The following is a 121,297-nucleotide window of genomic DNA, read 5'->3' as shown; positions in this document are numbered from 1 at the left end:
GGTCTCAGATTTCAGAAGAGAGCTTGGCTTGCCCTATGCCTATGGACTTGAGTCTATGGGCACCTCTTGCTAAAGGCAAACTGACCCTGCAAGGCTGTCTCCCCTGCTCTTTCTTAAGTGTGCTGTCCTCAACTTCTAAACACTTAAGGACACTATGATATTCTCATGTGCCTGAGCAAAGAACAAGATTATATAATTTATTCTAGCAAAAATAACTGTAGGGACAAGTGGCAGTTGAGAAATGAGTGTTATCTTCTGTATAGTATTCAAAGATACAGTAATAGATCAAGAAAATGTAAAATGACGTCTGAGGAAAAGTCTTCGGATATGGAATGTTGCCTAGAGACACAAAGGATTCAACTGAGAGCCAAGAACATTTAGCTTCTTAGATTTCCAAAGAGAAGCTATGAGTCTGCAAAACTAATTAGGCCCCTTTTGAATAGCAAATTAGAAGGGAACCTATTTTATTACTAAAAAGGTGTATTGTATCCCCTACACAAGGGAGGCATTCTTGACACTTAAAACGTTTCCTTTAAGGAGATGCAAAACTTGAGAACCAAGGTAAAGTCTGAGGAAGTTTTTTTTTTTTTTTGAAGGGACTGTGATTTTTTTATTGCCAAGTTCAAACCCAGTTAGTCAGCAGACTTGTCACAGAGCTGGACTCTTGGAGACAACAAACCACTGACCTGACCTTGCCTGGTAGAATGAGTCCCCAATGCTACATCACTGAAAGAAGAACCAAAGGAGAACAGGAGTGTGAGCACACCATTGAGGAATGCACCATCCAGAGAGCACAGCCATGCCAGCCAGCCCACCCTGAGCGGCTGAGTGCCCCTGCAGGTGGTTGACCCCTGGAGTTCCCTGGGTGCTACTTGGGTTTTTTTGCACAACAATAGTGAGGCTCCCTCTTTTAATTGTGAATCAGCTTCGCAGTCCTAAGTGCCATTTCCTGACCTCCTAAGACAATGGTAGTTCTGCATTTCTTTTTAGATTTGTGTTTGTGTAGACAATTGAACCAGTTAATCCTGCTTCCTTTGGATGTTAATGTTAGTCTGTTTATTATATACAGTGCCTAGCACCTAGTATATTATTGAGGTCCTTAGTACTGTACAATGTGACTATATCTGTAGAGGGTCTTTAAAGAGATTATTAAGCTAAGATGAACCTAGAGGAACCCTAATTCAATATGAGTGGTTTCCTTATAAGAAGAGATGAGAAATGACACACACACAGGAAGACCACATGAAATACTGGGAGAAGTTGGTCTCAGAAAAACATCAGCCTTACTAACAACTTAATCTGGATCATCTGGCTTTCAGAACCATGAGAAAATAAATTTCTGTTTTTTAAGCCAGTCAGTCTGTGTATTTTATTATGAAAACCCTAGCAAACCAATACAATTCTTAACAAATAATTTTATCTTTTTCTCAGAGACTGATTGGGAGTGGCTTTCTTAGTTGTTACGGGGTACAGATCATTCTCTTCTCTGTAGGGTTTGTGAAATGCAGAAGAGGAAAGCAGAATGTTTATGGCTTTTTCTCAGCTACTGAAATTGTTCTGGCTTCTTTTTGAAAGGATTTTGCTTGTGGGAAATTGACATTTTATTTGAGACCACATCCTAGAATGAGTTCATTCTGCCCGTCCTCCCCGCCAGCTCATCCCATGTTGGAGCCACATCAGTGGTGTTGGAGATTGTCATTATAGCAGTTTGGCCTTAGTTGAGGTTTCTGTTGCGAAACAGGCTGAAGGGGTCCCAAATGTGGAAAGCAGATGTTTCTCTTGTGGCATGTCTTGCAGAATTGTCTGGCAAGAGCAATGTCTTCTGTGAGGAGGATGCTTGAGAAATGCCATGTATTTCGCAATGACTAAGGAAGAAAGGTAAACTTTTAGCTCTTTGTTCTTAGAAGAGTCTAGTTTGCTATTTATTGAGAAGTCAAACAGTATACAAAGACCTCTTCTCTATTCTTTTAAGAAACTTGTTTATTTTCTAGTATCTTGATCCTTCATGAAGCAACTGCATTTTTTTTCTTTGGGGACAGCTGCAAAAAAAAATTACTTAGTGGCTTCTATAGAGTCATCATACTGATGTCCAAAAAATAAATTTAAAAAGAAATTGTCAAAATTCATGTCTTAGTTTGGGCTGTAAGATATCATAAACTGGATGGCTTAAACAATAAAATGTTTATATCCACAGCTTGGGTGGCTGGATGTCCAAGAATGGGGTGCCACATGATCGGGCTCCTGGTGAGGGCCTAATTTGCAGACAGCTGCTTCTTGTTCTGTCCTCACATGGAAGGTAGAGAGATCATCTCTGTCATGTCTCTAGTTGTAAGGACACCTTATGAGAGTCTCACTCTTTGGACCCAATTATCTTCCAAGGGCCCCACCTCCAAATACCATCACTTTAGAGGTTAGGATTTCAACATATGAATTTGGGGGAAACACAGACATCAGACCATAGTTAGGGAAGTTCCAGAATAGTTAATACTTTGTATGTTTGGAGTGGCATACGGAGTCTTTGCAATATATATCTTTAGATCCCATAGTTATTACATTTAAAAATACCATTCAAATGCAAATGGAAATTTCAGTTATTAGATTGTCTTGATCTGGTATTATTATGTCCTAAAGTAGATTTAAGGAATTACTCATTAAAAGGGCAGTTTTCAAAAAGAATTGCCAATGGATTAAGTTACACTAGGTATTGGAGTTCAATTTAAGAAAAAATAAACCTCTTGGAAAAAAGGCCTTGTTTAAGTAGAGCAATTTATATTGCATGTTTATAATGTTGTTTTATAATTATAATGTTTTATATGATTATGTTTTAATTTATGTTTTTATAATTAAAGGAATTTGATAAAATCCATATCCCTGCATATGTTTGAATAACAACAACAAAAAAGAGCTGGAGAAATGGAAAAGATGGAGAAAAATATAGGGGAGGTAACATTATTTTAAAAAGAAGCTTATTATACTCCTAAGATAGTTACTGGCTTGCTAGAACTCAGGGATGGTGGGGTGTGGAGATGCAGAAGATGAGAGAGAAAAAACAGAAAAACCCTGGGGGAAGGAAAGTAGAATAAGAACGTTGCAGACTGGCTTTATTTAATTTGTTTTTTGTGAAGTGAACGTCTTGGCATTATCTAGACCACAAGACGTTCTACAACCAAATGGAAGTAATTAGATCTTTCTTCTCCATCAAGGAAAATTACCCATACATCTGTGTCAGGTAAGTGAGAGTTTACAGAGAAAAACCAAAATTGTTTACTTGAATTAGTCCTTGTCCAGGTGGGTCCCAGATGTACTCAAGCAATGAGAAGTAAATTTATATTCTTGACTCTGAAAAGGATTTTTAAAAAATTCTTCTCTGTACTTTTTCCAGGAGAAAAATCATTTACAGATTGTTTATAACACAAGCCCCAGGCTCTGTTAGGTTGCCTCCTAGTCTAAAGCTTATTTATATAAGGAAAACAGCACAAACTAGAGGACATTTGTTCTATTCCTGACTTCAGGGGAAGGCCACGAGCACATTCTATCACATTGGGGAAATTTTTACCCATCAACTGATTTAGCAGGTTTCTTTCAGCAATAAAATTCTGTATTTGTGAAATTCTCTCCAGGGAAACAGATTATTTTAAAAAACAACTTATTAGGGTTGGGGTTGTAGTTCAATGATAGAGCAGTTGGCTAGCATGCATGAGGCCTGGATTTGATCCTTAGCACCACAAGAAAAATAAAATAATAAAATAAAAAAATTATTGAAGTGAAACTCACACAACATAAAATTGATCGTGGTTTTTTTTTTTTTTTTTAGTTGTAATTGGACACAATACCTTTATTTATTCATTTTTATGTGGTGCTGAGGATCAAACCCAGGGCCCCGTACTTGCTAGGTGAGCGCTCTACTACCAAGCCACAACCCAGCCCTACTTTTTTTTTTTTTTATTTTGAAGCAGGGTCTCACTGTTTTAGGGACTCAATAAATTACTGGGGCTGGCTTTGAACTCCAGATCCTCCTGCCTCAGCTTTCCAATTTGCTGGGTGTGCGCGACTGCCCTCCACTCAGTGATAAGTTCTCCACCAAAACACTCTTAGTGCAATTGGGAACAAAAGCCACTTTCCCTGTGGCAGAAAGCTGTGAGGTCCAAGCTGTCGACAGCCATGTTTCCTGCCGTGTGGAGGAGGCCAGTCTATGGTGAGGAAGAAGGAAGTTGACACAGAGTAGGAGAAAAGAGGGCCACAGGGTCCTGAGGGCTTTCAGGTACCTTGTTGCAGATGTCCCTAAGGAAAATTGACCGTTTTAAAGTGCACGATTCAGTAGTATTTGCTACATCACAGTGTTGCATAACCAGCACCTCTATCGAGTTCCAAAACACTTCTATCACTCCAGAGTAAAAACTCTTACCCATTAAAGCAGTTTCTCCCAATTTCTTACCATCCCCAGTGCCTGTCACTTTTCATTCCATCTTGATAGATTTATCTATTCTGGATATTTCATATAAAGGGAATCATATAATATGTGAACTATTCTGTCTGGCTTCTTTTGCTTAACATTTTGAAGGTTCATCTGTGTTGTAACATGTCCCGATTTATTCTTTTTTTTTTTTTTTTTTTACTAACATTGCATTGTGTTTGTAGACCACATGTTTGTCCATCTACTCATCCATTGGTGCCCCTTTGGGCTTTTTCCACCTTTTGGCAATTGTGATTAGCAGAGCTGCAAACATTCACTTGCATGTTTTCAATGCTTTTTGCTTACATATATAGGAATAGAATTGCAGAATCATACGTTCAGCTTTTTGAGAGGCCTCCAGACTGTTCTCCACAGCAGCCGAACCATTGTGCATTCCCACTAGCAATGTACAAGTGTTCTAGTTTCTCCATACCCTCACCAATACCTCTTTTCTGTTAGGTTTGTTTTAAAAAATTTTATGATAGCCATCCTGGTAGCTATGAAGTGGTATCTTATTGTGCTTTGGACACAGCAAAACATGATTAATTTAATTCTTTCAAAGTCAGCTTTTAAAAACAAAGTTGATGAAGTCTAAAGTGTCCAGAATTCAGTGAACACTCACCGTACTTGTTGTAGGTCACCCGTATCAGGCCTTGACCAAGTCCACTAGCACTGTGTTTAGAAAGAGACAAATTTTTATTTTTATCAAGAATGGTCAGCTCTTTTGGTTGGTAGGATTAGAAATACAGAAGAGAGAGATCCAACAAGAGCCACCTGCAGTAGCACTTTAAAAGACTGCATTTGCTTTCTATTGTACCCAATGGTTCCTGACTTTTTAAGGGGGCATTCAACTGAAATCGCAAAATTTTTATTTTTTTTTTAAGAACCAGGGCTAGTTCTAAATTTTAAGAACAGAATTTACTGTTTAACACATGTTTTGCCAAATAAGTGTTGTTATTTTGTAAAATAAGTCAAATACTGAGGCCATTTCTTTGGAGGTTTAAAGCATATGCAAGGAAATGTAAGAAAATCTCTGATCCAGTAAAACGAGGAGGAGTAAGGTTCAAAATTAAATGTCAAGGGAAAGAAGTAAAAGGCATGATTTAAGAAGAATATGGAAAGACCATATTTTGATTTAGTGTGTCTACAGAAACACATATTGTTCTCTTAGAAAATCTGCTTAGGGCTGGGGATGTGGCTCAAGCGGTAGCACACTCGCCTGGCATGCGTGCGGCCCAGGTTCGATCCTCAGCACCACATACAAACAAAGATGTTGTGTCTGCCGATAACCAAAAAATAAATATTAAAATTCTCTCTCTCTCTCTCTCTCTCTCTCTCTCTCTCTCCCCACCCACCCCCTCTCTCCCTCTCTCTTATAAAAAAAAGAAAAAAAAAAAAAGAAAATCTGCTTAAAGACACCTGAGACTTAGGTCTCTGAAAATCTACATAAACCGACACCAACCGTGGGATTCTGTTCATCAGTTTTCCTTGGTAACAGAGTATGTTAAAAACCCAATCAGGCAAACAACAGTCATTTATAGTCCCTTCAGCCCTTAAGGAGCATAAAGTTGCTAAGGAGAACATTCTGGAATAGTTGTAGCTTCCATGAATAAATTATAGAGTGAGAGGTGGCAGTGTTTGGATGCTCATTTCCCAGATACGAGATGGAGAATTTAATTAACTTGCAAGACTAAATGCTCGGGAATGGGAATTGAATCAGATTAAATTTCATTTAAAATTGCCTTAGCTGCTTGTAATTGGTGTCTGATTTCAAGGCATTTCAATGGAGTAAGTGGTATGAATTCTACTTTGGAAAATTATAGTCAAGCCAGTGGTACTTCTAAAGTCCATGTGTGAACCAATTCATTGGCCTTTTCAGTTCTGTGTCTGCAGCACATGCCTCATCTCTGGGAGTCTGCCTGAACATCTCATGTATGTCCTACTTCCCTTTACCCAGCCTCAACCCCTGGAGGGCCCCCAATTTATCTGTTTATTGCCTATTTACTCTTTCCTCTTAAAAACTAATTAAGCACTAATGTTTCTCCAGGAAGACTGTTCCGAGCCCCTGGCTCAGGTAAGAGCTCTTGGCCATAAGAGCAGGTACTCAGATATTTCTTTTTCATCACCCTTGTTTGCCCTGTTTGTTTAATGTCCATATTCCTTGCTAGACTCTAAGTTGCGTTCAGGCAGAGCCTTGCCTGGCTCTATTTTCTTGGTGCCTTTCTCTGTCCTAACTCAGGAAAATGTTCATGATAGTCATCATTTGAATTGATATTACTTAGACATCTGTTTCTCCTGCCTTGATTCAGAAAAACCACAGCTCTAGCTGGCCCATTTCATTGTTTTCTGTTGAACAAGCTTCACTGGAGGATTGGTTTCTGGTTGGATTGTGTGTGTGTGTATCCAGAGCCTCCGGCCTCTTACCATCAGAAATTCTTCTCCAGGCTTTTCTGTGTTGGAAGTTCTTCTAAAGAGAATTTCCAAGATGCACAACTAATGCCATACCAACATCAGAGAACTATTACTTTTAAAAATGGTGCTTCTTCACACACATCTGCTCACACATCTGAATTAAATGTTATTAGAAAACTATAGCACTCCTGAAGCTACAAAAACCTGTTGTGGAAAACTGGAAGAAGTGTGCTTACATACTTTGAAGGGTCTGGTTGGCTACTGTTAGAAGAGAGAAGGTCGTTGTGTTGCTGCTTTTATCTTTCTGAAGACTTTGATGAAGCATATCCAGGGGACTTAGCCCTTCAAGTCACTGGACATCCTGTGGAGCCAGGGCAGGATTTAATGTTCTGTGACTGACAGGAGGGTGCTGAGTACTACAGCTGGTTGAGTCACAAGAAAGAAACATTTCACCAATACTCCTTCAGTGAATTCATCTGGTTTTCCTCAGTTTTGCCAGTAGGCATGCCTGCTCCCAGTACTTGAGAGACCTTCCAAGCACTTATTTCTTTATCAGAGAGTGGGCGCCCCCTAGTGGCAAATGCGAAGAACGACGGTACAAGAGGCCTGTTTTAAGTCAATAGACCTTGTAATGATGACAGCAATGGTTGGTGACTTTTGCCTAACTTTTGAAAATTTATATGTAAATTATGATATGGTAGTAAGTAGCTGTACATTAATCCTAGATTTTAAGTCTTTTGTGTATAGAATGTGCCCCCAAAGCGCTCATTTACAGGTGGAAATTGTCTCTTAATCATATTACAGTCATTCTAAAATTTTGATGTACTTAAGTATCAGCTGAGAAATCTAATTAAAACCTCTGTTTCTAGCCTCAGTTTGAGAATTTCCAGTTCAGCAGATATTTAAAGTGGCCATAAACCCATGTGTTTAAAATAAGCCCTGATGAGTTTGACCTGTGTGGCCTGTTCACTGAGAAATGCTAGCTAAGAGTGTGGGTTTACAAACTCAAGTAGCAGCAAGCTTGTGCCATGTCTGCCAGGACTGTGATGGTAGGGTCTATTCCTTAATCACTCATAGCCTCAGTCACTCATCTGTAAAAAAGTAGTAACAACACCAAATACAAATGGCTATCACAGGACCTGAGATTCTAATACAAGGAGCTTGGTGTATATATATATATGAGATCTGGTCATAGGAGACAGCAAGGCATGTCAGCACTTACTGTCTGCAGTATTCATCCTAATGAACTACAGGGCCAGAGAAAGTCCAGAGGGAGCCTGGACTTTCTGGATCAAAGAGGCACTACTACATCCTGGGCCCTGGGGTCTCCACAGTGAGGTGCTGCCATAAATAGAGCATCCCTTACTCAGGACAAGTATCTGTTGACCCCATGTGGACAGTCATAAAGGACAAGCAGTGAGGATTCTGAACAGCCTGTACAGAAAGGTGTTTTGAGATTAAGAGAGGGAAGCTTTATTTTTTGAAAAAACACCATTGTATTTCCCAGGCCAGATGGACAAAGGAACAATTGAAGCTCGTAGCTCTCTTATATAATTGCATTTCTGGAACAACCTCTGTTTCCTCATCTATAAAATGGGCTGATATCAATACTTTTCCTACATAGTTCTGAAGAACAAATGAAAGAAGATGTGTGCAAAACCTTTCATGTGATGATTGACAGTACTGATCTTGGAAAGTACTTTTCTCTTTCCCATCCTTTCTGTTGTGAATATAACTGTAGCATCCTTTTTAGTGAGAGATAGTAATCAGAAGAAGGGAAACAGATGATCCAGGTGTGTACTGAGATTTTAAAACTTTATCAGTGTTTTTTTTTTTTTTAAATTCATGTTTAAGACTGGCACAGTGGCACATGCCTGTAATTTCAGCAACTAGGGAGGCTGAGGTAGGAGGATTGCAAGTTCAAAGCCAGCCTCAGCAACGTAGTGAAGCCCTGAGAAACTTAGTATGACTCTGTCTCAAAGTCAAAAATAAAATAGACTGGGGATGTGGCTTAGAGGTTAAGCACCACTGGGTTCAATCCCTGGTACCAAATATGTGTATGTGTGTGTGTATGTATACATATAAGTACATAAACATACATACATACATAAACTTAAGTTATATTATTTTAAATGCATTAACATATAAAGTTTAATACACATATTAAAATCACACATTATATATTAAAAATTACACATGCAACACATATTCATGTATGTGTTTTCATATAAAATATGTGATTTTAATAATTATACTGTTGTTTACACAGTTTTATGTACTAAAAAATTGACATTTTTGTTCACGAATCAGGCAATCAATGCAGAGGTTATAAGAGTGTAAAGTAATCACTCAGAAAATTGTGAAGTCAGTGTGGATTTTCCCAGTGACACTCTTTAATCTGTGTTTGTTTTTTAAATCTCCCATGTATTCTCCAATCCTTCCTGTTTGCTTCATTTAGGTGGACTTTCCCAAGTTAATGTGATTCTACCCCTTGCCTGGGAAAGAGCCATCCTAATCATGCTATATCTAGGATGGGCCACTAGAGGGAGCCAACGCTCAGTGAGTGAGGTCAACCTAAGGGAAAGAAGTGATCAGTGGGTGTTGATCAGAGGCCAACGCTCAGAAGTTATGGGTAGCATATTTCAGATTTATTAAAAAAACAAATAGGTAACAAGTCAGAGATTTGGATAGGAATGATTTAGAAAGGAACTGAAGGCATTATTCCACAAAACATTCACAGTTGTGTGCTGGAAACAGAGAGCAGGGAAGTGTTTTAGAAGCATTTGCGGTGAACGATGGAGGGCCCAGCCTCATCATACTCCTGTTTGCTGATCCACATCTGCTGGAAGGTGGACAGAGAAGCCAGGATGGAGCCCCCGATCCAGACAGAGTACTTGCGCTCCGGAGGGGCAATGATCTGTGGGTTAGGATGAAAAGGAAAGGGCATTAATGCCATCAGGCAGCACAGGGGATTTCTACCATGGCCCACATTTTGTGGATTTGGCTGCTGTTTTCTGTGCAGTCTTGGGTGGTGAGGAGGCCGTGTACTTAGAGATACCTCACTGAACCCATTTATTGTTCTGGCTTCCTTCATGGAATCGGTTCCAAACCACCCATAGCTTTTCTCTATCACATTGTTTAACCAACTGAAAGTTGACCCCCAATCCTGGGATGACTACCAGTCCTGAGTGACCACCATATAAGCCCTGACAAACAAGTCCTCCAGTTTCCATGAGCTGTGCTTCAAAGCTCATCATGACACGTACTTTCTGTAGAACCAAACACCAGCATCTTCTAAGAAGTTTTAACTGTGCCAGAACTTTTATTCAAATCTTTTCCCACCGAAGTCCACCGCTGCTCTCAGAAATTCTCTGCCATAAGGGGACTCAGCGTCCATAGTCCCAGTTGGGAAGAACAATCCCATGGAATGGGTCCCCATTAAGCTATACTGGTTGAGTTTTCCCAGAGCTCAGGCCAGATGTGTGAGAGCATGGATACGATTATTAAGTAAATGAATGGTTTAGGAGGAGAAAACTGAATTGGACCCCAGGTCTTGTCCTGTAGCAACTCAAATAGCTAGAACTGAGCAACTCCAAATTCCACTCCAGACTGGGATTCTTCAATAGAAATGAACGCTTCAACCAACAGGTGTTTCTGAAACTGCAGTTAAAGGGATAACTTTCTTTTTTCCTTTAAGCTCTGATTGAACATTTATTTTAAAATACAAATAGCTGACATTTACTAAGCCCTCTCTAAAGACCAAGCACCATGCTAGACATTTTCCTTGAGTTATCTCACTTAATTCTCATTACTACCTTGAAGAATAAATATTAAATTGTTCCCACATTGTATATGAGAAAACAGAAGCTGAGAGAGGTGTAAGTAACCGGTCACAACCAATGCAGAGCAACTGGTCAGGGTCAGGCCCAATATTCAAACCAGGGTTCTCCTAGTTGTGGATTTTTTTTTTTTTCCAGGCAGTGGTTTTAGATTTCCAGTAAAGTTGCAAAGACAGTACAGAGAGTTCCCACAGTTCCCTCACCTGGTTTCATTCTTCCCTAATGGGTCATCTTACTGTCTACAGTTTTTAAAGGATCTCTGTACTCTGTTGCCATGCAGGGGGCCAAAGTTTCACTTTCAGTTCTATTCAAGAAATCAGTTTGGAGAACTAGGAATTGCCCAACTCTCCCTACAGCCTCTCTCTGTTCAGCCACCTCCCCACCTCACTAGTTTGGTGCTGAAGTGTACCCCCCAGCAGCCCCTCCCTCCTGTATGGTAGTAAGAGGTTGTGGGCTGATCCCGCAGACATCCAAGGAACACATGCCTTTCAGGAAAGCCTCTCTTCTCCCCACCTGAAGTTTTTTAGCACAGGACTTCCCAGAGGCTAGCGAGACAGAGAGAAAGAACGTGTGTTGAAGTCTAGCCCATTCTCTTATGTTGCAAATCCTTTGCTAAAGAGAGAAGGGAGTGCAAACAACAGAGAGCTTGTCGTGACTGCCTTGCATGTGTGTGAACTGCACTAGAATTGCCACTTTCGCTTCCTATGACATGGGTCAGAAGGTCTCAGTGTAGCATTCTGATTTCAGAGAGCGATAAGAGCCTCTGAGGAGTCACCAGCCAGGGGACACTTCCTTCTAAAGGAACCATCACCATTTAATCTCTGAGTTCCCTTGCTTGGAACTCAAAGCCAAAACCATTTAGGGACCTGGGTGGCTCAGGGACTGAGTCTGGTCATGCCAGAGTCATCCTGTGCTTTTGAGGCACTTGAGTCAAAAGATGTTTCAGACAGAGAGATCAAGAAAAGACTCTAATTCCTGGCCACTGGTGGTCACATTTAGCCATGAAAGAATACAAGCGACTAAATCTACAGGGTTTAAACTGCTTCAGAAATGTCTGACTCATCTGTAGTTTTAGAAAATGCTCTACATGTGAGACACCCTGTTTTTGTGATGAGGTAAAACAACAAAATATATGTTCTGAAGAGATATAGGCATGTGGGGAGCTGCATGGACCTCGATGGCAGCTGCAGAAAGAGGCTGATAAACAAGCATAAGTGTAGAACAAAATTTGTATAAAATAATGTAGTTTCTCTTATGAACTGGATTGACTTCAATAAAGTATGGGACGTGTGTAATTTTACCCACTGGCTGGCCCTGGAACCCATGAGTGCATATGACCAGGATGTGGCCTCAAAAGAGTCCTTTCCATCTGGTTATGGGGCTGACACCCCTGGTGGCATAGCCTGGGGACTGTCACTGAACAGTACCTTGATCTTCATGGTGCTGGGCGCAAGGGCCGTGATCTCCTTTTGCATCCGGTCTGCAATGCCTGGGTACATGGTGGTGCCCCCTGAGAGGACGTTGTTAGCATAGAGGTCCTTCCTGATGTCAATGTCACACTTCATGATGCTGTTGTAGGTGGTTTCATGTATGCCAGCAGACTCCATCCCTGAAAAGAAACATAGGCCATAGTCCTTGGGTGGGGGCAACACTCAGGTTAGACAGAAAGACCTGACTTGAGCACTTGGATGATCTTACACAGGATGAGCCTAGGTAGGTGTAATAATCTAGAAGTCACTCATCTGAGAGACCAAAAGAGTCTTGTTATGCTCCATGTCCTTCTGCCTCTGTCTAATGGGGAAGTCCTGTTGTACCTCCACAATGGGACTACAACATGCTAATACCAATTTTTAAATAGATGCTCTACTGTACATGATTTAAATCAGAGACAAAGCTTTCAGATTCCCTGTAGAAGGTCCCACACCTAGCCAATGTCACAGTCATCACTCAGAACTCTCTCATCTCTCTATAGCTGCTGCCTCCTACACCCACTCAAATCTAAATAGGACTGAATCATTAGAAAAGTGTTTCTTCCTATTTGGACAAAGACTCATTTTTTTCTTCAGTCTTGATACTTTTTTGTCAAAAATTTTTTTTTTTTTTTTAAATTTCTGAGGTGGGCCTTTTGGAAAAACCTTCAGGTGGCTCTTCTTCACCTTTTGCAGTGCTGTGATCTAATACTAACAATGGTACTAGCACCTAATTACTAATTACTAATGATATCTAAACAGTCTTCATTAATACATGAAGACACTGAGGCGTGGGGAGGTTAAGTGACTTTCCCAAGCTCATGAAATAAGAACAAAGTCTTAAACCCACGGTCTCCACTCCCAGAGGCTAGCTCTGTAAAAACCTATGCCACCCCAACTCTCGAGATTGTGAGGAGTGTGATGTAAAATAAAGTCTCCACAAGTCAATGCTTGTCCATTTCTCTCTGCCACCCACTGTTCCCAAAGACTAAGCACTGAGCACATCTTCCCCAACCATCCCACTGGCTTCTAAGCACAGATTTAAGGCTTTTGGCTTGATCTCCACATAGTGTCTTCCTAGGAAGAAAACTCCTTTCCTGGGCTTCTTCCACCTTCTCATCTTGGTTTTTTCCCTGGTTTAGAAATGTCTTTGGTCTCGGGTCCCTGACACATCTCACATGCAGGTGGGCTTTGGTAGCCACAGGCTGCTGGATGCAGGAAAAGAGGGTGTCTCCCCTTCCTGGGGAAGGGTTTTTTGTTGCCTACCAATGAAGGACGGCTGGAAGAGGGTCTCTGGGCAGCGGAAGCGTTCATTGCCAATGGTGATCACCTGCCCGTCAGGCAGCTCGTAGCTCTTCTCAAGTGAGGAGGAGGACGCAGCAGTGGCCATCTCATTTTCAAAGTCCAGGGCTACATAGCACAGCTTCTCCTTGATGTCTCGGACGATCTCACGTTCAGCTGTCAAACACATGCAAATGTTACAGCACACATTAGGATTTACACAGATGCTAAAGATCTACCTGCTCCACTTCAGTCTTATGCAGAATCAGCTCCTCAGAGGACTCACAGTTTTCCAGAAGCCTTCAAGATCTTTGCTGCCTGTTCCAGATAGATCGTAGCTCAAACCCTAGGCACATTTGCCACTTTCTGGAAAGAGGTAGGTGCTGGCTCAGGACCAGTCCAGTCCTGGAGGCTCCAGTGGTGCATATGGAAGGAGATATGGGAGAAGTGGGCAGACTCCTGTGCTCTGAAGCTCTGAGCTACTAATTACATAGGAATCCCTAGGAACTTTTGGGAGGTATTTTGGGATCCCTTATGGGGAGTGGGAATGAAATTAACTCAACTTCATACTGCAAAAGGAGACTTTAATATCACCAGGGCTCAAACTTGGAGCCTGAAATACACCTCAGGCGCGTCCAGAAATCAGTACATTTGGATAATGCCAAATTGGTGAGGGCTGTATAAGCAGCTAGAGTGCAGGAACTGTCTCCATGTTTCTAGCAATGTCTGACACTGCCCTCTTGTGGAGAGAGAGTGTGTGACAGCAGCTTTGACAGACCTGCCTGGCCAGTGTTAATAATAGCTAACAATGGCTGAATGCTTATGCTCTGCTAGGTTTTCCACATGGATTATTTTATGTCACATTCCTTACAATCATGAGAGTAGGAATTTAGGCTCTTCTCCATTTTTCAGATAAAGAAACTATGGCTTATCAAGGTTAGCAAGGTTAGTAAACGTGTCCAAAGACATAGCTAGTGAGTAGAATTTGGACTTAAGTCCTGTTTAGAGTTGCCAAAGATTGCCAATCACCACACCATTTTATCTTCATCTTCTATATAGTCTTTTGTATTTGCTAATGGAGATTTTAAAATATTCAAGTATTACAACTCCGGCTCACAATACGAGGAATTATAACTGTTCTCAAAGAAATTCCCCGAAGTAGTGTATAATAATTTAGCAATTCAACATAGCCAATGAAACTATGCTTTGCTTTGTGCATAGAATCAGGCCTTGCCATCGTCAAGTCTCCACCACATCATCTCCCTGCATAGTCACAGTGGTCCTGTAAGTTCCCCTGAAGAACACGCTGCCCTACACCCCCTGGCTTTTATTTCCCACAGGCCTCACCAGTAGTCACAAAGGAATAGCCACGCTCCGTCAGGATCTTCATGAGGTAGTCGGTGAGATCTCGGCCAGCCAGGTCCAGACGCATGATGGCATGGGGCAGGGCATACCCCTCATAGATGGGCACGTTGTGGGTAACACCATCTCCAGAATCCAGCACAATGCCTGGGGGACAACGGGCATGATACAAGTCACTGCAGCAGGTGGTAGGCAGTCACTTACTGGTGTAGTAGAAGGTTTTTGGGGAAGGGGACTTTATAAGCCTTTTATTTGAAAGGAAGAAAGAAGGTGTTTGATGGAAGAGAGAAGGTGGTTCAGGGATTGGGAAAAAACAAGAAGATGGAAACCATAGAGAAATTCCTGCTAGAAATAAGATGTCTGGGGATTATCTTGAAAAGGCGAGAAGATCTTTTGAGGGCTGAGATCAATCCTACCAATTCTAACTCACCCCTTATCTGTCATGAACCACGTTTATAACCATCGAATACCATAACTCATGGTATATGCATCTGATCAAGGCTCCCATTCCAGCCACCTACCAGTTGTACGTCCAGAGGCATAGAGGGACAGCACTGCCTGAATAGCCACATACATGGCTGGAACATTGAAGGTCTCAAACATAATCTGCAAAATAATTCAAAGAGCTAAATTAGTGATGTGCCAGTCTTACAAAGAATGTTCAAAGAATGTTCCTCCATGATGAATGCAGACGGGACCATCTGGCTCTGGGCTGCAGAGACCAAGGTAATGAAGAGCCAAGGAGAAATTAAGGTACTAATGGAGAGACCATCATATCGGTGACCTGATAGAGAAGACGGGGAGTAGTAGGCATGCAAGACTTGGCCAGGAGAAATGAGGGTCTAGCTTGTGGCTCTGATCCTGGCCCTGCCTTGAGTGTGACCTGTGAGAAGTCACCAAATTGATAGTCTACTGATGTGGGCTTCATTCCAGGTTTCTCAACTATAAACAGAGGAGGGGTTTATTTATTTATTTTTAAAGTTTATTTATTTATTCTAATTTGTTATACATGACAGCAGAATGCTTTTTAATTCATAGTACACAGAGCACAATTTTTCATTTCTCTGGTTGTGCACAAAGTAGAGTCACACCATTCGTGTCTTCATACATGTACCTCGGGTAATGATGTCCATCTCATTCCACCATCTTTCAGAGGAGGGGTTTAGACTAGATGAGCTTTTAGTTTCATCCAGAATAGAAAGTCTAAGACTTATTAACTATATAAAAGCTAAAAGAAAAAGAAAAGACAATATCCAGTTTTGATTTCTCTGGCTTAAAAAAGAGACCTTTTATGCCGGGCACGGTGGCATACACCTGTAATCTCAGTGGCTAGGGAGGCTAAGGCAGGAAGATCATAACCTCAAAGCCAGCCTCAGCAACTTAGTGATGCCCTAAGCAACTCAGCAAGACCTGTCTCTAAATAAAATAATAATAATAGCTGGAGATGTGGCTTGGTGATTAAGTGCCCCTGGGTCCACTCCTCAGTACAAAAACAAAATAAAAAAAAAAAAAAGAGAGACCTTTTAATACTGAGGCTTTTCAAAGCCTGATGCTCAGGCTGGTTGGGAGTACCCCTGATTGTGTGAATCTGTCTGTGCTTCCATTTCATCCATTCTCCTTTTTTTATATAGTTTTGGGGACCAACTCTCACCTTGGAATGAGGCCACTCTGGCTGCAGTGGGAAGGTTCTGCTTCATGGCATAATGAATGCCAGTGCCCCAGCTTATGCAGTTTGCCCAAGAACCAGAGCCCCTCCAGGCCACTCATGCTCCAGAAGATGTCAATGGGCCTTGATTTCCCCATCCATACTACCCTCCCTGGTCTGTGACTCAGAATGCCTGGAATTTGCTAAAGAGCCACGATTCTCAACCATTTTGCTGCCTACATGCCATTTAGAGGAACAGAAACTGTCATCAGAACAACAGCTTGTGAGTCATTCCCAGACCACTTGGGCTCTGCTGTGGAGAAGAACCTTAGGGGCACTGGTGTGAGCACCAAGAGCTCTTCTGGAAAGGGACCTGCAGGATTTATACATGTCATTCTCCAAGGGCAAAGACCATGGGTCAATTCCAGGCTCTGCCTTTCCCAGCTCTGTGATCTTGGGGAAATCATTTCATGTATCTGAGTCTTGCTTTCTTCAATCAATTAGTCAGCATAGTAATTGCTGATTCATGTGGTAGGATTTAAAGAGACAGTGCATGCAAATTGCCTGGTCCTGTGCTTGACCACAGCAAGAGCCAAATTGACATTAGATGTTGTGATTAATAGCTCTTCCAAACCAGAAACTTTCTATGGCTAGTGGGCTAGATGGGCTCCTGCTGTAAGGTCTTGAGCATCAGACAGGTAACAATAATGACAACTTTAATTATTTGTTTCATGTTCAGTTACCATGATACACGTTTATCATTTGGTCATTAGCCTTCACAGCAATCATTTGAAAATTAATAGTACTACTATGATTCCCAACTAATAGACAAGGAAACTGAGGCTCTGAGAAATTAAGCGGGCTCTTTATATAACTGATAAATGACACATCCATTTTCAAGCCTAGATCTGTCCTACTATATGTCATACTGCATTTTGAAATCACTCCTCCATAGAAATAGTAACATAATCATGTCCCTTTTTGATTAGATCTTCTAAATTTTCTTTTGCTCTTAGAGATAAAAGATCTATTTTGCACTAAATATGTGAATACCATCAAGATGTTCCTGGGCCTTTGGGATTTATTAGCTTCTGGAAAATGATCAGTCTGTTGTGGATTGCTGACTGGGGTCCTCTCTCTGTTGTCCTGTGTAGCTATATTCTAATAGGACTTTTCCCAACCCCCAAAGTCCTAGGTGCCTAAGCCATTATTTACCTGGGTCATTTTCTCCCGGTTGGCCTTGGGGTTCAGGGGTGCCTCAGTGAGCAGGGTTGGATGCTCTTCAGGGGCAACACGAAGCTCATTGTAGAAGGAGTGGTGCCAGATCTAGGGAGCAGGGGAGACAGAGGAGAAACACATGAGGTGATGTTGCAGGGCAGTGCAGACACCGACAAGGGACCAGAAGGAGCTAGATTAAACCAGGGCCAAGGGAAATGCCACAAGTCCTCCTCACATGCTCATATTTGTGCAGATGCAGAGACTTACCACAAAGAGTGTTAGTAATCTGTGCAAAGGTTCACATCTGGTAAATGACTGAGCAAAACCCCAGGCCCAGGTCTGTGAGGCTGGGTGGTGGAGTATCAAGGGCAGACTCTACAGCAAACTCTGGCTTCAAATCTCAGTTCAGCCACTTTGTAGTTAGGGAGCTTGGCAAGTTTTTAACTGTTCTCAGCTCTAGTCTCACCACTGGGTATAGGGAGATGAGAATAATTAGAATGTACCCCATCAAGTCTTTATGTGAATGAATTAAGTAAGATAACCCTGGAGTTACTAGTCAATACCTAGACCAGAGCAAATTTTATTATTATTCAACTGTATCTTCTTCACCTTCTCCTTCCATTTTAGTTACTAAAATTTTAATTTATTAAATAAAATGAGAATGAATGCATACATGAATAAACAAATGAGGCTGACCTCAAAACCTAATTGCCACTTTTAATGCTTTTAGAGAAACTGTTCTTTGCTGCGTGTGGGTGCAGAAGAGAACAAGTCTGCCTCCTGCTTCCCTCTCTGCCCCCTAGGGCTGTCAGAAGCTGGCCTCTGTCCACAGAATCTGGGTCTTCCATTCAGGGACAGGCGTTTGGCCTTCAGGTGCTTCTAAAAAAATCTCATGCCATTTTATATACAGCGTGTTTATGTGAATGTGCTTTGGGTAAAAATACATTTACTTTATGGTTGAGAGTCCTTTTTAATGCCCAGATGCCCCAAAGAGCACATTATTATAAACAGGGCAACATGAGTTAATTTTTAAAAGCATGAAAATTCTCTACCAGCACCAGGAAGACAAGATTCACCTAGAATCCAAACAAAACAAAATAAAGACTGCTAGTGAAAGCTTATAAATTAACAAAAGTTTCCGTTTCCTTGGTTTGAAATTGTGGGTCTCTAGAAAGGAAAAGAGACACTTGACAGTTCTGCTTCTTTGATAAGAAGGGGGCAGGGCACACAAAGGTGGTTTAGGAACCTTGAAATTGAAATCCACTCTAAGGATCCGTGGAAAGCTGCTCCTGAACTCTCCACACTCATCCCACCAACTAGATGTTCGATTTGATAAACATGTTTGTCTTTTAAAATGGCCAGGGCGAGGGTGGGGGAGCAGAGCACTTAAGAACCCTCCCCCCCCCCCCCCAGTCAGATTGTGTACCGTGGTTACCTTTAAAAAACTGCCAATCTGGGCTGGGGTTGTGGCTCAGTGGTAGAGCACTCGCCTAGCATGTGCAAGGCCTTGGGTTCGATCCTTAGCACCACATAAAAAATAAAAAAATTAAAGATATTGTGTCCAACTACAACTAAAAACTAAATATTAAAAAACCCCAAAAAACAAAAAACTGCCAGTCCATCTCTTCTTCCATCCTTCCAGAATTTTCTTTGGATTTAAATGTTAGAAATTAAAAAAAAAAATTATTCTACTAATCTCTCTCTGGGAGCATCCATTCTAAATGCTGTCAGCTCCACAGAGAAACTTCTAAAAAGCCGTTTCCCACTGATGTTAGCGTCTTCTCCTCAGTGCAAACTGCCATCTTTTCAAACCCATAATCTTAAATGAGGTGAACCAATTTATAGGCAATTTTTGTAGAGAAATATAGATGTAGGTATTAAATTACTAATGAATTCTAGAAACACTATGTGTTTTTATTTAAAATTGGTAAATGTGTATGAGAGTATGTGTGTCAAAGTGAGTTTAGTGAGCCAATAGATAAATAAAATGCCAGATGTACTTTTTAATTACATTTTTTTTGATGTTAGGGGTGGAACTCAGGGTCTCACACATGTTAAGTGTGAATGCTCTGTCATAGAGCTATATTCCCAGTCCCCTGCACTTAATATTTTTGTCACTTTCTTATCATTCCTTATGCTTATTCATTGATCACTGGTATTTCTTTAAAATACCTAATATCAAATATCAAAATCCTATAATTTAGCCTTTTCTCTTTATTAGCTCTTTTAAAAGTGTTTTGGAGATAGGGCTTCACTTAATGCAATGCAGAAAGGTCATCCTTTAAATATTAATTTAAAACTTTTGTCAGCTATGATTGTGCTTCAGTATGTGGAGGATTGTTCAAGAATGTTACCAAAACCACAACATCACAGTTCCCTTTTTCAACAGTAAAAATTATAATACTTTTTATTTAAACTCTTGGGGTAAATTAATGAAAAGCTTTCAAGAACGGGTTTCAACTCCTCTTTAGCTAAGTTGCACTGAAGGAATGCCCACACAGCCTCTGAGGAGAGTGTCAAGGAGGGTCATTCCCTAGGCCAATGCTTATGCAATGCTTGTCCTATGAGGGTGGTCCAGATGACATGAGGAATGGACTGGGCCGTTAATTCCCACCACTAGCAAAGGGCTGCTTCTCTAATCAATAAAACTCCTCCCCTCTAAGTTGTTTACACAATCTGGTAGGCAAGGGATTTTTTTGTTTTGTTTTGTTTTAGAAGAAGTATTTCAGTGTTATTTTTCCCTATTGAGTAATAGTCTAGAATAAACATTAACAAATAAAAGTGCAATTGAGAAAAATGAGCCAGTTATGTTCCCCAGAAGTAGCATGTTGTTTTGAATCAGGGACCGTGGGAATTATGCAAGCTGGGGTCTCAACCTGGAGCAAACTTCCTGGTACCTTTTCCATGTCGTCCCAGTTGGTGATGATGCCATGTTCTATCGGGTACTTTAAGGTCAGGATTCCTCTTTTGCTCTGTGCTTCATCACCTACGTAGCTGTCTTTTTGTCCCATTCCCACCATCACTCCCTGAAAAGGTTCAACACAGCACAAGTCAGTTTCTCCCAACACTTGCAAATTGGTTGCAACCAGCTCACAGAGGGTTAAAACATTGAGACAGAGGCTCCTTTTTAGTAGCAATAATATGAGTCATTGTCACTTTGCAAAGTTCCTTAGTTGACAGGAAACAGACAAGAACCAGCCTTTAAGCAGCAGAGGATGCTGTGGGAGTGGCAACTTTACACTGTGTTTTTTTTTTTAACTTATATGGTCTTTTTTTTGAGTGTGTGTGCTGGGGATTGAACCCATGGCCTTGTGTATGCAAGGCAAGCACTCACCAACTGAGCTATATCCCCAGCCCATAAACTTCTATGTTTCTTGATGAGATCTGTTAGGGCAGAGATTATGTCTGTCTTGCTCACCATCGTAGCAGACTGCTATTAACTATCATAGCAATCAACTATTATAATTGCCTAAACTAGTTAGCTGCTTTTTTCTAAATCATTAAGGTGATGTTTTAAAAAAAAATCCTCAGTGGATTTTAAATTGCTCTGGAGTGACTGTTTTAGAATTGCAAAATAACTATGGCCACTATAAATCATATAATATTTGTCTTGTATAAAATATGTCCATTGTGCAGAGTTCAAGAAAAAGACAGATTTCATCCATCAGAAGAGGCTTCTGTGACTTATTCTCATGAATATACACCAAATGGAGAGCCATAACCATCAAGCAGATGGGCTTAATACACAAAATACATTTTGGATGTGAGGTAGAATTTCTGAGATGAAACCACCTAGTTTTTACCAAATGGCTGCCACCAATATTTTGTTTATACATAATATGTAAAATTACTTAGTGACTATGAAGATGTATTTTAATGGCAACTAACATCACATAAAAAGACATTGATATCAATGTTGTTTTCATCTAATACCAAGCTCTCTGAAGTTGAGTGACCTGGATCTTTATTTTAGGTTCTTTTCAAAGAGTAGATATGGTTTACATAGGATAACTCAAAAGTGTTTATGATGATGATGACAATGATGATATTTAGACAAAAAGAACATATGAAAAAGGGTCCGACTATATCTGATAGACACCCACCCACCAAACAATCTGTATTTTATATGAAACTGGCATTTACTCCTAGACATGGATCATTCTATCTATCTACCTATCTATCACTCTATCTATCCATCTCTCTATATATTTTTGTGGCACTGGAGATAGATCCCAGGGTTATCACACATGTTAGGAAATCACTCTACTGCTGAGCCATATCCTCAATCCATCACCGATATATTTTTAACAGGTTGCTGAGCAGAGAGCAACAGACAATTTGTGGGTACACATGGGCAGAGAGGGATCTAACCTATAGCCCTATTCTCTTGCTGTTCTCAGAATTTCACTCACCTGATGTCTGGGACGTCCCACAATAGATGGGAAAACAGCCCTGGGAGCATCGTCCCCAGCAAAGCCAGCTTTACAGAGCCCAGAACCATTGTCACACACCAGGGCAGTGCTGTCCTCTTCTTCACACATGACTGGAATGGATTCACAGGTTTCTACATAAAACAGGGAAGAAGCAGTAGGTGTAAAAGAGCCGTTATTAAGCACTTACCGGATGGCTTCCATCTCCAGAGTGGGTTTGGGCCCCTCCTCTGTTTCAGGCTTTCCCCTGACTTATCTATCACACAACCTTTTTACCTTAAAGTACTGTAAGGTTTTGATATCCAAAACTCTGACTTACATGTTTGTATCACTGGCCCTCAACACAATGACTGGCACATCACATATTCTTACCAGCACTTTAAAGATAGGCTGAGCTTCCAGCCTCTGAGACTCAATCTTCACAGGGACACATTACATACTATTTAGGAAGCACCTAGAACTTTCTGTATTAACCCAAACATATTTTTCCAGATATGTTATACTTTTCAATTTTTTTTTCCTAAAAAACACTCCCCAAAATTCTGGGAGATGAACAGCATGTGAAACTTTGGAAATGTTAAACTGCTTAGATGTTTAGTTAACATAAATGTTCAATATAATGGTCTCTTTTTGGATCCTGAGGACTTTTACTTGACCTTCAGAGCAATGTTAAAATGAGTCAAGATTTCCTAAGATGGTACTTAAAATTTTAGGCATTACACTTATTCTTCATTAATAAAAGTCACCTTTAATCTAAAAATTCAACAAGCAAGGGTGAGTCTATTGAAATTACATTTCACGTAGTAGAATATTTGCTGCCATTAAGAAAGATAAATAAAAAGAAGATGACAGAATATTCTTATGTAGTAATAAAAGGTTAGAGAAAGTAGTATTTTTGTCCATAAAGATTACATATACTTATCAAGATATTGACTGCGGATATTTGGAAATGGTTGCTTTTGTAGCAGTTTGTAACTATCTTCCCTGAGTTCTGCTATATTCTCTAATTTTATAAATTCCTTTGGTTATAAAACAATATTTTAAACAGCCCACTTTTAAGCTTGGATTCTTTGATGAAGTCTGGAAGCAGAAGTACCAATACAACTGTGTGAAACTGAAGGCGTAATAGTAGATGTTTTCATCCAGTGCTCTCAGTTTTACAAGTGTAAAGTGATTTGTTCAAGGACACACAGGACATTGAGGCAGAGCCCAGCCAGATACCAGGTGCCTGTTGGCCACCTTGTGCTTCCAATCCAAGAGTCTTTACATTTTCCTAACAGAATTCGAGAAATAGTCTGTGAAGAGAAGTACTATCAGAGTTCTCTGCCTGGCATTGATGCCGTTGAGATCTCAAGATATCAAGTTGAGCAAGATGATTCTTCTGTTTTTATTTTATTTTATTTTGCAGTGCTGGGGATCAAATTCAGGGCCTTGCCTTGTGCATGCAAGGCAAATGTTTAACCACTGAGCCACATCCCCCGTTCAGATTCTTCTTTTAAATGGGTGAACTTATTGTTACTCCAGACCTACGTATAAATGGCGATTCTGTTAAGGCAATTTCTAGGAAGTAGGAAAAAAAAGTTTTCTTTTTTTTCTATTAATGATCTGGAGTTTTGCCAGATCATTCTCACAAAATCAATGCTATATCATCTCAAATGGTCAGAAATTCCAGAGCAGAGCTCCATGTAGTATAGTCCTTTGAAAAGAATATAAACCTCAGTTGAGATGACATATTTTAAGATCAAGGCTTACAAAATTGTCTCCAACTGACAAGGAACTCCAGGCTCAGGGCATTGAAGTGGCTTGTCCAAGATCCACAGACTGACACACTGAGGACTCTGGAGATTACATAGTGACCGTGACTGCTAGGATTTGCCTCCAGTCTCTACGACTTAAAAGTTATGTGATTTAGCAAGTTATCCAACATCTCAAAATTAGAGTCTTCTGAACTATAAAACAGCCAAAATATTGGTAGATAGCTCAAAGAGTTCATATGAAGACTACATTTTTAAAGAAATATTTAAAATAATAAATTGTTCATATACATTATAAATTCTCCATAAATGTCTGTTTCATCATAATCGCCATTATTATATGACTATCATCATTATTATGATATTTTTGTTTCTAATCTTTGGTTTCTTTTCACACAACTCAAGATCAGAATGAAAATCTTCAATGTGTGTATTCCACTTGCAAAATGGAAAATGGAATTTATAAATGGCTTGTTCTCCCTCCACCCAGCTTCCCTTCCCTTTTCAGACACTGATTATTTGGCTTCCTTCCTAACAGATCCAGAGACATTCCAACACAGGTAGGAACTATAAGGGAGATGCAACAGAAGAAGCACTGAGTGCTGAGCATATGTCAAAGGCAGCCGGCCGCAGGGGATCAGCAGGCAGGCTGTGGATGTGCTAAGCCTAGTCTCCAAATGGACAGTAACAGCTGATCACAGGATAAAATATTTAAAATTAGGATGCTCTCTGAAAATAGGAAGAGATATTCCTAATAAGCCTTTTGTTGGGCAGTGATGTTTTGGGGGAAGTGTTTGAATATACTCAGTTTGTAGGCTGATCCCATAGCATTAGCAAGAATGCAGAAAGGAAAAAAAAAAAAAAAAACCTCAAAATTCAGTAAATATATTTATATTTGGTGAAAAATGTCCAGGAAGAATTTTAGAATCTCCAAAAGGAGCACTGTCATCTGTAAGAAGTCTGTGTCCCCAGAGAGAGCTGATTTGATGGTTTACAAACAACTCTTATCAAACCTGAAATGAGCAGCTTGGTTCGCAGCAAAGCATTTCCTAATTAGGTAAAACATGTTCTCTCCAATGTCTGCTTTTGGAACTGCACCCGGGTCAGGGGGTTTGCTCCAACCAAGTACAGTCCATCTTGTGCCAAAAATGAGTAGTTAGATGGGGCGGGGAGAAGGGAGGAATGGTACTTTTCCCAGCTCCTTGGTCTTGAAACACAAACCATATTTAGTCATGAGTCACAAACGGAAGGAAAATCTCAGCGTGAAAACTGTGGTCCAGTTCTGGTTGACGCTGCCAAACCCTGATTTACAGCAAAGTTCTGGGGTGGCAGGGCCGGCTCCACAGTCACACTTGCCTCACCAGGCTGGGGGGGAACTTGAGGCTGAGAGAAATGCAAACCAGACCTCCCTCTGCTGGGACACACAGCTGTCAGATGCAAGCTCGGCTCCCTCCCTCTTTCTCTGCAGAGAAAAATTTAAGTTGGTTGCTTGCTGAGTTCTGCCGAAAATGACCAATGATGCAGATCCTAACAAATAAGTTCACAGATACACTCAAGAGACACACATTTCCAATATAAGATACTACTAATTAGATCCGGGGGAATCCACAAGCAATACATAAATTCAGTCAAAATCAAATTACCCTCTGTTCACTTCTAAAATCCACTTCCAAAAGCATCAGCTGCACCTAAAATACAGTCCAATGAAAATTCCACACTAAATTTGAACTATAAAATAAATTCCGGAGTTTCCACTGCCTAAATATAAATAAATGTGTAATTTACTATAAAGAGCTAGTCTTTATCCCTAGAATGTGCTACAAAATCTGAGCTGTTGGTTTAGTACAAACAGCTTTCACAGGTGATATGCATGAATAAAATTCATTCCATCTTCCTCTCTGCTTCCTCCACCATCCAACCTGCATCTAAACCTTGTCTCAGATGTTAAATCACGAGAGCCAAAAGCTATAATCATATTAATGGTACGATCTTCATTCAAAAATATCAGATTGCATGAGCCTATCCAAAACCTTGCAGACAATGTCTGATTATATTGGATAATACAAGAGCCAGTGGAATCTCTTAAGTCACATCCCTGGGCGGGTACCACTTACCCTGATGGTGCTTGGCTCGGCTTCTCCACTCTGGGTGGGTGGTGTCCAGGGAAGCTGAACACTGAAGTGTTATATAGCCCCTTGTTCTGCTCCCCTCCCACTTGCTTCCCAAACAAGGAGCAAAGACGGACTGGAGCCCATCGTTCAGTCTAACACAACCATATAGGGACCTCAGCACAAAACTCTCTCATCTGGGTGGCTGGAGGCTGGAGTCTCTTCCACTGCATTCCACTGCTCTGCTTGTGAAATGGGAGGCAGCTCAGCTGCCTGTGGGAGATAAACAGTTCAAGTCTTCAGAACAACTGCTGGAGTGCCCAGAGACACTGGGCTAGTATTATAGGGCAGATGCAGGCACAGTTTGCACATTCCTCAGGAGATGTCAGCCTGCTGTCTGGCTGGCCTTTCAGGCTACTTCCTAGGGAACTTAGAGCAGAACGGGGCTGCCTCTGACTAGCAGGGACCTTTAAAAACTCTCCTGCAAAGGAGGCTTGCCACAAAGAAAGCTATGAGTTCAGTTGCCCACAGATAGGTAGAGGGAGTCTTTATGGCAGTCACCCCATGTTAACAAATCGAGTTCTTGAGTGGTGCTTAATGGAAACAAGAGTTGAGGTATAGATACAGAACTAATGGGCCCTGTTTCAAAGATAGAATGTAAGCTTTACCATAACCACTTTAATCCTTTGGTACATTAGATCTGTCTATTATATTTTCACTGAGCAATCTAGCAGCATGATAAGGAGGCATCCTTTGGCCAGAAAGACTACCAGGCACTCTGTCACAAAATTAGTTGGAGAGAAAAGAGAAGGTGGGGAGGAAGCCTCCTCCTCTCTCCCATGAACTCTTTTGACAGGAATACAGATCAGGGGACCCCATCATTTCTCAAAAACATTAGCTGTCATTCTCAAGCATCAGTGAATAACTTCAATGGCTTTATGCTTCTCTACTACTTTCCTCCAAGCCAAGATTATAAATCAATTCATAATAGAAATATTTTTGATGGATACCATGAGTATTTCTGGACTGTTGACATGTGAGAAAAGTTCCAGAATGAAAGGCCTTAATTTACAGCTGTGATCAGCTGTTCACTCATTTGATTTGTGGTAGACACATACATATGTGTATATTTATCTTTGAGGAATTTCGTTGTTGGTAATTAGAATTTTTTTGTGGGAGGAGGGACTGGGGATTAAACCCAGGGATATTTTACCACTGAGCTACATCCCCAGTCCTTTTCATTTTATTTTGAGACAGAGGCTCACCAAGTTGCTAAGGGCCTTGTTAAATTGCCCAGGCTGGTCTGAAACTTGCACTCCTCCTGCCTCAGCCTCCCAAATCACTGGGATTACAATCATGCACCACCACACCCAGCCATCATTATAAAAACCTAAATAGCTTAATACTAAATCATAACAGAATATCTCTGTATTACTCAGGATTTTGTGAACTGTACCTCATTTCTACCAACCATAAAATACAAGTGCTTGAATGCTAAAATATGAAGACTACATAGTACAACATAGAGTTGGGCATTTGGTATTAATCCAACAGTTTTCATCACAAGGGGTCATGTGAAGCAAAAATTCCATATTTTCCTGATTGAGTAAAGGTAGGATCCCCTCCACTATCATTTCTGTCTCAAGCAGTGTCTATGTCATCCCTGACATCTTGACGAAATGACTGTTCCTTTAAAAATCAAACAGAAGAATCTTGATAATCATCTTTATGAGGGCTGGGGTTGTGGCTCAGTGGTACAGCAATTGACTAGCATATATGAGGCCCTGGGTTCTATCCTCAGCACCACATAAAGATCAATAAATAAAGGTATTGTGTCCATCTACAACTAAATTTTTTTTAAATCACCCTATGATTCTTGCATCATTTATTCTTTGATAATAGTAGTATACATCCATAGCCCTAATAGGAATCAGACTATGATGACATAAAAAGACATAATAAAGAGGACTTAAGATTTAGTTTTTCTTACAAGTGTTTTAAAAGAATCTTTGACACTAGCCAGGGAAGACTGTGACTGAAATAAATTTCTGAGTATGATTCATAGTCTCATTGTTTGAGTTCAAGATTTATACTTTTATATCCATTCCAAGTCTCTTCAGTGAGAGAAAGCAGCACTGGATGAGTATGTATGTGTATGCACAAAGAAAACTCCACTCGAGTGGCCAGATAGCTCTTGGGGCTGACAGCCATATATCTAAGGAATTATTGAGCAATTAGAAAAACAGTGTCTGGCCACTTGGTTGCAGTTCAGGGAAACTATAAAACAAATTCCAAGCTATAAGCACACATTTAAGAATGAACTCCAGGCATGTTATTCAAATACCACACACCATCTTGTTATGTATTTAGTGATGATTCACTATAAATCCTTTGAGAACTGGGACAAATTTTCATTCCCTTTGGAACCCAGTCCAGAGCTGAGTAAACAGAGGGTGCTCATCAGCAGTGATGGAAATGTTCACTATCAGCATCCTCTAACACAGCAGAACTAACCACATGTGACTACTGATGGTTGAAATGTGTGCAGGATTGGAATTTTTGAATTTTATTCTATCTTAATTAAATTTCAGTTTGAACAATTACACGTAGCTAGTGACTACCATATTAGTGAGTTTTGTACTTGGCTGCAATTGAAATTGCCTAAAGGGCATTTAAAAATCCCTACGCCCAGGCTACATTCTAGACCAGTTAAAGCAGAGCTAGTGTCTAATGTGTAGCCAAAGGTCAGAAACTTCAGAACAGAATGTAGAATAGAGGGTTCTCCAAGCAAGGCCTATGAATTCTCTGTATCAGAATTAACAAGAGAGTGTGTTAATAATACATAAGGATGATTCCCCCTCAACTTCCTAAGTCACAATCCCTGGGATCAATTTTCTTAAATAAACTAATCATTTTACATTAGATTTAAGTTTACAGAAAAATTGAGATGATAGACCGGAGAGTTTTTATAGACCCTACACTTAGTTTCTCCCATACAGCAGTATCACACATTTGTCATAATTAATGAACGAATATTTATACATTATTACTAATTAAAGTCAGTGCTTTATTGGAATTTCTTCTGTTTTAACTTATTTTTCCTTTTATTTTGTAGAAGCTCACGCAGAACGCCACATTGCTCTTAGCCAAAACAGTTTCTCAGACTTTCCTTATTTTTAATGACCTTGACAGTTTTGAGGAATACTGGTCAGGTATTTTATAAAATATCCCTCAGTCTGGGTTTGTCTGATGTTTCCCCTATGATTAGACTCAGGTTATGTTTTCAGGGCAAGACCCTAGTTAAGACCCTTCCCACCACTTTGCATCAAGGGTACAGGTTATCAAGATGGTTTACCACTACTAATACTCATCTATTCATCTGTAAATTTTCTCTTTCCTCAAGCCTGTCCATACTCTCCTCTTGTATGGAAGTCATTATGTATAGCTACACTTAAAGAATGGGAAGTTATGCTTCACCTCCTTGAGGGCACAGTATCTATGTAAATTATCTGGCTTTGGATAGAGTCCTCAATGCTTCTTATCCATTACAAAATTTGAGAAGCTCTCAAAGAATTGAAGGGGGCAGAACCATATAATGGCCGGGGCTTTCCAGGTTTATTCTGATTCACTGAGTATACACACCATGGTGAAGGGGTCAATATACTGAACTTCTGTGGAGACTGACTGTCACTTATTTAATCCGGAAGGCAAATCATGGATCCTCTGGACACAAAACAGTGAATAAATATAGAACTGCTGATGTTACCACCATGGAGTGTTTGGGAATTGGAACCTAGCATATTGGAAGAGAAAAAAGCCATACAAGAAGGATATATATATATATATATATATATATATATATATATATATGGTGCTTTGAAACAAGTCATAGACACACAAGTCATAGACACTGTGGGAGAAAGGTGCAGAAAATATCAACTGCACCAACTAGAGAAATGGGTATGTTGGGAAGGAAAGGATTCTGGGACCTATATGGCCATGTGTAGAGGACTATTATGGCCCATGAGCACAACTGGACACTTCAGAGATACAATGCCATAATTAACAATAAAAACCAAACATTTATTAAGCAATTAGCATGTACCATGCACTCACTTAGCATTTTGCATCAACTGTACTATTAATAGATCCATTTTTAAAATTAGGTACTTGAGGCTGAGAAGAATTTAAGCAACTTACCCAAAGTCATAACATTACTGAGTGACAGGTATAAAATTCAGGGTCAGTTCAGCATGACTTTGGACCCGAAGTTAAAGTGAAGAAGACCAGTTGCATGCTTGGAGGAACAGTTGCGTGCTTGGAGGAACAGTGCATCCTCAAACATAGGATGTTTTGCACAGGAAACAGGAAAGAGGCAACCATGCTCCCACTTGGGAAGGTGGAAAAAGGAACCACACTTATTAAAGCCACTCACTTTGGAGAAACAATAGAGGAAAGACAAGCTGAGGTTTAAACCATCAGCAAGAGTTTCAGCAGATGAACTATTCAGAGTTTATGGTGTAAAAGGTAGTTCAGAAACTCAACAATCACTAGGGAATACCCTGAAGTAGTGACAAAGCTGTTTTCCCAAGAGGAAAGTATTTTATTATTTCTGTGTTTGTAAGACACAGAAAGTCTCTGTTCCCTACATCCCTGCTTGGCTTTGGCAAGGCTGCAGCTAAGAGACCTGTTGGTTTCTCTGGGCATGATCAACACAGTGTTAAGTTTTAATAATTCCGGAAATACCCAGTAATGTGGCAAGGATTGTGAGGGACCTAGAAACCTGACCGCAAACAGCAGCATCTCTAAGTAGCTGAAAAGGTTTAGTCAGAAATGAATACTTGCTTCAGCAGCCTGTGTATTAAATATGAAAGTATAACTAGTATAGATTACATCTACAAGGAAACAGATCTCATTTACCTTCACCTAGAAATATAGGTTAAGTTTCTAACAAACAACCTAATAACATGAAGGAAAGATTGCTTTGGGGGCAGTGTGTGCTATGTCCATAGAATTGGTTCAGAGGCAGCAAGATGGTTTCAGGGCTATTACAGAAAGTATTTTTGTTTTACATGAGATTTCAAGAGACCTTTAAGTACCCTTTAAATCTGACTCTCGAACCTTTTGACACAGTGAAGTGGCACCTTGCTGAGAGTCTAAATGTCAGTGCTCATCTCTGTCCCTTCATCAGCATTAACTGTTACAAATACGAAATAGTCTGCAGTAAGAGTGTGAAGCTTTTAACAATTAAGATTTACCTAGTTTACACACATCAGAGGAAAACTTGGCACCTGCAAGAGGAGACCAACTACAGAGAAGGACCAAGGGCCCAGGTGTGAAGACCCATCATTTTGATGGTTCCACAAAGAAGCCCTTGTGACCTGGGACAAGATCTTTACACCTCTGGATCTCAATTACTCATATTATAATGAAGGCTTCAGGCTAATTTGCCTGTGAGTTTTCTTTAGTTCTAACATTCTACACAATCTTCCCTTTGTCCTCAGCATTTGCTCAGTAGCTGTGAGAAAGTGCTAGGTATTACTAGTTGATGGAAACTACAAGCCTTGAAATCAGGGTTTGCTAATGGTGGTCCAGAAAATTATAAATGGCAGGATTATTACTGCTGCATTGAATTTCTACTTCTTAATTTCTTTAGGTAAATAGAATAAAACATATACTTTTTAATTTCTTTAGTTTAATTTCATATAAACTATATATGATATTTTTCACCATGCATCAGTCATCTATGTCCCAAAATCTAGGACACGATTTGCAAATTCAAATGCCTACAAGATAAGAATGACAAATGGTATACCCACAGTGCTATGGTTTGAATGTGAGGTGTCCCCCAAAGCTCCTGTGTTGATGCAGGAATGTTTGGAGGGGAAATGATTGGACTGTGAGAGGTGTGACCTAATCAGTTCATCCTAGTTCAAATGAACCAACTGGGTGGTAACTGTAGGCAGGTGAGACTGGAAGAGGTAGGTCACTGGAGGCGTGGCCTGGAAGGGTTCATCTTCCTTGGGACACCTCTCCCACCTCTGCTTCATGGTGGCGTTGAATGGAGCGTGCTTCTGTACTATGCCCTTCTGCCCTGGTGTTCTGCCTCACCAAGGGCGTTCCCCAGCAATGGAGTCCGTAAACAAGGGAAGAATGAAAAGAACAAGTGGTATTTCTGATGAACAGGTCTCCTATAAAGACATCAGCCATCACTCAGCTCCTGCCTATTATTAATGTGTTAGTTTGGAGTTCCTAGCTCTTCTACTTTTAAAAAGAAAGTAGAAATCGCAAAAGGGGAACAGGCTAAATAAATTCTTTCTGAATATGTTAGTTAATGTTTTATTGTTGTGACCACAATGACCAATAGGAACAACTTCAAGGGGGAAGAGTTTATTTTGGCTCACCCTTTCAGAGGTTTAGTCATGATTTCAAAGGTTTAGTCTGACTCCACTGCTGGGGGGTTCCCATGATGAGGCAGTACACCAGGGTGGAAGGGCATAGCACAGAAGCAGGCTGCATTCAGGGTCACCAGGATGCAGAGGTGTGTGTGTGTGTGGGGGGGGGGGGGTCCCAGGGAAGATAAACCCTTCCAGGCCACGCCCCCCAGTGACCTACCTCTTCCAGTCTCACCTGCCTACCGTTACCACCCAGTTGGTTCATTTGAACTAGGATGAACTGATTAGGTCACACCTCTCCCAGTCCAATCATTTTCCCTCCAAACATTCCTGCATCAACACAGGAGCTTTGGGGGACACCTCACATTCAAACCATAGCACTGTGGGTATACAATTTATTAACTCTGATGTACAAATAAGGCAATCAGTCCAATCACAACTCCAGTGATTTCTGACATGCCATCCTACAGCATTCAATGGATAAAAATTTTAAAATGGCAGAAGTATGAAATAATCTCAAGGGTTGGTGTAAAAGGGAAAGAGGGAAGAGGGCAGTCTCAGCTAGGGGGAGGTCAGGTGTGCCTCCTTCTTCTGTTGTGTTATCAGCTTCTTGAATGTGGCTCTGTGATTTTCACTTAGAAAGGAGTAACAAAAGCTCTTGGTTTATTGTCTTTGATGAAGTCTTTGTCCCAGATACCAAGTGTCTGAATATAAGAGTGTCATGCACTATTTCAGAGTCTGAAGTAAGGAGATTACTAGGATGTACAGCAGATTCCACAAAGAAATCTTCACCAATTTTCTGGGCAGTTTTAAAGAGCACAGAATTGGAGGAAGTGCCTGATAATGTCCAAGGTAGTCCAGATTTATTTCCAAAGCGGAACAGAACTAACACTTATTTAGTGGTTCTCATGACCCCAAGGTTAATACTGGTTACATAGATAATAAGAAAAGTGACATCGTTTCTTACCCTTTGTGAGTAAGGAGTTAAACAGACTTCCTAGGAGGGTTATAGTTAGAATTGTAATGAGAATTTTAATTTTTTTTAAACATAACTGGTTTTGTAGAGAGTCAGGTAATTTTTGTCCCTCTCCTAGAAGTCATTTTGGGAAGTTAAACTATTTCAGCAGTGCCTGCCATTGCTCAAATAGCCTGGTCCCATGGACCTAGGCCAACAGCAAATTCTTTTGGATCACAGTAGAGTTGGCAAGTTTCTGTCCTTTGAGAATTAAGTTTGTGTTTTCATCTGCCACAAAATGTCATTCTCATGGAAGGCTAGTAAAGAAGGTGAATGGGCAAACTTGGATTTTAACATTTTTGGTAAAAAGGAGGCAGATTCTGGAGTAATCAGTCTGGTATCCTTGTGTGGCTTACAATGAATGAAAATGTACAATATACAAATAGCTATACATTCTTGCAGTTTTCTGAAAAATTCCTCTTTTCTGTAATTTATTACAATGATGTAACATCCTCCTTAACATCTCTTTAATTTCTAATCTCAGGGGAAACAAGATTACCTTTCTTCCCCATCCTAGGCAGAGTTAGCTGTCCCAGATCACACACCCACCACAAGGACTAAGTATGCAAACTTTGGGGATGGCACTAGAAGATCACAGAAATGACTATCTCCCAAATTAACAAGTGAATTACAATTCTGACAGAGAACACGTGGAATATAGCCTTTGAATCACCCCGTTTCCCCTGATGGGAAGAATCACAGCCTTTTGAATAGCAGTCCCCTCTGTTTCTTTCTCCTTTGCTAGCAAAGCAATACTTCTTTTTTCTGAATAAAACTTTTTCCTTTTTCTCCTTATTATTGGATGGGCATCAGGGACAATGACCAAGCTTTTAGTAACAATACTACAGTTTCTAATTGCCTTCTAGGTTAGACTAAAAGGGTTTTTCTTATTTCAGCATCTTATTTCTAATTCTTATTTTTCCTATCAAAGGCCCTATCAAAATTTGGACTATGCATCGACGTATTTTTGCATTGTACAACAAGAAAAAAAAAATAATTTCCCCTCTACCCTTCTGAGTTCTTATCCCACAACAAAAGACATTAATCTTCCAAAAAGCAATGGAAACCTATTGACATATTTAACTCAGATACACATGGGAGACATCCAGGGAATGAGCAATACTCAAAAAAGGTGGTTTAGAACTCTGACTTAAGTAGCATCTTCCAGAAAGAATAATAAATTTTGAGGGTAGTAGCAAGACAAAGGAAAAGGACCTTGAGTACCTAAGAGTGTCAATTATGGAAAAGCCAAAATATATGGGAAACTAATGGTAGATAAAAGCTAGTAGTTTGTTGTGTAGATTCCTCTGTGCCTGTCTCTCGGCAATATAGGGGTCTAAGGTCATAACTGGCAATCCAACTTTGTTCTTCCAGGTAGTGAGGGGAGGAGACACCTTTGTAAATTTATGAATTTCTTTTTTAAAAAATCTAGGTGGAGGACAGAAAGCTTTCTCTCTCTCTCTCTCTCTCTCTCTCTCTCTCTCTCTCTCTCTCTCATTGGTTTCAGCTCAAAGTAATCCTTATGCCAAAGGAGCATCCTTCTGGGTGGTATATTCTAGCATCCCAGCAGATAGTATCTACTTATCTTGTACCAGCTGGCTTGTTTCCCTTTATGTAGCTACAAAAAATTAAACTATTAGGAGAGCATGAACATTGAAAGGCTTCCTGCCACCACATTTACTTGTTATCTTCCTGCAATGTTCACTCCAAGCTTCACAAATGTTCGGTTCAGAATGTCCAAGTTTTCTCTTTCTTCACATCACACAAATTCATATGGTCCAGTCTCTTAAGTTCTCACATATTTCCATAGCCCAGGATGCTTTCCCTTTTCTTATTTTGCTAAATCATGTCCTGGCCTTACTTTAAAAGCCTGGTCAAAATTCATCTACAGCAAACTTTGTTAGAGGAAATTTTCCAGGCAGAGGACATTCCAACCTCTCTAGTGATTCCCTCAGTACAATTACCTTTCCTAAGCTCTTAATTTTCTCACATTTGCCACATTGTCACCATTAGGTTGCAAATATCTGGGGCATTTTGTCCCTCTATGTGTAGTGGGAGCTCAGGAATGTAGTTAAGCAACTTCCTCTTTTCCCCAAAACCTTAAAAAGAGCTGCAATGACCATCTCAGACTTTGTTATTTTCAGAAAGCTTTTCTAATTTATTTTAAGAAAAGAACAGATAAGATGCATGAGATAAGGGAAGTTCTCTGGCTCTAGTCTTGCTTTAGCACATTTCAGGAATATTACAACATGACAATTTTGCCTCATTTTCCTTAAGCAGATTGTGTCTGCCTGGTGTCCTTGTTTCAGGAGGTCAAGAAAGTTACATACATTAATGGACATCAATAACTACAGGTCAACACACAGAACAGAAGTCTTTGGTCAAGCAGGCTGGCCCATGGTGTGGAAGGTCAGGCCATTAAACAAAGCATCCAAGGTTAGACATCATGTTTCCTCAGCACTTCTGCAAAACATGGGTTTCCCCAGGATCACTAAATGGAGAATCCCTTTTCTAAAGAAATACATAATCATTGGAAGACTCTAGGTTCTGTGATAATATTGCTGATTTGGGCTGATTGGCTGTTAGCCAGTTATTATAGCTGGTCTTTGGGATAGATTTACAAAGGGTAAATTGTTCCTTAAATGTAATTAGCCAATGTTTTTCCCATCCAAGTCTTGAAATAGTGAGTTCAAGCTTAGTTTCCTATAGTATGGGATAAACACATAATCATTATCACCAGGATCAATCACTAGTTTAATATGTACATTCATGGGGCTCATCTGAGCCAGAGTATCTGGGCTGAGGCCTGGAGATCTACATTTAAACGGGAGCCAAACAGAAGCTCTGGGACAGAGGACAGGAGTAAAATGGAGCATGGAACTCCCAGAAGTAAAGAAAACTTTGTTAGAGGAAACAAAGTTAGAGGAAACAAAAAAAAAAATGGTGGTTCTTCATCATTATTACATATTTATCTCTCATTAGATTATGGAATCTTAAGCACATATCCCCAAAGAGTTGAGTGAATAGCATATATGTAGGCAGGGGAAAGGGAAAGGACAGGAGTGTGGCCCATGTTCTCTTTTAGGTTTTGCTGCTAATTGTGTGTCTTCGAACAGCTGGTTAAGCTCTTGGACCAAGCCCTGGGCCCCTATATATAACATCCTGCCTACTTCTAACAGTATTTCACTGGAATATGGAATTTGAAATTCTGAAAAGAAAGTGTAAACTCTCCTGTTTGTAGGTGGCATCTGTGAGGTAATCAGCCAATGAGGTTGATAGTTTCCCAAAGGGAAAGTGTGACTTAGACACAGTGCATTCCTGGGTGGGCACTTCATCACTTCCTAGCGGTGTATGTGACTTGGACAAATAACCTGCATCTCAGTTTCCTCATCTGCAAAATGATAATGACACCTGCTAGCAACCACTTTGTAGGGTTCTTGAGCAGAAAAAAAAAGACATAATCTTCTTAAATGCCTTTATTATTATTATTATTATTATTATTATTATTATTATTATTATTATTATTTCAGTGTGTTTTTGCTGTTGATTGAACCTAGGGCCTTGCACATGCTAGGTATGTGCTTTACCACTGAACTGCAGTCCAGCTTAAGTGTCTTAAAGCTATAAACTGCCAATCAGTTGTCAACCTGAATTTGAATTAATTCAGGCTAGCGTCAGGTGTCAGGCAGTATTTAAATGCTTGTTGTCCAGAGTCATGTGTGAAGCACTGGACACTGAGGATTCCACTAGAAGAGTATGAGGTTTTTAGTGAGATGATCCCACAATAGCTAAGTGACCTAAACTGGGAGAGGGCAGGCTGCCTGCCAAGATGACCCCCAGAGATTACACAACTCATTTTAGCATTAGGCATACTCCCCCCCACCGCCCCCACCCCTAGAAAAGTGAACAGAAAGGACCCTGTGAGGCAGCTTTGGATGCTTAAGAATTTTAGAAGCTGCAACTTGGAATTTGAGGCATTCACTTCCTTTTACTGCAAATTTGAGACCCTATAGGGTAATTTTATACTGCAGAGCTCCCACTGCTTAAAAACCTGATTGGAATTTGAGATAGTTGAAAGAGGACAAAATTCTTATTATCTGTGCTGAAAGACATTATAAAATAAGGGTAAGAGTGTGGACTTTGGAATTAGATTGGATTCAAACACCAATTTTTTAGCAACTTACTTTGAGTCCCTGGGTAAATTTTCCAGAATCCTGCCTCCTTGGCTTTCCAATCTTTAAAGTGGGATGGTGTAGCACTGAGTTCATCAAGAGATTGTGAGAACTGATGAGAGGACAGTGCAGAATCCCAGTGACTTTCACTATTATGCTCTTTGGCATCAATTGCATGCATTTTGTGATAATCTACCCTGCTTAAACCCAAATTGCTAACTGCAGTGCAACCTGGTAACCTTCAAACACTGACAAAGCTAGGTGGAAGAGCCCTTGTTTTTTAAATTTTCCAAGATGAAAGATGAACATATAAAGTACATGTAAGTTCATGATTTTCTTCCTGGAAATCATGTCTTGTAAAGGCCAATAAAAGGAAAAGAGGCCAAATAACTGTGAATGTTCTCAGCCTAACGAAGCCCCACACACCTAAGCCCATTTTGGTCCTCACTCAGCGCAACACAGGAAGATGACTGACAAGGTTACCCTTTTTGTCCCCCTCTGGGGACACTGCCTGGAACAAATACAAATTTGAGTTTTTACAGGAATAAAATCTCAAGACTTTGTCAGTATGATCACAGTACTGCAAGGTTATATCTTATCCAGAATTCAAACTGCATAGTAATAATCCTGTCCACATAAAAACTGTTTTGTTGCTGTAACACATAACAACAATTGGGATTTTGTTGTGATGTTAAGTATTTCATGGTCTTAACATTCTTTTAGAAGTAAATATTCAGCCTATATATATACTTAATGGTTTGGGAGGCTGAGGTAGGAAATTCACAAGTTCAAAGTTAGCCTCAGCAATTTAGTGGAATTCTATCTCAAAATAATAATAATAAATAGTAATAAAAAAGGTTGGGCTGGAGATATGGAATGTGGTTCAGTGGTTAAGTGCCCCTGGGTTCAATCCCTGGTACCTACTCCCCCCCCAAAAAAAAGAAGAAGAAAAGAAACTATTCAAATTAATAGTTTGAATGTTTATAGTTACTTGTATTTAACTTGTATTTTGTGTATTTAATTGGCATTTAAGTCCTGAAAAACTGGTTTGGTATAGCCATCTTAATTTATCTAGAATGGTTGACTAGTCAGACTATGTAATTATGTTTTGGGGTGTTCCTATCTATGCATTCAATTAATGTTCTTATTTTCCAGTAAGGTTATACGAAAATGGTTTGTTTCGGGGACAGACCCCAATGAATGTGCACATAAAGTTTTTGGTCACCTTGGACTGAAATTTCATAATGGAACAATTGAAAACCTGTTTGTTTTCCTGAATCCATGGCAACAAGAAACTTGTCCAAATCCCAGCAATGAATGCTGGTAACGGGGCACTCCACAGCCTGAAAGAATGCAGGCACGGTCTGCATTTTGAACACATATTTGTCAGTGGAGTACTTTTTTGGTAGAGAGGAACAGAAATTACTGGCTTCCTCACAGAACTGGGTGCAGGCAACCCCTCCTCCAAAGTAGTCAAAATACCACTCTGGAGAACCTTGACTTTATAAGGGAAGGCAGCTTCTGAATCACAGGCTTTTCCTGCTTCCTTCTCACTGGCTGCCTGGAATGAGGCTCTGCTAAAAATGGACCGGCAACTGTTGATTTAGGCATTTCTGATGTCTTTTCTAGTAACATAGTGTGGACATGTTGCAGGTTTCTTATACCTCACTCAACCCCTTTTACAGCCTTCTCGGAAAGCAGACGTGGAGGAGGATTTCTCAGAATTAGAAAAGTTTCTGTCCATCAGCATTCTGTGTGGGTTTAGTATTTTAGGTAACACATTATATTATTTAATTTTTTTTTTCCCCAAGACTACATACAGATGGAAAGTGTGGCTGGGTAGAAGAGTCTTCTGAAAAAGGAGTATTTCAGAACTCATAGATGTTAAAGGTTTGGAAGGTTATTATCTACGTAGTATTAGAATTTTTTCTCCCATATTTAATAGAACTTTCATAAGTAGGAGTTAAAAAATAAAATCCTGAGTGGTGGGGATGAGGGACATTGGAACACATTGCTGTTTCCCTAGTTTTAACAGAGAGTTTTCTAATGCCCTCTTCACCTAGCTGCTTCTCTCATTAAAACAAACAAACAAACAAACAACAACAAAAAAGACTTCAATATCAATATTCCAAAGAAAAACATTATTTGTAAGAAATGGATGAGTATGAATATTTCTACCTACTACTATGTCTTGGGGCTTCACTGGTCCTGAACTCCTGCTTGTAGGGCTGAGCAATCACTCTGCCTTTGGGGTCTATTTGAACAGCCTGTAAATCAGACGAAAAACATGACACATCCTGTATTGTGTAAAGGAGACTTTCTGAGCTTTAGTGTTCATTTTTGATTATCATTTAAAAGTATATTTTATTTTCTTAAAGCAGCTTTATGTTCCCAGTATCATGATGAGGTTTTGGCTGGTTTACTCCTGGTTTACTCCTTAAAATTTTCAGATCTCTGGGATGATGAGTTTATCAAGGCAAGAAGCCTTCCTTGACCACCTTACCACTCTCTCAACTAGATCTATTTGCTTTATTTTTGCCTCAATTTTTTTGGTTGTTGTTGGTTTGTAAAAGTGTTTTTTTTTTTTTCTTGAGACAGGGTCTTGCCATGTTGCCCAGGCTGACCTTGAACTCCTAGGCTCAAAAGATTCTCCTGTTTCAGTCTTTGCTTTAGCCTTCTGAGTAACTGGGATCTCAGGCACACAACACCATGCCTGGCTTAGATAGTTTTATATAGTTGAATAGTACTCTATTTTTTCCTCATAGTACTTATCATAGCTTATAACAATATATTTATGTGTGATTATTTCTATTACATCTACCTTCCTCACTGGGCTAGGGCAGGGACTCTGATTATTCACCATTGTATGCCAGTGTCTATCACAGTGCCTCAGATAGAGTGCTGAAACCATCTAGACAGGTCTAATTCTAGCGTTTGGCTTAGTAAAGATTGTTTGCATGGATGTTGTAAATTATAAATTTTACGTTGGCTTTATGATGAATGAATAAACAAATGCCTCTAACTCTTCAAGGAAGGCACTTTTTTTGAAAAATATGCTGATGGTAGATCTCAGATATAACCGTAGTGATAACTGGAAAAAGAATGTGAATTTAGATGAGTTTTGAGAGACAGAACAATGTTCCCAAATGTTCAAGCATTCTACATATCCTTCTGTTCAATGTTAAAATTCAGGATATGGTGCTCTGGAAGAAGTTTTAGTTTATGTTCCTACTTCAAGGCACTTATCAATTGTTTCTTGGTTAAAAGGCAAAGTCATTGCCCAGTTCAAGGAGATTCATTTCTCTAATGTCTGCTTCCTATTCTACTCTCAGGATTGGAGATTAGGATTACTGGGATTTACAGTGTGTAAAAGATATACGCACATTCCTGGGGCTCATTGGAGCCAAACTCTCTGGCATGAGGCTGGTTGTCGTCCTCTTTGTTGGGTTCCCTTTGAATGCAGCAAATGTTAAGCCTCCTCCTGACCGCCATCTCTGCTTTCATCCAGTCTTGTTGGAACTCACATTCCTGCTCTTCAGGGAGGATACCCCATTAACTGTACCGGGACCATCCAAATAGGCCTAGTTCTAGCTGCGCACAACTCAGCTTAGTTTTAAGGAATGAGAAGAAGAACATTATATCAGAATATTAAAATTACATTGAGATAGTACAGGAATTAGAGGGTTTGCATAGCTGTAGAATTTCCCATTTGATATTTATATATCCCAAATCTGATAAAAAAATGTTTGCATTCTGACATTGGGATTCCACCACTCAAAGACAAACTTTGTCTTCTTTGGCCCAGATCCATGAAAGGCATGTACTCTTAAGAGCTATCTTCCCGAAAAATGGAATTTGATTTCTAAGTACTGTTCAGTCACTTGTGGGTTTGGGGAGGAAAGGGTTTTCCAGAGCACCTGAGCTGGAGAAGGCAGGCGTTTTGCTTTGTCTCACTTTTCCTAAAGTTGCAAATTCCAACTACTTAAATGGGTATCACACCTCCAAATGTGTACAGTAATAGATAGTACATTTATTTTCCATCCTCAAAGAGTTAATTTGATGAAATAAGTACAGCTAAACACACACATACACAAAAATAAATCCTATGCAGGATGTTTTGTAAAGAGTGTCAATGGCAAGGAGTCATCTGATGCCAGCTCAATCTTTGTCCATGTGGCTCTTTTAAATTGAAGTTAGGATTTGAGGGTTGAGAAGAGAAAACACTTTGTTATTAGAAATTGTCTCTTCTCCTTTGTAAAGAAAAATACATTACTCCATCTTAATAATCAGATTACCATGGATGAGAGGCAGTGAGCCCTAACACTAGGCCCTGTTTGCATGCAATGTAATGCCTGTTCCCTACTCCCCATATCCTTAAAGCCTTGTTAACGTGGGTCATTCTTTCTTCAGGATTGATGAACTTAGACTGAACTAACTTCAAGTGGTTCTCACTAATTTATAGACATTTGAATAACATCTATATTCATTTTTGCTACTAAACCAAATCCTTTTTCCAGAAAGTCACCTGGCAATCTACCTTTTGCCAGACCAAATATAAACAGGTACATATGCACACACATAATAAATATTTACCTATCTGTTTTTTATATTTACATAAATATATTCTTCTGGAGCTTTAAATTCTTAAAATTATAAAACTGGGATAAAATCAGACATTGAGATGACCTAGAGCCAAACTACAGTGTTATTTCAGCTGGCTTGACTCTTTGTTAAAGAAATTAAGCTCTCAATTTAGGAAACCGATGTCAAATAGAAAAATGTTCTTGATATTTTTCTCAAAATAGATGTCCAAAGAGTTTGTACTTTAAACTGGATGTTATATGCATTAAAAGTGAGATTGAAGCTAAAACTCCACTCAATTAGTTTGAAAATTTATATAATGCAATTGCCATAGCATGTGATTTATAAAATTCTGGTGGTCCTCCGAAATAATGGATTCCTCTCTGGTAGTCAGAGAACTCAGTTAATATTTATCAAGTAATAAAAATATTTCTGTGAATTCCACCTGACTATTGACCTTGGCATAGCTCATTTAAGACGTTGGTAAAATAAATCTCTTTCCTCCTAATTAGGAAGCATTTTTGGGAACCTGACTAATGTTCTAACATGGGGTCAGAAAATATGTGGGCTGTGGCTCCTCTTTTAAATAATATTCTCTGCAATTGACAGGAGCAGGGAGAGGGGCAGCTTTCTGGGACAGACAGTTGAGGTTTTAGTAGTCAGTGGCCTAGATCTCCATGTCTGGAGTTAGCTGTATTGAATTTGAATCCCAGATCAGCCACTTGATAACTCTGTGACTTGGAGCAATTCGCTTCACTTTCCAAAATCACATCTTTAAAGTAGAAAAATAATATAGTTATCTTGAGAGTTTAATGAAATTGATACAGATTGTTTAGTGCAATGTCTAGCGTGCTCCATGCATTTAACTATGACTATAGGTTGCGCTTGTATCACATTAAACTACGAAGTCAAAGTAAAATTAGTGTGTTGTCACAGATTTAAAAAAAAAAATTAAGCAAGAGCAAACAATGATACAGCCTCAATATTTTCTATCTCTTTGAATATTTGGGCATTTTAAGGTTTGTGAAGAAAAGATTGCTTAATTTAGATAAAGGCAGAAGATAAATCAGAGGTGGAGAGGACCCTTGTGACTCAGTCTCTGAATTTCAGTTGAAGTATTATTAGCCTCATGGAGAGAAGGAAAACAGCACTACTATTTTTAATTTTTTTTTATATTTCTCCTTTTTAATTTTTCTTTTCTTTCTTTTTTTTGCTTGTTTTAAATTAGATATGACAAAAATTTTCTCTTCCAGTGTTCTGAAAGATCAAGTATTTCAAGTAAAAAGAGAGAGAATACATAGTACGCGAAGAGCATAGAGAAAAAGAAAAACAGTCAGAAAACACATCTATGAAATTTGGACTCTACAAGATTGAGACCCTAACTCCTTTTTCTCTTAATTGTAAATCCCATGAGGGTAGGAATTTTTTTTTTCAATTTTCTTCATTGTTGCAGCTCTAGGACATAAAACAGTACCTGCCCCATAATGTGCTATCCATAGATATTCCTTTGTTTTGGTCCTGGGGATTGAACACAGGGGCCCTTAACCATCCCCAACCCTTTTTATTTTTTCTTTTGAGAAAGGTTCTCACTAAGTTTCTTAGGACTTCTATAAGTTGCTGAGGCTGGCCTCAAACTTGTGATCTTCCTGACTCAGCTCCTGAGTCATTGGGATTACAGGTATGCACCTGCCATGCCTGGCTCAATAAACATTCTTGAATAAAAGCCAGTTGGAGGGCACTATACTATTAGGATAGGAAGAGCCTGGGTACTAGGGTAAGGCTTTGGCAGTTTGCAGCTTTGGAGGTGCATCCTTTAGATCTGCCTCCTCCCCTGAGGAGTGCTCCCTGTAGCATGGTATACCATTCTAATTCTATCGTGCTGTATTACAATACTATAATTTAATGATCTATAAGTCAATAAGCTTAATCTAGAATCAGTATTTGTGAATAAGTCTCATCTGGCTATTCTTCAGTTTGTTACCAAAATCTGAGTTCCTCCTCAGACTTGAGAACAGGGCCCGTGGCCCAGCCACTGAATCTTGTGTCCCTTCTAGATGAGGACTCTACCACAGATTATTACCCTTAATTTATATATAGAAATTATATAATGTATGTAATTGTATATAAATAAATAATAGTATTATTATCACAAATTACGGAGTAAAAGTGCGAGGCAATATTTAATCTCAACAAGGGTGGATGGAGTCAAGATTGAAACAGTGGCTCATGTATAACAAGGGTCATGCAAAATGGAGGGAGAAAGTACATTGATCACATTTAATATACCTTAGAATGTACTGATCTAATTCAAGGTTTTTCAACCCTGAAATTCTATAATTCGATAATTAAAATTCACTCCCTCTTTAGTGATTTGAAAATGACTAACATCTATAATGGATCCTGAACATAATAAGTAGCAATCTGTGCTATTACATTTTAAAAAGCATATCCTAAGTTTGAGACAGAATGCAATTTTAAATTAATTCTATTCCTCAATTAAACATTTCTATTCCTCATTAAAAAGCTATGGTAGAAGTGAAATGTTGAATAGAATTTCTCTTGAAAATGTTTGTATTAAAGAAAAAATGTAAATGTCCAATGTTTGGGTTGAGACGAGGAATTGAATAATTCTTTCATTCATTAAAGATTATTTGAACTTCTTAGAGGCTAAAACCAAAACCAGTTTGTATGGGAGTTGCTTTGTATTTGAGATGCTTAATTCTAGTTAGGGGAATTTTTGCCTATGTCCGCCTACTTTGGACAATCAGAAAAGTAATACTCCTAAGGATCCCACTGGAGAAACTCGTTCTCTGCTCCTTTGCCATCTAATGAATTCATGCTTTTGTGGACTGAATTGTTAAAAAAAAAAAAAAAAAAAAAAAAAAAGCTAATCTCTTCACTCTTCATTTCAGATGAAGAGTGAGAAACATAACTGCAAATACATTTGTTAGAACTTGAAAATTGGCTCATGCTTCTATCAAACTTGCCCTTACCTATAAGAAATTGCTAAAGAGAGAAAAGATTATGTTCCATTGAAACACAACCTCAAGAAGGAAGAAGTGTCACTCAGGCAGACCCATGCTGAGACTGGGGGTAGACACTAGCAGGCTCAGTCATTTTGCACCAGAGCTCCTGCTCAACCTGCTATCAGGGGCCAGACGCAGGCTAGTGTGTCCAACTAGTGTGTTTGAGAGGGGACATTATTAAAACTGAGTCCCCTGTCCTACTAACTCATGCTAAATTATTCCAAATCTAGTGGTATTGTCTCCAAAATCTCTTTGCTACCTGAAGCTAGACACAACCTCTCCTTCTTTTTGCTTAGATTTTTACCTCTTCTGTGTTATCACTAGGAATTAGTTTTTAATCAAGAACTTGTATATTTGGCACTATGTAGCATGTTTTCTATGAAGTACCTCCTTTAACTCTCATAATAAGCATATAAAGTTTATTCTGTCATCATTCATTTTAGAGATCAGGAAACTAAAAACTCAGAAAAGCAAAGTACAGATGATTCCTGACTTATATTGGTTTAACTTCAGGTTTTTCGACTTGACAGTGGTGTGAAAGCATACCCATGCAGCCAGTCTGTTTTTCCTTTTCAGCACCTAACTCAATGACTTACATGAGATATCAACACCTTATCATAAAATTGGCTTTGTTATAGATGACTTTGCTTAGCTGTAGGCTAATGTAAGTGCTCTGAGCCTGTTGAAGGTAGGCTAGACTAAGCAAGGATGTTTGGTAGGTTAGGTGTATTAAACAAACTTTTGATTTATGATATTTTCAACTTATGATAGGTTTACCAGGATATGACCCCATCATGAGTTGAGGGACATTTGATCCAAACCCTTATAACTGCCAGGCCTAGTGGTACATTCTTGTAACCCCAACAGTGTGGGAGGCTGAGGCAAGAGGATCATAAGTTCAAAGCCAGCCTCAGCACACACTAGGCACTAAGCAACTCAGTGAGACCCTTTCTCTAAATAAAATACATAATAGGGCTGGGGATGTGGCTCAGTGGCTAAGTGTCCCTGAGTTCAATACTCAGTATCTTCCCCCCCAACCCCACAAAAATCAAACAACAACAACAAAAAAAAACCCTCATAACTAACATGGATCGAGCTAGATTTTATTTCAGAGCCCATGTTGTTAGCCTGTAGATTATACTCAACTGCCTTGTGTTCTAATGGATAGGACCCAAATCCTGTTCATTTCTGTATCCTAATATTCCTTTCCTCTTCTCACTGCAAAAATAACACTATCCTCAAAATGCAATAAACATTTTTGGAATTGGAGCCCAGAAATGGATTGGTTTTGAGTTTCACTTCTAGGCCAAGGCAGACTGGCAATAATTATGAAGTTGTTCCAGCCTTTTATTTCTTCTCTCCCACCCTCCTTTTATACCCTCCCTCCCTCCCTCCCTCCCTCCTTTCCTTCCTTCCTTCCTTCCTTCCTTCCTTCCTTCCTTTCTTTCTCCAGTGTTGGGGATAAAAACCAGGGCCTCATGCTTGCTAGGTAAATGCTCTACAATGGGCTACATCCCTAGTCCCAATTTTTATTTTTATTTTTTAAGGTCTTTTCATATTGCCCAGGCTGACCTTGAATTTGTAATCCTTTTCAGACTACTATGTAGCTATCATTACAGAAATGCACCACCATGCCCAGCTCATTACTTTTTTTTTTTAAATTATTTGTCTTTTTTTGGGCTGGGGTTGTGGCTCCGTGGCAGAGCACTTGCCTCGTACATGTGAGGCACTGGGTTCGATCCTCAGCACCACATAAAAATAAATAAATAAAATGAAGTTATCGAGCCTATCTACAACTAAAAGAATATTTTAAAAAGTTATTGGTCTTTTTAGATATACATGACAGCAGAGTGTATACTCCTTATACACACAAGGAGTACAACTTATTCTAACTAGGATCCCATTCTTGCGGTTGTACATGATGTGGAGTTTCACTGGTTGGGCAGCTCATTCTTTCTAACTGGAGGATACAGAAATGATATAACTCTGGGAATGATATAACAGGTCTGAAGATGGAAAACCTTGTTTCCATAGATGGTTTTCAGGCTATCCTAAAAAATTCCTCTTCTTCTTCCTTGGTGTATTTAAAATGCAAAGTCAATTTTCATTTGACCATGCCACTGCTTAAATCTAGAATGCATTCGTTACCATCCATAAAGTAACGAATGATCCTCAATGTAAGCGAGCTTTTGAATGTAGGAAGTATGGGTAAATGTGCCTCCTTCAGACAAAAGTTTAGTTCTAAGAGGATCCAGGCCCCTAATAATCTCCTGGAGCTGAGGTGTACATGCAATGTTTTCTGTCCTGCTCTACATGCACACGAGCAAGTCGTCCTTCTGTTCCTTCTGGAAAAAAATGGTAACCCAAAGGCAGAGATAAATGAAAAACAACAAATAAAAATCAGCATAAAATGGGCATTGATAAGGAAAAAGATTGTCATTTTATTTTATATTGGAAAACACTGTCCACTGGAAAATGAGAGAGAGAGAGAAAGAGAGAGAGAGAGAGAGAGAGAGAGAGAGAGAGAGAGAGAGAGAGAGAAAGCATAATTCAAATGATGGATTCCTTAGCCAGTTGTAATAGGTTACACTATGTGTGTGAGTGTTCAGAAGGCAGTGGCCCAGGGAGGGAGGTGAGAGCTTAGAGAAAACAAATTTTTTAAAAAGAGGGGGAGCAGTGAGTTTCCAAGCCCTGCAGCAGAGAGCTTTGCCAGCCTTGCCTCCTAGGAAGTGAGGCCTTGTGATTCATCACATACCAGATTCTTGCTGACTTTAAAGAGAGATGTTCACAAGGAAAAGATGCCAGCATTCAGGAGGGATGAGAGTCTGGCCAAATACCTGTCAGAAGCCCTTAAAATGTAGGATACTCATTGTGGCATAAGATTAAACTCTGGTAGGTGTAGGCCTCAAACCCTACTGAAGTATGGGGAAAAAGAAAACAAGACTTTCATACTGAGGCTAGTCTTCCCCCCACCACCCACCCACATACTTTAATTGTGATGATGATGATGTTTTTCTTGACATGTCTATACATCCTGAGAGAGGGGGAAATGACAGTATAAACTGTTTGGATACTTCTATAACAAATTAGGACAAAATTAAAACTCAATTCACCCAGAAAAGGTACACAGTACTTGGTCATATAATTTGATGATTGCCTAGTTGGTCCTGATTCTGCAGTCCAATGCCTGATGGACCCACAGAGCCACTGTAAAGGTCATTTCAAAGTGACCATTTTCAAAGCAACCTTTCAAAGGCCACTGCAAAATGTCTGTGACCCCCTACCACTCGTCCTATATGTATAAGGCATCTGTCATGGCTGTGGGTAGGCCCTGGCCATGTGCAACGAGGACATAGTACCCCGTCAAGGAGCTTCCACGCTGAGACTGACAGACACAGAAGAGACAAAGTTCTGTGTCAAAGGCTGTGGGTTCTGAAAGTGACCAGATCACCCCAAAGTCTGTAGTGGACTTGTTTCCTCTGGAAATTTAATTTTAGTTATTTACTTAGTATTTTGCTCAATGCTACTGATTTCCTGCTCTTTTGGACCAGATGGCCATGAAGGAGTTCAGTTTTAGACACAGTAAGAACTTTGAGGTGATGAGTGGAAAGTGAGCAGAGATTTAACAGAACACATTTGAAATATAAAACACAGAAGTCAGAGCACCAGGTTCCCAGTGGAAAGTCACCTGGGAAGAGGAACACTTCAGAGCACCTTTGAAGAAGAAGGGGATCTGGGGACTGAGGAGAGCGCTTCAATAAGCAGAAGGTCAGGGGCATCTCCAGTGAAAAACAGGGAAGCACAGGCCAGGGGAGGATAAGAACAGAGTGCAATGTCTGCTACACCAAAGAGAAGAGTTTTGAGAGGAAAGAGAGGACTGTGGTAATTACTTGAATGTGTCATCCCTACGAAGATGTAAGGACCTTGTAGCTGGGGACCATTCTTATCCTGCCTAATGCAGTTCCCCAGGGCCTCACACAGCCCTCTATACACAATAGGTATTCAAAAATGGTTGTATACTTAGGTAAGGTGCAGGGATCCATACTTAAGCTCAAAGCATCTATTCAAAGAAAGGGGAAAATGTGTCTTTCTCTTGAGCAACTTGCATTTTGATGAAAAATGTCTTGCATGTCAGATGAAGTCAAGTAGTTATAAAGCATTGGTATGTGAGAGTGGAAGAGTCTAATGCCAAGTGAATCTGGATTTATCTGAAGTGTGTATTTAAAAACAGAGAATTAATTTGACAGATTCCATAAAAATCACTCTCCTTAAATTGCCAAGGAAGCTCTAAGTTTGGAAAGATCTCAAGCAGGTACAGTGAGTCAGGGGACGCTGCAAGTCTTTTGTTTTACCTTATAGGAAAAGTGGGATTTGGTTGGGGCTGTCAAAGTGGAGGAAGAGTGTCCTTCCAGAGAGGATGACAGGTTGGGGACAGGACTTCAGGATGCCAACTGCAAGGAAATCAACCTAAGCAGAAAATAGACCATTAAAGAGGAAGTAGGATTAGTTGACAGAGCCTCTAGACCTGTGTCCCAACCCTAGTTCTAGCACTTACTAGCTGTGTGTACATTACTTTAACTCACCAAACCTCAGTTTCTTAACCTGAAAAATGAGGATAATATTAGATTGTAAGAAAAGGTGAGATTATGCATGTACAAAGCACTTTTCTAGTGTAGTTAAACTCTTAATCATTATTATTCATGTTGTTGTGGGGCAGATGAGGCTGGATGTCAAGGAATTAGTAGGAAGCAGGTTTATTGTCTGCAGCCAGGTTCAGAAGGGGGACTTTCACCACAGTCCATCAATCCCTCTGAACCTGAGTTCAGAAAGTTTTAGAACTTTATACCTAGTGTGTAGGGGGAGGGGCTCAGAGGCTCACAATCTGCAGAAGTTCATATAACAGGTTTTTTTTTTTTTTTCTCCTACTGTTCTGGGCAACCAATTCAGGTCAAGGACATCACATCATCTGTGAAAATCAGTGCCTGGGAAAGGGAGAGTTCTCCTCCCTCTTTCTTGCCAGCTAGCTTCCCTGCCAATGCAAATGCCTCCATGAAGGCCTTGGGTTAATCTTTCTTATGGACTCTGCTTCTGCAAGCATACCCCCGCATAAAATTCTTTTGCAGAAGTTTTACTGAGAGTATAAGAACAATTATGGTGAGGGTCTCTGAAAAAGCTTAATTAATATTTTCTGTAGAGGAGGGGGTGCCACTACAATGTATTAACTACTGGATTGAGAGAGGGATGGTTAGTTGTGAAGGAATTAGGCATTGCTTTGTCCTTTACTGTTCAGGTTCATGGTCTTTAGCTGTATTTCCACAAGAAAAGTTGATGGTAAAGTCTATTTTGAGTGAGGACTAGACTAAATTTCCAAGGAAAGAAAGGCAAAATGAAGACACCAGATCCTAGGACATGGAGAGTGGCCAAGGTTAAGATAGGACAGATGCTTTTTCCAGTTCAATTCAATAACCTCTTTGTTTGGCAGCAAAGAGCAGGAGGTGGGCATGATGTCCAAAGAAGGGAGAGCTTTGGGGAAGGTGGGAAAGATGAGATGGGGACAAGGGTGGAAAAAATGTTAGGTAAGGTATTGTGGCTCCTTCTAGAAAGTGTCCCAGTCTCTGATACTGTGATACTGTGTGTTTTGGTCTGGACTCAGTGAATGCAAAGGTTTCAGACTGCAACAAGAGTAAAATTTTCTAATGTACAAAAAATGGCAGGAAATATGCTATTGTGCAAAGAGCACAGGCCTTATTCATACAAAACTTGGTATTTCACTTGGAGCATAAACTTGATCAAACTTACTGTTTATATGAATCAAAAAAGCTGTTCTTTCCTTATAAATGGGAGTATGAGAATTAAATGAGATGATGTAAGTTTGGCAAGCTGTAACTGCTCAAATAACTTGTATGTATTAGTTTAAGTTGAAGGAAATACATTATTAAATGCAAGAAACAACTGTCTTGATTCAAATTCCAGCCCTGTCAAATACTGGATGACTAGTGCAGGATCCTTAACCCTGGGGCCTTTGTTATTTCACCTACATAGTGGGCATCATAAGAAGCTACTCACAGGATTTTATAAGCATGAAATGCAATCATATTTACAAAATCCTTAGAATGGTACCTGGTTCCTGTTAGGTGTTCTTAGTGTGCTAGGTAATAAAAGATTTAAAGCAGCATGTGAATTATTTAATAGCTTTTAACATGCAACAAATTTTTAAATGAGAGAGCCCACTGAGCTTAATTTTTTTTTTTTTAAGAAGAGGGAAAAGTAAGACATAAAAGGCAGAGCATGTGACACAGAACTGTATGATACATGTCTCCACGACAGAAATAAAAAAGGCAGAGATTCACTGACGGGGTAATTCATGGACTTTTATGGTCACATTATTCTGATTGGTTGATGGAAGCAGCAGGCTTCTAGCCAGTTTTCTTTCTGTTCACGGAAATAAATGCTCAGTATGTTTGAAAATCAACTAAGTTTTCTTTTTCTTTTTTGATAGAAAAAAATTATTTATGTAGCCAAGGCCAACTTATTTCTGCTAAGTAAAAATCTGACCCCAGAAGTATAATATTAAGCTAAAGAGAAACAGGATAAAAATGTGTGTTACAAGATTATTAAATTTGTTGATTTTCCTACATTTTTCATCTAATACTCTAAAGAGGTGCTTCAAATAATAATTCAACTGACAAAAAAATGTGCAAGGTAGAGGTATAATCAGTTTGTTTTTATCTGTGAGATATCAAAAACTGAGTTGATGAATAATGTCCCTGAGCAGAAAGCAGACCCTTGTCACCTCATGGGTCCTTGCAGATGGTGAACTCAACATCATGGGCGCATGAGGGAAGTACAGAGTCTCACTCTCCTTGTTTGACTTACTGACTCAATTTGAATTTTAATATTACTAGGTGATTTATATTTCTCTTGAATTTTGAAAGCCACCAAGTGTGGAGTTGTGGCCACACCATCTAAATAATCAACAACATTTCTTACCAAACAATTACTCCATGCAGTAGAGTTTCCTTAGCTCTCAGTATATTATGATCTTAGCCAATGAAATCTGGAATTTAAGAAAAGAGCATGATAAAAGTATGCTTTTGATGAGCAGAAAACCCTAATGTCCAACAGAACAACAAAACAACCAGGCTTTGTACTTCTGGGAGGTTTACATCTTGATCATGGGACCAATGACAGAACACTATAGAAGAAGTGTGTTTAGCATGGACTGTACAAATTCACCTTTCCTAGGCTGGGGTTGTGGGCTCAGTGCAGAGCACTTATATGTGAGGCACTGGGTTCGATCCTCAGCACCACATATAAATAAATAAAAAATAAAAATCAACAACTAAAAAATATTAAAAAAAGAAATTCGCCTTGTCACTGTGTGACCTTGAATAAGTCATTACGTGTTTCACTTCTGTAAAATAGGATGGTAACAGGACCTACTTCCTGGGGAGCTATGAAACTTAGATCTGAGTTAGCAGATTCACAGAGCCTACATGCAGGTCTGTGTCACTATATAAGCATTGCATGTTACACATGTCATCTTATCTATAATTCCTAAGTTAAACCATCCTTCTCAACATATTTTCATTGTTTATAAGAAAGTAAATTCGAGGAATTGACTGACTCGCCATGTGGAGAGGTGTCTTCAGAGTATCTTGCCTCAGCCTAGAGGATGCTGTAAAAAAAAAAAAAAATCTCAATTTCCCTCAGTTTACTGTGATCAGTGAGTCAGGCTGGCTGCCTAGTAATTCTGGTTGCTGGAAGAAAAACTCTCAAAATGCAGGTTTGTGGGGAAGGTTTTCAATGGCAAAATGCCTCCTCCTAAGTTGCATAATGGGGGATTTGAAAGCACCCATTTTTAATGGAGCAATTCCAGTTCTGTTTATAAGTAGTTCTTTGCACAGTGGATGTTGATCAAATACTTGCCAAACTACAGAAAGTTATAGCACAGGGGAGAATCTGTAACCACTGGAAGGCTCTCTGAAGTGGAATGAGCTGTCTTGGCAAGTGGTAGGAGCCAGTGCCTGGAGGTTCAAACCAAGGCTGGCACCAATTCCCAGGGCTGCTGTAGAGGAATCTGGTTTAAACTCTGTGTGTGTGCGTATGTGTGCATGTGTGTGTGTATGTGTGTGTGTGTATGTGTGTGTGTACGGGGAGGTGTTAATATCATGGTTCCAAAGGTTTCTGCTCCCTAACTTTCTGCCTACATAGGTCAGAGGCTATCAGGTATGCATGTGAATACCCCAGGCCCTACATCTATGAAAGGCCTCAAGTAAAACCAGGACACTAGATCCTGGGTCAAATGATAAATGACACTACAACTCTAGCTCCAAATGTGATCTGTACTGAAGTTTTAAGTGTTAAAATCATCAATATGTTACATGGAAACACTCATGTTTTTGTCAATTCCTTCAGTATTTGTGAATTTTGTTTTGCTTTGATGCACTAAGAGAACTCCAGAAAGCATATGTGGTCCAAGCTCTCTGAGCCAAGCCTCTCTTGACCTCTGATAAACCTTGTCCTTGCATTTAGTTATTCTAATTGAAGGCAACAATGGACGATCATGGGAACAATAATTCCTTTTCTGTTCTTCTTTTGGTTTGAATGTGTCCCACAAAAGTTTGTATGCTAGAAATTTAACTCTCAGCTTCAAATTTGATGTTATTTGAAAGTGAGGTCTTGGGAAGTAATAAGGTTTGGATGAGGTCATGAGGGCACAGCCCCCATGATGATATTAGTGGATTAATAAAAAGAGAAGAGACCCAAGTTTGCAGGCTTCTGCACTCTGTGGAATAACCTCTGCCATGTTATGATAGTAAGAAGGTTCTTACCAGATGAGGACCATTGATGTTGGACTTCCCAGCTTTAAGAGGTGTAAGAAATAAATTTCTGCTGGTGACACCCACCTGTAATCCCAGCAATTCAGGAGGCTAGCCTCAGCAACTTAGCAAGGCCCTAAGCAACTTAGCAAAACCTTGTCTCAAAAAATAAAAAAGGTGGGGATGTAGCTCAGTGGTTAAGCACCCTTCAGTTCAATCCCGGTAACAATAAAAGAATGAATGAATGAATGAATGAAGTTTCTTTATAAATTACCCAGTCTTTGGGATTCTGTAGCACCATAAAATAGACTAAAATATTTCTTTTCTGGAAAATTTAGAAAATATGATTTTCTTTGTGGAGAAGCCCAGAGGATATTTTCCTAGCTAGCAAAGAGGTAAAGCAGTGTAGGTAAGCCTGAGGGCACTCATGTTGGTAAAGATGGTCAGGGCCTGTATAAATTGTCACTATAAAAGGTGTTGGTGATCCACATGGTCTTAAGAGGGCAATTTGAAAATTAAAACACTAAAATAAAATTATAAAATGCAAAATCAAGTCCCATGCAAATCATTATTATTGGAAAGCCTGCCTATGTTTGCCAAGTGAGAAAACTGAGGCTTATATATCATGCACAGTCTCGCATAGATTATGGAGTAACAGAACTAGGATTTAAAACCCTGGTGTCTCTCTCTTGCAAGTTGCTAATGTTAGGTGTTTTCAGGGAAAGGAAAAAGTCTCTCTGAGCAGGTGCACAAATACTCTATCCAAACCAAGCTCTCCATCTTTTCTCTCCCCTTTCCCAGTTGGACTGGGTAGCCATACCATGATGTCTATTAATTGGCTGATGCTGCCTTGGGTGAAAAATCATCAATCTCTCCCTTCCAAGAGCAACCAAGTACTCTGTGTATTCAATCAGTCCTCAACTCCTCTATTCTCTCTTCTCTGACCTCTCACTCTACTCTCTCCAGCTCTGCAGGATTTACTGTGGTTTTTCCCTCTTACCTAACCATTGTCTCCTATCAGCTGTCCCTTGGCCTTTTCTAATAGAGAAAAACTGTCCTGGTAGTGCCAGCAGCACTAAATGGGATTCAAGAGACAAGCCACTTACTGCTCTGAAATCTTTTTTGCTTTAACATCATCTACTGTGTAGTCTCCTAGGAATAATCTGTAGCCCAGATTTGCTAGTCTTTTCTCTGGTGTTCATATGGGGGTAGAGAGGAGAGCTGAAACAGAGAGAAGGCATTACCATCTCTTATGTCAGCTGTTCCAGAATGATAATACCCTCGCCAATGGTATTGGGAAACAATTTTTAGTGGCATGCAGGCAAATATTTTATTTCAGTAGATGTCTATTTATTTTTATGGGTACCTTCTATTTTTGGCAAGGAATGTTGATTTTTCCACTTATGGTGATAGTGTAATATTTTATTTTAAAAATAAAATGACTGAAGAAACAAAGTGATTTTAAAAATACATACTGCTTAAACATATATTTAATATATACAAGTGGACCACAAAAATGGCAAGAGGATGCCTGGGGTTAATGAAGATGTGGCCCAATCTTTGTCTGCCCCAGAGCAGCAGTTATTGAAAAATGTGCCAGTTTTGAACTCCTGGCGTGGGTACTCTTCTTATGTATGGAGTCATGGAGTATCTATGCTTTTTAGAGCACCCCCATATGCAGAAATGGTAGGGGAGGGGCACCCTGAGAATATGAAACCAGGGCCTGCAAAACAGCTATTTTCTCTACCCCCTTGCTGACCCAAATGCTATTTGCAGCCCAGTTGCTACAGTCTAAACATCGTTTAGTGCATTGTATTTTCCAGGTCATTGCCAAGTGGTTGGTTAGCACACCACCAATCTTTGTGGTGGGAGAAATTGGGAGATTTAACAGTGTCCTCCACATCTCAGTAGAGGACCCCCAGCCCTGGTCAGCTGGACACCAAGGCACTTGTCCAAGGGCTATGCAGTCCCTTCTGGCACAAGAACATGCTCATATAGGAGTCATTTCAGGAAAGGAGGTTATGAGCCATTTAATTTGTCTTTATTTCCTTCTGCACTGTGACCCAAATTAGCAGTTTGCCCTGTAAATATTTGCATCTTATTAGGCAAAGCAATGTGAAAGTAGCAACTAGTATTTATTATTATAGATGTTTTGCATATATTATACCTTTAACCCTATAAGAAATGATATATTCTCTGGGAGATAAAAATATCTGTATGACCGGGATCACAGATTACTTATTAAATAAGGCTCTCTCTCCTCTTTTTCCTTTTCAAGAAGCTAAATATATTTTTATTGTTTCTTTTTATTTATACATAACATTAGGTATATTTTGACATAATTTCAAAAGCATGTAGTATATGCTTTTTATTAGTTGATAGAAAATTCAGTTTATCACTTGGCAGATGTGGGCTCTGATGCCCTCTAGTGACAGAAAAATTCTTTGGTAAAAGTAATATCCCTATATCCTGCTGTCTCCATAGAGTTGTATAGGCAGTTATCTTTAACTGGTTTGAAGCCAGAATAATAATTTGGAGCAACTGATTTTGGAAATAAAGGATTTGTTATTACTGATAATAAACTCTGATGATACATCAGGATCCTTTTAAGTTGTAAGAATTTGGCTAAGATAAAAACGGAATTTATTGAGTTAGTAACTGTGGGTAGTACAGGTTTCAATTTCAGGACAATATATACCCATCCAAGACTCTGATGACAGCACCAGCTTTCACCTCTTGATATGGATTCCTCTTCATCATGAAGTTAATTGACAGTTGTAGGGAGGATGGATACAAAGCTCTTTAGATCTGTGTATGGAAATGTCACAATGAAACCCATTGATTTGTAGAACTAATACACACAAATAGTTAAATTTAAGTTTAAAAAGTAATTAATTAAATAACCCAGAATTTTCTAAAATCATTTTCCATGAGATATATTCCTCTACCCATTTCTTTGAACTTGAGCGTAATTAGATGCAGAGGTGGGAGGTGATGAGTGGTGGCAGAAAAAACTAGGCCCTGGGAGCAAGAACATCTAAGATCAATTCCCTCACTCTGCTATTTATTAACTAACCAGCTTTGCCAGTGTTGCTTAAACTTTTTTGGCTATAATTTTTCAAGGGCAAATCATTTGTGAAAGTTGTTGCTGACTCAGCACTCACACTCAGGAGATGTTGATTTTGCCAGTTGTCCTCCCTTTCTCTTTTTCTCTTCCCTTTTCTTTCCTTCCCTCTTTTCTTGACATTTTACAATTCAAATGAAATTTTTAGAATAGTATAATATTTACAGAAAAGCTGCAAAGATGACCTAGAGGGTCCCCATAGTCCATCCTCCCTTCCTCCACTCACTTCTTTGCATCAGTTATAGGCCCAGACTGAACAAGACCTGCACAGCCAGAGTCCTCTTCAGATGGCATGAACAATCCACCCCAAGGTGAAGCAGAGACAAGTGAATCAATACCAGGCTGAGAGACAAGTGCAGCAACAAATGCAAAACACAGGGTGAGTGCATTCAGGAGTGAGACCTAACCCAGATTTCCAGATTTGGGGGCATGAACAGGCTTCCAGAAGAAAATGTCCACTAAGAGGAAGCCTGAAGGATGAGGAGTGGGCCAGGCAAGGATGCTTCCAGATTAGAGTGCATAAAAAGATGAGTCCAGCTGAGGTGGAAGACAGGTAGTAGTAGCAAGGTGCTAAGCTTCATGGAGTATGCAAATACTAAAATCTGCACTGATGCAGTTGACTAACTGCTTCTGGACTCAGGCTTATTAATGATGTCACTGCACAGACTTACTTTCTGTAACAATCATGCAAAACCATCTATGGAGATATCTCCTTTTCCAAAATAATAGTCTTTTCCAAAATAATAGTGGCTTTAAGCTGTGTTAATGAGAGCACTAAAGAATTACAAGTTTTTTTTTTTTTTTTTTTTTTTTTAAGAACATTCCTCAGGAAATAATGAGTAACAAAGGAGAGGAAGTCGTTGAGAACCTTTAATACAGCTGGGTTTTTTTTTTTTTTTTTTTTGATTTGTCCTAAGTAGTTAACTTTGTTCTTCTTTTGAGAAATACAACCTAATAGACCCTCCCTTTTCAGAATCCCATAGCACAATATCTACCTTTCCGTTTGATGACTGCCACTTGATACAATATTAAGAGGCTCCTATGAGCAACCCTAAGATCAAGAGCTGAGTGAACGCCAAGTCTTCTGCTGGTGGTTCCCTTCAATTGGCCAAGGCTCCTGCACTCAGGCAGGAGCTACCAACTCTTAGTTCCAGGTTCGGTTCAAGTCTTCTCCAACCTTCCCAGGTTGAACTCCAGGAAAGCTGAGGAAGGAGCAATCGGATTCTCAGGGTCCTCACCTGAACTGAGCTTGCCAGACAACCGCGGAAACACCCCGGGAGGGGAAATGCCCGTTTGTGCAACAAACCCTGACTCTCCCCTCTCAGGCCTACCCAACCCCCACCTCGCCCCGCCCCGCCCCGCGCAGGCCAAGTTGCTGAATCAATGGAGCCCTCCCTCGGGCGTTCCCCAGCAAAACTTCCCTTCTTCTTGACCCTAGGGGTTTTCTTTAGGTCGTAACTCCTGTCTCAAAAGAAACGGAGTACAGGTGTTCAAAGACGCTTCTGGGAAGAGAGGGAAACAGTTTGAGAACAACTTCGCCGGCGCACCGGGGCGGGCCCTGGCCGAGCACACACCTGGACGCCAGCCAGAGCTCGAGGTGCGGCTCTCCTGGCCGTCACGTCTCCCAGGGCGGGTGACTCGCTCTGCTCCGAGTTGGAGAGGCCCTTTCACTTCGGCGAATTGCTCGACAGCCATGCCCAGGATCTGGGTTCTCCTGCCTCTGGTGATCCCTCTCCCGCTGGGGTGGGGCTTCTCCCGGCTTAGCCCCGGAGCGCGCGCTGGGGGGCGGGGGCGGAACCTACCCGAGAGCTGCAGCGGCGGCAGGTCACCGGTGCTTGGGAATTGGGGCTCGGCGGCCAGCGCGTGCTGCGGGCAGTAGACTAACTAGCTCCGGGTGGTCAAGAAGCCCGGGGACTTGCTTTTCTTGGGGCTTGCTGGGTAGTGCTGAGCCGCAGAGCAGGCGGCGCACCGCCAACGCTTTGCGGGTTGCGGGTGGGGGGCTGCTGTGCTTGACGAAAACTTGGACGTGGGAGGCGGTCAGGGTTGGAGGCAGGGCCCGGGAGACTTTGATGTCGCTGGAGGAGTACCCCGGCCAGGGGTAAGAGGAGATCTTCTGGATTTGTCGTGCAGTGGCAAGCCAAAGGTCCGTTTCGTGACGGGTGGGATCGCGCGCGAGAGCGCTGGATGCCTGGGGCGACGGGGAGCGGTACTGCTAGTTTTCTGACAGTTCTCAAACTTAGGGAGCGAGTCAGTCTTAGGCAGTGGTTCTTGGTGAGTCTTCGGAAGGCACCGTTTGTTTCTTTTGAAAAAGTTATGTCGGACCGAATACGCTTCTGGAGGTTTGTTTTCCTCCTTTTTGCAACACAGGAAAAAGAAACTTATGTTGCTTCCCTTCCGGGAAACTCCTCTCCTTAAGACTGTTAGTCACTGTCTCAGCGGGTTCTGTTGTTGTTTTTCTACCTTCTTTTCCTCTTACCCTACCTCAGCTAGCACTGTCACCATAGTTTCTGAAAGCTCAAGGCTTCTTGCCAGGGTGACACAGCCCACTGAACAAGGTTAACTGGCCAGAAGCCTCTTTTAGAGAGTCTCTTGCTCAGAAAATGCCAGCTTGATGATTGCAAATCTAAGGGACTTGGTCCCAAGAGGTTCATTTGAGTTCTGAGAGTCAATGGATTATTGTATTGGGCCCAAACGAAGTCCTGGACACAGTGATAGGAATGTTTACAAATATGATCTCAAGTCGGTTTTATGGAAGCCTCATCTTCAGTTACAGAAGGTGAAATGGTGTCAGAGAGCTTAAATAATCCACCTCAGATCACACAGCAGAGCTGAGCTTGAATTTAGATCTAATTCCAATACATGGGCAATTTGCTGATTGCAACTGACTCCTAGAACACATTAAATATAGAAAGGAAAAGTTTGTGTGTCTGAGACCACTTTGTGACCAGAAGAAAAAAAAAATACCCCCTAGTTTTTTCAAAAATAATGTGCAATATTTAGGCTCCTTTAGAAATTTCCTTAGAGAAAATTTAAGATTAAAATTGAGAAATCAATTATACAGCCTCAGAGTATAATCCTCCTAAGTACTCCACAGTTACAGTGTTGGTTGCCTTGACAGTTTCCCAGTTTTTGGACAGGAGTATTAGCAAAGTGTAAGAAAATTGTCAAGGCCTGGAGGTACGTGTATTTAACTTATCTACAGTTATATATTTACTAAGTGATGCATGTCTGAAGCACCAAGGAAACTGCTTTTCCAAAAGAGTGCACACATTCATGCATATGCATACATTTCTTTACATATGATACAATAATATATATAACATTAAAATTAACTAAAACATTTATTATGTATTTATTTAAGAAATTATGGTTTATTAAATAGTGTTATAAATGCAGATGAATAGAATTTAAAAGTCAGAAAACCCTATCATAACCTATATAATCATTGTTTATATCTTGTTGTATACTTTCCATTTTCCCTTTTAATATGACTTTTTAAAATTTGCAGAACATGGCCTTGTGCCCACTGCCTGCCCAACATCACATCTGTGTTCTTTAAGAAGTTTCCACATTGCTGTGTCCCCTTGTGTTTTTCCAGAAAAAATGCTTTTTCTACCTCCCTACTTGGTAGTGCTTTATAAGTCGTAGCAATAAGTAAAATGGAGGCAAAATGTTCGTTACATGGAACACGGAAGCAAATTTTGTTTAATTGGGTTAAGAAACTGGGAGAAGATGTGACAGCTCGGAGCTGTTTTATTTTCTCCTTTCCTCTCTGCTTCCCTTCCCTCTCCCTATCCTTGTAGAATTAATTTTTTCTGTCGTAGTTTCTGGGTGGATTTTTTTATGGCACTTACAGTAATTAAGTTTGAAATTCCAAAACATTTACAAATTTCTAAAGGAGAAAGAAAAAGTCGAAATAATTTTTTTTTTTTTTTTTGAAAAATACCTTTGGATACTGTGTGAGTTTTGTTTTTGTAAGGTGGTGGTTGTTGTTTTTAAAATAGTGCATGGTTCAAAGAGCTGTTTTGGGGGAAAAAAAGAACAGTTAATTAATTTATAATTTAATAATTTTCCTTAAAGCAGTCCAAAAAGCATGCGATGGGCTGCATGATGTCTCTACTTTTATTTTTTTTTTTTTTAATGGATTTTTACTTATCACAAAGGACTTAAAAAGTTTTATGAATACAGTAAAATGATGAAATGTAAATCAAAATGTTAACAGTTAGTATGGAAAATATGTTCATATATAATAACATGATTGAGAGGCAAAAAGTAAGTTGATACTTGAGAGACCATCAGGGGCCCCAGTGATAGCTAGTTCAACAGATGGAAAGTCCTTTACTGTCCATGACAGACACAGTTGTCACTCTTAGAGGTAAAGCATTTAATTTGAAAAAATGTTTTATTTTTTGCACTGAGTTTAGAGGGGAAAAAGGTGAGACAGAGGCAAAGAAAAACCATGATTTGGATATTGTCTCTGAGTAAGTCTCTTTGGGTCAGTGGACAAGTAATTTACTTGTTAACAATCTGAGAGTGGAAGTGTCAGTATTTCAAAAGAATCTGTGAAAGCTATGGAATCTTCATAGCTGATCACTACAGCACAACTGTCAGTTGGAGAGAATCACCATTTTCTGAGATAATCAGAAACCTGAATAAGGAAATCCCCCCCATTGAAAACCCCTACTAACTTAAGTGCTTTTGGTGAATCATCTTGGGTCCCAAAAGTCCCTTCATGAGCACATGTTTTCTAATAGGTTCTAAAGTCCACAGCAACTTGAAACAAAATTTAGGATAGGGAATCATCAATTCCTTCTTGTTAAGTAGGTAAATATAAAAACAAATAATCAGATGAAGTGAAACAAAAAGTAAATACTGAAATAATAAAGTCACTCGTTTTAGATTTATTCAAATCTATTTTTTGTTTTATTTATAACACCCCAGCCTTGTCTATACCTGCACATAATTACATGTATAATCAGTGCTATTTATATTCTGCTTATTATCATTTTGCATATATGCAAACCATTGTTTCTTTTAATTTTTATTTGATATGTTGTTGAGTTGTGATTACTGAATTTTACTTAAAATTATTATTTAATTTTATTTTACTTATTATTTTTATTAATAATTTCTTATAAAGAAAACATGTCTTACCATAATGGTATACATATCAGCAGATGGACTCAGCCCTTTGAGGTGACCAAGCTTACTGCAGGTTATGTTAAGCTGTAGACTGGGATAAACTTCCAAAATTGGAATAAACTTGTTATTAGATTTATGAATGACAGGCTGTTCTTTGGTCCAGTTATGTAGTGTTATAAATATATAAATAAGGTATATACTTATTCACCTGTATATTCTGTGAGACTATAAAAATTTAAGATGTGAGAAACACAGACACTTGATTTTTCAGGCAGAGATCTTGAAAAAAGAAACCAAAAAAACCCCAGGAGAGACAGAGGAAAGAAAGAGAGAAAGAACACACAAGCTCAGAGTTAAGGCCTTTAACTCCTTGCAGAAGAAACTTTGATGGTTAGTTGTTCTTACAGCAGGGTCTTTGGTCCCATTAAGCTGTTTTTTTTTTTTTTTTTTTTTCATATGCATGCTGAAAAATCTAGGCCTGATTTTAAAAATTGGGCCTATACATACAGGAGGACAAATATCATGTGATGTGAGTTACATGTAGAATCCAAAAAAGTTGAACTCATAGAAGTAGAGAGTAGTAAGATGATTATCAGGGGCTGTCAGAGGAAAGTGGCTGGAGAGATGTTGGTCAAATAATACCAGTTTTTAGTTAGGATGAATGGATTTAGACAGGATGAATAAATTTGAGACATCTTATCACAAAGAAAAACCATTAGTATGTGAGCTAATACAGATTTTAAGCAGCTCGATTTAGTCATTCCATAATGTATATGTATTTTAGAACATGTTGGATATATAAATATGTATAATTTTTGTTCATTATGTTTTTGTTGAGCCCACATTGTGTCGACACATAAGTATGTACATATGCATTTACTTATTTATTTTTAATATTTGTTGCCACCATTTAAATGTTAGGGCTTTTGGTTTCTCTTGAAAACCTGAAGATCTGAGCGGATATAACACATTGTCTCTGTTTCCCTGAAGCTCAGTAATGGCTGCCCCTTGGATCCGGGTGGAGTGTTGCAGTTGGACAAGCCCGTTCCACTCCTTGTTGTCTATTATATCTGGCTACTTCTGTATTACCTGAGACATTTAAGGCCTCTGAGACTCCTGTTTAGGACTTTGTAGCCTTCCCATTACCTGTTTTCTCTGCTCAAAATGACTTCTTTCTTGAGTTATTTTTGGAAAGATCATTAATTCTCCCTGAAAAGCCACATTCTGATTTGTAGGTGCAAAACACAGATGCTGTTAAGTCTGTAAACTCTTTATCTTCCTCACAAATAAATGTAGTAGCCTACTAACCTCAGATTTTCCTTCCTTTACGTGAATATTGCCAGGGATAGATGTTGAAGATGATCATTAGAAGGGCCTGTTCTCAGAGATCCTGATTCCTTGTTGGGTCTGTGGTGTGATATAAGGTTTTTTTGTTTGTTTGTTTTGTTTTGTTTTAAGATGTTGATGCATCTTTATTTTATTCATTTATTTATATGTGGTGCTGAGAATCGAACCTAGTGCTTCACACATGCTAGGCAAGTGTTTTTACCACTGAACCACAACTCCAGCCCCAGGTATTTCTTATTTTTTTAATGCATCAATCATTGTTTGATTCTAATGTCTGACAGATTTTTTAAAAAATATTTTTAGTTGTAGATGGATACAATGTCTTTATTTTTTTAATTTAGTTTTTTTATGTGGTGCTGGGGATCAAACCCAGTGCTTCATGCATGCTTGGCAAGCACTCTACCACTGAGACACAACACCATCCCCTTTCTGATAGATTTTGAGAATGATTTTTTTAGCATCAAACTTGAAATCTAATCCCAGGTGAAATTCCTAGGTTCTTTAATTTAATTTAATTTAATTTTTTGCATGGTCAGTCATGGACCTAAACAGTTATTTCTGCTGCCTCAGTACATCTGAATTCTCCAGGAACTGCTTTAAAAAGAAAGAAGATGTCCCTGGGATAGGATTAACTTTTGTTTTTATTTTAGACATTTTGAAAAAAGTAAAAACAAATGAAATGGAATTTTACTTATCTCTTTCATGTAAAAATTTATTTTATTTTTTTCAGTTTTCAATAATATAATAGTATATAAAAAGGCATTATTCTTTATTTTTTACAAAAATATATTGGAGATCATTAAAACCTTGACATTGAATTGTGTAATGATGCCTTTTTAAAAAAAAAAAAAAGAAATTGCTCATAGTCTTTTTAAAAAAAATATATATATATTTTTAGTTGTAGAAGGACATAATACCTTTATTTGATTTTTATGTGGTGCTGAGGATCAAACCCAGTGCCTCAGGCGTGCTAGGCAAGCACTCTTCCACTGAGCCACAACCCCAGCCCTCAGAGTCTTTTTTTTTTTTTTAGAATTTCTTTTTCTTTAAGTATTGATAAGTAACTAAAGTCTAATTAGCAAGCAAGTAGAATTAGTTAGTGGAACTTTATATCTTGCTTCATTTTTGTCATTAGTAGTAGAGGTTTCAACCAGAATAGCAGGGCTAATAGGTCTGGTAAGAAGTAGTTCTAGTTCTTCTCAGTCCCTGAAAATTTAGTTTCTGTATACCATAAGAAATTTGTTCTCTTACCTGGTTAACTCTGCTTCTCATCATTTCAGATGAGAAGTCCTTGGGCTCAGCTATGCATGATCCCAAGTTTGTAGGTACCATTGACACCCTTCACATCGAGAATCTGAGGATTGAAGAGGCTGTATTGGTTCTTATATTAGTGTACCAGGGCTACCATAACAAAGAACCTCACATGGGTGGCTTAAACAAAAGAAATTCATTATTTCAGTTCTGGATTCTGGAAAGTCTTGAGATCAAGGCTTCACCAAGGTTAGTTCCTTCTGAGGGCCACAAAGGAACCATCTGTCCCAGGCCTCTGTCCTTGGCTTATATATGACTTCTCTTAGTCCTTGAACATGACCCTGTGTTAGCCTGTGCTCAGATTTTCTCTTCAAAAAAGGGCACCAGTCACATTGGATTAGGGCTCACTGTGCTCGCCTCATTTTAACTTAATCATCTCTGTAAAGACCCCATCTCCAAAAGTAGTCATATTTTGAGGGAGTAGGCCAACATCCATGAATTTGGGGGTGGGGCACAATTCGGCTCACAAGTCTTGACTCTCTAGAGCTAGCTGTGTAACCACAGGCCAGTCACTGCGCTGGCATGAAGCATCCTTCTGTCAGAGAGGGGGGCTTAAAGACATCACTTTCAGAACCCTTCTTCCCTAAAACTAAAATGAGATACCACATTTTGGTTCACATTTTGAAGATCTTAGGAATTAGCTAACGGCTTTGCTGGTGTCAACAAAACTTTTAAATTTTTAGAAATTTCTCACTTTCTGTTTCTACCACTCACCCAAGTGCCTCTCTGCATTCTGTTACCTCTTAGTTGAATTCTGAAAGGCAATTTAAATGGTGAGTTCTTTTCCCTAGAACCCATCTGTTCTCATCAGTCTATTTGAAGTTCAGATCCAGGGGTTAAAATGGATTCTACTTAGAATTCGAGATGTCTAATGTTCAAATAATTCTACCTACAAGCATTTTAAAATAAGTTTTAAGCCAAGTATTTCATTATACTTGTCTATTAGGGTAAGTTATGCTTATTGAATAAGGTTCACTTTTCAAAACACTGGATTCAAATATGAGATAATATTTCTGGCATTTTAAAACAAACCTTCCAGAACGTACACATATAAATGAATGCTTTCCACCCCTCTCCCCCTCTGTGGGTAACTAACAACACCGTAATTATTATATGTTTTTTTTTTCCAAGCAGTTTATAAACCACACAAGAAAGTTAGTCCATGTGCTCTCTAAGGTGTAAAATTGGTTTTTAAGAAATGTGTCTATTTACTTATAGTGACATGATAGTACAAGATGCTAAGTTATAAACTACTTTTTACACATCTTGTTATTTCATTGGCAGCCCAGCAACTCAAGGGTTGTGTTTTTGACATGGGAATCTATGAGGATATGACTAATAAGGATTCTTTTCTGGTAAATATTCTTTAAGAAAAATAAAACAGTTTCAGCAGAGACAGAACTTACTGCCAGCTATAGTTACCAGTTTGTGATGATTTGTATAACTGAGCTTTCAATTTCGTAAATTAAACCATTCCCTTTAGTGTGAGACATCTTTTTGTCTAATAATTTTTCTTCCGAAATGAAACGGTTTCCTTCACTGTCAAGCAGGGTCTTATATTGAGTGATGGATGACATAATCTTAGTGGACTAAGGGGAAATAAAATAGCCCTGATCACGCTTATTTAAGGAAAAGTTATATTCACCTAAACAAAAGTCGATATTTAAGATGTCTGATTTAGTGAAATCATCGAATTTCTAAAGATACTTGAGGAAAATTAAATTTGTGTGAATGAATAAATGCTACTAGTTCAAATTTTAGAATTTTTTCCCACCTTCCAAATGCTGGGTAAGCTTTTATTTTAGGTTCACTACCATTATCATCCATTATTATTTCTTACTGAAAAAGAAAAACAGATGATAATTCAATACAGATCTTTAGGCTTAACACAATCTGGTTACCACTGAAGTTATACCTTTTGATTTTTGTTATTGTACGATGAACACATGTCCACTGTAATAAGAAACAGATGAGTTAAGCAAAACAAAGGAACAAAGTTATCCTTAGTCTTAATTATTAAGGAATTAAAAACATCTCAAATTCAGTGTGTTAAAAGCTGGTTTCCTGATGAGACTTTTTTTTTTTTTTTAATATCCTTTTTGTTAACCTTGCACTTTTTTCAGTTCCTAACCTTCTAGTGTTGAATTGACTAGACCACTGTTATTACCCTCTTCAAGACAGGAAAACTTCCTACAGTTGGCTGAGCACTGTGTTCTTGTGGAAGAAACTGCCTCCTGGCTTTTGGTTAGAAATAAAACCCTGTTCCCCACGATTTCTATGGAACTTGCTGCTGCCTGGCTATGTCAGGACAAACCGTTCGATGACTGAGCTCAGTAGTGAGAAATTTCACTGACCATGCCAGGCGTGTGTTTGCTCATTCTTACCATTCAGAGGGCTGCCATTTCCCACCACTGCTTTACATTAAGGTTTTTCACCACTACTTTACATTAAGTTTTTTCATGTTTGTTTTGAACTTCAGTAAGAGCAAGGTGTGTGTATGTGGTGTATGTGTTTTAGCTTCTTTTTTTTTCTTTCTCAAATCCTAGCTCATCCTTCTACAAATTGTCACCACTGACTCTTTGGAGTCATCCTTAATGAGAGTCTGTTTTTCCCAGTGACTGTAAGGAAGGAAGATAGATCTCCCATAGGCAGATAGGATTAAGGCCTCAGAGAAGGAAAGGATGGGGCGGGGGGACATCATGCCAACCTGGAAGGAGACATTGGGTCTGGAGAATGTCCTTTGACTAGCTACTCCTTGTCAGCTCTAACCACAATGACTTCCTAGTTAGAAAAACTGTTTCTGTTCCTCACAGCTTTGACCGCCCTTCCTTAGTTACCTCACCTTTACCCCTAGCAATGGCAACCACAAAGCAGACCCCTACCCAAAGCACTTTCTCTCCCCAACAGACAAGTCAACCCAAAGGTTGGATCCATCCTCTTAATTATGCAAATAAAGAATTGAAATCATGCACCTCTGATTGGCTTATTAAACTTGGAGCTGGAAGAGCTTGTTTGATCCATGCTGGCATCCCTCACCACACCAACCACCGGTGCTGGACCATCAGATAAGTCTTGAAAAGCCCCTAGACCACAGAGACCCAGGAGCATCCCCCTTGTGGGGTCCCTTCCCTTTGGGAGTTCTGCTTTTATTACTCTACTAACTCTTGTCACTTTACTCTCATCCTTGTGTCCATGGGTTTCATGCCTCAAATTCCCAAGACGAGGAACACAACTATCCATATTCCATGTTACAATAACAGGAACAAATTCTCATGTGTCCTTATTTCTAGGAGGGCTCAAAGGCAGCAGGTGCAAAGATTCTGGTATGGGATGGTTTCCAGTTTCGACATCCTGTTTGTTCATTCCAGAGCCCCACCCTTGCTACCAGTGCTCTGATGGTCTTAGCTATTCCCAGAAATAGCACTCAATTGGAGGGATGAAGACAAACTCAGTTTCTTCCCAAGATGTGATCGGGGCTGGCCAGATTTCCATTTCCTGCCAGTCAGAGCCCTGGCTTTGGGGGGATCCTGCTACGATTTTCCCAGACTAAATAACTTGGAGTTGACTTCTGATCCTCAAGAGAAATGCTTCCAAACATCTCCATTTTCCCCAACATCCCTTTGTTTGGAAGGTTCATTATACAATTAACAGGCAGGCTTTTTGCCAATGATTATCTGACAACAATTGTGTTGTTTATGTGCCTAGATGAAGTAAAAGTCATTGGGAAACTAGCTCACAAACTTGAAACGGAGCCCAGACTTGGGCCAAATATATGGTGCTGGAGTCTTTCCTCAGGCTTTCATACTTTTGGGTTTTTGAATAAGTCATTGTTGTACTCTGTGCTCAGCTTCAACTATAAAAAGGACAGTAGTAACTCCTCCTACGCAGATTTACTGTAGCTATGAAGAGGTGATATATGTGAGTGAACTTTGTAAAAGGCCAGACAAATGCCACGAAGGAATGTGAATGGGGGTTGGTCATCTCACTTAGCATTTTCATGAATGACTCAGAAAGAGAGAAATAAATTTTCTCATTTGCACAAGATATTAAAATACTGTAGGTAACAGAAGACTCAAGTTACAATGAACTTACATTTAGAGCCATTTAAAAAATCTGCCTTGAAGCTGAATAGAGGCCATGGTCTCCTTCTGCTCTGTCATTCCAGGATTCTATGTGATGGCAGTATCTATGGATACAGAAGGCTGTATGGTCCTACTGTGGCCTTGAATATCAAATGTTAATTATCTGAGTGGATCAGGAAACCTTTATATTTATTTCCTTTAGTATCTCCTAGTGAAGCTTTTGCTGAGAAGTTTGGGTTTTTCCTTACTTGGGCCATGCCCTGGAAAGCCTTTCCAACCACCTCGCTCCCCCTTGCACGTTTGTAAAGTCACTGCCAAAGTGTCTTCTTGCTCATTGGCATTCCCAGACTACTCTTTCTGAAACAGCATCGTCCCATTCAAAATTCTTCATGCCCCTAATCCTCCTTTACTCACTTAAATAGCATTTCTCTCTCCCTGACCTGTTGTGTATCTCTTTTTTTCCCACCATATGTCTTTACATAATGGTTATTTTGTGTGTCAACTTGGCTGGGCCACCCCACTCAGATATATGGGTAAACATTATTCTGGATGTATTGTGGAGATGTTTTTTGGACGAGATTAACATAAATTGGAGTAAAGCTGATAGCCCTGCATAATGTAGGTGGACCTTAACCAACTAGTTGAAGGCCTAAGTAGAACAAAGACTGGCTGCCTCACTAACATGAGCCAGAAATATTTCTGCTAGCAGTCTGTCTCTGGACTTGATTTCTTGGCTGCAGTTCTTTCCTGACTACTGGCCTACACTATCAGATTTCTGGCTCACTGAGCTTTCACAATCATGTGATCCAGTTCCTTAAGATAAATCTCATCTCTCCCTGACCCTCTCTGTCAACACACACACACACACACACACACACAACCTGAACAAAACACCCTGATTTCATATAAACTCGGAAAGGCTTAAAATGAATTTGCTTAACTAATTTGCTAATGGCTTAGCTAATATTCTGGATGATGTGATCAAGATTTCTCTGACTTAAAGAAATGTTATGATGGATATTTAAAATAATTTTTATTCTTCATTATTTTTCCATGTGGTTACCATTTTCCTTAGTTTATGTACCTTTCAGACCTTAGATTTAACCCATTTTCCTGCCTTTTCTGGAGTAAAGCTGATAACCTTCCATAATGTAGGTGAGTCTCATCCAAACAATTGATTTTTAGTTAATACACTGTTAAAGCATTACTCAGTCTCCTGGATATTGGATAAAATTTGCATACCAAAGAGCATAGGGCTCTATTACACACACACACACACACACACACACACACACAATTAATTGGGCATTAACGTTGAGTGCTTTTGACTTGTCAATCTGGGAATCTGGGCTGGCCCAGTTCCTATAAATCCCATCCCTTTGAGTTTAAATTTGTGTCATCTTGTTTCTAATTAGAAACCAGAATTGAAAGAGAAGGAAAGCAAGTAATAGCTCACCAGTAACTTTATTCTTCACAATAACAAAGGTGGCTGGCAATAGAAAAGAATTGCTCCTGTTCAGTTTGCAAGAAGACTCACTGATCTCTTTTATCTCCTAATGAATTTTTATATTATTTAAAAATTTTCATGAGCTCCAATGTCTGGAATGCTGATTAGTTAATATAATTAATTCTTAGCCATTAATTAGAACCTGGGGGTAGTTATAGAATAAGGAGTCTTAAAAATGTAGACAAATTTCATTTGAAAGCCTCTCCCATCTCAGTGATTAACACTTTGGTACACCTCCAATCACATTACTGTTTCCTAGAGTGCCCAATTCTGTTACCTAGCTATGATTCTGTGATATAAAAGAGGGATTAATATTAGCAGGATAACAGCATGACCTTTTGTGGCAGAGAAAGAAAGGAGAATTGTTATCCTAAAAAGAGAGACTGAGGTCAATAATGCTATTTTGTTCAAAACTGCATGTTTGTTGTGTTTTAGAAAAAAGATCATAGATTTATGTTTTAAAACATAAAAGCCCCGGACTTGAGGTTGTGTACTACAGTGTTTACTTGGGTTCAAGGCCTTGGGTTTAATTCCTACAATAAATAAATAAATATAAATATAAATATAAATATAAATAAAATGCAGGTATTGGCCTGGAGATGTAGATTCAGTGGTAGAGTGTTTGGCATGTGTGGGGCCTGAGGTTCTTCTGCTTTTGGAAACTTGATATTAATTTTCCATTGTAATCAAAGTTAGTTACCTTTGTGTTTTCCAAGCTCGGCTCAACAAAAGTGTTAGATTTGGCAGTGGTTTGGTGGGAAAGCCAGCATATTTAGTACCATTCTTTTCATCTGTGTGCCAATTCCAACTGTTCCTTACATTGAATTGTTCATAACTGGAAAGTCAGCTATATTCTATGTTAAGTCCAGAGTACAGGGGGAAGAAAGATATGGTAGAAGTTAATTGACAAATCTGAGCTCTCCTTTTGCTAGTAAGTGATATGACCCTGGACATGTCAACCATTTCCTTGATATTTTGGTGTCATTTTCCCTCTTGGAAAGTCTGGATGTTAGAAATGCATCTTAAGACACATCCATCCCAGGAGGAAATGTGGGCCACCGCATCTCTTCACCCCTCCTTATCTTCTCAGTCATAAGTCCTGTGGTATCCTGTGGTCTGAATGGGATGATGCCAGTTTAAGTGATGAAGGAAAAAGGGCTGAGAGGGAAGTTGTGACTTTTTGGTAGCCAGTGTTATGGCTCTGCCATATAATAGGGGGAAAAAAGACACACAGGAAAGCTATGAAAATGATCTTGAGAAAACAAAGTTCAAAACTAACAGCAAAATGACTGGTAATAGAACTTACTTACTATATGTAAGATGAATGATTTTTTAAAATTATGTTTAGAGAAAAAAATAGGAAACCCAAAGAAGGATCAGAGCAGGGGGTGTTTTTATTATTTTATAAACTATATAATATTTATATATAATATATATATATATATATATATATATATATATATATATATATATACATACACATTTTTTCCTCTTCATGTTCCTAAGGAACTCCACTCTATAGCTAGCTAAGTTTGACACAATGTCACTTAGAGTTATGAGTGTTTGTTTGAAGGAGAAAGGAATCAAAGGAAATCAAATGTTGGTTCTCTATAAAGAAAAGACTGTTTTCCAGAACAAAGATAAAGAATATACTTTTGGTTTTAATGAAATATTTATTGTATGCTTGGATGGATAACAAATGAAGATTTAATCATAAACCATTGATTCTGCATTAGTATATAAGAAGGGAAGAAATTGCCATTCTGTAGGCTAAGTAGTAGGTTTGATAGAAATTATCACTTCTTATTGTCATAACAACCCTTTTAAGATAGAAAATACTATTCTCACTTAGCAGATGAAGAAATCAAGTATCAGAGCAGTTATGTGACTTGCCTAAAGTCACAGTTCTGGTGGCAGAACTAGGATTCAAACCACTGACATTTTGAAATTTCTTTTTTCCCATTGCATTATGCTATCCGTCACTGCAACTTTATGATAGTCACAATAATATCAGTGTTTAGTATGCACCTATTTATGATGCACCCCGTTCTGTGGTAAGAGCTTTAAATGCATGATTCTGTTTAATTATTTCAGCAGATGTATGAGAATAGATTATTTCTACTGTGTGGATAAGGAAACAATGTAAGTTCTTTATCCATGGCACAGGGCAGTGTAAGTAGGAGCTAGTGCTTACTTTTGAGCACAGCTCTGGTTCCTCCCATGCATGACACTGTTTTTTGTGTGGCTTAGAAACCTTGGCTTGAGCTGTATGCAGGTGGTGTGCTCCTTTTTCAGTGATTATTGAGCAGGAGGGTGGGGCCCCAACATTGAGTCTGCCTCTGCACAGCAGACCCAATCATTTGGCTCAGTGACACTCATTTCCCAAGTTATTTGTTTCAGAAATCAATAAATTCTCTTCATGTTTTTCTTTTACAGATACTTCCCTTTATTGTTGGATCATTGCCCAAAAATATCAGTGCCCGAGCGACTGAGGTGTGGGACTTGAGGGAGAATGTTACAAAAGCTGAGACTCAGTGCTCAGAAGGCCTGCATCATGGAGGCCAGTTCTGCTGTCAGCTGTGTCCTCCTGGTAGGTCACACAAAATATTCAGAGATCGGAATGAAAATCAGGGTGAGGGGTAGCATCGGTAATAATGAATCCGTTATCTTTACAAGTTTTGATTACCCTTTAGCGTTATAATATTACTGGAGGAATATACCAATTATGAAATTATTTTCAAAAGATCAGCTTTATTTGCCTTTATCAAACTTGTTTGGGGGCTGGGGATGTGGCTCAAGTGGTAGCGCGCTCGCCTGGCATGCGTGCGGCCCAGGTTCGATCCTCAGCACCACATACAAACAAAGATGTTGTGTCTGCCGAAAAAAACTAAAATAAATAAATAAATATTAAAAAAAAAAAAAACTTGTTTGATATGATTATGATTAAGTGAAAATTTTACAAATTTACAAATTATGTGTACCCCCAAAATGGGAGATTTGTCTATTTAGCTCCATTTCTCATGAGCAAAAGAGGATTTATTTGTGGGTATTAAAGCTTATCATTTAAAACTGACTAGGATATATTATAACAATAGTGAAGCTCTGAAAGCAAGGGACTCTCACCCTTATAGGCTATGTCTCACACTTCCCCTCAGTCAGGTCTCTAAGAAGACTGTTAGTCCTGGCACTGAAGCCTGCAAAATATATTTGCATTTGCAGCTGAATAACTAGATGAACTAGAAATGTAACGGACACAAATCAATAAGTTTTAAAAGTCACTATTTTGAAATGCAAATCAATTTCATATCGGAAATCCTTCAAACACTAGCAAATTAGAAGCTAAGCCAGATGTAATTGCACAAACTTTTTTTTTCCAACTTAGAGTTGATTACTAGTACATTACAGGTGTGGATCTTTCTCAACTGTGGATCTTTCTCATCTTTCTGTATTGTGAAGACAGGAAGGTATAGGAAAGCAATACATGGGTTTGTGTGATTTATGCAACAGATTAATAGGGCCAGAAAAAATTGTAGTAGATCTGTAGTAGGACTTGTTGGTCTCCCAGGATTCCCACACTACCAGTGCAAAGCAGGCATCAGTCAGGTATGTGAAAAGATTCTCTAAGAGTCCCCCTTAGCTTCCAGTTCAGATTTGGAAAAACATCCCTTATAATACAACTGACTTATACTTAACGCCCTTTTATATTTACCCTTTTCCAACAGGAATGAAAAATGGCTTCTTAACTTTCTTATAACTTGCTGAACAGGATCAGTTTTCCCTATGAATTGGAATATGTTCACAGTTTTAAAATCTAAAACAAAAGTTAAAATAAAAAATAGTATGCTTTGTATATATATCAGTCTGTCAAGAATTTTTGCCTTTTTGCTTTGTTTTATTTTCCTTTAAGAAGGGATCTCAGCCCTTGTGAGTTAGCTTATGGGATGAGAACTCATTCTACCACTATAGGAATGTTAATGATACAAACTTATATAAGAAATAAAGTTGAATGTACAGGTCAAAAATTTAAAAATGTTTAGAACCACTGACACACTAATTTATAGAAAATGCCTTAAGAAAATAGTAAAAAATAAAGAAAAGTATTGAATGCATGGCATTTCACTGTGATACCCAATGATGTGGGATTGCTTAAGTGACTTCTGGATATTTAAAGAAGTAGTTTTCTGCCAATCAAAGTCAAAGTACAGCAGAATTTCTGATATATTTCTAATATAGTCCTTAATTGTATAAATCCCCTTTCATGATTGCCAACTAGCTTGCTGACTGGATAAACTGCTTCTCTCTGCTCTTTCCTCTAATGATCCTAGGTGGCATCAAATACAGGATAAACACTCTTTTCACTTTTATTCACTGTTATTGAATTTTTGGCTTATCAGTATTCAAGTTGCTTCCAAATCTGTTTGTATTCATTGTTACTATGATTTTAATGTAATTTAATTAATTTATATAAATCAATGTATTATTAATACTGAGAAAATATAAGTTTATCTCTAGGAAAACTTGGTTGAATTTTTTGGAGAATTTCAGGCATTCAGACAGACTATTGGTGTACTTAAGCTTTCATTTTAGCACTAAAGAAGGGAGGAAGGAGAGAAAGGAAGGAAGACAAAGAAGGAAATAACCAACAGGTGATACATTATGGGTATGACAAGCGATAAAGCATCTGGAATTCTAATGTGTTTGTACAGTGTCACACAATTAGAAAATGATTACATAGTGATTCTTTATAAATTACAATAAAATGCAGTATTTTTTAATGATTCCATATGTGAATTAACACTTTTGATCAAAAAGTCCCAGTCATATTGTCATATCCAGTAAGGATTCTGTAGTTTGTTACTTTCACACTACACACACACACACACACACACACACCTGTTACACATACATATGCTCACATATGAATATATGTGTGTGTGTTTATATGCATAGCAGAACAACAAAATAATATCTCAAGGTAGTTGATATATAAGTGCTTTCATATGTCCTTTTCCCAAACTTTTTATAATAATTATGTATCATTATACTCAGAAAATAATGTGTTATACATTTTTTGGGGGGGACAGTCACTAATTTTTCATCTAAAAAAATTTGTGTCCTGGCTCGGTGGCGCATGCCTGTAATCCCAGCAGCTGGGGAGGCTGAGACAGGAAGATCATGAGTTCATAGCCAGCATCAGCAACTTAGCGAGGCACTAAGGAAGTCAGTGAGACCCTGTCTCTAAATAAAATACAAAATGGGGCTGGGGATGTGGCTCAGTGGTCAAGTGCCCCTGAGTTCAATCCCCAGTACCAAAAGAAAAAAAAAATTAATTTGTATACTTTGGAGCAAAGAATATGTGAGTTCTTATATCTCCTATTACACTGTGCTAGGCACATTCCATGACAGTTCATGGAAGAGAGAAATTCATTTGGAAATCAGTATAATACGACTCACAGGAAACACAGTTGTTATTTCACTGTGTTCCTTAGGATGCTGCCTCGATGTTACCTAGCCCCGATGCCCTGTGTTTGAATTCTATTCTGGGTTTCCATGATTTGCTTATTTTTTTTTATATTGACAGACTGTTGTTTTTGTTTACTAAAATATCATATATATATTTACATTTCATAATTTGCTTATAGTAAATATATTTTTTAATCAATAAGAATGTTATAAAGTTATTAATAAAGTCACGTACTTAGGAAACAGTGTAAATTATTTTTGCTGTATATGTGAGTGGAGTGGATTAGACTTTGTGTATCTTTTAAAATTAGTTCTACCATTAATAATTAGTCACTAGTGATGCTTTTCTGTTTATATTTTCTGTCTCTTTCTTCTTCATTCTCTGTCCCCTTATGTTAATCTAGTTTTACCCATAGCACTTGTCATCCCTGGACTTCACATATTCATTTACACATTGTCTGCCTGGGAAGGTGAAAGTCTTGCAATGAAGGCTTTGACTTATTTCTTACAGCATTTCCAGCTCCTAGAAACTGCCTCTTACACAACAGGCATTTAATAAGCTCTTGTTAAATGTGTGAATTTCCCAGAAAATATTGTTGCGTAATGCTTAGTATTATCAATGCCATGCTTTATTTTTAATGTAAATTAAAGGAAACCGGAATATTATTTAAAACTGTTTGCATTAAGATAACAACCCTGATAATAAATTTTGTTATCAATATGTTTATGCTTGTCCAGCAAATTGGACTTTATTCCTGGATGGAAACAGAGTAGAAAGAAAAGGGAGAGAGGAGGAAACTGAGCATTAACTATACAGAACAGATGCATTCTAATAACAATGTAAGAGAAGGATTATTATCTCCATCCTATGCATGACACAATTTTGGCTTAGAGAGACTAAACACTTTGTTATAGATTTTATAGGTACTAAAGATTTGACCAAGGTCTTTGGAACGTCTAATGTCCTTTCCCTAAAACTACATTATCTCTTATTAGGATTTGTGGACTTTTCAAAGTAAAATAAGAAATTAGAACAAAATTAATTCAGTAATCTCTGTAGCCAGTGACAGCCATTTTGCTCTGAGTATCTCCCAGGCTTCTCCCCTTTCCAAGAAATTAGTTGGCAAAAGAATTTCTTTAAGTGCATTTGATCATTCTCACCTCTCTTCTACTTTTTTAAAAAAAATATTGTTTTTAGTTGTTGGTAGATCTTTATTTATTTATTTATGTATGGTGCTGAGAACCCAGTGCCTCACACATGCTAGGCATGTGCTCTACTGCTGAGCCACAATCCCAGACCATCTCCCACTTTTTATATGCTCTTATTCTTAATTATCTTGTTTCTCTAGGCATATTCCTTTACTCATTCTTTTAGCTTTTGTCTTAGAAGACTTTCTCACTCACAACTGACTTTTTAATAATAATCTTCTCCCCATTGTATTTATATATCATTAGCTTAAATGCCCCTACAACATTTTAGGAGTGTTTTATTGTCAGCTTTTTTTTTTTTTTTTTTTTTTGCTACTGTGACTAAAAGAACCAGACTGGAACAATTGTTGAGGAGAAGGAGAAGTTTATTTGAGGGCCTATAGTTTTAGAGGTCTCAGTCCACAGCCAGCCAGCCAGCTCCATTCCTTTGCTGAACATCATGGTGGAAGAGTGTGGCAGAGGAAAGTGGCTCATGTAATGATCAGAAAGCAGAGACTCTGCAGCTAGATACAAAACAAATACTCCAAAGGCATGCATCCAATGACCTACCTCCTCCAGCCACACCCTACCCACATTCAGTTAACACTCAATTAATCCGTATTAGGGGATGAATTCACTGATTGGTTTAAGGATCTCATAAGCCAATCATTTCTCCTCTAAACCTTCTTGCATTGTCTCACACATGAGGTGACACCTCACATCCAAGCCATAATAATTCCTGTGCACTCCCCATGCTGTTACATAGCCACCTTACCTTCAAATACTTGATTTTTTTCCCCCTGCTCAGGTACAAGAAAAGATGCTGACTGCACAGCCAATGGGGGAAAGCCAATATGTGTGCCCTGCCAAGAAGGGAAGGAGTATACAGATAATGAACATTATTCTCCTAAATGCAGAAGATGTAAGTTTTGTGATGGAGGACTTGGTAAGTGTCTTAGGAAGCAATAAAAAGAGTCCAAACCTGGTACTTCATGTAGAACCATTTATAGTACAGTTTGAGATTGGCCCCTCTTCTGATATGATGTTGACACACAGGAAGGTGCAGAATGAGGCTGGCTGGAGCAATGCAGGACCAAGTACTGAGCTAAAATTCACTGGTCTGGACATTTGTGGGTCAACTCTCAGCAGTTCTCTCAGATGAAGGCAAATGACTAAATATCAAATCAAAGGATTCATCATCTCCAGTCAAAACCACAGAAACTATTTTTATCCTGCCTTGATTTTTGCTTGTATAATGGTCTTTATTCATGGCCAGAAAGAGCTTAGAAGTCTATAGACTCAAGGGCAGAGAAACCCAAAATGTGGGTAGCATATTCCCCTATCTTTGGAGATCTGATTTGTCTTGATAATTCCACTTGGGGGACCTGAATTTTTATGGATATCTCAATCTCTTCTGAGGGAGCAGAGTAAAATGTAACAGAAGGACTCCTAGTTTTATTTGATATCAAAAACCCGCTGGACAAAAAGCTTTTCTTTTCCCTATTTAGGCTGTAAAGCAAGGTTTCTCAACCCTGGCTGTGTGTGTGAGAATTGCCCAAGGAGCTATTAAAAATGCCAGTGCTTAGGTCTCACTTACAGCAATTAAATCAGAATCTCTTAAGTGATGGCCTTGGCTTTGGTCTATTTAGACATTCTCAATTCCAACAAGCTCTGAGTATTGATTATACTGCTAGTCCTTGGGCTTTTTTCTTAGTAGCAAGGGTCTAGGCTAGAGGAAGAGAGGAACCATCTAACCAATGGCAGGATGATCTTGGTTGCTGGATTGTTTGTTCACTTAAAACTTTGTTGGCTATTTTAACCTGTGGGTATTTGTGTTGCTATTTAACATTACCTATGTTACTAAAGGCTTGATGATATAACTATTGATCTTAGCAGTGGATCTCAAAAATCCATGCCGCCCTTGATCATTATTTTCATAGTTCATTTATAACTAGCTGCTATAATTAATATTTTCCAAACTGAATTTCTAGGCTTAGAAGTGGAAACAAATTGTACCCAGACCCAGAATACCAAGTGCAGATGTAAACTGAACTTTTATTGTGAAACTGCTCTCTGTGAACACTGTGACCCGTGCACCACGTAAGTTTTAGTCTTTCAGTGATGAAAATATTAGACGTACCCTAATAAAGAATGTCTTCCTAGAGAAAAGCCCACACTGACCAAGACTCAAGGTTCTGGTTTTGTTTCTCCTTCCAAGCAACTAGATGACCACTGACTCATTCAAACATGATTGAATACTTCCTGTGCCCTTAATTGCTAAAGATGATGATGTAAACTGGGTCTCTGTCAGTGTTTGACTTATGAAGAAAATTCCACTTGAGCCTCTTGACTCTCCTTATCACCCCTTGATTCCAAGAATGGCAACCCAAAGAAGCTAGTTGAATAGCTTCCCTAAGCAATATCCTGAGCATTGTCTACTCTCTAGGCATTTTAATGTTTTATGATACTTTTTTGAAATTTATCTTGGTAGTTCATTTTTTAAAAGATAGTTTATTTTAAGGTCTGGTATTTTAAGAGTTCGGTTTATTGTCAGTTTGAAGTTTGTTTGTCTATTTCATCTTCCCTTGTATGCCAATATTTTATCTTCCTTTAACTTTGGTATCTTAAAACAAAGTAACTCTTGGTGTTTTTTTCATCCAAACACCCAAAATCATGTTATTAACTTGCACTTCGTTTTTAGATGATAATCTAGATATATTTGGGAAAAAATATTTCTCAGAGACATAAAGATGAATAAAATGGCCCCAAATATACACGTTCCATTGAAAATGATGAAGGAATCAACCCAGGCTTTCTGAATTTCTCGTGTATTTTTTTCTAGGTGTGAACATGGAATCACTGAGAGATGTACACCCACTAGCAATACCAAATGCAAAAAAGAAAGTAATGATTCTTTTTGTTTTTATATTCTCCTCTCTCCCATCCTCACCATTAAATATGAAGAAAAACTAATTGATTTTAATTATTTAAGAGTACAATATTTTGTTTAACCTTAAAAATTGCTTGTTTTCATATAAAATGTTCAATGTTTCCAGCTACAGGTTTCAATTATAACTGGCTGTGGTTCCTCCTGCTACTGCTACTCCCGATTATAGCTTTTGGTAAGTTCTTAGTTTGTTCAAACTATAAATTTGAATTTTTGCCCACAAGAATTTTTCTCTGTCTTCTAACTGTAAGAAAGCTACCAAGTGTAGCTCTGTTGTATCGGTGATCTCCTGCTACTGAACATACTCCTGAAAGCTAATAAGAACAGATGATACCTTCTGCTGCTATTTCTGATGAACAGTTTTAGGGAATTGAGTGGTATTCCCATCCTCCTTCTAAGCAAGGGTTCTCTGCAGTAATAGCTAAAAATCAGAAGTAATCCTTCACTATTCGTTAAGTTTTTCCTATGAGTTAAGAAAACACAAAAGCAAGGGCCATCCTTGGAACAAAATTGAAAGGACACTTGATAAACTGATCCCTTTTTGTACCTCCTGAACCTTGACCAAGCTGTTTTTTTTTTTTAAATTAACATTTCTCCTACTTCACTTAAAATATGATGGCAACACGTTTTATGCAAGGATCATTTATTAAAGTTAGCAGATAAGCCCCAGATTGGATATAATCATAATTAGTTTGGAAGATAGCTTTAACCATTTAAAATACAGGGTCATACCATCTTCCAGTAACTCAGAATTATCACACTTTTCCTTCTTTTTTGGAACAAGTCACTGCTTCTTCAACTAAAATATGATTTTTGTCTTAGCTTTAGAGGTTGTTTAGCTAAAAATACGTAATTGGTGTTTAAACAGTTATACTTAGGGACATACAGATTCCTTTCTTCCATCTCATAATAACTTCAAGGAAAAACTTATTGAATGTGTATACCTGAGTTACTTATAAGTGTTATGTACTTGAACTTCTAGGCATTAAATGCCCTGCAACAGCAGGGTGATTTCAATTCCACATCCTATGGCTTCCGAGCCCTTCTGCTGTCATGCCACCCACCATACTGGAGAGGAAGGAAGTGGTGTGGCCGTAGAGTCAGTCAAAAGCCAACTTCATGTAAGGCCAGGGTGTGATAATTGGATGATTCAGTTAAGATGTGGCCTGTCTCTAGAACACTTGACTCAGTGGGGGTAAGTTTAGCACAGTGCCATTTCCTGTTGTGTTTGGCCACTTAAAGTTTCCGTGAATTTCTCTTTCTTCTTTTTTATATATTTTAGTGTGAAAGTATCTTCTCATGCTTTCTACCAGGCTAAGGTCTGAGTCTGATAGAAATTGCTTTGGTCTTTCAGGGATATACAGAATTTTTAAGTACCGCAGTACAAAACATGGTCACCATGAACTTCTACCCAACAATCGGGTAGGTGAATCAGATTTCTTTAAAAAATAGAGAAAGTAGTAATTCAGCTTTTTGATAGTTACTTTCTTTTAAACAAACATGTATTGTTTTAATGTGTATATGGGTTAGAACAGCATCAAATATTAGTTAAGATATGGTACCTAGTTTATAGATAAGCTTCTAGCGTCTTAAGAAGCAACAAAAGGGAGAGTGGAAGTGTGCTGTATGTGAATTGGAGGAAGGATGTGGTCAAGGTTCCTATTTCACGTTGGTGTCACCTCTGCAGGGAGACATCCTTTACCAAAGCCTGGATTTAGCCTGGGCAAAGAGATTGCTCTTAAAATCTATCACAAAAGCACATCCCGACTCTTTCCAGACAACTATTAAGCCAATCTCTAGTTGTTTCTTTTTCTAACATGGGGTCAAGACATTTCAAATAGCAAAACTATACATTGGGAAGAGAAAACAGTTCCTGTTAATTGAATAATGATGTTTTCATTTGAGGCAAGGGCTCAAAGGGAGTTAAGTTCTTTAAATCAATATGGTACATAAGAATTTCATTTTGAGCCATTTTTCTGCTGTTAAAAAATAGCTATAGTAAAGAAAATTTGAGAATGTTTATGTTTGTTGTTTACTTTAATGCATTTATATGGAAAATAATCTCATTTTATTTCATGGATTCCTTAGATTCCTTGTCTTTGTAAAAAATGAGCCAGTATTACTTAGTTTCTAGTGAGGCCAAAAGCTTTAAAAATTTGAATGATGAAAGAACCCTTCTTAATCACTTAGTCTAGTTTCCTAATTTTATATATCAGGCAAACGAATGTACTTTCTTCAGAATTAAGGAATTTGAAAGTGACATTTAGAATATTCTAAATATGTTTTTATTTGTCTCTTCCCCGCCTCCATTTTTTTTTTTTCTCCCCAGGAAATAGAGCCAATGAATTTCTCAGGTAAGACTTTATCATTGTATTTCTAAAAGATAGCTTCCTTTGCAGGAGTAGGCCAATTTTAGAATAAAGTCTTGCTAATTTCAGTAACATATTGTGGACTTTGCTACCCCTTGGGCTTACAGTTCTTGCTCACCATCAAGGGTTTATTCAGTAGTTCATTTAAATCTATAGCGCTCATTGTTAAAAATAAATCAGGTAGCAACAGAACATCACATTCTGAGAAATTGTTCCTTCAGAACCAGTTAGGTGTATTATAGCACCTCTGTTCAGAGTGACAATTAAATAGAATTGTAGACTCAGTTGTCTTTGTTGTACTCAATTCTGTAACAACATACCTGATGCTGTTTGGTTCTGTCATTTGACCTGGGTTTCACAGATAAAATGATCATAAACTTTTGGCCTATTCATTTAGGCTTGTGGCTCATTGATCTTCAATTTTGTGAGGGATATTAGAGTTGATGTCTTTTAAACCTCTTATTTCATACAGGAGGTAGGAAGAAACAGAGATGTTATGTGTCATGCCCTGATCAGAGAGCAAACTACTGGGGCCATAGCAGGAGCTGGAATTACAATTCAGAATTATTTTTATTTTTGTTTTTCCATAATCAGCCATTTGGGTCTCTAGGATTTTCCTGTATTGTTAATTATGGTAAGGGAAGGAATAAACATGATTTTCTGTAATGGGAATTTCATTTAAAAAAAAAAACAAATTTTCAGAGACTATATTCTATTTTTCAGATGTTGACCTGAGTAAATACATCATTAGTATTGCTGAAGAAATGACGATCAATCAAGTTAGAGAATTTGTTCGTAAGAATGGTATCAATGAAGCCAAGATAGATGAGATCAAGAATGACAATCCGCAAGATACAGCTGAGCAGAAAGTCCAACTGCTTCGTAACTGGTATCAATTTCATGGCAAGAAGAATGCATATAACACCTTAATTAAAAGTCTCCGAAAAGCCAATCTCTGTGCTCTGGCTGACAAAATTCAGGATTTTGTCCAGACAGACGTTGTTAGTGACCGTGAAAATTCAAGCTGCAGAAATGAAAATGAAAGACAAAGCTTGGCCCAGGGTGAAAAAGAGCTAACTCAGTTTTGAGTATGTACAGTCAACAAAGTAAAATCAGTGTGAAAAAGGTCTTGTGTAGCTAAAGGTTGTAAATATCAATTGACTTTTTATTGGGTGCATTATGTTTTTTCATTTGTGAGATCTGTAGAGCTATTCCTTTATGGAGTTCAAAGACCTTAGGATTCTTCCTTCAAGATGTTTAAGACAGGTGGGAAGACAGACATGCATGGTCAAGAGTAAATGCAGTGGCATGATAAACACCCAAAGAGAAGCCTGTACAAAGGGGAAAAGCTTAGGATTGTGCTGTAGCGTCTCACATGCAGTTCTGTCAGTGTGAATGTAGTTAGTGAATATTAGTATAAATGACTGCCCACTGCTGACCTCTTTCCACACATCAACAGAAACTGTGAACTTTTGCTGCCACATCAGTCACTGGAAAGACTGCTTTGCTTCTATATTACTTCTGTGTGATTCTGTGATGACTCTAGAGATCTTGCCATGTTTGTAAATTTTATTTACCACTCTGAGAGGAACATATTCAGACACAGCTTGCATATATATTTGAATGTACAATTTAATAAACTTATGCCTCAAAGATATTTGTGCAGATCACTGATACTCTGTGGTCCAATTTTCAGTTTTGAATTTGAATGGAAAATGCAGATTGGATTAAAGTTATTGAATATTTTCTATTTGTGTACCATTTTAATAGACAAAAATACTTGATTTCTTTTTCAGGTATCAAAAGCATTTTTAACAGATATATGTCACTAGACCCTTGCTACCTCCATTGCTGTCATCTTGGCAGCCCAGTACACTCTCAAATATGAAAGGACTGCCAAAGAAATATTTAATGACCCCATAAATCAAGACTGCCCTTAGCCTATCTAGCCTGGTCTGAAACAGACTCACTGTTCTTACAGGTGACAGCTTCATGGCATATCATGAGCCCATGTCTACTATCAAGGGTGGTAAGGTTTTTATTTTGTCCCTACTCTTCAGAATGTCCCCAAATTCCCCCTGTATTATTTTTGGCTACCAATACCTAGCAAAGATAAAAATGTTGTCAGGTTTTAGGAATTGCTCTTGTTATTGTCTGCAGATTCTCAAACAAGCTCCTTTGCCTACTGATAGTTGTTTATTTTTACATTAAAACATCTGTGAAAGTTTGTATTAAATATGAATTTTAATAAAGGATATTTATATTTCTACTTTAATAAAGGTTATTTTGTGATTATATAGATGTACAATGACCTGAAGATGGTTATAAACTGAAACAGGTACTTAGAATTACCTAAAGAGCTTCCATTGAGAGAGGATTCTTCCCCATTTAATGTTTGGAAATATAGGTTAAAATATTTAATTAAAGCAATGTTCTTGGATTTCTAGTTCTCTCTTTTTTGGTGGGGATTTACTTTTTGTTTTCCTTTTCTATAAATACTGTTTAGAGAAAGCTTCAAAGCTTTCTTTGATCACTTAGAAGGTACTTCCTTTTAATAAAGCCCCTTTAATAGCTAAATAATCCCTTCTGTATATTGCTATTGCCAAGAATACCTCTTTCAAACAGCACACAATAATTTGTTGGACAAGGTTACATTCAGACACCAAAATGAGGATAGGAAAGTACAAATTTGAAAGTGTAGGTTTTACTGGTAAGAAAGCTAATATTCCATTCTAGCTATTTGGTGACCACTGATTCTGTCTTAATCCTTAAATGAATTCCTTTTGTTTTTCATGTTGGCAAGAACACAATTTAAACATAGATGTCTCACACCACAGTAGCTGTTATATTAACCCTAAAGTTAGCTTAAACTTCATCACAAACTCAAATATAATAAGTATAATAGTAGCAATATTAAGGGAATGTGACTAATTCACTAGTAGCCATATCAGATAATTGAAGCTGACTTCCAGGATCTTATGAGTGGGGAATTTCTTTCCCTTCCTCAAAGTCTATATAATAAGAAATAATTTTCTTCTCCTAACATTGTCTTCTCTTTCCATCTCTCTTTTTAAGTTTGATTTTAATAGTATATTTAATTTAACCCAATATTCCCAAAGTATTAATATTTTAATGTGTAATCAGTAAATGAGATAGTTTACATTCTTTTTCTATACTAAGTCTTCAGAATCTTGTTTATGTTTTATTTATACCTTCAGGCACATTTTGGCTTGGACTACCCACATTTTACAGGGCCAATAGCTACATGTGGCTAGTGACTACCATATTCAATAGTTCTGGTTATATATTTGTTAGGTGGTCTAGAATAGCCTTAATTATGTTCAGTCCAGACCTAAAAGTTTGGCACTGCCCAGATCTGTTCAATATAATATTTTCACTTTGGTTGGCTGAACTTAATACCTCCCATTCCTGTGACAGTTTTGGGAGTTGTTCTGTTTATAGCTCCCAGTAGTACTTCTCTTGTAATTATTCTTTGCCTGACTCTTAAGAGTCTTACTGTCTCATGACCATATAGTATTTAGCGAGAGACTCCAGAGAACATCTGGATAGATCTGGAACAATTTTTCTTTTTTTTTTTTCTTATTAGTGCACCTTTTTTAAAAAACGTATATTTATTTAAATAAAACAAAAATTATAATTATACATAATAGTGAAAATCATTATATCACATTCGTATGTTAGTACATTTTAATTCAGAAAAATGGTTTCATTGTGGCATATTCATACATGCAAATAACATACTTTGATCACACCTACCCTCAACTTCCCTTTCTTACCCTCCCCTCTCTCCTGCCTTCCCCTGCCCTTCCTTACTTCTAAGAGTCTCCCCTACTTCTATATCATCTTTCCCCCCCTAGATTCCACATGTAAGGGAAAGCATGAGATACTTGTTTATCTGAGTGTGGCTTATTTGGTTTTTCATTAAATCTTTAGTTCTATTTTCCTGCAGATAACACAATTTATTCTTTATGGCAAAATAATACTTGAAACTATTTTACCTAGATATCTCCCTTCCCTCCAGTATATCTGTACTGCAAAGTCCAGCAGCTTTCGCCTCCTCCACTCCAATCTCTGCTCTTCATCTTAGCAAGAATGACTGTGCTTTGCTTAGGGGCCCCGCCTGTGTGGGGAAAATCTGAGTGATCATAGGACTCTCCTCATTCATTTCTCTTTTCTGAGCGTTCACAGGCTGTGTTACCTTGTCTAGTTTTCTAGCTGTAGATAGCAGAAGGGCAAGTCTGGCGCTAGTTATTCTTCATAGCCAGAAGTGGAATTCCTACTTTGCAAGGAAAAAAATGACTTAGAGAATATCCTGTACCCACTCTTGTGAGTTCCAACCAAGAACTCTGGGCTCATTCGGGGGGAGGAGGAAGTTGAGGAGACCTTTGTACTTGGTGGTATGGCTCTTCTACTTCTGGTTTCACCCAGGGGCCCCAAGCAGGATTCTTTCTATGTCAGCAATCACATTTATGTTCCTGAGTTAAGGGAGCTCCTTGATTCAAAGTCACCCTCATGCTGGTGAACCTGGCCTAATCTATGGTGGGCATTGTGGGTATGAGTATCAACCAAATGTCATGTATAAGCTGTAGAAAAAAAGGCTATTTGTAGAATGAGGTCACAGGTCACATGGTGGCCTTACATACTGGAGTATCTTGGTCTTTCTCATTAGCATGTCCTTGGAGTCCATCCATCTCTGATTTGATCAGATATTTTGTAGGTATTAAAGCTGTCTGGATAATGCTTATAAAATTAATATTAATAATGCATGTGATTTAGAATTTTTTCCCCCCAGCACTGCAACAATAACAACAAAAAGAATTTTTTTCCATGCCAATTTCTGGATGGTAATTTATTTGGATTTAGAATTTTATACCAAGGGGCTGAGGAGATAGCTTATTGAGCATGACCAAGGCCTTGGGTTCAATTCCCAGCACAGAAAGAAAGAAAGAAAACTAAAGAAAAAGAAAGTTTGTATTGTCAATGTTATTGAGATGAGATCTTGCTAAATTTCCAAAGCTGGCCTTGAGCTCAGAACCCTCCTGCCCCAGCTTCTGAGTAGCTGGGATTACAGGTATGTGCCACCAGATCACCAGATCTGGCTTGAAGCCCTGTTTAGAATTGCTTTGTTTTCTTAATTTCAACGACAGTGATTTTATGCCAGTTTTGTAGGTTGGCTTTCCTTTTGTGACTTTCCTATACTTTTTTTTTTTGGTATTAGGGGATTTAACTCCGGGATTTTTTAGCACTGAGATACATCCCCAGGCCTTTTTTTTTTTTTTTTTTTTTTGAGACAGGGTTTCACTATTGCTGATGGCCTCACTCATTTTCTGAGACTGGCCTTGTTTACAATCCTCCTGTCTCAGCCTCCTGGGTCACTGGGATTACAAACCACTATGCCTGGCTTCTCAACTACTTTTGAACTTGGTTTATAGATCTATCTTGAGTGACAGATGATTTCCAATTTCTCTGCAATAGTAGTTTTGTGGGTCCTTGAACTAGATTTTCCAGAGTCCCCAGCTGTGAGCCAGGATTCATCGATATTTGAGGCTCATGTCCCTTTGTGACATCAGGGCTAGAGCAATTTCAGTCCTGTGTCTGAGGACAGCTTCCTAGCTCCTTAGGCCTCAGCTTCATATAAGTCGTAGTTCCAGGCAGTGTTTAATAGTAGCTTGGTCTTGGCTGACTTTTTGTTTGTGGTTCTGGGATGGACCCAAGGCTTCACCTCTGTTAGGCAAGCACTTCCACTGAGCTACACCCAACACAGACCCTGATTTTGAGAAGTGAGCCTGATTCTGTTTTCTGTCTCTAGAAGGCACATTTTTTTTTTCCTCTACTAAACCTGAGATCAGGCTTTGGTTTTCTCTCGGGTATTGACCCAATGAGACTTTGGCCGGTGCCCTCATCAGCATCTTGTAGTTATTTTCCATTCTTATAGCAAGGAAGGATTTTTCTCATATTTTGTAAAAAGCTCTGAATTTTTAGTTTCATTTAAAGGTGTTTCATTTATCATTGCTATTTGCTGAGATTCAGGGGGGGTGGCCCTTAGGAAATAAATTTATAATTCTCAATTAACCTGAAGGCCTGCCTCATTTGAGGCATTAGGTGACTAGAAACAATGTTTTCTTTTGGTTTGGTTTATATTTTTGGTAAAACTAATGCTCAAGTTAAAGCCCTTTGACAGGACCCAAGAGAGAAGTACAGAGATTATGAGGGTTTCCTATGTGGATCTGCATTTTATTATAGTGATGAACTGAGAATCATGCAGTTCTTGGAAGAAATATTTATTTGCCCCATAATGGAAGAAACAAATGATGTAATTCTTGGATCCCTAGTGTCTCCATATATAAAATGTGAAAATCGTTTCAACATTTTTTGGTTTTCATGAAGATTAAAGCATGTATGAATTATATATCACTACCTGGCTCTACCTCAAGATAGTAATAAAACCCCTCAATTCATATGCTTATGAAAAACAGAAATTCACTGAAATATCTTATTGGAAGTTCAGAGATAGGACTGATTTGATTAGCCTAATCTGGTTCCTCCTGTGATTCCCTGGATGGACTCCTTTTATATATCTGCTTGTTAGACTAATAGTAACAGGGGCCTGTGATCACATCACTGTATGTCACAACATCCAGAAGAGGGAGCACTTCCTATCTAGCACTCTGAAAGCATACTAAGAAACATTCTTTTGTTTTAATAGAGCATTATAATTATGTATAGCACTTGAGTTCATTTTGACAAAATTATACATACAAGGAATTTGATTTCAATCCCATCCCCCCTTTTTTCTTCCCCTTCTCCCTCCCCCTTTTCTTCCTTCTCTACTCAAATGTGTTGAATAACACCTGGCATTTTGCCAGGGGAATGTTAGAGTTCCTAAACAAGTCTGGATGGTGCCTGGCAAAATGCCAGAGGGAGTGGTTTGAGAAGTAACAAAAGTGAGCCATTAAGTGGGGAGATTCCTTATTGGTTGACTGATGTATCTAGTTTATGCTAATTAGATAAGCTGTGTGGAATGTATAAATACTGCTCCTGTCCTACAATAAACAGCTCCCACTCCTGCTGTATCAACGTACACAAGTTGTTCGTCACCACCCCCCCCCCCCCCCCCCGTTATTTGCTGCAGCCCGACTGCGACACAAATGAACTTTTTTTTGTTTTTTTAATCCTTTATTTATTTTTGATTGGGTACTATCTACATATACATGAAGGTTACATTTCCTTTGGTACATTTATATTTGTCTATAACATGATTTTGTTAAATTTATTCCATATTTCTTCTCCTTTCTCTTTCTTTTTCCTTCCCACTCATTCTCCTTCTTCTACTCTCACTGATCTTTCCTGTATCTTTATGATATCCATCCCCTCCACCACTGCATTCTTTTCTTTATTTTGCTCTAGTTTCCACATATGAGAGAAAATATTCAACCTTTGATTTTCTGAGTCTGGTTTATTTCATTTAGCATGCTTTTCTCCGTTTCTAACCACTTACCAGCAAATGCCATTATTCCATTATATCATTCTTTGTGGTGGAGGAGAACCCGTTGTGTTTATATACTACATTTTCTTAATTAATTCCTCTTTTGAATGGTGTCTGGGTTGATTCCATAATTTGACTACTGTGAATCATGCTGCTACAAAAGTTGAAGTGGCTGTATCATTGTAGTATGCTGATTTTAGATCTTTTGGTAACACCGAGGAGTGCGATAGCTGGGTCATATGGTGATTTTATTTCTGTTTTTTTTTGAGGAGTCTCCACGTGGCTTTCTAGTGGCTGTGCTAGTCTCCAGTCTTACCAGCAATGTATAGTGTACCTTTCATCCCATTTCTTTGCCAGTAGTTATTATTGCTTGTATTCTTGATCATCACCATTCTGTCCAAAGTGAGATGAAATCTTGGTGTAGTTTTGATTTGCATTTCCCTGATTGATAGAGATGTTGTTTTCTTTATATATTCCAGATATTAATCCTGGTCAGAGTGGTAGCTAGCAAAGATTTTTTTACCCCATTCTGTAGTCCTGAAATGCATTCTTATTGAACTGTTTAGATGTAAGCAATTCCTGAACCAATGACCAAATGGAGGGAGTGGGTTTTGCAGATTGGCTTAATTCATTCTTGGAAAGTCTAGGGTAGGATCAGTTTCCTTTGAGATCATAAGATGGGGGAGAGAGAAAAACTTGTTGAGACGGTAAAAGGGGGTTCCAGGTGGTAACACTTGGATGTTTTGGGGCACCCAACTCAAGCTGGCTTAAACAATAGAAACTTTTTTACTCATATGACAAACAGTTTGAAGATATGGCTCATTGATATGCTGAAGACTGCTCTGCCAGCTCAAAAGAGCCAATTGTTAAATATTTAGCAATTCTCTAATTTGTTTGCTTGTAATTTATGACATTAGTTCATTACAACTCACCTGAAAATCTACCTCCTCTAACTTAGAATAAAAATTTAAGCCATATATTTAGAAATTCAGTAATCCTAATTATTAGCTACCTCATGACTATCATATTACGTAGAAAACTTCATTATGTGGAAATCTTATTTTCTGCCTGCTTATTCATGTCAAATGTGTCAATAACTTTCTCATATTCAAATCCTTGTTCTAGGTGCTTCAAGATACACAAAATCTGTTTTCTAACTTTCAATAACTTTGAGTGACAGAAGAGCTTTAAAATGAAAATTTAAATAAATAAGTAGGCCACGGGTGGTGGCACATGCCTGTAATCCCAGCAGCTCTGGAGGCTGAGTCTGGAGGATCAAAGCCAGTCTTAGCAAGTGTGATGTGCTAAACAACTCAGGAGCTCACTGAGTTGCTTAGCACAACTACAAAATAAGGCTGGGATGTGGCTCAGTGGTTGAGTACCCCTGAAATCAGTCACCAGTACCAAAAATAAATAAATAAAAATTAAGTACAGAAACTTCTGAAATTTGAATCTTAGAATGTGACATGAGGTCTTGGAGTGAATATTTTAAAACACAACAATGCAAAAACAATTTAAAATTAACATTATACAATATGCTTAATGAGAGTCTTTGCTTCTAGAACTGGTTATTATTTATAGAATATATCCTTCAGATAGAGAAAAAGATTTAAATACTCTATTAATGGAAGTATTCAGAAAACTTGGGGCAATACCATTGCAATACAAATTTTGAAAAACAGACTTAAAATTTTTAAATTTTCACAGCTCTTAATATTATTGAGTGTAACTATAGAACCAAAGATTGAAATAGAGAAAAATATAACAAAAAATTATATGATACTAAAATATAAAGTGTCTCAGATAAAAAAAAAACTACAGGCAATGTGCTTACAGCTTTCAAACAAAAGTCACCATGATAACTAATTAATTAAAAATTAATTTATACCCAAATATTATGTAAGTTGCGTCACTAGGATTTAAGTCACAGTAAATAAGCTTAACAAAACAATCCTTGACCAAATTTCATTTATTCTCTGCAGTTGGAAGGCTCTAACTAATGCAATTCTTGTATTACTACACATTTTCTAGCTGCTACCACCTATAAGTGTTTGTAGACCACTGCTATGTACAAAACTTTAAAAAGAAAAAAAAAAGAGAAAAATTCAAAATCTACATAATATCGTTTCTTTTGAAAAAATTCCAATAGAAGATAACCAGAAGATCACTGCTAATTGTAATGGTACACACTTCACACAAAAAAAAATTCACACAAAGTACATCAATTTCACAAAAGCACACTTTACCTTGGTATCAGATTTATTGTTGCCCACATTGGATGTAAGCCCATCTTCAACAGGAGTACGTTTCCTGGAGGATCACTAGAGAAAAAAAAAAAAAGCCAGGTTTTCAAAGAAATAAAAGGTAATCAATGTCTATATATCACTATATTAAATGATTTTTCTAGATTGATACAATTAACATATGACCTCTGTTTTTCAAAACACTATTTTTATCCATCTCTGTCTCTACTTTTTCCAATCAATGGAATATTAAAAGAAAGGATACTTAGTTCTGTTTCAAAGGTGATGGCCAATAGGTTGACAGAATAAATCTTTTTTAAAAAAAATTGTCCTGAAGATTGAACCGAAAATCCAAATGATGAGAGAAATCACTTGTATTACCTGAACTGAAACAAAAACTGGTAACCCAGATGAGCTAGAAAGATACACTATCCCTATACATTTATGTCTGCAGGGATCAAAGACTAAGTCAGATTAACTTGAAAATGGCAGGTTCAGTTCTTCAGCATGGAAACCACCTACTGAAAAGAACCTATTGCTTTCCTTTACCCAGAAATATCTAGGGAATTACCTGTTCCAATTTAATTGTTTGAAATACCAACGTACAATAATGAAAAACAAATGTGTATGTTGTTATTGAGAAGCCTTTTCCCTGAGAGGGGGAGGCATTACACATTATAAAATCCAACTCAGTTTCTTATATAGGTCCTATCTTATTCAGTACAACATTAAGTGTGGGAGGCCATCCTCGCAAGTGATTTGAGTTACCTCCCTGGCTGGGTGAGAAGCACTTAGACACAGCTGTGTCAGAGCTTTCCTGCCGCAGTCTGGCTGGTCACAAAATCACGAGCCACCACACAGCTTGTAGATTCAAACAGCAACTCTTTATTCCCGAATTCACACCAGCCGTCTACAATCACGTTCTGGGGAAATCCACGTTCTCTGCCCAAATCCACCCCCACTGGGCTTCTGTCTCCCAAAAAATACTGTCTGAATCCCGTGAGAACTCAAGGGGAACTCAGGCAGCAGGATACGCCCTATTCCCAGCAGGAATAACCTTAAAACCTAGAACGCCCTAAACCCGGATTATCCTAAACCGGGAACACCCTAAACCCGGATCCGCCCTGGTCCTTGAGCAAGGTCACCTTAGATGCAATGTCACTGCAAAATGTCCTATTTCCACGAGTCCTTCCACTAAGCAACATGGGGTACGCTGGCAAGGAAATTGTCATACCTACTTGGCTAATGGCTCCCAGCATCTCCCCCCTTCTGATTAATTAAACAACAAGCAATGTGGCTTAAGGACCGTGCCTGGTAGGTTGTCCAATTCAACATATGGTTCTTACCCGTCATGGGAAAAACTGACCTTTAAGCGTCAGCCTCCTGTCTTAGGTTGATACCACTGCAATTGGATCATACCCATCACTGACTACCGGTCCAGCATACAGCCATACTTGTGGATAGGTCTATGCACCAGTGGGGGGGGTGAGGTTCTTTGCCTCACCTCTGTTGGCCCCCAAATTTGGCCTTGGTGCCAGTGGGGGAGTGAGGTTAATGTGGCTTAAGGACCGTGCCTGGTAGGTTGTCCAATTCAACATATGGTTCTTACCCGTCATCGGAAAACTGACCTTTAGGCGTCAGCCTCCTGTCTTAGGTTGATACCACTGCAATTGGATCATACCCGTCACTAACTATAGCATATAGCCATTGGCCCCCAAATTTTAGACCATCACTAGCAGAAGGGAGGAGGATACAGAAATGCCATGACACCAAGCCAACTGACTTGGTGAAAAATTGCATCACTGGTGACACCATCAGCAAAGATATGCCAGCATTACCACAATTCGCTGCACCAAACAATAGTTACATAGTCCAGGCAAGTTCTGCAAGCAGTTCAAAGCAGAGGGGTCTATGAATATGTCCATTTCCTCCCAAAGTAAATCGAGTCCTTGATTGAGCATTACTTGTTGAGTTATATTCATTGATGCATCAGTTTATACAGTTTACTGTGATAGCTATCATAGAAGCTGTAGTCTGGTTTTATCTTTGTCTTTACCGGCACTGGGATGAAGATAGAAATTCTGGCAATGATGCTAAAGAGACATTATCCTGAACAGAATTATTAAATATAATGAAAAGGAAAGGTGAAAGTAAACAAACAGATCTGTTAACCTACTTTAAAAACAATCCTTCACAGCTGTTTACCTAATTTAAATTAAACCATTTAAATCACGTGAATAAAAAAATAATAATAATAATTCGGATCCATTTTTTCATGAGCGCTCCTCACATAAGAAATATGGACATAGGCACATACAGACATACAACACAAAACACAAGAGTGCACACAAACGTACAACACATAAGAAAATAGTAAAGGCCTTGTAGCTTTACCTAGGTGAAATCTCCATTGCAATGTTTAAAAACTCCACAGTCAAAAAATAAAACTGATCAGAAAAACATTAACCTAGGTTTGTATGAGCTCAAAAAATAAAAATAGAACCTTATGATGTGGAAAAATGCAATAATAAAATAGCTATTGAAAAAAGCATCCTGGTTAATCACTGTCGCAGATGTAAGAATGGCCAAGCTGGAGTTCTGGATATCAGCTGTTATGGATTTGAGTCAAGTCATCTTCTTTTTGGACTGTAGAAATTGTTTTAGTTAATCTCTCTGGAATCCAAATCGGCTGCTGTTCTCCCTGTAGAAACACACAAACAGAGCCCCGACTCCAGACAATCACTGGGTCAGGACCTTTCCATTGTCCTGTTAGAATATCTTTCCAAAGTACTTTAGGCTTATGTACATTTTTTGGATACATATGCCTTTCCGCAGCACTAAGTCCTGATGAATCCAAATTTAAAAAGTTTAGAGTAAAAAGCGTTATTTTAAGTTTATCTTTGGGGGATATATACCCCCTTCCAATTCCCTCTTTTTGCTTTAATAAGTACGTTTTAATAGTTTGATGAGCTCTTTCAACTGTGCCTTGTCCCTGTGGATTGTATGGGATTCCTGTTATATGAGTAATACCAAATGATGAGCAAAATTGTTTAAAAGAGGTAGAGGTATAGCCAGGACCATTATCGGTTTTTAACTGTTTAGGAATGCCCACAGTGGCAAAATTTTGTAAGCAATGAGCTATAACATCTTTAGTTTTTTCTCCGGCATGAAGGGAGCCCATCAAAAATCCGGAAGAAGTATCAACTGTAACATGTAAATATTTTAATTTTCCAAATTCTGGCAAGTGTGTGACATCCATCTGCCAAATATGGTTAGGTATCAGTCCTCTAGGATTGACTCCAAGATTAACTTGTGGTAAAAATGTCACACAATTTTGACATTGTTTTATTATATGTCTGGCTTGTTCCTTAGTTATTTTAAAATGCTTTTGTAAAGTATTAGCATTAACATGAAACCTTTTATGAAAATTTGTAGCTTCTTCAAATGTAGAGAAAATATGTATGTCATGTGTAGTTTTATCTGCTAAATCATTGCCTAAACTAAGGGCTCCAGGCAATCCTGTATGTGCCCTAATATGTCCTATAAAGAATGGATCTTTTCTGTCCCAGATTAGACTTTGTATAGTGGAAAACAAAGAGAAAACAGTAGAAGAAGGGGAAATCCTACCAGCATCTTCAAGAGATACTATAGCATTAACTACATACTGACTATCAGAAAATAAATTAAATACAGAATCTTTAAACATCAAAAAAGCTTGTAAAACTGCATTAAGCTCTACCTTTTGAGCTGATTGTTTGGGTACTAAAAATGTAAAAGTTTGATCAGGGGTAACTACTGCTGCTGTACCATTATTTGACCCATCAGTGAATATATTTGGAGCATTCATGATAGGTGTTTTTCTTGTCATTTTAGGAAAAACTACAGGATGCTTAGACCAAAAAGACAACAAAGGATTAGATGGTAAATGATTATCAAATGAAACATTAGATTTACACATGATTATTGCCCAAGTATTTAACTCATTAGCTAACTCATCAATTTGATCCATAGTATATGGAGTAATAATTTTATTGGGAGAAATTCCAAACACTCCCTTCGCTGCTTTTATTCCTTTGAGTATTAATTGTCCTACAGCCTCAGGATACCTAGTAAGAATAGTGTTAGGAGAATAAGATAAATGTATCCACAATAATGGACCTTCTTGCCAAAATACTCCTGTAGGAATATTTTTTGTTGGTAGTACAATAAATAATAAAGGCAAACTTATATCAATTCTATCCAAATGCATATTTTCCATATATGTTTCAATAATTTTTAATGCCTTTCTTGCTTTAGGAGTTAACATGCGGGGTGAATTTGGATCTGATGGACCTTTTAGAATATCAAATAAAGGTCCCAACTCTCCTGTTGGTATACCTAGATAAGGCCTTATCCAATTTATGTCTCCCAATAACTTTTGAAAGTCGTTAAGTGATTTGAGTTGATCTACTCGTATTTGAATTTTTGGTGGACGGACCATGGTTGAGGATAATAGAACTCCTAAATAATTAATTGGAAAATTTAATTGTACTTTATGTATTGCTATCTCTAGATTATAATTTTTTAATAAGTTTGTAAGTGTGGCATAACATTCCAGCAATATGTTTTTATCTTTATGTGCCAATAATACATCATCCATATAGTGAAATATTTGTAGTTCAGGATTTTGATTTCTAAGTGGCTGGATTGCTTTGTTAACATATATTTGACACATAGTTGGACTGTTAGCCATCCCTTGAGGGAGTACTTTCCATTCATATCTCTGATCAGGACCTTCATGATTTAATGCAGGGATAGTAAATGCAAAACCTGGACTATCCTCGGGATGAATTGGAATAGAAAAAAAAACAATCTTTAATATCTATAGCTAAAACATGCCAGGTTTTTGGCAAAGCAGACAATTGAGGAATCCCTGATTGAGCAGGTCCCATAATAACCATCTCATTATTAATGGCTCTTAAAACTTGCAATAATCTCCATTTACCAGATTTCTTTTTGATGACAAAAATGGGAGTATTATGGGGAGATATGGAAGGTTGTATATGTCCTTCCGCTAATTGTTGTTTGACCAGATCATGGGCTACTTGTGTCTTTTCTTTAGTCAGGGGCCACTGAGGAACCCACACTGGTCTTTCTGATTTCCAAGTAATTTTGATTGTCTCAGTAGCCCTTTCTGAAAATCTAACCCATGTCTGTCTGTTCCTTGATCTATTTGTATTGGTGCTGCTATACCTTGCCCTTGTTTTCCTAATCTTTTTTCTTTCCTAAAGCCTTGTCTAGCCCTAGTAGTGGGCACATTAGGATTGATGTTATTTGTTAATGTCAAACCTAATTGATCTAGGACATCTCATCCCCATAAATTTATAGGAAGATGATCCAATACATATGGCTGTATAGTTCCTTCACATCCTTCAGGATCCTTCCAATCTAATATCATAGAACTTCTATGGGGATTAGTCGCCACTCCTAGGCCTCGAAGTGTTTGAGTGGCTTGTTGTAAGGGCCAATGTTTTGGCCATTCTTGAAGAGATATGATGCTAAGGTCAGCACCTGTGCCCAGTAGCCCATTAAACTCATGTCCTTGAATATTTAGTTTTAGCATTGGGCGAGAATCTAAATTTAAAGACAACATAGCCCAATCTACACCTGTGGAGCCTAATCCCCTGGAACCTCTTTCTACACTACGACTAGGAAATTTATTATGTAGGCTGGGTATTATTAACAACTGTGCTATTCTATCTCCAGGTGAAATTACTGATATACCTCTTGGAAAACTAGCTATAATTTTAATTTCACCTACATAATCGGGATCAATTACCCCAGGACTTATCATAAGTCCTTTTAATGTAGATGAACTACGTCCCAATAATAAGCCTACTGTTCCTTGGGGAAGAGATCCTTTTACTCCTGTGGGAATGATTTGAACTCCCATCTCTGGAGTTAATACTGCTCTGGCAGAGGCGCAGATGTCCAACCCTGTGCTCCCTCGGGTTTGTCTGATGAGGGATTTAATGGACAATGTGTCCTGGGCACTACCCTGATGGTGTTGCTGGGTTCCTCCACTGCCCCGTAGATTTGTGGTTGTGGGCCCTGGAGCATTGGGCCCCCCTGTCCGTTTTTTGGCAATGGAGCCTGATGCCTTTCTCCACGATATCGTGGATAAATACCTGGTCCTTGTCCGTTTTTTGATAATGGAGTACCCTCTATGGTGGTTTGAGAATGGCATTCTTTAGCCCAATGTCTCCCTCTATGGGATCGTGGGCAAATACCCGGTATTCTATTTCTTTGATACCTAGTTTTGTTAAACCCTCCTCCTATGGGGCAACTCCTTTTAAAATGTCCTGTTTGTTCACAATCATAGCATGTTTTTGGCCTGGCATCTAAAGCCTGTTGTACTGCAGCTGCCAAGACTTGCCCTTGTTCATTAATATCTCTACATAATTTAATATATGTGTTTAAATCTTCATGTCTCCATGGTCTAATAACCTCTCTGCAGCAACGATTTGCTTGGTCATAAGCCAGTTGTTTTATTAATGGCATTGCTTGTTCTGTATCTCCCAAAATTTTGGCAGCCGTTTGAATTAGCCTATCTACAAAGTCACCGTAAGGTTCATTAGCTCTCTGTATTACCTTAGATAGCTGACCTTGTAAATCTCCATGTCCTTGTAAAGTCTTCCATGCCCTAACTGCGTCTGCAGCAATTTGTGCATATATAGCAGGATCATATTCAATTTGTTGCCGTTGACCCTCATAAGGTCCTTTTCCTAACAACATATCTAGATTTCTTTGAGGGTAACCGGCTGGTGCATTTCGCCTAGCTGTCTCCGCGCAAAATTCCTCATTGGCAACCTTCCATAACAAATATTGTCCTCCATTTAGTACAGATTTACACATGCTAGCCCAATCTGCTGGCGTCATGTCCAAGTTAGTAATGGACTCGACCATGCTTACCTTGAAGGGAGCTTGGGGACCATAGGTTGTTACAGCCTCCTTTAACTGCTTCACTGTTTTAAAATCTAAAGCACGGTGAATTCGCTGCCCTCCTACCTGTTCAAGTACAGGGCATGCTAATCTTTGAGGTCCTGTCTCAGGATCCCATTTTTCAACTACGGGGTTTGAGGGCCACTCAGCTGTCTCCATCGGTGGGGCTGTTGGTTGAATTACGCCCTCTTGTGATAAAACAGAGTTAGTAACAGCCTCCTGTTGTGGCCTTTTTCCTAACAACCCCTTTTCCTTTAAATTTTCTTCCTCTTTCTGACTAGCTCGAGAGACCTTCTCTTTTGCTTGATCTAAAATGTCTTTCTCCATGGTCTGAACCTCTAACAATTTACTTAACATCTTTTCGGTTTGTTTCTTACTAATTTCTAATCTACTATATAGATAACACAACCCAATAAGATAACACAAAACAAAACCGAAACTGAATGAAACAAAAACGGACTAAAAAAATCGTTGTATCAATTTTCTCTTCCTCAGGGCTGACAAACTTCAAACCTTTAGTCAACCATTTTTTCCAGTTTGCCTGAGAAATTTCTAGGGATAGTTAGCTTGAAACAAAAACAAAATAAATCAAAACAAGAACGCACTGTTTTTTGAAATTGTCACCCATTCTCTCGCCTTCCCTCAGGGGCGAGCAATTTCACTTTCCTCCAAGTTTCAGACGTTCCGCGTACGGACCACCAAATGCCGCAGTCTGGCTGGGCACAAAATCACGAGCCACCACACAGCTTGTAGATTCAAACAGCAACTCTTTATTCCCGAATTCACACCAGCCGTCTACAATCATGTTCTGGGGAAATCCATGTTCTCTGCCCAAATCCACCCCCACTGGGCTTCTGTCTCCCCCAAAATACTGTCTGAATCCTGTGAGAACTCAAGGGGAACTCAGGCAGCAGGATACGCCCTATTCCCAGCAGGAATAACCTTAAAACCTGGAACACCCTAAACCCGGATTATCCTAAACCGGGAACACCCTAAACCCGGATCCGCCCTGGTCCTTGAGCAAGGTCACCTTAGATGCAATGTCACTGCAAAATGTCCTATTTCCACAAGTCCTTCCACTAAGCAACATGGGGTACGCTGGCAAGGAAATTGTCATACCTACTTGGCTAATGGCTCCCAGCACTTTCCCCACCCTTCTCCAGGTCTGAGGGCTTGGCCATGCAGAGGCCTGTCTGGCCACTGCCCCGAAAACCCAGTCGTCACCCCTGACCTTGGATGCTGCCCCCTTAATCTTCATTGGGTGGGATTTTCCCGGGAATTTTTTGTTCCCCAATAAAAGTCCACTCCATGGGGTGTTCTCTCTCTCTCACTAGCCTCTTCAGTAAACCTTGCTACCGCATTAGGTGGCTGGAGGCTGGAGCTAGGAGAAGCCATTCTGGAGCTGGTTTTAAAGGTAATTAGAGTCTTGTCTCTTTAATTTAAAACTCCCTAGTGTTTACTCATGAATTGAACCTTCTTTAATGAAACCAGCGCTGGTCGCATGGCAGAATTAAGTAGCAAGTAATGCAAAATTCTGTAGGCATGCAGACACTCAAGGGGAAAGACTATTGGCAAAGTAGAGTTCTGGAAGCTGTACCTCTGTTTCCTAAGTACTATCTAAATAACTTCCTTCCTGTGGGCTCCCACTCCAAAGGCCCTCTCCTGCAGGACTAAAAGACAATATCCTACTTTTAAATCTTCATCCTATGAAGATGACAATTTCTGAAACAAGGTTGGGCTCAAAAGACAAAGTTAGGAGCTCTCTCTTCCTGCTCCTGGAAAACGAGCTAAATGAGTGTCAGTCACTGACCTCAGTGTGAATATGTTATGCAGCTACTCAACTGAAGCTTCATGATGGCTCTGCCACCCAATCACAACCCTGCCCGACCCTACATAGGAATGGAATCAGTGAGTTGGATGAATGTGAGCAGACATCTGTTCAGGGACATAGAAAATTGAAGTTCAGGAACTTCAAGCTCCATGATGCTTGAGGAAATCTAAGCCTTCCTCACATTTCTCTCTGCTCTTTCCAGTGGCTCAAAATATTTTAAGATCTTTCCACAGAAACTTAAAGCAGAAAAGCATGCAACAGCAACCTCTTCAGCACCCCCTTGGGCACCAGATTTAAATATGTCTTTCTAGATAGCTCCCAACATCCTCTGTCATTCATGTTTGTTTGGTCTTTATCAAATTGGTCAAAAAACCTAATATTCTGCTCTATTTTCTCAAAACCTAAACCTCTAAACTCAGCGTTGTTTCTCTTCAAAGCTGTTTTTCTTCTATTACTTCCATTCTGATCCTCTAGTTGGGGTTTGTGTACTAACTTCTATCTTACCTTCTTCAGTTGAGTTCACTAGACAAGCTCTCCTATTCTATTGTTATAACACTCAGCTATGTGTAAATTAAAACTACGCTGGGATTTCATCTCATTTCAACCAGAATGGCAATTATCATGAATACAAGTAACAATAAATGTTGGTGAGGATGTGGGGTAAAAGGCATACTCATACCTTGTTGGTTGGACTGCAAATTGGTACAACCCCTCTGGAAACCAGCATGGAGATTTCTCTAAAAACTAGGAATGGGACCACCATTGACCCAGTTATACCACTCCTTGGTATATATTTAAAGGAACTAAAATTAGCATAACCCAGTGAGGCAGCTGCATCAATGTTTATAGTGAAGCAATTCACAATATCTAAGGTATGGGGCCAAGCTTGGTGCCCTTCAAAAGATAAGCACACACACACACACACACACACACACACACAATGGAATATTACTCAGCCATAGCAAATGATTTTATGACATTTTCTTCTCAGTACCACATGGATCTTTCTCTAAAATAGACCATATATTATGTCACAAAGCAACTTTTAGCAAATACAAAAAAGTAGAGATACCACCCTGCATTCTATCATATTGTAATGGAATAAAATTAGAAATCAATGATAAAATAAAACATAGAAGCCACTCCAAAACCTGGAGACTAAGTAATATACTATTGAATGAAAAATGGATTGCAAAAGACATCAAAGAGGAAATTAAAAAATCGTAGAGGTAAATGAGAACACTGATAACAAAATATCAAAATCTCTGGGACACTATGAAGGCAGTACTAAGAGGAAAGTTCATTGTGTAGAGTTCATTCCACAAAAGAAGAAAAAGTCAATGAATAAATGACCTAAAATTACATCTCAAAGCCATAGAAAAAAAAAAAAGAACAAATCAATACCAAAAGCAGAAGACAGGAAATAACTAAAATCAGAGCCGAAATCAATGAAATTGAAACAAAAGAAACAATTGAAGAAATTGACAAAACAAATAGCTGGTTATTTGAAAAAATAAATAAAATTGATAAACCTTTAATGATGTTAATGAAGAGAAGGAGAGAGAAAACTCAAATTACTAAAATCTATGATGAAAAAGGAAATACCAAAATGGCACTACAGAAATACAGAAGATATTTATAAATTATCTTGAAAATTTGTACTACAATAAAATAGAAAATATTAAAGACATCAGCAAATATCTAGAATCATATAATTTACCTAAACTGAATTAGGACATTTAATTAAACATTTTAATTTCAAGCAATGAAATAGAAGACGCCATCAGAAGCCTACCAACGAAGAAAAGCTCAAACCAGATGAATCCAAAGCTGAGTTCTATAAGACCTCTAAAGAAAAACTAATACCAATATTCCTCAAATTATTTCATGAAATAGAAAAAGAGGAAACACTTCCACATTCAGTCTATGAGGCCAATATCACCCTAATTCCAAAACCAGACAAAGACACATCAAAGAAAGAAAACTTCTGACCAATATTTCTAGTGTACATTTCTAGTGTACAATGCAGAAATTCTCAACAAAACTCTGGCAATTTGAATACAAAAACATATTAAAAAGATAGTGCACCACAATCAAGTGGGGTTAATCCCAGGGGTGCAAAGTTGGCTCAACATACGGAAATTGATAAATGTATTTCATCACATCAATAAGCTTAAAGGTAAGAATCCTATGCTCATCTCAATAGATGCAGAAAAACCATTTGACAAAATACAGCACTCCTTCATGTTCAAAACACTAGAAAACACTAAGAACAATAGAAACATATCTCAACATTGTAAAAGGTATCTGTGCTAAGCCACAGGCCAACATCATTCTAAATGGAAAAAAATTGAAAGCATTCCCTCTAAAAATTGCAACAAGACAGGGATGCCATATTTCATCACTTGTATTTAACAGTTCTTGAAACTCTAGCCAGAGCAATTAGAGAGATGAAAGAAATGAAAGGTATATGGATATTAAAAAAAAAAACAAAAACAAAACTTAAACTATCACTATTTTCTCACAGCATGATTCTATACCTAGGGCATCCAAAAATTCCACCAGGAAACTTCTAGAACTAATAAATAAATTCAGAAAAGTAGCTGAAATCAACACCCATAAATCAAAGGTATTTCTGTACCTCAGTTACAAATCCTCTGAAACAGAAACTAGAAAAACTACCACATTTATAATAGCCTAAAAAAATACTTGGGAATCAACTTAATGAAAGAGGTGAAAGGCATCTACAATGAGAAGTACAGAATGCTAAGGAAAGATTTAAAGATGAGCTTAGAAGATGGAAAGATCTCACTTGTTCTTGGATAGGCAGAATTAATATTGTCAAAATGACCATAGTACCAAAAGCATTATACCTATTTAATGCAATACCATTCAAAATCCCAATGACATTCCTCATAGAAATAGAAAAAGCAGTCATGAAATTCATCTGGAAAAATAAGAGTAGAATAGCTAAAGCAATCCTTAGCAAAAACAGTGAGGCAGATATTATCACTATGCCAGACCTTAAACTATACTACAGAGCAATAGTAACAAAAACAGCATTGTATCGGCACCAAAACAGACTGGTAGACCAATGGTACAGTGCTGGAAGCCATTAGCCAAGTAGGTATGACAATTTCCTTGCCAGTGTACCCCATGTTGCTTAGTGGAAGGACTCGTGGAAATAGGACATTTTGCAGTGACATTGCATCTAAGGTGACCTTGCTCAAGGACCAGGGTGGATCCGGGCTTAGGGTGTTCCCGGTTTAGGATAATCTGGGTTTAGGGCGTTCCCGGTTTAGGACTATCCGGGTTTAGGGTGGTTCCAGGTTTAAGGTTATTCCTGCTGGGAATAGGGCATATCCTGCTGCCTGAGTTCCCCTTGAGTTCTCATGGGATTCAGACAGTATTTTTTGGGAGACAGAAGCCCAGTGGGGGTGGATTTGGATTTGGGAAGAGAACGTGGATTTCCCCAGAACGTGATTGTAGATGGCTGGTGTGAGTTCGGGAATAAAGAGTTGCTGTTTGAATCTACAAGCTGTGTGGTGGCTCGTGATTTTGTGCCCAGCCAGACTGCGGCAGTACAGAATAGAAGACACAGAGACAAACCCACATAAATACAATTATCTCATACTAGACAAAGGTGCCAAAAATGTATTTTGGAGAAAAGATAGCCTCTTCAATAAATGGTGTTGGGAAAATGGGAAATCCATATGAAATTAAACCTCTATCTCTCACCATGCACAAAACTAAACTCAAAGTGGATCAAGAACCTAAGAATTAAACCAGAGACCATATGCCTAATAGAAGAAGAAAAAGTAGGCCCAAATCTTCATCATGTCGGATTAGGCCCCCACTTCTTCAACAAGACTCCTATAGCACAAGAAATAAAATAAAGAATCAATAAATGGGATAGATTCAAACTGAAAAGCTTCTTCACAGCAAAAGAAACAATCAGTAAGATAAAGAGAGAATGGGAGCAAATTTTTACCACACACACATCAGATAGAGCACTAATCTGTAGAATATATAAAGAACTCAAAAATCTTAACACCAAAAAACAAATAACCCAAACAATAAATGAGCTAAGGAACTGAACAAACACTTCTCAGAAGACGATATATAATCAACCAACAAATATTTGAAAAAAATGTTGAATATCTCTAGCAATTAGAGAATTGCAAATCAAAACTACTCTAAGAGTTCATTTCACTCCAGTCAGAATGGCAGCAATTAAGAATACAAACAACAGTAAGTGTTGGCGAGGACGTGGGGGGAAAGGCACACTCATACACTGCTGATGGGACTTCAAATTGGTGCAACCAATATGGAAAGCAGTGTGGAGATTCCTTTGAAAACTTGGAATGGTACCACCATTTGACCCAGCTATCCCACTCCTCAGATTTGTACCTAGACGACTTAAAAACAGCATAATACAGTGATAGAGCCATGTTTATAGCAGCAGCATTCACAGTAGCTAAATTATGGTAGCAATCTCGATGCCCTTCAATAGATGAATGGATGAAGAAACTGTGGTATATACACACAATGGAATATTACTCAGCATTAAAAGAGAATAACATCATGGCATTAGCAGGTAAATGGATGGAGTTGGAGAATATTATGCTATGTGAAGTAAGCCAATCTCAAAATACCAAAGGCCAAACGTTTTCTATGAAATGTGGATGCTGATCTATAATGGGGGTGGGGTGAGGGAGCATGGGAGGAATGGAGGAACTTTGGATAGGGCAAAGGGGAGGTAGAGGAAGGAGGGGAATTGGGGTAGGAAAGATGTTGGAATGAGATGGACATCATTACTCTAAGTACATGTATGAAGACACGAATGGTGTGACTCTTCTTTGAGTGCAACCAGAGAAATGAAAATTGTGCTCTATATGAGCACAATTCTATGAATTGAAATGCATTCTGCTATGATGTATAACTAATTATAATAAATAAATTCATTTAAATTTAAAAAATAAAATAATTAAAAAAATGGTCCTGGTTATCAAAGCAACTATACCATATATTAAGACAAACTCTTGCACTATATCCAAGCTTCTCAGGTAAAGTCTGAATCAAAATGAACACATAACTGAGACTGAGTTTCTGAATTCATTTGGTATGGATCTACACCTTGATCTTAATGACTCATGGGTCCCTATCAATCTATTCTCAGGGGTGAGAGAATGGCTTTGTCAGCCATGCTGTTAGAAGGTCAGATAACAGGCCAGCTATTTGTTGATTTGGGAATCATGGGATAATCACTCAAAATCCCTGAATGACAGTGACTTAATTAATAAACAATAGGTTTAAACAATTGTTTATTAAGCACAAATAGATTGATAGGGACCCATGAGTCATTAAGAAAAAAATAGTGGCTGGGTGTGGTGGAGCCTGTAATCCCAGTGATTTGAGAGGATGAGGCAGGAAGATCCCAAGTTTGAGATCAGCCTCAGCATCTTAGTGAGGTCCTAAGCAACTAAGCAGGGCTCTGTCTCAAAATTTAAAAAGTATAAAAAATGGGGATATTGCTCACAGGGTAAGTGCCCCTGAGTTCAATTTTTGGGAAAGAAGAAAGAAAGAAAGAAAGAAAGGAAGGAAGGAAGGAAGGAAGGAAGGAAGGAAGGAAGGAAGGAAGGAAGGAAGGAAGGAAACACAAGTGTCAGGCACATGATAGGAGCTCTAGCTCAGAACAAAACACTCAAAACATCTTCTGTCTCTCTGTATGCTCTAGGTACTTAACAAATACAGTTTTCAAATCCATAAATTACTGGTTAAAGTTTCATTTTTATAACTCTCATCTGTTATTAAATAAAATGGTAAAATAATCAAAAGTATAAAATGTAAAATGGTAAAAGTATATGAGACTGATATTTTGACACAAAGTATTTCTTTGGGACCATTCCTGGAGACTCTTCTTGAATGAATATTATTTATTTTACTGAGAGGCAACTAAGGCAATAAAAACTCTTATGTCCTTTTTTTTTTGGGGGGGGGATTTGTCAAATGAAAGAACAAGATTTTTCAGTGTTTGATTCCTAAACTGATTGTTTATGCCTATAACACTAACTGAAAGCTGAAAGGCTGACAGAAAAACAAGTCACTAGCAAAATCATTAGCATATAACTGACAGGGCCAAACAAAAACACATACCAGGAGTTTTCTGGAACAATGGCAATAGAACAACTATAAGGAGTATATTTATTGTATCATGGCACACAACAATGTCCCCAAGTTTTTAGTCAAAACTAGTTTGGATGAAGCACCTCACCACAAGGAAGCTAGTTCTGTAGGCAATGTACTTAGTAGCATGGCAAAATACAGGAACAGACAAGGGACAAATACTTACAAAGAAAATCCAGTTTTCCATTGAGAAGTGCTTGTTAGAAATTGTTGCAATTACTCTCACTAATCCTCTTTTGCTAATTTCTTAGTTCCACCTGTTAGCTGCAGGGCAGGCTGAATAAATGTTAGCTGCAGGGTGGGCTGCACACTGGAGCCCTACCCGACTGGTTCCTTATTGATTGTTTGCCTCAAGGTTGAACACTTAGCCCCACTCAAAGCTGAACACTAAGCCCCCACCCGTCTGGTGCAATGGAACCCCACATCTGACCCCTGCCCAGTCTGCCTGGGCAGAAGATGACACCCTTAGCAACTACTATATGATCCAATCATTGTTTGCCAATAAGGCAGCTTGCAGACCCAGAGACCCCATTAGATTTTGGCTATAAAAACTCTCTCCTGCCAGAACTCACTCACTCTCTCTCTCTCTCTCTCTCTCTCTCTCTCTTCTCTTCCTTCCCTGTCAGTCAGACACTGCCTGCTGCAATAAAGAACTCTTGGTTACTCGGAGTGTAGTGATCACTTTCCTTTCACCACCTCTCTCTTTGTGTGATGCAAACAAGGCTTTTCCTTTCACAGAGAGAACCACTGGAAAGATGACTCTCTTATAAGTTTGATTACTCTGATCCATACATAATTGTCTTATAGAAGCTTACACAGAAGCTCTAAGGAGACAGTAGCAATTCTTGGAGTATTAAACAATGGAACAAATTAAAGACAAAAAGGAAATGACAAAAGACTGTGAATTGCCACTTTATCAATGAGATAGGAGACATTAGTGTGTTCAGGAAAAAGTGTCCCGTTTTCATTTTCAGTGCAAAAGAATACAAAGAATCTGACATTCAGAAGTAAACATCCTGAAGGCAAATCAATTTGCCAGGTATGTACACCTTAATCAATGAAATGATATTGTTTTTATCCAATCTGGAGTGCCAGTGGGAAGCAGCCTTTGACTTTCCTGGTTCAGTATACTGTTTCCTTCAACAGTTTGATTTCCTCTTATTTTTCTTTCAATTTTCTTGTCTATGTTTCTCCATATTTCCCCACATTTTAATATATTTTTATTCATTTTTTTATTATTTATTTATTTATTTTTTAGTTTTCAGCAGACACAACATCTTTATTTGTATGTGGTGCTGAGGATCGAACCCAGGCCACACGCATGCCAGGCGAGCGCGCTACTGCTTGAGCCACATCTCCAGCCCCTTTTATTCATTTTTTTTAACTTTGAACTTTTCCAATTTTTCAAATATCTTTTTCTGTTATTGTATTATTTTGAACTTTTCTCCATTTTGCAAGATTTGTGTGCACTGTATATGGTTGTGTTTTCTCACTGTGAATAGATTTGAAAATATACATATATTCATATTAGCAATACATTCAAATGACTGCTTTCCTCTTAGCCTGTTTGTAGTTAAGCCTTGGTTTGACATAGGTGGGTATAATTATCCGTGGGTTTGAGTTGTTTTCATGTTACCTTTGATTGTTTGCTTGCACAGAGTTTTTATCCCCTTATTGAAACTTTTTCAATCTCTTCCCCCAACTAATAGCCAGATTTTCCTATTTCTTCTTCCTTAATTTTTTATTTCTCCTTCTTTACAGCAAACTTCCGTATCTGAGGTATCTTTCTTTACTAGGACCTGGACAGGTCCCTCACTTTGTCCTGAGTCCTGTCTTAATACTTCCTGGGCTGCTGCAGGGAGTCTGCTTGCTGGATGCCAGATGCCAGTCATAGCAGTCTTTGGCCTTGAGGCTTTTCTTAGTCAAGGCTGGACACTTCATGTAGGAGGCATCTTTGGTTTCCTGGGCCCCACAGCTTGGCTGCCTCCTCAGCCACGGGCTTCTCCCTGCCTTTGTCCAGCTAGATGAGCACTTGGACATCTTCTCTGAGGTCTAACTGCATCTCCACCAAGATGATGGGAGCTTTGGGGCAGTGGCACTGGATATCTGGCACCCACTTCTCCTGATGTTTTGAAAAGAGGTGGGGCTCACCACACTGAAGCAGAGCTGTAAGATGTCTGCGTTGGTACAGCACAGGGCCCTCAGCTTATCAAACTCATCCTGTCCTGCTGGGTCACTGAGCTGGAGTCTCACAGGCTCACTGACACCACAGCCAAGAAGTTGTTCAAGGCAGCGGGGATGTATGTACTTGGTGGGGTAGCTTGTCTTGCCCACCATGCCATTGCCTACCAGCAAGCATTGGACATCACGCTCCTTGGTGCCAGCAGTGCCCCGCCCAACTTCTGCCCCTTGCCCTGGGCCCCAGCTCCCAGCTTGACTACTGGGTCACAGTGGCCAGACAGCATGGGCACCCTTACTGTGGGCCCAGATCAGAGGCTACCAAAGATGCTAGGTTGCCACCTCCGTGGCAGCTCTGCCCTCAGCTGCAAGGTGGCTCAAAATGCAAGTTTTTAAAAAATTGCTGTAAGATTCTTGATAAAGATCTTTACTGACGCTTTGAGGAAGCTTTCTTATTTTTTAGTTAATTTTTTTCCTTTGCCAGGATCCTTCTCTCTGAGCCGAGGCTCATGCTGCAGTCTCATGCCTCAGCAGCAAAAGTCCAGTGGATTTTTACTTCCAATAGTTCTCTTTCTATTTGTATGTATCTGCCTCTCTCTATCTCCATGGGATATATCCTATTTATCTATACAAAAGAGTACATGGACTTGTTTCCCCAGTTTGGAAGAAACATTTTCTGATCTAATATGTCTTAGTCATATTAATATACAAATGATTCATTTTTCTGGTTCATTTAGTTTACTTTAGGTAGTGATACATTTTTTCTTTAATGATGAAAAAGAAAATATCACCATGGACACAATGGAAATAGATAGAATAATTAGAAGCTATTTTGAAAATTTATACTCCAATAAAATAGAAAATCTTGAAGGTATTGAACAATTTTTAGGGACATATAACTTACACAAGTTTAATCATGAGGACATAAAATGTAAGCAGATCAATTTCAAGCAATGGAATGGAAGATTTCATCAAAAGACTTCCAACAAAGAAAAAAAAATCTATCAACCAGATAGATTTTCTCACACCAATCTTCCTCAAATTATTCCATGAAATAGAAAAGAAGGGAACTCTTCCAAATACTTTGTATGAAGCTAGTATCACCCTCATACTGAAACCAGACAATGACATATCAAAGAAAGGAAACTTTAGACCAACATCTCTGGTGAACATAGATGCAAAAATTCCTAATAAAATACTGGCAAATAACATACCAAAAATATTAAAAAGATAGTGCAGCATGATCAAATGGGCCTCATTCCAGGAATGAAATGTTGGTTCAACATACAGAAATCAATAAACGTTATTTCATCACATCAGTAGACTTAGAGACAAGAATTACATGATTATTTTATGATGCAGAAAAAACACTGACAAAATTCAGCATTCATTCATGCTCAAAACACAAGAAAAACTAGGGATAGTAGGAGCATATCTCAACATTGTGAATGCTAGAAACTTTTTAGTATGCTAAACCCAAGGCCAATATCATTCTAATTAAAAAAAATATTGAAAGCATTCCCTCTAAAAACTGGAACAAGACAGAGATGCCCTCTATCACCACTTCTATTTGCCATAGTTCTTGAAAACCTAACAAGAGCAATTAGAAGAAGGAAATTGAATCTGATCTGAATTGGAAAAGAAGAACTCAAACCCTCCCTATTTGCTGATAACTAGATTCTGTATTTAGAAACTGACCCCTGCCAAAATACCGCCACCAGAAATCTTCTAGAACTCATAAGTAAATTCAGCAAGGTATCAGGATACAAAGTTAGCACCCATAAATCAATTGCATTCCTATACTCCAGTGATGAATCTGCTGAAAGTGAGGAAAAACTATCCCATTCACAATAGCCTAAAAAAAATAAATCTTGGGAATCAATTTAACAAAGGAGATGAAAAACCTCTCTAATAAAAACTACAGAACACTAAAGAAAGAAATTGAAGAAGATCTTAGAAGTTGGAAAGATCTCCCATATTCTTGTATTCTTGGATAGGCAGAATTTACATAGTCAAAATGGCCATACTACCAAAAGCACTATAGAGATTTAACGCAATTTCTATTGCACTTCCAATGACACTTTTCCTAGAAACAGAAAAAGCAGTCATGAAATTCATTTGGAAAAATAAGAGATCTATAATAGTTAAAGCAATCCTTAACTAGAAGAGTGAAGCAGGAGGCATCACAATACCAGACCTTAAATTATAGTAACAAAAATGGCATGGTATTGGCATGAAAACAGACAGGAGACCAATGGAACAGAATAGAAGATACACAGACAAATCTACATAAATATAGTTATCTCCTACTAGACAAAGGTGCCATAAACATACATTGTAAAAAAGATAGCTTCTTTTTTTAAAATTAAATTTTTTATTTATATATGATAGTGGAGTGCATTACAAGTCTTATTACACATATAGAGCACAATTTTTAATATCTCTGTATACAAAGTATATTCACACCAATTCGTGTGTACTTTGGATAATAATGTCCATCACATTCCACCATCATTTCTAACTCCATACCCCTTCCCTTTACCTCCCGCCCTCTGCCACATCTAGAGTTTGTCTATTCCTCCCAAGTTTCCCCTCCCTACCCAACTATGAATCAGCCTCTTCGTATCAGAGAAAATATTCGAAAACATTCAGCATTTGTTTTTTGGGGAATGGCTGACTTCACTTAGCATTATCTTCTCTAACTCCATCTATTTACCTGAAAATGCCATGATTTTATTCTCTTTTATTTGTGGGTAATATTCCATTGTGTATATATGCCACATTTTTTAATCCATTCATCTACTGAAGGGCATCTAGGTTGGTTCCACAGTTTAGCTATTGTGAATTGTGCTGCTATAAACATTGATGTGGCTGTGTCCCCTGTAGTATGCTGTTTTTAAGTCCTTTGGGGACAGACCAAGGAGAGGGATAGCTGGGTCAAATGGTGGTTCAATTCCCAATTTTCCAAGAAATCTCCATTCTGTTTTCCATATTGGCTGCACCAATTTGCAACCCCATCAGCAGTATGAGTCTTCCTTTTCCCCCCACATCCTTGCCAACACTATGGTTGTTTGTCTTCATAATTGCTGCCATTCTGACTGGAGTGAGATGAAATCTTAGAATAGTTTTTATTTGCATTTCTCTAATTGCCAGTGAGGATGAACATTTTTTTCATATATTTATTGATTGATTGTATATCATCTTCTGAGAAGTGTCCAGGTCCTTGGCCAATTTATTGATTGGGTTATTTATTTTTTTGGTGCTTAGCTTTTTGAGTTCTTTATATACCCTACAGATCAGTGTTCTATCTAATGTGTGAGGGGAAAAGATTTGCTCCCAAGATGTAGGCTCTCTATTCACCTTATAGATTATTTCTTTTGCTGAGAAGAAACTTTTTAGTTTGAGTCCATTTCATTTATTGATTCTTGATTTTAATTCTTGCACCAAAGGAGTCTTATTAAGGAAGTTGGGGCCTAATCCCACATGATGGAGATTTTGGCCTACTTTTTTTCCTATTAGGCATAGGATCTCTGGTTTTATTCCTAGGTCCTTGATCCATTTTGAGTTGAGTTTTGTGCATGATGAGAGATAGGGGTTTAATTTCATTTTGTTGCGTATGGATTTCCAATTTTCTCAGCACCATTTGTTGAAGATGGTATCTTTTCTCCATTGCATTTTTTTGGCACCACTGTCTAATATAAGATAATTATAATTTTGTGGGTTAGTGTCCTCTATTCTGTACTATTGGTCTAGTTTTGGTGCCAATATCATGCTGTTTTTGTTACTATTGCTCTGTAATATAGTTTAAGGTCTGGTATAGTGATGCCACATGCTTCACTCTTCCTGCTAAGGATTACTTTAGCTATTTTGGGTCTCTTATTTTTCCAGATAAATTTCATGATTGCTTTTTCTATTTCTATGAAGAATGTCATTAGAATTTTGATCAGAATTGCACTAAATCTGTATAGTGCTTTTGGTGTTATGGTAAAGATAGCCTCTTTAACAACTGGTTCTCAGAAAACTAGAAGTCCATATGTAGGAGAATGAAATGGAAGCCCTATGTCTTACCCCATGCAAACTCAAAGTGGATAAAAAATGTAGGCATTATAACAGAGACCCTGTGCCTACTAGAAGAAAATATAGGCCCAACATTTCAACATGTTGGCTTAGGAACTGATTTCCTCAACAAGACTCCTAAAGCACAAGAAGAAAAATCAAGAATCACAAATGGGATGGATTCAAACTAAAAAGCTTCTTCACAGCAAAGGAAACAATCAAGAACTTAAAGAGAGAGCCTACAGAATGGGAGGTAATCTTTGCTACTTGCACCTCAGATAGTGTTGATTTCCAGAATATATAAAGAACTCAAAAAAATCTAACACCAACCAACCAACCAACAAACAACAATAATATCAAAAAAACCCAAATAGCCCAAATGGGCCAAGGAACTGAAAAGACACCTCACAAAAGAAGTACAAGTTGTCAACAGATATATGAAAAAAAATGTTCAACATCTCTAGCAATTAGGGAATGTAAATTAAAATTACACTGAGATTTTATCTCCCACCAGTCAGAATGGTAATTAATAAGAATGAAAGTAACAATAAATGTTGGGGGAGGATGTGGGGTAAAAGGTTGACCACATTGCTGGTGGGACTAGAAAATGGGCAACCACTCTAGAAAGCAGTGAAGATATTCCTTAGAAAATATGGAATTGAACTACAATTTGACTCAGATATCCCAGTCCTCAATATGTACCCAAAGGACTTAAAATCAGCATACTACAGTGGCATAACCATATCAATGTTCATATCAGCTCAATTCACAATAGCTAAGCTATGAAACCAACCTAGGTACCCTTCAACAGATGAATGGATAAAGAAAATGTGGCATATATACACAATGGAATATTAACCATAAAAAAGAACAAATTTATGACTTTTGGTGGTAAATGGATGGATTGGGAAACTATCAATCATGCTGAGTTAAATAAGTCAATCCTGCCCCCTGCAAAAAAAGCCAAATGTTCTCTCTGCTATGAGCATGATAACACACAATAGGGGGTGAAGGAGGGAAGAATAGAAGTTCATTGGATTAAACAAAGGGGAATGAAGGGAAGGGAGGGGAGATGGAAATAGGAAAGGTAGTAGAATAGATCAGACATAACTTTCCTATGTTCATATATGAATACATAACCAGTGGAACTCCACATTGTGTACAACTGCAAGAATGGAAGCCTAATTAGTATAAGTTATACTCCATGTATGTATGATATATCAAAATACACCCTACTGTCTTGCATATCTTCAAGGAACTAGTAAAAAATATTTTAAAAAGATCTACTACATAGCAACACACGTTCATGAATAAATACTATCTTCCTCTACCTCTGGTATCTATTTATCTAAATTAGTTTGCCCTGACAATAGAGTGAATATGTGCTCTCTGTCTACAAGAACAAATGGACAGCTGACTTGGAAATAACAGATTTATGGGTGCTGCAAATTTTTTATTGTGAGACTTCATTTATATCAGATTTGATTTGAGAGCATCATACTTAAACTGCAAATGACCCCAACTTCCATGATTGAAGAGTCATTGGCAAGACTCACCTGTGATTATCATCTCTTTGCTCAAATGAGAGCAACTGCTTGAGGATGACATTTCCAAATTATGCAGCTTGTTGTTATTATATCCGAAAACAGCAGTATTCATTGTCTTGCTCTTGTGCCTGAAAAAAGTCATTTTTCTAAGCCTGGAAATATTTAGTCTGACAAGATCATGGGCAAATGACTCATTTTGACTTTTTAATGTCTTTCCACAATGTGTTTTTATGCTGTTCTTTGATAATTTTTGAATTACTGCATTACTTTTTTTTTAATAAGATGACAGCTTATTTTTCTTTTTCTCCACTGATAGACTCTGTATAAGCAGGGACTATCAGTGAGTGTAGCATTATAAACTAAGGTAAAATATATTTGTGGAATTATCCACCATCTCATACTCCATCCTGGGCCCCTGTGAGATGTGACTGTTACCATCATATTCTCTGTTGACATACATAACATAGCATTATTTTTGGTAAAAAAAAATAGATGATAAGATTAAAAAGAAAATAACTAAAAAGATAGAATAGACAAAATGAGAATCTGGACGGAGGCATCTCTTTCCAAGAATGTGCGTGTACTGTCCAGTGGCTGTTAGTCTGTACCCCAGGGGCATGGTGAATCTGGGTGTTAGAAGCCCTTTATACCTGTAGAAATTTGGCATTATGTGGACTATGCAAGTAAGTCATGTATTCACCCATAGGACTACATTTGTCTAAGGACATGGCAAATGTCCAAGGCTCCAGTATTCACCCAAAATGCCTCAGGGAGTATGTGGGAAACAGTCAAATCAGTGGGTTCTATCCTAGACAGGGAATTTGGAAACCAAGCGATTTGCTACCGTTATCTCAGTGCTCTCACTAGAGACTCCCTAAATAACTCATGCTACTGGCCTTGCTTCTGCTTCTCATCACAGAGGGTGGAACCATTAACTGCTGATTCTCCATTCTTCATCTCAACCCATGCTCCCTGCTGTTCAAAACACATGGTGGCTTTTGTTCATCATGTCCCTTATCTATAACTGTCTTCTGTGACCATCTGCTTCCCCATCAATACAGCATGTTCAAAAGGACTGTGAGTTGTGATTGCTCAGATATTTTTCTCCTTAGACCAGTTAGTTCTAAACATGCATTTTCTATTCAATTTTTACTATAAGTAGATTGCATTTAATAAATAAAAAATATTAGTTATTGGTGTCACCCAAAATGAGTTTGTCACTAAAACAAGATGATGAAATATTCTAAGATATTAATTATTTCCTTACCTAAGTTATGTGATTAAATTACTCATTTTGTGTATTTTCAAATTTTTCAACTTAGGAGGTAGTGTCCATATTCTATTGTTTTGCTCTTTGCCCCCAATTTGAAGGTGACTGTCTTTCTGTAAAGAGGGGAACAGTAGGTTCAGTGAATATCTTTTTTTTTTTTTAGTCAATAGTTTTCTGTGTGTGCAGTATGGGGGACCAAATTCAGGGCATTTTGCATGCTAGGAAAGTTCTCTACTACTGAGGAATACCCTTGAACCCTAATAACTTTACTTTTTAGAGCAGTTTTAGGTTCACAGTAAAATTGAGAAGAAGGCACAGACATTTTCTGTATTCCCTGCACCACCCACACATGTGAGTCCTCCTCCATTATCAGTACCCACCACAAGAGTGGTACATTTGTTATGAATGGTGAGCTTACACTGATAACATCATTATCACCCAAGTCTGTAGTTGATGTTAGGCTTCATTCTTGGTGCTTTACTTTATATGGTTTTGGAAACAAGGGTAACAGCATGTATTTAAAATTGTAGTATCACATAAAACCAGTTTCTGTGTCTTAAGTGTCCCTAGTGCCCCACTAATTATCCCCTGTTATAATTACACCCGTCAACCATTGATATCTACCCCATCCGGAATTTTGCTTTTTCTGGAAAAATCATGTAATTGGAACATTCTATTAGGAATATTTTTGAATATTTAAAATAGTAAACTTCCTAGGTAATTAAATGCCATCATTTAAGATTGCTTTTTCTATTTTCTTTTGTGGTGCTAGTCATTGCCCATAGCATCATGCAATCTGGGAATGTACTTAATGAATAGGCCACATTTTCCAATTTTTTTGTGATGCATTTTCATAAACTTAGGAAATGAGGACATATAGTTTACATGCTTAAAAAGCATGATGTCTGTAGACATTTGCTGTCTAATGAGGAGGATTGAGAAAATTGATAGCATGCTCTATGACACAGCACCAAGTTTACCATCCTGGTCTATTGGGATCAGATGTACTCTTCCCAAAAGAAGTAGAAAGTCTCAAGAATTGGAATTCATAAAATTATCATCCAGAGTCTTTTACAAATAAGCACCTTTCTGTTGGAATTAGGACCAGAAAGCGGATAAATAGTATGCATAAATTAAAATGATCTAATTCCTTTGTGGGATGAGTATGAAATCAGTCTAAATTATTATCACAGCACTGATATTTTTAAAAATGATTATTATCATCATTATTATTATTTCAGTGCTATGGATTGAACCCAGGGCTCACACATGCTATGAAAGCTCTAAGTTCCATCCTCTGTCCTGAATACTTATCAGTCCATTCTGTCTCATGGAAAATGTCACATTGTTATTTTGTTTTGTTTCATACTTGACACAAGTGAGAAGAGTGTTTTATTCCACTAGGGAGAGCCAATGACTGGCATATTCTGAAAACTTGAGTGAGTTAATAGATTTATTGAAATATTTTCTCATACTACATATTACTATTTGGCAACTTTCTGCTATCTCCCTAGTACTTCTTTTTAAACTTCTCTATGACATTGAGATATGAATCAAAGTGTATGAGCTCCCAAGGGTGTCATCTTTTTAATGGTTCTTTCTACTGGGGGTGAAGTCTTGTTTGCACCAAATGCAAAATAGAGAAAATAGCTGGAACTAAGAGATTTGCATCTTCATCAGAATAGCATTAGTGAGGGTAAGCACTTAGATTTCTAATAAGCTTTTCTCAACTTTAAACTGGAATGTCTTTGTAAGCATCTCCAGTCTGTTGCCTGTGTTTTTTCCATATTGCAAAGTGCAATGCTCAAAGCCTGCTTAAGATAGTTTGTTCATTCTAAACTGAGCAGCATTGACTGAAAATCTGGAGAAGGTGCTGTGTGTCATAACAGTGTCAGTGTAATCTCTTATAATTGTTCCTATTGCCATTAACCCAGAAAAAGCATGCTATTTGTTCAACACTGTCAGCTTTATGATACTGATTCTGCTAATGATATTGTTTTGACAGTTTTTAGTTATGATTGTGGTCACAGAACACAATAGTTTACATTTTGCAATCAAAGTTTGAAGAATTCCATTTTCTTCATAATTGATAAATACAGCACAGCCACATCAATGTTTATAGCAGCACAATTCATAATAGCTAAATTGTGTAGTCAACCTAGATGTCCTTCAGTGGATGAATGGGTAAAAAAAAATGTGGCTTATATAGACAATGGAATTTTACTCAGCATTAAAAGAGAACAAAATTATGGCATTTGCAGGTAAATGGATGGAGTTGGAGAAGATAAAGCTAAATGAAGTTAGCCAATCCAAAAAAAACAAATGCAGAATATTTTCTCTGATATAAGGGGAGTGACTCATAGTGAAATAGGGAGGAAGAGCATTGGAGAATTAGATTAATTCTAGATAGGGAAGAGGGGTGGGAGGGAAAGGGAGTGGGAAGGGGATTAGCAAGGAGGGTGGAATATGATGGTCATCATTATACAAAGTATATGTATGAGGACTTGAATTGGGTGTCGACATACCTTATATACAAACAGAGATAAGAAAAATTGTGGTATATATGTGTATTAAGAATTGTAATGCAAAAAATTACATGTATAATGGCATAAATTGGCGTGAACATACTTTACATATAGAGATATGAAAAATTGTGCTCTATATGTGTAATAAGAATTGTGATGCATTCCATTGTTGCCATATATTTAAAAAATAAATAATTAAAAAAAGAAAAAAATAAATAAAATAAAATACTTGAGAATTAATATATCCAAAGAGGGAAAAGACCTCTACAGTGAAAACTACAGAACACTGAAAAAACAAATGGAAGAAGACTTTAGAAGATGGAAAGATTTTTCCATATTTTTGAATAGGTAGAATTAATATTGTCAAAAAAGTTCAAAAAATGCAAAAGAAGGAGACATAGGGGCTCTTAATATATTAATTTCCCATTAGCAATATAATTGATTTTAATTCTAGAATAGTCTCCATGCATGTTCCCATAGGAATACTGTATAAGAAAGCATTAGGCATATATTTTTAATATTTTATAGTTTTCTTTTGTTGATTAAACATATATTTTACCATTTTCTTTAATAGTGAATGAGTTCTAAATATGACTCTTTAACCAGGTGGGATTTTATAACCTTGAAAAATTCATGTTGATTATTTAGGGAATGTAGAGAAAAGGAACTAATATGTGTTGAGTGAGTTAATCTGGGATACAAACCACTTTAGGTTGTAACACTTGTTATAGTCATCACAATAGCTTTGAAAGTGTTCTCTTATAACCTATTATTTACCAATTAAACAACTGTCACTGAGAGAGGTTGACTAATTGGCCTATGACCTACTAATTGATAGTAGCTGGCCTGTGATTAGATTGTCAGCCTGTCTAGCTTACAATACCATTCTCTTGACCCACTGCATAGATTGATAGGGATCCATGAAATATTATAATTAAGATGCAGGTCCATATCAGATCAATTCAGAAAGGCAAAGTTAGTTATGTTAATTCTGATTTATGCTTTACTTTAGAAGCTTGGTTACAATCCAAGAGTTTGTTTTGATATATTTGATAGTTGCACTGGTAACCAATATCTTTTTCATCCATCAAATCTTTTAGGGAAAATCTCATGCAGCTGTAGTCATAGAATCATGGTTTTTCATAAGCAAGATCAAGCAATTTCTGGAGAAGAATTAGTCAACTGGAAATGAAGAATACCTATATGCAGACCATTTTATGTTAATTACATTAAACTTCGACTTAGATGATATTGCAATTGATTTCTGTACTTGTTGATTTCCCTGTTTGGTTTTCCCTTCAGACTCCTACTCCTATCTAGTCTTGTAAAGACTATTCTTCTTTTATAGTTTTATTTCTTTTTATATGACTAAACTTTTTTTGAGTTTTTGTTTTTACTGTCTATTCTTGGTGTTTCTTTAGTTGTTAAAAAAAAATTCTGTCCAGGGCTGGGGTTGTGGCTCAGTGGTAGAGCGCTAGCCTAGCATATGCAAAGCCCTGGGTTTGATCCTCAGCACCAAATAAATAAATAAATAAATGTATAAAAATAATAATTAAAAAATTCTGTCCACTAAATATATTTTTTATTGACAAAATGCAAAGCACAGGGAAGTTCAGAATTGTAAGGATTTTAACAATTAATTGAAATACCCTGTAGTACTTCAAAATGTGTTTAATATGGACTTCAACTGAGGTTACAGTAATAAAAAAGAATTTTCCGGGTTTAGAATGTGATAGCAATGAGATTTGCGCTCAGGTTTCTTAATTTTAGGTGTACAGTACTCTTCGTTATTATCATTCTGTAGGTGAAGGTTTTGCTAATAGAATGGGAAAGTGAATCTAGGAACCCAACTTAAGAGGATAATAATGCAATTAGGAAGTGAATTTGGTGGTATAGGATCAGAATGGAACTAATAGAGAAAAGACAAGGTTGAAGAACAATGACACTGTGTTGGGTAGGAATGAGGGTTTGGAAAAGAGATCAGAACATCGGGGTTTGTGACCAGCTCAATAAAGACAAAACAAGAATTCATGACACTGGTTATTGGGATATTGGATATTGGGAGCTATCTTGAAGGGCATATTAAAATAGGACATTGAAGGTCATACTGAACAGGTCATCCTTTCCTTGTTTGTTTAATTGAGGATCTGACAAAATTCAAGTGGGCCAAGTATCAAGAACACACAAGAATATGAAATGGTTTAGAGAGCCTCAAGCACCAGGGGACTAGAATTTGCTGAATCTGTGGCCCAGAGCAGATGTCTGTTCACTTCCACTCATTTTCCCCACATGCTGTAGGGTAGGGCAGGAGAATGACTAGTTGGCAAAGTCATCATGGAGCTTCAGTTGGGTAGATGGTAACATGCTTATGTTGATGCCAGTGATTGAGACTCCATTTTTCTTGTTTACTAGGTGCAAGGAAAGAGAATTCCAACTTTTGATCTTTTGAGCCCAACCTTGTGTCAGGAATATGTATTTTTATAAGATATAGATTAAAAGGTTGGAGACTTC

The 121,297-nt window shown here is 38.3% G+C and overlaps 2 protein-coding genes across 3 annotated transcripts; one reads left to right on the top strand and one right to left on the bottom strand.

Moving 5' to 3' along the window:
- Nucleotides 1-9,491: 9,491 nt before the first annotated feature.
- On the bottom strand, nt 9,492-59,454 carry Acta2 (actin alpha 2, smooth muscle). Of its 2 annotated transcripts, none has more exons than XM_027949224.3 (9): nt 58,909-59,454; nt 22,092-22,243; nt 20,577-20,705; nt 17,677-17,787; nt 15,338-15,422; nt 14,802-14,963; nt 13,440-13,631; nt 12,132-12,313; nt 9,492-9,782 (listed from the first exon to the last, which is right to left on the bottom strand). In XM_027949224.3, the coding sequence occupies exons 2-9, from the start codon at nt 22,218-22,220 to the stop codon at nt 9,639-9,641; spliced, it is 1,134 nt and encodes a 377-aa protein (XP_027805025.1). In that variant the 5' UTR covers nt 22,221-22,243; nt 58,909-59,454; the 3' UTR covers nt 9,492-9,638. The 2 variants fall into 2 exon arrangements, with proteins under 2 accessions (XP_027805025.1, XP_027805026.1); XM_027949225.2 differs by lacking the exon at nt 58,909-59,454 and adding an exon at nt 25,978-26,063.
- Fas (Fas cell surface death receptor) lies at nt 58,467-84,741 on the top strand. The gene is made up of 9 exons (XM_027949227.3): nt 58,467-58,829; nt 72,932-73,085; nt 77,955-78,092; nt 79,138-79,246; nt 79,989-80,050; nt 80,203-80,268; nt 81,448-81,515; nt 82,423-82,447; nt 83,186-84,741. The coding sequence occupies exons 1-9, from the start codon at nt 58,800-58,802 to the stop codon at nt 83,548-83,550; spliced, it is 1,017 nt and encodes a 338-aa protein (XP_027805028.1). The 5' UTR covers nt 58,467-58,799; the 3' UTR covers nt 83,551-84,741.
- Nucleotides 84,742-121,297: the final 36,556 nt, after the last annotated feature.

Source organism: Marmota flaviventris, chromosome 4, assembly GCF_047511675.1.
Source record: "Marmota flaviventris isolate mMarFla1 chromosome 4, mMarFla1.hap1, whole genome shotgun sequence".
Classification (NCBI taxonomy): Eukaryota; Metazoa; Chordata; class Mammalia; order Rodentia; family Sciuridae; genus Marmota; species Marmota flaviventris.
The sequence above is the reverse complement of the archived record's forward strand: the minus strand, read 5'-3'. Positions and strand labels throughout refer to the sequence as shown.

What these genes read in the sequence shown, in the direction of transcription:
- Acta2 (XM_027949224.3), bottom strand. Translation starts at nt 22,220, where the DNA reads ATGTGTGAAGAAGAGGACAGCACTGCCCTGGTGTGTGACAATGGTTCT. An exon ending in ACCGGGAGAAAATGACCCAG is followed by an intron (nt 15,423 to 17,676) that starts GTAAATAATGGC and finishes ATTATTTTGCAG; the next exon opens with ATTATGTTTGAGACCTTCAA. An exon ending in TGCCTCTGGACGTACAACTG is followed by an intron (nt 14,964 to 15,337) that starts GTAGGTGGCTGG and finishes GTTGTCCCCCAG; the next exon opens with GCATTGTGCTGGATTCTGGA.
- Fas (XM_027949227.3), top strand. Translation starts at nt 58,800, where the DNA reads ATGCCCAGGATCTGGGTTCTCCTGCCTCTG. An exon ending in GTTTTGTGATGGAGGACTTG is followed by an intron (nt 78,093 to 79,137) that starts GTAAGTGTCTTA and finishes CTGAATTTCTAG; the next exon opens with GCTTAGAAGTGGAAACAAAT. An exon ending in CACTGTGACCCGTGCACCAC is followed by an intron (nt 79,247 to 79,988) that starts GTAAGTTTTAGT and finishes ATTTTTTTCTAG; the next exon opens with GTGTGAACATGGAATCACTG.